Source organism: Myxocyprinus asiaticus, chromosome 6 (genome assembly GCF_019703515.2).
Source record: "Myxocyprinus asiaticus isolate MX2 ecotype Aquarium Trade chromosome 6, UBuf_Myxa_2, whole genome shotgun sequence".
In the NCBI taxonomy this organism is placed as follows: Eukaryota; Metazoa; Chordata; class Actinopteri; order Cypriniformes; family Catostomidae; genus Myxocyprinus; species Myxocyprinus asiaticus.
The window spans coordinates 18,714,132-18,851,310 of record NC_059349.1 but is presented as its reverse complement, the minus strand read 5'-3'; the positions used below and the strand labels follow the sequence as shown (position 1 = coordinate 18,851,310).

The 137,179-nt window shown below is 40.4% G+C and overlaps 5 protein-coding genes across 7 annotated transcripts; 2 read left to right on the top strand and 3 right to left on the bottom strand.

The window, feature by feature from the left end:
- Window positions 1-37,290: 37,290 nt before the first annotated feature.
- bpnt2 (3'(2'), 5'-bisphosphate nucleotidase 2) lies at window positions 37,291-42,781 on the bottom strand. The gene is made up of 5 exons (XM_051701010.1): window positions 42,127-42,781; window positions 40,391-40,550; window positions 39,644-39,739; window positions 39,129-39,290; window positions 37,291-38,564 (listed from the first exon to the last, which is right to left on the bottom strand). The coding sequence occupies exons 1-5, from the start codon at window positions 42,463-42,465 to the stop codon at window positions 38,296-38,298; spliced, it is 1,026 nt and encodes a 341-aa protein (XP_051556970.1). The 5' UTR covers window positions 42,466-42,781; the 3' UTR covers window positions 37,291-38,295.
- A 196-nt stretch (window positions 42,782-42,977) lies between these two features.
- LOC127442811 (mitochondrial fission factor homolog A-like) lies at window positions 42,978-51,842 on the bottom strand. 2 transcript variants are annotated; one of them, XM_051701017.1, is made up of 7 exons: window positions 51,558-51,842; window positions 50,612-50,826; window positions 50,321-50,496; window positions 49,950-50,038; window positions 45,075-45,242; window positions 43,648-43,735; window positions 42,978-43,560 (listed from the first exon to the last, which is right to left on the bottom strand). In XM_051701017.1, exons 2-7 carry the CDS (start codon window positions 50,820-50,822, stop codon window positions 43,429-43,431), a joined length of 864 nt encoding a protein of 287 aa, XP_051556977.1. In that variant the 5' UTR covers window positions 50,823-50,826; window positions 51,558-51,842; the 3' UTR covers window positions 42,978-43,428. The 2 variants fall into 2 exon arrangements, with proteins under 2 accessions (XP_051556977.1, XP_051556978.1); XM_051701018.1 differs by having other exon boundaries at window positions 45,075-45,188.
- A 13,303-nt stretch (window positions 51,843-65,145) lies between these two features.
- LOC127442794 (neuronal tyrosine-phosphorylated phosphoinositide-3-kinase adapter 2-like) lies at window positions 65,146-86,080 on the top strand. The gene is made up of 7 exons (XM_051700985.1): window positions 65,146-65,648; window positions 67,333-67,535; window positions 73,459-73,754; window positions 75,911-77,005; window positions 81,429-82,289; window positions 84,312-84,409; window positions 85,507-86,080. The coding sequence occupies exons 2-7, from the start codon at window positions 67,360-67,362 to the stop codon at window positions 85,735-85,737; spliced, it is 2,757 nt and encodes a 918-aa protein (XP_051556945.1). The 5' UTR covers window positions 65,146-65,648; window positions 67,333-67,359; the 3' UTR covers window positions 85,738-86,080.
- A 30,433-nt stretch (window positions 86,081-116,513) lies between these two features.
- On the top strand, window positions 116,514-125,275 carry LOC127442815 (uncharacterized). The gene is made up of 3 exons (XM_051701025.1): window positions 116,514-116,616; window positions 117,485-117,603; window positions 123,791-125,275. Exons 2-3 carry the CDS (start codon window positions 117,485-117,487, stop codon window positions 124,380-124,382), a joined length of 711 nt encoding a protein of 236 aa, XP_051556985.1. The 5' UTR covers window positions 116,514-116,616; the 3' UTR covers window positions 124,383-125,275.
- A 1,763-nt stretch (window positions 125,276-127,038) lies between these two features.
- LOC127442802 (pre-mRNA-splicing factor CWC25 homolog) lies at window positions 127,039-134,594 on the bottom strand. Of its 2 annotated transcripts, XM_051701001.1 has the most exons (9): window positions 134,445-134,594; window positions 134,032-134,204; window positions 132,385-132,621; window positions 132,181-132,250; window positions 131,960-132,093; window positions 131,746-131,812; window positions 131,458-131,657; window positions 128,644-128,808; window positions 127,039-127,506 (listed from the first exon to the last, which is right to left on the bottom strand). In XM_051701001.1, the coding sequence occupies exons 1-9, from the start codon at window positions 134,460-134,462 to the stop codon at window positions 127,392-127,394; spliced, it is 1,179 nt and encodes a 392-aa protein (XP_051556961.1). In that variant the 5' UTR covers window positions 134,463-134,594; the 3' UTR covers window positions 127,039-127,391. The 2 variants fall into 2 exon arrangements, with proteins under 2 accessions (XP_051556961.1, XP_051556962.1); XM_051701002.1 differs by lacking the exon at window positions 134,445-134,594 and having other exon boundaries at window positions 133,973-134,174.
- Window positions 134,595-137,179: the final 2,585 nt, after the last annotated feature.

Genomic DNA, 137,179 nt, shown 5'->3' with positions numbered 1-137,179 from the left:
TTCACGAAGGATTCCTTACGGATCTGCACACTGCATAGTCGGCACGCACTCATCGACAATCACACCCATCACCTTCTACTGCAGTCGGTGCTGGGATCTCCACACTTCACCTGGATCTGCTGAAGTTATTACTTATTGTTAATAAATCCTTTGAACTGTTCCTCTGCTCTTGGGTCTCTTTGTCTCGCCTTTGTGACAGAATAATCCAGCCAGGATGGACCCAGTGGAGGAATCTACTCTTCGCTCCGCCCTGTCTCAGCACGGAGCCTTACTGGGACATCAGCAGGATCAGATCTCCACTTCTAACCGGATTCTGGAGATGATGGCATCACAGCTCGCTGAGCACACTTCTATCGTTCAACAAATCCACCAGCCTCCCGATTCTGGTTCCACCAAGGAAGCTCCCTCACCGGCTCCAGCGGTTCCCCACATTTCTGAATGCTCAGAGGCTCGCATCAACCACCCCAGCCCCCTTTTCAGGTGAGGCGGGGTCATGCAGCACTTTCCTTTCACAATGTTCCTTGTTCTTCATGGTGCAGCCCTCTGCTTTCCCGTCAGAGACAATGAAGGTGGCATGCATTATCACACTCCTCACCGGAAGGGCCATTGAATGGGGAACTGCCATGTGGGACAACAGACATCCCTGTTGCTCTTCATTTCAAGCATGAGCCATGGAGCTCCACCAGGGGTTCGATCGATTGGCTCAAGGTCATGAGGCGGCGAGGGTTTTATCCGGACTGTCTGGCCCTATGCTGCCGCCGCTGTTCTCCACCTACCCGAGTGTCTGACCACCATACCCAGTCCACAGTTTCGGCCAGGTCACCGGAATCACGGTTCGAGGCAGAGCCCATGCAGATTGGTAGGGCTTAAATTTCTCATAAGGAAAAGCAGCAACATCTCTTTCAAGGACTCTGTTTTATTGTGCCCGTCCTGGTCATTTCTCTGTTTCCTGTCCAGTAAAAGACACCGCTCATCAGTAGGCAGGGGGTTACTGGCGAGCACAACATCCCTGGACAAAACCCACAGATAACGCACGTTTCTCCCAGCCTGGCAGCAGTATGGATCAACCAGTCACACTCTCTCTGCATTGGTGGATTCCGGAGCCAAATGGAACTTTATGGATTTCAACGTGGCTTCCAAGTGGCGAGTTCCGATGGTCCAGTTGGACGAACCTGTCACAGCCCACACCCTCAGCGGCATACCCTTGAACGTCATCATCCATTCCACCAAGCCAGTCACCTTCATCTCTGGAAATCATATGGAGCAGTTGTCTTTTTACCTGATCCTATCTCCATTGGCGCCGATAGTATTGGGGCATCTTTGGTTGGTAACGCACAACCCACACATAGACTGGTCAACCAATACTGGTCTTAACTCTCCTGTCTCCCCTATCCAGTCTTGTGTATTGATGCAGGATGAACTGGTGGATTTATCCGGAGTATCATTGGCATAGCATGACTTGAGGGTGGTGTTCAGCCGGTCCCACGCCATGACCCTTCCTCCTCATCGCCCGTACGACTGTACCATTGAATTGATCCCTGGCACTTCTCCTCCTTGTGGATAGCTGTATTTGCTCTTGGCTCCTGAGATGGAGGCCATGAACAGGTATATTAATGATTCTCTGGCAGCCGGTCTCATCCGCCCTTCCTCTTCGCTGGAAGGGGCAGGATTCTTCTTCGTGGAGAAGAAGGACGTCTCACTTAGACCTTGCATAGATTATCAGGGGGCTGAATGACATCCTGGTGAAGAATCGTTACCCTTTGCCATTGATGTCCTCAGCCTTCAAACTCTTGCAGGGAGCGTCCATCTTTACGAAGTTGGACTTATGCAATGCTTATCACCTTGTCCAGATTAGGGAGGGGGATGAGTGGAAGACAGCTTTTAACACCCATAGGGGCACTTCGAATGTTTGGTTATGCCTTTTGGATTGGTCAACGCCCCAGCTGTCTTCCAGGGGCTCGTTAATGACGTGCTTAGAGACATGGTTGACTGTTTTGTTTATTTAGATGATATTCTGATCTTCTCCCAGTGTATCCAGGACCATGTTCAGCACATCAGACGGATGCTTCAGCGACTGCTAGAGAATCAACTGTTTATCAAGGCAGTGAAGTGTGCTTTTCATGCACAGTCGGTTCCGTTCCTGGGGTTCACCGTTTTGTCCGAGGGAGTGTGCATGGACCCTGCCAAGGTCAGAGCCATCTCCGATTGGCCAACCCCAGATTCTCGCAAGGCTTTGTAGAGGTTTCTGGGGTTCGCTAATTTCTATCGTAGGTTTATTTGTAATTACAGCCTGCTTGCCGTGCCTCTGATGGATCTCACCTCCACACGCATTGACTTTTGTTTGTCCCTGTGGGCCGAGGACGTATTTTCTAAATTAAAGAAGCGGTTTTCTACCGAGACAATTTTAATAACTCCCAACCCTGCATGTCAGTTTGTGGTGGAGGTGGACACATCGGATGTTGGTGTCAGAGCAGTCCTGTCGCAGCGCTCTTCCTCAGATGGAAAGATGCATCCATGTGCTTTTTATCGCACCGCTTAACACCAGCTGAACGGAACTACGATGTCGGTAACAGAGAATTGCTGGCTGTCCGGCTGGCTTTGGGCGAGTGTCATCATTGGTTAGAGGGTTCGGGGTACATTTGTGGTCTGGATTGATATTAGAACCTAGGGTACATTCGTATTGTTAAATGTCTTAACTCTATACAGGCTTGCTGGGCACTATTTTTCACCTGTTTCAACTTCGTCCTGTCGTATCGCCTGGGCTCTAAGAACATCAAGCCTGATTCATTGTCTTGATATTTCAAAATCGAGAACTCTACCATCCCACCAGATACCATTCTACCCACCACTCGGGAGGTGGGCATGGTATCCTGGGATGTGGAGGCTAAAGTCTGTGCTGCGCTACGAAACACTGTGTCTCCCGCTACATGTCCAGCAAATTGGTTGTTTGTTCCGCAATCATTTCAGACACGTCCTACAGTGGCGCCACTCATACAACGTCACTTGTCATCCAGGGGTGGCTCACACCCAGACGCTCATTAGACAGCGATTCTGGTGGCCATCACTAGCGCAGGACGTACGCCAGTTCGTTATCACCCTTCCAATGTAGCCTCAGTTACCAGCACCCTCTGTTCCCTGCTCAAGAGCCCAGCGTTCAGGTCCCATCCATTCATGCCTTTATGCAGAGGCACCGGTCTAAGCCCCCAGCTTATGTGTGTGGTCAGAAGGTCTGGTTGTCCTCTAAGGACATTCTACTCCAACTCCCCTCAGGTAAGCTGGGTCCCAAGTTTATTGGGCCATTTCCCATCACCAAGGTCATTAGTCATAGGTTTATTAGTAATTACAGCCTACTTGCCGTGCCTCTGATGGATCTCACCTCCACACGCACTGACTTTTGTTGGTCACAGTGGGGCCACTCATACAATGTCACTTGTCATCCAAATTACCTCTTTACCTCAAATGCATCCATGCCGTTTTTCATGTTTCCAAGATCAAACCGGTTTTACGTTCCAATTTGCATCCCAGCACACCCATCCCACCTCCTCCACATCTAGTTGAGGGCTCTCCGGCATATACGGTCAAGAAGTTGATCGACGTCAGGTGGAGGGGCAGAGGGTTCCAGTACCTGGTTGACTGGGAGGGTTATGGACCTGAGGAGAGTTGTTGGGTCCATGCTCGGGACATCCTGGACTGTGCCCTCATAGATCAGTTCCACCTCCGGCAAGGTAATTCTGCTGGGGATGCCAGGAGGTGTCCCTGGGGGGAGGTACTGTCATGGTTCTGGTGAGTTCGTCGGTCTGTTCTGTTTGTTTTGTTATTTCTCTCCCTCATGTGTTTCATGTGCTGTCAGCATGCATGATCTGTGTTTCCATGGGAATACAAATTGTTCCCATGGGAACGCTGATCACACCACTAATTAGCGTACCTAGCAGCACCTGTCACTCCACTAATTCACTGCCCATTCAAGCCCTTCGTTGTGTCATGTTCTTTGCTAGATTGTTGTTTGGTGTTGAAGTACTCACCTCACTCTCTCTGCCTAGTTGGTCCTGTCTTGTGTATCTGTTTTGGTTGCCTGTCTCTGCCCATGTGTCAGGAGTGTGGTTGCCTTCCAGTTTGCTGTACGCCCATTCTCTTCATCCACATCTCTTCAACAGAGTATTCCTCATGAATCTGCTCCTGACTACCACACACATACACTCGCTTACAACCACACTCTTCACGAAGGATTCCTTACAGGTCTGCTCACTACGCGGTCAGCACGCACTCATCGACAAACACACCCATCACCTTCTACTGCAGTCGGTGCCGGGATCTCTACACTTCACCTGGATCTGCTGAAATTATAATTTATTGTTAATAAATCCTATGAACTGTTCCTCTGCTCTTGGGTCTCTTTGTCTCGCCTTTGTGACACTGTCGCTGGTTTGTGGTTTGTCCCTCCTCGGACCACTGTCAGAAGGTAATCATCACTGCTGACCGGGAGCACCCCAAAAGCCTTGCCGTTTCAGAGATTCTCTGACTCAGTCGTCTAACCATAACAATTTGGCCCATGTCAAAGTCGCACAGGTCTTTACTCCTGCCCACTCCTGCATTCAACACGTTGACTACGAGAACTGATTGTTCGCTTACCATCTAATCTACCCAGACCTTGACATGTGGCCTTGTTAGATCAACGTTATTTACTCCACCTGTGAGTGGTCATAATGTTTTGGCTCATCGGTGTAAGTTTTATATTTAGCATTATACCTATACTTGACAGCAGCATCATAATGAGTAAATGACTTCACATCAAATGTCACAGTACTCTGTGCATAATTAAACATTTATTAGAGACTAGCAACACAATTAATGTCCATATGTAATCTATAAGTATACAATAATGGTAGAAATATATGTATGTATGGTAGCAATAATATTTCAGAGGCAACATCAGGGCTTCTAAAAAAATCTTTTCCTGAATCCAATTAGGAAACCCTGTTCTTGGAAATGGCAATGAATTTTAATCAGTTTTAGAGAGAAGTAATTCTGTTCTTATTAATTCAGCAGACTCTATGAGGACAGATTTGACAGAGCTTTGCACATAATCAAGCTCTTAGTCACTGTCTTAATTTTAAGACTTTTAAATCATTCAGCCAGCTTTTAAAAATGGTGTATGCATTTTATGAATTCTGAATCAAATGGCTTTTGATAATGGATCGTTGTAACAATCCTCTCAACCCGAACAGTGTTGGTTTTTTTATAAAACTACATTAATTAATTCAATTTTGCTCCATGCGGAAATTGTATAAAATCTATAAATAAATAAAAAACAGAATACAAAATGAGAAACCATGGATATAGCAAGTAACATTAAAGTGAGGACCTGTTTTAAGTGGCAATTTGCATAGATGCCAATGTAGCTTAATGTGCTATTGGAGAATTTGACAGCATAATATTGATCAATAAAACTCAGGGGAATTACAAGGTGATGATGGTTTTTCCTGCTGGGGAGTTATAGCTAGAAAATCTGTTTGTTTAGCACAGCATTTCACTCCTACTGGCATGTTATCTTCATAAACTGTGCAACAAAGTGGTAGTTTCATATTAATGAGCTACGCACTTTATGTAAATCGATATTTTATGTTGACAGGTTTTTGCATATTTAATCATGGTATTAAAAGCCTAAATTAGTGCTGCCCGAATGTTTAAGAATCTGGACTGCTCACTAAAAGGCTGCTGAATTAATCCCAAGACGATGTGAACCTCAAACGGGAAAGCCAAAGAGATCACGCCATTATATGACTATTGTACCCTTGAGCAAGTTTGTTATCTCAAGGTTGGTCCAGGGGAACTATGCTTGCAATTAAAGAAATCTTTAAATCACTTTTTACGAAAAGCATCTGCTAAAGGAGAAACAAACATCATACATCAGTGTACTTCAATCCCGAGGGAACAATAAAGCATTTGTGGTGTGACTGAGTACTCTGCCCATCAAACTCTTAAAACTAAATCTAAAACTAACACATATCTTAGGACAAATCTATGGACACAAAGGTCCACAAAAGAAACTCAATTTAAATTCTCTTTTTGTACTGGATATATGAATCATCACTTGTCCACTTTTGATCAAACCGAATTGGTCAAGTTGAAATAACGCAAGTCAGTTTCCACAAATTAAAGTGATATAATTGTGACACACTTAAATATGATTGGGCTCTGTGGTCTAAGTAAGCAGACTTTTAATCAACTCTCATATTAAATTTCCTGCTGGGTGAAGAAGGGATATCAGCACCATAATTACAGTGTCACTCAGACTATGGCCGAACAGCAACATTGACAGGATAGTTAATTAAACTCTGCCATGCGCTGGTCCCCTGAGTTGTGTATGACTGGTTTGTGATCAGTAAGAAACACAGCAAGAGGCCATATTTTATATTTACACCTTCTAAATAGATAAGATTATATTCTTCTTGGCTAAAGTCTAATTATTTACACAAAAAGTGGAAGAGGCTTACACCTGTGAGGTTAATAAATTTCATCTTCCTGCAATTATTACATTATTGCCCACTGTATTTATTAATTCAAGGCTGTGAATGTAAAAGAGCAAACACATGCCTCATTAATTTCTGTATGTAACTTCCTTATTAATTTACATATTGTTTGTGAAATGTACTAAACAGCTTAAAGTCAACTTTAGTTGTCCAAAATCCTGACATTCTGATTATTAGGATCTCACATTGTGGGTTAATTACTGTTTGAAAAGTAGTATTAGCTGTGATTTATGCCTGAAACTCTGCGTGAAAAGTTCAAGGATGGTTAAAAGGATTTGTTCCTTCTGTACAGCTTTTATTTTCCCTTTTCAAGCAATGCAGAACATCTTTGAGTAATGCAATAGTCCACAACTCTTGGAGACTCGTTATTGTAAAATGGAAAACCTAATGACAGTCCTCTGGCCAGACCTTTGAAATGACGGCATTGTTCAATATTGTTTTCTGATGTAAGGGAAAGGTTTTTGCCTGGGTATGTCTATTAAACAGTGATGATCAGTTTTTATTTGTTTTCTTTATCTTTTGTCAGATTACCGACATGATCTGATAAGTTAAAGAATGTGCATGCAATTAATAATTTATGGTATGTTGGGAATTATTGTAGATTATTTCTGCAGATGCATTGTTATTACAATCTAACTGCATTTAGTAAGGCACTTTTGAAAAACGTACTAATTTAAAAGGCTGAACACTGATTGTCCTCCACTCTTATTTCAGGCATATTTTATATTCTTCAGCTGAGAATGACCTCAATTAGAATGCTTATTTGAAATTAAAATTAAATTTGCAGTCTTTCTCCATTAATTCACAAAGACCAATATTTACATAAAACTGTGCATTAGTAGCACCCGGTCAACATTTAAGAATTCAGAAATAACAACTTGATTAGACAGATATTATAAAAGTATCAAGTACAGGCTTTTAACACATTTGCTTTGCATTAAGTAAATGTTAACTATTTCTCATCCTCAAAAGTTAGACTCAGCCACACATACACTCAAAAAATAGCTCTTTGGCTGAACTTGATTCAGTCATGGACAGTGGTTCCACATGTTTAAAATGAGTTTTTTTTTTAACTTAAAATTACTATGTAATCTCAACACAAACACTTTGTGTAGAAAGAACCTAGCTGAATTGGGTAAACCCAACAAAATTAGATGTGTCATTATTACTCAAATAAATCTTTTATTTCTTTATGTACAGACATGCTGGTTTGAAGCACGACCGAGTGTAGTTTAGTAACTATGCTATGGTTAGAAGCACAGCGTTTGCTCAATGAAGCGAGCAATCAGTTTCAAGAGCAATATCTACCTGTCCTCAACGTTAGATCAAGCTCCTCTCTTCGCAATAATGGTAACCCCTAAAACTCCAACATTACAAAACATTTATATTCATTTTTATATTCATTTAGCAAAAAACCATTAAATAACACTTACCTTTAACATTTACTTTTCCAAATGACTCCCGTGCTGAGAAACAACACAAAAAGTATTAATGTGTCCCAACTCAAATGGATTAAGTAAACTTCCATTTTTCAAATTGAAATGGATAGAACGCAATAAAATGAAGCTGTGACAAAATGTTCTATAATTGTGTACCTTTAATTTTAATTAAGGAAATTGAACAAGCAGCAAAAAAAATTTTTTAGAGTGACTGGTGATGGCTCAAAAACAAGTAATGGTTTAATGCGTGTGCTGACACTTTCTCAAAAAAAAAATAAAATAAAAAAAAATCTTTATTCTTTATAATAGAGATGTCGTCATTGTCATTTTACTCTATAGTATATAAAAAAGAAAGGTTAAAATAGAAGTGATAACCTTTTATTTTGTTCATACATGCTATAATCTCTGCTCATTGTGTTTCTCCTTAAACTGAATGACAGTTGTTATGCATTCTCTATGCCTGACTCTGTTCAACATGACCTCACCCTGTGTTATAAAATAAAGAAACATCTTTCTCAGAATGAAGGTGTGGCGATCAGGGCAGGGTTGAGCAGCATCTGGGCAGAGCGAGGCTAGGAAGATAAGTGGTGAATGAGCTCCACCTTTGTGCCACACTGGTCTCGCGTTCCAGTGAGGGGCAGTGGGAGTATTTGAGGAGAGGAGACAGCGGCCTGGTGCTGAAACTCGGGAAGGAGGAAGGACGTGCCGTCAAGGAGTCCTTACCACTGACTGAGGATCGCGACGCCGAGGAAGTGCTCATCCAGTGGCGCTGGAGCACTGCATCAACCAGCAACTGAAAGGGATGGCTGAGGGGTTCAGTGCCATCACCCGGTGTCACAGAAGGAAGCAGGACAGCGACCTGAGGGCCAGTCGACGCCGTGTCCGGGGCCAGCGAGCCCGTCTCTCTCTCCTCCCTCTCTCCTCTCTGCTTCCTCCTCACTCTCTCTATTCTCCCCCTCCCCCTCTCCTCTCCCTCGTCCTGTTCCCACTCCCAGGCACATGCGGGTCGGATCCGGAGGCCATCACAACGCATCAACGCTCCCTAGTATATCACAGTATGTCACAGGCCGGAGAATTCCCATAACTGAGTTTGGCGATGGGGGTATGTGGCGAGCAGGGCGGGGCTGAGCGGTGTCTGGGCAGAGCGTCCCAGTGAGGGGCAGCAGGAGTATTTTAGGAGGGCAGACAGCGGCAGATGAGAGAGAGAGATGCATGAAGCTGTCTGTGTGTATCTGCGTGTCAGCGTGGTGTTTCTGAAAAGCAAACCTTTTGTGTACTGCTGAAAAGTGGCCTTATTGTGAACAATAAAAGAGCAACAATAAATTTCTACGTGTTTTCTCAAGCCGGCCCCAGTTTCCTCTTTTTCATAATTGTTACAGAAGGCTAAAAGCCAAAGTCTAAGAGTCTTTTTAGGGGCTGGGAAGTTCTGTATCATATGAGGGGTAGAGCCACAGACTCATGGGAAATATGCGTTTTTCACATGCAGGAATAAAAGAGACAGATCCACAGAGCACTATGTGCAAGAAAGCCCCTCTGACCACGTTCTCTGTTTTTTAGATGTCAAGAGAAAGCCATATTGGTTTGCTTTTAAAGGCTTATTTTCAATACCCACATTGTAAATAACATATTCATGCATGTTTCCATTTTCTCATTTTCTCAGTGACAACAATTTTTTCACTAAATTGTCTTTAGGCTTCGGCTTCATCTCGATGACCTTTCTCTTTCGTGCAAACATTTACTGACAGCATGGCTCTGATGAAGCGCTTGCTGATAATTTGAAAGCGCTTCTCCAATTTTCATGTGGTCTCCTGAGCGCTGGATGGTAGTGTTGGGTTCAAGTCCACCTTAGTTGAGTCCGATTCAAGTCTGAGTCGAGTCCGAGTCCAAAAGGTGCCAAGTCGGACTCAAGACAGAGCCCATAACAGGCCGAGTCTGAGTCGAGTCCGAAAGAATCTGTTCAAGAATCTGAAATAAAATTGTAACCGTAAACACAACATCAATATTTTAAGCTTATTTTAACCTTCACAACTAAGAAAAACAATTTGTCAACATAAATACTAAAAACAAATGATTAGTATCCTGCTGAACAAATTTCAAAGTGGTTTCAGAATGAAAACATATACTTTAGGTGTATGAAGACAAAACTGGCCTTCAACACGTATTGCGTTCTGTTGACATTGTTGAAATTATTTGTTGCTTTTCTCCTTCACTCAAATGTACACCAAAGAAAGTGAAATCTGCGTTAGTCATTATAACCAAGGTTATTATTGTTTCGAATTTTAATTTTGTTTTTTATTTCTACTTCATTTTCAGTTTGTCCATTCAGTTTTTATCTAAAATTAGGGGTGAAATACATTTAATGTAATTAATTAAATACATATAATGTGTTTAATACATTTAATAAATGTTAATATTAAAAAATTTAATAATGGCCATAAAATTAAATACAACAACATAAAATAAAAACAGAAAAGATCAGATACCATAAAAAAAAATAAAAAAATGTATATGCTACAGTACTACACTTCACACTTTTCAGTCCTCCTGCTGTGTCCAGGTGTAGCATACTTCCGTAAAATCAAGATCAAACTCACCTTGGGCTGACGTTTCATTCTTTTCACATTACATTTAGTATGGATAATAGGTGAATAGAGACATCTCCCCTCACTTATGTTCTTCATTGTATTTTCAGACTTTTTTTTGCCATTGAAACGCAAGTGCCAGTTTTACAGGTAACACACAGAGGTTGCGCTACAAATATGTGACGGACTGAGTTCTACAATTTCCATCATGGTCTATTTCATCTGTCATATTAGTTTAAATGTCCCTGATATGTAGTAAATTTGATTTGTCTCAATATAGTCAACATTTTCAGTTAGAAATTACTTTGCGTACTAAGCGTGAGTCCGAACTCGAGTACACCAACTCTACTGGATGGTGTGGCCTACACTGTGGCTGGATGGTGTGACTATTCCAGCAGGGACCTTAGGTGTCAAAAAATACATTATCAGCCTTGTTTACCCTGGGAGAGAACACATTTGCTATAATTATTATCATTTTCATCAAAGCAGGTGAAAGCTGATGAAAGCAGGTGTTGGTGTAATGCTATAAAATTACTGAGGACAGAGTGAGAGGGGCCTATTCATTAAAATTGGTTGAGTAATGAGTGAGTGATGGCCTAATTCTCTCTGTATAATTTCTTTCACTTTATCTCTCTATCTCTGCCCAGTATCATGGATGCTGAAAGACACCATGGCTACTTAAACTTACCACATTGAACTGAGTAGCTGATGAAGTCATATATTAACAAATGTGACTGTTGTTTCTTTACCAAAAGCATTTGGTAAACTGATACAAACAATAATAATAATAACTGATTTGTTTACACTTGAAAAAAAAAAAAAACACTTAATTTTTTATATAAGGATACTTGACATGTCATATTTGATGACATGCTGTACTCCATCTAAAACTATTCTGTTGAATTATTTTGTCATTATTATACATGCTGTTTTTATGTGTTCATATTATTTGAGACTACAAGCAATATTTGTACTTTTAAAAATCCATGTCACACCACATGACCATTCAAAATGAACTAGTGAATGCAATGTGATTAAAAATAGTGAAAAAATAAGATTGTTACAAGACCTCCTGTAATGTAAGGAGGGTACGTTTACCTTTACCTTTTCATTTACATTTATTTGTGAAAAGGTTCGTTGGGTGGAAAAGGAGGAAACAGGAAACTTGGGATTTCAACTCAAAGGTAGAACTTTAATTAAACAAACTAAAAATGGATTTTCAGCACAACACTAAGCAGATCACAGTCAGAATTCAATTCAGTCTTTTTCTGTCTGGTAGCTCTCTCTCCTTTCGTCTCTGGCATGGTCTCTTTTTATCACTCTCCCCAGTGCTAAATGCAGTCAGAAACAGGTGTTAGACATTATAGCACTCAGGTGATTGCACCCTTACTGCTTTCTCTCCGGGCGAACGCTTGACCACACCCCCGCCGCCACATATCCCCACCGCCTGACTCAGGCCGGGCAGTCATCCGGTCTGCCCACCACTCCCCCACATTTCTGGAAAGGAAGTCCGCGACTGCCATCTGCTCCCCAGCTCTGTGGACCACCTCGAACCTAAACAGCTGAAGAGCCAGATACCAACGGGTGATCCGCGCATTGGTATCTTTCATGCGGTGGAGCCATTGGAGTGGGGTGTGATCTGAACAGGCCCACCCCAACAGATAGTACCGGAGAGTGAGGATGGCCCACTTGATGACAAGACACTCTTTCTCAATGGTGCTGTACTTAGTCTCCCTCAGTGAGAGCTTGCGACTAATGTACAGCACCGGGCGTTCCTCCCCCTCCACCACCTGCGAGAGCACTGCCCCCAACCCCCTGTCTGAAGCGTCCATCTGTAAAATGAAAGGGAGAGAGAAATCAGGTGAATGTAAAAGCAGTCCACCACAAAGTACAGCTTTCACCTGCATAAATGCCTGTTGAGACTGCTCCATCCACTGGACCGGGTCTGGAGCTCCCTTTCTAGTGAGATCAGTCAGCAGGCTGGTGATGTCTGAATAATTAGGCACAAACCTTCTATAATTGCCAGCCCCAGGAACTGTCTCACCTCCTTTTTGGTCTTGGGTCTCAGGCAAGTCGCAATCGCCACAGTTTTATCAATTTGGGGACGCACCTGCCCGTGGCCCAAGTGGAAGCCCAGATACCATACATCCACCCATCCAACTGCGCACTTCTTGGGGTTTGCCGTGAGTCCCGCCCATCGCAGCAACCTCAGAACAGCCCTCAGATGCTGCATGTGACACTGCCAATCATTACTGTATATAATGATGTCATCCAGATAGGTAGCGGCATAAGCAGAGTGTGGTCTGAGGACTCGGTCCATAAGGTGCTGAAACGTAGCTGGGGCCCCAAACAAACCAAACGGAAGTGTCACAAATTGGTGTAAGCCAAATGGTGTGGAGAAGGCCATTTTTTCTCAGGACATTGGTGTTAAGGGGATCTGCCAATGACCCTTTGTCAAATCCAGTGTCAAGTAAAAGCAAGCTGTGCCCAGCCTTCGAGCAACTTATCAACACGAGGCATTGGGTATGCATCAAATTTAGACATGCATTGACTTTCCTATAAACCACACGGAACCGTACAGACACGTCGCTTTTAGGAACTAGAACAACCGGGCTGGACCAATCACTGTGGGATTCCTCTATTACTCCCATATCGAGCATTGCATCTAATTCTTCCCAAACTATTTTCTTTTTGTGCTCAGGCAGTCGGTAGGGACAGCTACGTACCACTACCCCAGGCGCAGTCTTGATGTGGTGCTGGATGAGGTTTGTAAAACCCGGCAGAGTAGAAAAACGTCTGCATATTCTTTCTGCAACTTGGCAGCCTCTGTGACATGATGTGAGAGGTGGTCTCCACAAGTGACCGGGACAACATGATTGGCATTTACGTTCACATCCGGTCCGAGCTCTGCCCTCTCCGGAACTACCATTGCCAACGTCACAGGGACCGCCTCCCTCTATAATTTCAGGAGGTTGAGATGGTATATTTGACGTGCGTCACCTCTATCTGTTCGTTTTACCTCATAATAGAGATATCCCACTCGTCGTGTGAACTCAAAGGGCCCTTGTCACTTGGCGAGTAATTTAGAGCTTGATGTGGGGAGTAATACGAGCACTTTATCTCCCGGTGCAAATTCCCATGGCAGAGTACCCATGTTATACAGTCGGCTTTGATGTTCCTGAGCTTAGAGCAAATTCTCCTGTGTTAGTTGACCCAAAGTGTGGAGTTTTGCTCTAAGATCAAGAACGTATTGAATTTCATTTTTACTGTTTGAAGGTCCCTCCTCCCAAGCTCCCTGTATGACGTCAAGCATGTCGCACGGCCACCGTCCATACAGCAGCTTGAATGGGGAAAACCCTGCGGAGGCTTGTGGGACCTCTCGAACTCCAAATAACAGGGGTTTGAGCCATTTATCCCAATTTCTAGCATCCTCGTGCATGTACTTACGAATCATATTTTCAGGGATTTATTAAATCGTTCCACCAACCCGTCTGTTTGTGGATGGTAAACACTGGTGCGAATCAATTTAATTCCCAATAATTCATACAGTTAGTGTTTGTGACATAAATGTAGTGCCTTGATCAGTGAGGATTTCTTTTGGAATCCCCATTCGGGAGATTATTCTGAAGAGTGCCTCCGCAACACTACATGCTGAGTTGTTGCGCAGAGGCACTGCTTCCAGATATTGCTTTGCATAGTCCACCAGAACTAATACAAAGCAATGTCCGTGTGCTGTCCACTCTAATGCCCCGACGAGGTCCATGCCAATTCTTTTGAAGGGGACCTCGATTAACGGAAGGGGGCACAATGGTGGAAATATCTGAAAATTCTCTAAGGACGGGAGTGGCCAAAGCCTCCCCCTCCCTTACATCATCCTGACGAGGAGCTGACAAAGACCACCCGGCTCTGCCTCCCCTGCCAAGACATTTCACATCTAACAACTTTCTCGCAGGACCCATCCACACATATTTCCTTTAATATATTTTTAAATTCCAGCCAATTAGTTCCCAAATTAGTGGATGGGTGAGGTGAGAACTAACCACAGCCTCCACTCTATGCTTTTGTCCCTGAAATATAATAATGAGTGTCACTACAGGATAATTGTGAAAATCCCCATGCACACACCTCACCCTCACCCTTTTGCTTGTGCCCAAAGCCTCATCTTGAACCAAACCTTGGTGTATAGTGGTCTGGTTGCAGCCCATATCCACCAAGGCTTGACGTGTACTCCCCTTGACACTCACCAGTATTCTGTACGCTCCGTCTCGATCGGGGGCAGACCATGGAGTCCCCGCAACTCCAGCAGGCTGCACCTGTGTTGGTGGGTACATCCACCTGAGGGGGAGAGTGACGAGACACTGGGGCTACCGGCAGCGGGACAAACCCCCACAAACGGGGAACTGGCTTCAGCGGCACATTTCCACACCTTTGGGGAACTGGGATAGGCTGCAGTAGAGGGACAGAGTAGGGGGGGACACAGTGGGAGGAGAGAGAGAGTGGGAGGGCTCTTCCGCCCTCTGATACACCAACATATGGTCCTCCGCCAGTTGGATGGCCTCTTCCAGCGATGCCAGGTGGTGGCACTGGACCCACTCCACCATTCTTTGGTAGACAACGGATAAGCTGTTCCTGTACCACAAGATTGATGACTCCCTCGGCGTCACAGTCCTCAGCCAGCAGCCACTTCCGGCAGGCGTCCATCTTCACTGAAGAGTTGGAAGAGTTGTCTGTATTGTTCAGGGCTGCAACCAACCCGCTGCAGGATGGCCTTCCTCAGAGTGTCATACACCAGGAGACTTGCTGCCAGTAGTTGTTGCACCATGAACTGAGCTTCCCTGAACAACAGTGGGATAAGTCTGGCCACCCACTGAGCACACGGCCAGACCCAGATCTTGGCCGTCATCTCGAACAAATCCAAGAAGGCTTCGGGATCATCTTCTGCCCCATCTTCATGAGGGTGACAGGAGGCATGGGGGCTGTTGGGTCCGGGGTCGTGGCCTGGGCTTTCTCCTGGTGCAGTAGGCTCCGGATCACGTGCAAGTCCTCTGCTTGGGCTTGGAGCACCTCCTGGAATCGGCGTTCCTGGTCCTGGCATAGCTCAAGCAGGGCCTGATTTTGCGCATGGTGCAGATGACTACCGCCAACTGTGAGGACTCCATGCTGGTGAATTTCTTCCAATATCTCTGGTTTCCACACCAGTGTGAAAAGGTTTGTTGGGTGGGAAAGGAGGAAATGGGAAACTTGGGATTTCAACTCAAAGGTTGAACTTTAATTAAACAAACTAAAAATGGCTTTTCAGCACAACACTCAGCAGATCACAGTTAGAATTCAGTTCAGTCTTTTTCTGTCTGGTAGCTCTCTCTCCTTTCATTTCTGGAGTGGTCCATTTTTATCGCTCTCCCCAGTGCTTACTGCAATCAGAAACAGGTGTTAGACATTATAGCGCACAGGTGTGTGCACCCTTACCACTTTCTCTCTCTCTCTCTCCGGACAAACGCTCGACCACGCCCCCGCAGTGACATTATTTTTAATTTAAAGAAGAAGAAAAAAAAACTTTACCTATGTACAGGTCTTATCTTCCAAATTCTATAACACGAAAACAAACCATGCATAACCTTTCCAATGTAAATATAATTAAATTAGAAATGCATGCAAGACTCCTCCATCAACATTGACATTTTAGAAGGTTAACTGTCAGGCCATTTGCTCATTAATTATACCTTTTCAAACTCAAAGGTAAAATGAAATTAAAAGTATATTAATTGCTGCCCAAATGAACCTGATATTAACTCTGATTCCAAGATTTGTTTTAAGACGTTGGGTCATGAGGTTAAACTTTTTGTATTTTGTTTCTTCATTTGACCAAAAATCTAATGGTTTGCCTTGTCTTTGCTCCAAGTGAAAAAGTTTGAATGAACCTCGTTTTTGAGAAATTCTTGATAAAAGGAAAATGTCAAATAGAATAATTTGCATATTTTCCTATTAGGAATGATTGCGCTGAATATCGACTTTGAAAATCACTCTATTCTAGTAAAAATGTGTAATTACATGGCTTGCTTGATGAATAAACCCTTTCTTTCCTATGTTTTTTTTTTCTTCCTAAATTAATATGTATGAGAAGGGCTGTAAAATCTGTTCATGGCTTTCTCAATAAATAGGTACCATTACAGAACTTCAAATGATAAAGAATATGTCAGCCTTTAAACTGCATATTGCTTTTACCCAGGAGACAAAGTTTGTACTCACATTCATTGCCTCAACTTCTTTTATTACAAAAAGCAATTATATTCCACATGATGTTTGCACTCAGAATACTGGGTCATTTTTCTATTATGCCATTGGGTTGATAAAAACTTATCAAGATGCTTGAAACTAGCACACATGTGGTGGTGATTTTAGTGGCCATTTAAGGTGTAGACAACATTAATTGATCATATGACGTTATTAATGAATGGCTCTACTTACTTATATACATGTTCTTCATGTTCTGATTTGTTCTTGCTGCCGGGTGAGGATATAAAGAAACAAAAGAACTACAAAATCCAAACTAGGAAGTGCAAACATTTCAGCCGTTCATATATTAGCACATTTATTTATTTATTCAAAGACATTTATTTAGAAGAAGATATCTGAAGATTAGAAAAAATGACATACTTTCATGTTTGAAGATTTAGCCAGTCTTAACTGTTTTCACTAAAAGATAGTCATGTAAATGCAAATATTACATGCATACAGCTCTGCAAAGAGATTTCTGAGGAAAATGTTAATAAGTCATGTGTTCTGGGATGTCACAGCCTGTATTACCCAAAGCCCCTGAAGGTGAAATAAGAGCATGCAAGAGGTACAACAGGGCAACCAGGAAATATTTGAGGGTCTCTTGTAAGGAATAAGGATAATGAAATGATGCCTCTGAATTAATCATGAGAAATCACACAAACCCCTCAGAAGTTTTGTAAGTAATTATGGAATTAAAGTGTTTACTGACAGGTCATCGGAGGTACTCTATGCTTATCCCTGACAATGAGGAACATTTTGATACCCCTCTACTTGCCTCATTTGGGCTGATTATATACACTTAATATTATTATAAATTTTTTAGATTGTCCTTTATGAGTAACGACTTGAGATGTGAGCAGGCTCTACTGAATGACTGTTGAATGGAGGTTATAATATATTGTCTGGCGTGGCAGCTTTGAAGTTGCATTCTTAAGAATAATGAGAAATGACTCACCTTCTCTGGTCCTCTCATCTTCAGCTGTATCAATGCAGCAGACATGAAAGTTACAGCTATTCTGGCTAAAGAAGTATTCAGCAGATGTGTTAATAACATTGATGCAAACTAATGAGAGGTGAAAAGGGTGAATCATATCAGGTGTTACAGGTGTATATTTACAGTTGATTTGTTGTATTTAAATATATATATATATATATATATATATATATATATATTAGATTTAAAGAAGTTTAAACTTAAAGTACCCATTTAAAGTAATTTTATAAGTAAAATATAGAAAATTGTACCAAACTATTGAGAAAATTAGCTTAAAGGTGACTTTAGCCAAAGGAGGAGGAGTTTGCATCCCTGTAATAAAGGAACACATATGCAAGCCCACACATTTACACATACAAAAGTTTGAATGTAAAGAAACAAAGAAACATGAGAAATGAGCATCTGGTCTTATGACACTGCGCATATAAGTCAGATACTTTCTTTTGTGGTGCACAAAGGCACACTCAGTATTTTTTTCCCCTCATTATGTGCACTCACATAAGATGAAGACTCCAGTCATATCAGTGGCTGTTTTGTTTTAAATGGACGTTAACATTTTCTCATGATGGCAAAACATCAACCATTAAAGTGTAACACTGTAATGATGAGGAGGCGGAAGCCGAGGAAGAATCCATATGCGGATGTTTATTCAAACAGTCCATCAAAATCCAAACAGTGTCAGAAAAACAGGCAGTGAGGTCAAAAACACAGTAAAGCAGTCCAACCAGGCAAACAGGCAAAAGGGGAGATCCAAAAGAGAAGTCAAAACAAACAGGTCAAAACACTAGGCAATAAGGCAATGATATAAACGCTTGGCAAGGCAGATGATCTGGCAATACTTCGCAATATGGGAATGAGCATGCATGGCTTATATACTAGGCAAACAGGAAATGACATTACAGGAACTGATGTGGCAGGAAACAGGAAGTGACAGTTCAGAATTCAGGTGAGGGCTCCCTCTGGTGGGCAGGAGACCGCTCAGATGTTACAGAACCCCCCCCTCTAGGAGTGACTCCTGGCGCTCGGCGTGGACGTCCCCGTGGTCGTGGCGCTGGGCGGTCTGGCCTGGCTTGATGAAATTCCTCTATGAGTGAGGGGTCCAGAATATCAGAAGCAGGTATCCATGATCTCTCCTCAGGCCCGTATCCCTCCCAGTCCACCAGGTATTGGAGCCGACCCCCTCTACGCCTCGAGTCCAGCAGCATGTTCACCCTATAAGCTGGCGATCCGTCAATGTCCAGCGGAGGCGGTGGTTCTTGAGACTCAGCGTTGGGATCAGCATTCAGGTAGACCAGTTTGAGGAGCGAGACATGAAATGATGGAGAGATGCGGTAGTTAGCAGGAAGCTCAAGCTGATATGTAACCTCATTTATCTGTTTTACGATTTTGAATGGGCCAACATAGTACCTTGGGCTGAGCTTCCTGCTCGGCAGACGTAACTTGATGTCCCTCGTAGAGAGCCAGACCCTCTGTCCCGGTTGGTAGCGAGGATGTGGGTGCCGTCTTCGGTTAGCCTGGAGTTCTTGCCTTCGTACGGCTCTTTGAAGATGGACATGAGCACTATCCCATACCCTCTCGCTACGACGTATCCAGTCGTTGACCGCGGGAACAGACGAAGGTTCGCCAGACCACGGAAACAAAGGAGGTTGATATCCTAGCACGCATTGGAATGGGGTTAGTCCTGTAGAGGCATGGGTTAATGAATTCTGTGCATATTCTGCCCATGGCAAGAACTCTGCCCACCGATTCTGTTCCCGGCTACAGTATGTTCTCAGATATCTACCGATTTCTTGATTCAGTCTCTCGACTTGACCGTTTGACTGGGGGTGATATCCTGACGTCAGACTCACATTGATGTCTAATTGTCGGCGGAAGGCTTTCCACACCTGAGATGTGAATTGAGTCCCCCGATCAGAGACAATGTCTTCAGGTAAACCATAGATGCGGAAAACCTGGTGAAACAGGGCTTGAGCCATTTCCATGGTGGTTGGCAGACCCTTGAGGGGAATAAGATGGCAAGACTTGGAGAATCTATCAATGATGACAAGAATTGTTGTGAAATTTTCGGATGGAGGGAGATCAGTAACAAAGTCTATTGACAGGTGAGACCATGGACGTTGCGGGATGGGTAGTGGTTGCAGAAGGCCAGATGGCAGTTCCTTGGGGGTCTTCAATTGTGCACAAACTTGGCAGGCTTTCACGTAATCAGTTACATCTCTGTTCATCGTTGACCACCAGAAAGCGTTGTGGATTAATTTGATTGTGTGTGAGATACCTGGATGACCTGAGGTGATGGAGGTATGAACCCATTGCATGACCCGTTGTCGTAGTTCCTGGGGAACATATTGTTTGTTCGGGGGGCACATAGCAGGCGGAGGATTTTGCTGCGTGGCTCTTTGGATCTCCTCCATGATGTCCCAGTTCACAGGAGCGATAATTACAGAAGGGAGAATGGGTTCAGGAGAATGAATTTGGAAAGGAGGGTCATGGCGTCTGGAGAGGGTGTCTGCCTTGCTATTCTTACTTCCTGGGCGATATGTCACAGTAAATTGGAATCTTGAAAAGTACAGTGACCATCTGGCCTGACGTGAGTTTAGTCTCTTGGCACTCTTTACATACTCAAGATTTTTGTGATCGGTGATAACCTGGAACGGGTGAATGGCTCCCTCCAACTAGTGTCTCCACTCCTCTATTGCAGCTTTCATGGACAGTAACTCCTTATTTCCAACATCATAGTTTCTTTCGGCAGAAGTGAGTTTTCTTGAAAAAAAATGCACACGGGTACAACTTAGCTGGTTGACCCTGACGCTGTGACATTACTGCTCCAATTCCGCAGTCAGATGCATCCACCTCCACTACAAATGGGAGGTTAGGGTCAGGGTGTTTCAGGATAGGTGCCGAAGTAAAACTTGACTTGAGTTTTGTGAAGGCGATGGTGGCTTTGTTTGTCCACTTTACCTTGGATGGTTTCCCTCTCATAAGAGACGTCAAAGGAGAGGCGATCATGCTGTAATTCCTGATGAAACGCCGGTAGAAGTTGGCAAAACCTAGAAATCTTTGAAGTTCCTTGATTGTGGATGGTTGGGGCCATTCTGTGACTGCCTGGATCTTGGTAGTGTCCATCTCCACTCCCTGATGACTTATGTGATATCCCAAGAATGTTGTTTTCTGAACATGGAACTCACATTTCTCAACTTTTACATAGAGTTGATGCTTAAGAAGACGAGAGAGGATGTTTTGGACATGTTCAATGTGTTCAGCTTCCGACTTTGAGTAAATCAGGATATCGTCAATGTAGGCAATAACATACTGGTTCAAGATGTCACTGAAGATATCGTTAATGAATGACTGAAACACAGCTGGCGCATTGGCTAGCCCAAACGGCATCACCAAGTACTCATAGTGACCTCTGGTGGTGAGAAATGCAGTCTTCCACTCATCACCTTCCTTAATCCGGATGAGATTATAAGCACTTCTTAAGTCTAACTTGGTGTATATCTTTGCTTCACGAAGTTGTTCCAGGGCAGCAGGAACAAGAGGGAGCGGATAGCGGAATTTTACCATCACATTGTTAAGTCCACGATAATCAATGCATGGTCGTAGACCTCCGTCCTTCTTCTCAACGAAGAAGAAACCTGCTGCTGCTGGTGAGGTTGAAGGTCGAATGAATCCAGAGTTAATAGCCTCTTCGATTTGTAATCTTCCATGGCTTGAGATTCTTGAGTGGGTAGACTTTACTCTTAGGTGGCATGGCATTGGGCAGAAGGTCGATGGTGCAGTCCCAGGGGCGGTGTGGTGGTAGCTGTGTAGCTTTGGATTTGCTGAATACCTCCAAGTAGTCGTGATAGCAGGCAGGAATTTTGGGACTGGGGGCAGTGAACGGACTCTCAACACTCGTGGCGAGACATGGTCTTGGCATATTGATGTTCATGCAATGGGTGAGGCAGAATTTGGACCAGTGAGGCAGTTCTCTATGATACCATGATAGTACAGGATCGTGAACAGATAACCATGGATATCCAAGGATGATTTCATACCTGGGTGAGTCAATGATGTAGAGTGATATGTTTTCACTATGGAACAGACCAATCTGTAGCTGTGCAGGTGCAGTTTGTTGGGTGATACCTCCCTCAATGGGTTTATTGTTGACATTAGTGATGCAAATTGTGGGAACACAAGGTAACGTAGGTAGACTGTATTTCTTGACAATATCTTTGTTGATCAAATTCAGAGCAGCACCAGAGTCAATCAACGCAGTCAAGGTAATGGGACCGTTCTTTGTAGTCAGCTGAACAGGAATCAACAACGATTTTGAAATCTGAAGAGAGCATTGATTAACACTCCCCTGTCTGGTAGTAGTGGTGGCTCTCCCGACTTTGTGTGGGCACTCGACGTTACGGTAGCCTGCTTCACCGCAGTAAAAACACAGATCATGTTAGCAGCGTTGAGTTCTCTCTTCATCAGATAGATGTGCATAGCCTATTTGCATGGGCTCTTGGTTGACGGTTGGTATAGTGAGGAAGTGTGTGTGAGGCAGATGAGCAGATTTCCTCTTAGGATTGTTTCTCAACAGGTTATCTATCTTGATGGCCATAGTAACAAACTCAGAGAACGTTAAATCCTCACCCTTGCAGGCCAGTTCCGTCTGAAGCTCAAGGTTTAAACTCTGTTTGAAAACAGCCCTTAGAGACACATCATTCCATCCACTTTGAGCGGCAAGGGTTCTAAATTCAATAGCGAAATCTGCCGTGGTACGGTTGCCTTGAGACATGTGTAACAATTGTGTGGAAATATCCTTTCCACCCTCAGGATATTCAAACACATCTCTGAGTAGTTGTAAGAAGTATGCAAAGGAGGGACGAAACTGTGAATCCGTCTCCCAAACCGCTGCAGCCCAATCAATCGCCTTACCAGATAACAATGACATCAGAAAAGTGCATTTACTTGCTTCACTTTGAAACTGATCGCTCTGGCTTTCAACATAAATGCGTGCTTGTCTGATAAAACCACGACATTGTCCTGCAGAGCCATCAAACTTGTCTGGCAACGCCAGTCTTACCGTTGGTGGTGTAGCCGAAGGAAGCGATCGAATATAGTGGGTCAAATGATCGTTTGCCAACTGCAGTTTGTTGAGCTGCTCTTGGTAGTTCTTCAGAATTTCGCTCTGATAAGCGAACGCCGCTTGAAGCTGAGAAACTTCCACTGGATTCATAGTAGGCGAAGTATTCTGTAATGATGAGGAGGTGGAAGCAGAGGAAGAATCCATATGCGGATGTTTATTCAAGCAGTCCATCAAAATCCAAACACAGTGTCAGAAAAACAGGCAGTGAGGTCAAAAACACAGTAAAGCAGTCCAACCAGGCAAACAGGCAAAGGGGAGATCCAAAAGAGAAGTCAAAACAAACAGGTCAAAACACTAGGCAATAGGGCAATAGGGCAATAGGGCAATAAGGCAATAAGGCAATAAGGCAATAAGGCAATAAGGCAATAAGGCAATAAGGCAATAAGGCAATAAGGCAATAATATAAACACTTGGTAAGGCAGATGATCTGGCAATACTTCGCAATATGGGAATGAGCATGCATGGCTTATATACTAGGCAAACAGGAAATGACATTACAGGAACTGATGTGGCAGGAAACAGGAAGTGACAGTTCAGAATTCAGGTGAGGGCTCCCTCTGGTGGGCAGGAGACCGCTCAGATGTTACAAACACTTGCAAATTTTATTTTGCTTGAAAAACGTTTAATTTACTCATAATGCAAGGCTATTTTTGAATGGCCATCAGTAGGAAAATGGTGTAGTTCCACCATCTACAAGTAGGGTCTAACATGCCAGCCAACCAGTGGCCCCCTGTTTGCCGCCATATTGAGATCACGTGACCAGCTGAATGCTACTCATTTCATATCTGTAATCACTTGTTATTACACACTTTCACTTTAACTGAATAAATGAATCATGGGTGATTGCTATTAGAGCATTTTTTACAATTGTACTGGCAACTGAAATAATTTGCTTTTGTGTGATGCTGCATCCATGCCACTATTTGTCAGTATAAGTCAAAAATAACTGCCTCTAAAATTACTGTCCTATTGGCCAGCACAACATAAACAATAAACTGAGTAATCTATTGCTACCTTAGCCGAAATAAACTGTTGATTTTACATTATTGTTGACATCAAATTAAAAATCCATCCCACTTGCATATTCTGTCATTCAATCTGCTTAAAATACTAGCAAGGCCATTTGTACATTAGCAATTTTAAATTGTTCTAGGATGCCCAGTTGGAGCCTTATGGTGTTGAGGGGGTCTTTGATCATCACTTAGTTTACATTGCTAGGCAGTCAGGCTCTATCAGAAGTCACTCAACCTGTTTTATGTGCTCCACTGGCTTCTTGTTGCAGACATAGCCTCAGGAAAGTAGACTGGCACCTGTGTTTCTCTGGAAAAACATGCGTGCACTCCTCTCTTTATAAAGGTCTTTATTGAGTGTAAACACTTCAATCACAAAAGAGAACCATGCACATTATAGCCCAAAGCATTATCAGAAAGATCATTTTCATTTACTTTTTGGTGTTTAGATTTTGTAAATTAGTAGACTAATTTGCAGACTTTGTAGATGTAAATTCCACACAATATTACAATGTTGTTTGGAGTCTTTCAGTATTTCAGTCTTAATATCACTTTAATTTAATCTCATGCCTGGCATACACTATTGTGAATAATTATTGTGGTTTTATAAATTGTAATACTTTCATGAAATATCTGCGAGAAGAGGAATTATTCAGAAGTTTAAATAATGAATCATATTAATGTGGTGTAATCATTTTTCAAGGTAAAAATGGTGTGACTATACATCAGAGTAGAATGCGAACTACTACATGAAATCAGTATTTTGATTGATTGCAATGGATTCTGATGATGACATAGATAATCTGTATCAGTTTATGACACACTGGCTATTACTCCAAATACTTGAACAGCACATGCCCATTGTAGTCAAACACTGCCTAAAGTCCTCCCACTTGTTCTCTTTAAGGTTTTACAGTCCATTGCTGCCTTTTACTTTACGTAAACCACTCTTAAAACTAACTGCTTAACACAACACATAATAAAAACGAATGAGTCATACATTCAAGTTGATGTGTTAGGTTCCATTTATGGGCCATGAATAATCTCTCGGAGGTGTAGAGAGAAGGCGATCACGACATGCAATGAGAAGTGGACTGCTTTACTAAAAACGTTCAGATAGAATACATTTTTCTAAGAAAATCAGGTTTGTTCTACTAACAGAACAATGTCAGGAAATTGTATTGTAAAACTATGTGCATGTTAGTAGCTCAGATTAAGGGATTGTCTGTTAATAAAGAGAGAGAGAGAAAAAAAGTTGCTTTTTTTATTACATGACCATTATATTTGTGATGGTGTATTTTGTATGTATTTTAAATGGGGTTAAGAATTAAATTGGTAAATGCTAGAAATGCCTCTTTATGTTGTCCCCAATATCTTGATCCATCTACATTGTATGTACATCTACATAAATAATTAAATAGATTAGTATTTTATTGATTTATTAATTTATTAATTTAAACAGCAAAAATTTTCAATAGCTCTGCAATGTGAAAAATTAGCCAGAAAACATCTTTCCTCCTTATGGATTTTTAACTTTTTACCTGTTTTGCATTTGTTATCCAGCATTGTGCATCATTCTGGTTGCTGATAACTTTGTGTTGATGTCTCCAGTGCTGTAAGAAGTGTCATGTCCCCACTGCTCATAGACGTTCTCTAAGGCAGAACACAGGGATGTCAAGGACCCCCCATCTGTGGCAGATATGCAGGCAGATGGTTGGGATAATTACTTAATGCCTGAGGAAGATATTCATGCAGCCCGCCACATGAAGAAACATTATTATAGATTGAAAATGTCTTAAGGTGGACCACAGGGGTGGCACACATACAGGAAATGCACAGAAAAGAGTATGACTATCATAGCAGAAAGGACAAAGTGTTTCTTTGGCATTGGTGAACAGTTTGATGCAAACGAGAAAAATAATATAATTTTAATACATTTTTAAAGGAATAGTTTACATAAATGTCATCATTTAGTCACCCTCATATAGTTCCAAACACGTTTGACTTTCTTTCTTCTGCAGAATACAGAATCAAGCAGATTAAGCAAAACGTTAGTCTCAGTCACCATTCACTTTCGTTATACATTGTTTCATACATTGTAAGTGAATGGTGACTGAGGCTGCATAACATCTCATTCTGTGTTCCAAGGAAGAAGTCATATAGGTTTGGAAACAACATGAGAGGAAGTAAAGGCCGAAACATACTCTATGCAAGTATGTAAACACAAATGTGAGCACTTGGCCACCACGTTGCTAACGCACGGTCAATGTTCATTATGGAGTTGCCATGGAGGAAAAAACCTCAGTAATCAAGGGGGGCCATAGAGTTACTGTCAGATGTCTGTGCCATTAAACTAGATGTGTTATTATTCTGGTAAGTTGTTATAAATATATTGACTTTAACTTACTTGCTCAGCAGTATTGTCTTCAAACTGTTGCTCCACCATGACAGTAGTTGAGTTAAAAAAGAAAACTCACCATAGAAGTGAACTAATCTTGCTATAGCGCCCCTTGTGGCAACGTTGAGAATGCAACGCGTACTTGTGTTATGAATTGCAGTCTACCACATTTGGGAACACAATTGCCGAAATCAAAATGATGTAGATAGAAGCATCTCCGTTCATGTACTTGCGTAGAGTATGTTTTGGCCTTAAATTATAAGAGAATTTTCATTTTTTAGTGAACAAACAGTTAAAATTCTCCTTTTTCATCAGTCAAATTGAAGTACTTTTCTAATGTTATCAAGCAGCAAATTACATCAAGGGGATGGCATGGAATTAATGCAATTTCTTCAAAGTTTTCAGAAAGAATCAAGAGGCGACATTAAGAGCCTCCTCTCTAGAGCTGTGTTTATGGTATGGGTGCAGTAGAGAATTCTCTTCTTACTGAGGGGAATAGATGTGAGAGGCCGTAAGTACATTAACTGAGCTCCTGGACATGCCTCACTTTACTTTGAGAACTTGATGCATCCTCAGTGGGACATCTATAATGAATCATTGAACACTGAACTACTTCAAAGCACTCCATTTACCTATTGAGTTTTACAACACTTCTTTAGAATTTAAACATTTTAAGAAAAAACTAACTGATACCACTGTGGGACAGAATAAAAACAGACCTTGCTATCACACACTGGGGGGGATTCACTAAGAATGAATTGCTCCTACTGAGAGCACCAATTATTTGTACTTTACGCGTTGTTTCAGCGCACAATTCACCAAAGGAATTATGCAGATCCAACAACTGCAGAAACATGCCCAAACAATTAGTGCTGAACGTAATTTGCACATCGCAATTCCCCAGATGGTTCTGAGTTTTAGGTTGTGGAGGATTCAGCAGGCAACCACAATCTAGCAGTGCTGGAAACAAATATGTATTTTTCATTTAAATCCATTTATTGCCTGCTTTCCGCTGGTGGTAATAGCGTAACATTAACTGCGCCATGCAAATAGCTTAGAGTTTTGTGAATAAGGAGCATTCTATAATAAGATTAATTTGTGCAGAAAGGTGTGCTTGGCTGAAAGTAACAACAATGGTTTTATTTAAATACATGAAATGCTTCATTTAATTTTGTCGCAGCACTATGTCAGCACATTTAGCGCATAGTTAAGATGGATTGCAGGTAATTAGTGAATAAGATGCAGGTTTTTGCACTAAAACACCACAGGCAAAAAGGTGCAACTGTTTACACCACCAGGTGATGTATGTAGCTCAGGTCAGAACAAACAATTTGCTGTTAGACCTGACACATTTATTTCAGCATAGAATAAAACTAAGTTGCAGGAAGGTGTCTACTCTAATCTCAGTAAAATAACTTAGAAAATAAATTACAGGGGTTTAAGAGTGCTTATATTAGAGATCATATGAGTGATTTAATGAGCCAGAGCACAGACCTCCAATTACAGCAACACCTGATTGCCACATTGGATCCTGCAACATTTATTAAATACTCCTGAGTGACTGCTCAGTATCTGATAAATAAGTCAAATTTAATTAAATTCTCCAGACTTGTGGTGATTTGTGTACACATGTCCATTCATTTAATTAACGGCACTATAATTTCTGCATAATAGACTGGGTGGAAACTTCAACAAAGGTGACAAAACAGACATTTTAATTTGCCGTGTTACTCATTTGAAGATAATTACTTAAACAGGTGTTAAGTCAAAGAGTCTTTCTTTTGTTGCCCCAATCTGCATGCAGTAATTGCTTCAAAACTAACAGATTGTTTACACTTCATTTCAGAGGACCATAAAAAAGAGGAAAAACATATTGCCCTACGGAAGCAAATCTGGCCCATTGCTTATCCACGAAGGATAGTGTACAGCTTTTCAGATCAATGAAGATGTTCAATCAAGATAAAGCCTGGTTCACATCCCATTCGCTCATGCATTTCACCTGCATTGTTCTCAAAGCGAAGTCAGTTTTCTTTACAAAGTGTGAGTGTATTATCATTTAAATTCACCATTTCAAACTCTGGTGTTGTTTTGGTAGTATCTGATCAGTGGTGCTTGCTAATGCAAGCAGCACTATTACTATTGCTCATACAAGGATTAGGGAACCTGCTAACATTCACAAGAGCTGAAGCGTTGTTTGTTAACATTTGTTCAAAGTTAGGCCTACTGTACAGTTTTTTTTTTTTTTTTACTATAGGCTATATCATATAAAAGGTCTAAGCCTCAGGCATTGATGTTAGACCACTGTTTTACAATAGAAATGTTACGGCCAGAGTAATTTCTATGCTATTATTATACATGTCCATTTTCCACTGAATTAAGAAATATGATCCACTGACACGCTCTAATACTCTCATATGGGTATTTCCAGACCTCCAGGAAGCTAGAAGTTGCCCTAGACTACTTCATTTCTTATTAAAAATATGGTCAAGAGAAGAAGGAAGTTACAACATCATGCCTACCTCAGCAGTGATGTGCACAGACCTTAGCAGGGGCAGAGGCGAAAGGACATGGACAGAGTGTGAAGAGAATCTGCCATTATTAGTTGTGTTTGGATGTGCTGTAGTAAAGACACCTCCGCTTAAATCTCTACGCTCTTAAAGGTACATTTGTGAAGGGCACCTTTAGATTTATGAACGAAAGGGGCATAAAGTAGCCCCCGTTCTGTGCACGTCAGTGTACCTAAGTGCCCACATGATAGGGACAACCAGACCATAGTAGGATAAATTAAGTATTAAGCATAAAACTAATGAGTTAACTGTTGAAAACTTGTTGTAAATAAATAGACAAATACAAAAAGATATGGGTTGTAAATGTTTATTGACTGTTCTGGAGCTGTCAGTGCAGAAGAGCTGCAAATCTGCCATCAGGTGCACACTGGAAATTCTATAAATAAAACTTCTTTCTGCCTCATTTTATGAATAGAATACACATGAAATCAGTAAAATACACTGCTATAATAACTCGATTATGATTGGAAGTAAAATATATGTACTATATTAAGTGTATTTTTTCTGCATTTATGATGCTAATGCTAACGGCTAATGCTATATGCGGCCAGAATATCATCACATGGACTTCTTTGATACAGAACATTATCAGACTTGTGGCTTTAGCTCCTTTGTGTCTATACATCAAGAAGATCAGTGTCATATATTATTTCATATAAAAACAGTGGCAAGAACCCTTTGGAATTACCTGTGTTTATGTATAAATTTGTCTTAAAATCAGGTTACAATAATGAACAAACACATTCTGTTTTAACTAATAACAAAAAATATTGTATTGTTCTTGTCCATATTGAATACATCATTCAAACATTCACAGTGTAGGTTGGAAAATGTACGTGAACCCCTAGGCTAATGACATCAACAAAAATTAATTAGAGTCAGGAGTTGGCAAACCTGGCATCCAATTAATGAAACAAGATTAGAGGTGTGAGTTAGAGCTACTTTGACTTTTTGAACATTTTGAGTTTGCTATTCACAAGAAGCATCTGCTGACGTGGACCATGCATCACAAAAAGAGATCTCAGAAGACCTACAATCAAAAATTGTTGCTTTGCATAAAGCTGGAAAGGGTCACAAAGTTATCTCAAAGAGCATAGATATTCATCTGTCTGCAGTTAGACAAATTGTCTATAAATGGAGACGATTTAGTACTGTGGCTACTCTCCCTAGAAGTGGCCGTCCAGTCAAGATTCCTCAAAGGGCACACCGCAGAATACTCAGTGATGTAAAAAATGAACCCTAGAGTGACAGCTGAAGCCTTTTAGGAATCATTGGAACTGGTTAACATCTTTGTTTCTGTGTCTGCTATATGGAAAACATTAAACAGGCATGGTGTCCATGGCAGGACACCATGAAGGAAGCCTCTGCTTTCCAACCAAAACATTTCTGCAAGCCTGAAGTTTGCCAAAGACCACTCTGGCACTCCACAATGCTACTGCTGCCAAAGGAGGATCAACCATTTATTAAATCGAAGGATTCACTTACTTTTTCCACAGCACTGTGAATGTTTAATGGGATGTGTTCAATAAAGACATGAAAGACTATAATTGTTTCTGTGTTGTTAGCTTAAGCACATTGTGTTTGTCTATACTTGTGACTTTGATGAAGGTGAAATCGCTTTTTTATGACCACTTAATTCAGAAAACCAGCTAATTCCAAAGAGTTCACATACTTTTTATTTCTCACTGCATGTTATGGAAAAAAACTTTACAATAAATTGTAGCTTTTCTAACTATTTTTCATCAGGACTTTTATTAATTCTGACCTTTGGAAAACAAACTTGCATGTGTCTACCTTAAAAGAGACCAAAATTATTTTTGTAATACAAATGTGTGATGAACTACGGCCCTTGAAGTTTGAGTTTGTATCTAAAGGCTGTATACCTCACAAAGTTTCCTGCTTGTAAGAAATGTGCCTTATAATATAAATTTGCCATACTGCTAATCAGGCCCGGTTCCAGATCAAAATCACTGAGGGTGCTTCTGAAAATAGTTGGGGTGCTCTGTATAAAGTGGAGATGTGTTGTAATTAAATTTTATTTATTTTTTTATATATTAAATCATGTTTAAATGCTACTAAAACAATGTAAATAACAGTTTGTTTTTTTTATGTACAAAACATTTATTGCTTCGTTTTTTTTTTCACATGAAAATGACAGCAAAGTGCTGCACATGCAGATTAGGACATACTGATTTGCACAATCATACACGTTTATAATTTTTGATGCAGCAATTGTGTGTTCACAAACTGCAGGGATTTTTTTGTGTTTGATGGGATTCAAGGAAATCTGCTTGCCAATTTACAGTATTAGACTTACATTTTCAATTGAGCAGAGGTGTGCAATTGTTTTGGTACAGGGGCCACAACAGCCGTAAAGTAGAACATGGAAGAGAGGAGATAAAAAGTTCTGCATAGTAGAAGTGCACTCATGCACTAAATGAATGATGCACAATTTTCTGAAGTGTATACTGATGGGACCATTCTGCGATTGCTTGAAGTTTTGCTGCTACATTTCTATCAAGAGTTAGTAAAACTGAATTAAGACTGAGTATATTATTAATTGTTTATTTTACCATACTTCAATGCAGTGGAAATTTAGTATTCAATTTAACACTCTACATCAGGAGTCTGGTTTAATAGTAAAATAAAATATTCGAAATTCTAGATTCTAAAGACTTATTTTAATGTTGGCCACAAAGTGGATGACATTTTTTTATTCTCAGAACATTATCAACCTGTTTACACGCTCAGTGGTCATGATGTGGGTCTCATCAATGTTTGGCACTCCATTCAGCACACAACTGAATAAAACAGGCTGCATGACACTGATAAATGATTACTGCCAGAGTAACATTCACATACAGGTGTGAGGGATTCAGCATTTTACAAAGAACACAAAGAACAAACATATTCCTCTCTCACTTGGTTTTGCTCGCGTGTCCCCTCCGCGTGCGAATGATGCGAAGATCTACTGGGATTTTACTAAAGTTCATCACTGAAAAGGTTTGCTTGCAAACTTGGCACTAAACAGCACATGCAGCATCACGAATGGACACGGAGTGGCTGCATCACACATTTCTTTGAGCATAATATTGCACTATTGAGCACTTTAAGTTTTTTCCGAAGAGGAGAAAGTGCGCACTCGCATGCATGGTTGCCAGATTGCATAATTTAAGTATGACATAAGGTGAAATATTTCCTATAAGTATAAATCTCTGTTTAAATGTTGCATCTATTATCTGGCAACCCTGATCATATTAAAGGCTTGAGGATGTGCGATAGGTCCCAAAGCCAAATAAATGAAAGATCTAATAAAAAACGTTCATGATAAATCGACCCGCGGGCAGCAGTTTGCCCTGGTCTGCAATTGAGGGTGCTTAGCACCCTCAAGCACCCCCGTAGAACCGGGCCTGCTGCTAATGCCAAATGCCCGTGCTCTGTTAATTTATTATACTCTATGGGTAAATAACCAAGCAAATGGCCTGAAAATAGGTGTATGTTCCATAACACACTCCAAATCACAAAACTTCATGTTTTCCTTGAGCCTAACTGCAGGTGAAGATACAGCATTTGAGAAAAGTAGGCATATTGTCATCACACTGCATATAGCCTGCAACACCTCATATGGCTTCTGTTAAAGTTTAAGCTGGAATCTAACCCAGCTGCTGCAGCATCTTGTACTAAAATATTTATATAAGGTTGGTTGATTACCACAGGCAATAATTTTGACTTCTCCTTAAGTCTGTTAAAACAGACAAAAATTGATTTAAAGTAATGGACCTCCATTGGAAGCCTATGAAGCAAGGCATTCCGAAGAGTTTAAAAACACAAATATGTAGTTTGTATTCTTGTTAAAGTGCTTATATTAATTTCTCTGTAGAAAGAATTTTATTTTAGCTGTAAAGTTGTCTAAATAGTCATTTTATCGGTGGCACCACTGTCTATTGTTTTAGGTGAGTTTAAGTTCTGGTTATGCATTAAAGATGTAATTGTTGCAGGTCGATATTTATCGTATTTAAACAGTTAATTTCTAGTATTCTTGCACGTATCATGTGAAAGTTAAAGGGTTTATTGTTTTCTGTTTTAAAGGATGGATGGATAGCAATTTTTCCACACAAGTATAATGTTAACACATATCATTTTTATTAAGGTTTGTGGGTGGGTAAATTATAAAGTTTTCATTTAAGGGTGAATCTCCTTTAAAGGAGAATAATAATAAAAAAAACTCTTAGTATTTTTCAGTTCTACATCACAATCTCCGCCAAACAAACCCAGGCAATATACATATGCTTGAATTATGTTATGTAGTCTTACTTCATAGCAGTAAGACCAGTGTAGATTTTTTTTTTGTTTTTACCACACTAACAGCCTAACAAGTGTTCTGATGGTGTCAGTTTAATATACCCATGGGAATTTTCATTCACACGTCATCTCTGTTGTGTGCTCTGAGCCAATTCATCCTTATTTTATTATGACAAGAGACGGGTTCCCCTGTGAACTGCTTTCACAGCCACTAAAAAACTATTTTCTGCTTTTCTCTGTCACACACCTCATCAAATGTGTTCTGTGTCTGGCTGTATCCAGATCGCACAGGTACCCATGAGTACTTTTCTTTGCATGTGTCTTGTCTGATTTGCCACAAGAAATAAATAGGGTCAAAGCACTGTGGCAGGCATGCTATGGACTAGAAACACTTTGCTTGAAGGCACAACATCAGTGGTCAAAGAAACTGTGACAAGTGGGATTTGAACTGGCATTTTCGTGTACATAGTGCAATGCACATAGGGGAGAAATAGGGCTAGTTGTCACATGCTAAAGTTTTTGAGTGAAAAGTTCAATTGCACAATTGTGTGTTTTCTCTAGCAGCGGTTTTGTGTGTCGATTTCAAAGGTTTAGTTCCAAACCCTTTTAAATTAAATACTGTTTTGTGAATTTTATCCTCCAAAGTTTCAATATCGTGTTGGGTTAAACAAGTAAACACAATAAAACCACACTGGCATACATTCAGATAAGTGTCAACTAAACAATGAGGGTAGATTTTAACTGAAGGTTTGAACTATTGAGGTTATCACATTTTTATTGGGGCAAGTTGTCACATGTTAATTCCTTACTTGAAATCTACAGGAACTCTTTGAAAATATGAAGAGATGGAAGGTTAAGTCTGAAAATAAAATAGTTAAATATGGTAAAAAAGAACATGGATGGGGCCAGTATGAATTAAATTTGGGAGCATTTATGAATTCTTTCTGATGCTAGGTGTAGGGTTGGTTTGGGTTATGGCATATGGCTAAAATATGTTTTCCTGTTGACTGTATTATATCATTTACAACTAAAAACAACTCGCTTTTGGCGTAACTCTGTGGAAGTTCAACAACACTTCCAGCTTCAGCCACTGGGGGCAGTAGTTCGAATTTCAGTAAGCACAGATCGATTTCAGCTCAAGAACTTTTGACCTGCTGTCACCGTGTTTTAGCATTTTTACCTTTATGAGTTTTACATTTGCATTGCAGCCTAAAGTCTTCAGAATTAGAGTATCACCGCGCTAAATGACCATATGTAATGGAGCTTTTTGACACCAATTTGTGACTACTTGTCGCTAATGGAAAGGCAAAGAACCTGGTGCAATAAATACAAATAAATTGGTCAGGCTTTGACCAACTCTATATATGTAGACTGACAGGCAGATCAACATTTTACCATCCATATTCTGGAGCTGGGTCAGACAGGGTGAATAAAGGAAATACAGACACCATTAAGAGCTATTTCCTTTAGCACATCAGCGAAATGGAAGCTAGCCTTTTAACACATCAATATGACCAGTAAGCCGAGTAACTATGAATAATGCAATAATCCATAAATCTGCTCTTCATGACAGGAATCAGTTGCTATCATGTTTTTTTATATATATTTTCAAGATTACTGATCATGAGGAAATATACACATCTGCCACATAAAAAAAAAAAAAAAACCATTAAAAAAAAAAACAGTGCTCTATACACTAATGTATAACAATTATTTTACAAATACAAATCTGTCCCAGATTGATCTAATGCACATATGGATTTGGTCTTTCTTCCATAAAGCCATCTAACTAGATTGTCATGACTTTTCTCTAATTCCCCACCCTTGCAGGGGGTTCATTGACACACTAGAGTGTGGAGGAGCTTCAATCTGTCACAAAGGGGTTAGAATGGCATGCTGTGCTAATTGAAGACATCTGTAGAAATGTAAAACGTGAGCGTTGGAGAAAGGCGATGTGGCATAGCTAGCTGTGAAGTATTGGCCAACTCATTTAAAGCCATATGAGTGTGGTGTGGAAAAACAAAAATTGTGCAGCCCAGATTCACTACCTGCTGTGTCCCACTGCATGCTCTTGTTTAGCTCATTTGTAATGTACACTGGGGTCCAAACATCTGCAACCACATTGAAAACCTGGAAATAAACATTTAAAAAAAAAAAAAAAATAGGATTTTGAATATTTAAAATATAGAAACATTATGATGTAAAATGAATAAGAAATAATTCTGCACTGTTTAGGTCACTAATTAAATAAGCTTGATATTGACCATGATAACTCATTTGTACAAAAGGTCAGATTTCCTTACTTCCATTAAAGCACATAAGATGCTTTTTTGAACATTCTCAAATCATGCTGGATAACATGAATCATCAGGTTTTGCAAAAACGTGTAAATACCGTGCCAGATCGAGTGAATACTTCCATTGATGCAAAAGGAGGAATTACAAATAGGCTACTACCCTGAAAAAATATTTTGTGGTGAAGTAAATATAGCAGAAAGGATTAAGTATCTTTTACACTGAATAAGTTAAAGCGTGAACTTGAAAATATTAAGTAAATTCTACATTTGTATTTAATTCAAACATGTAAAAATGAATGCTCTAGCTTACAAGTAAATATTATTTATCATTGTTTGTGATACATAATATCATATCATATTTATTCACTAATTTGAGTAAATTTCACAGGTGAATAAAATAAGTAATTTTACTTAACTTTTTGAAGCTGGTGTTCCCAGCATGAATAATTAATGAGCTTGCATGGTTTCACTGTTTACAAGTTTATTTACACCATTTTTATTGTTGACTTTGTTGTTACATTTGGTAACTTCTTGTTTAGAGAAGTCTAAAGTTCATTTTGTACTCCAAATTACCCGTTCATGATCAAATAACTATCTGTTGATTGTTACTGTCATTGTTTTTTGTTGAGGTCTGCGTGCGTAGCGGTACATCTTATTGTTTTAACCAGCAATGCAAGGTGTTTTTGTCTAATAGACCACACTGCATGCATAGAGCTTCCCTGTGGTAGGCTTTCATATGTCATATAGTACATGATTAAACATTTGTTTATAAGGAAAGATGAAAAGTTCAATAAAATGTTCATTTAAATTTTAAAGTTTATGTACCATAAACATCTTTTATTAGTAAAAGTAACTATTCTCTGAAATGTTTGTTAAATTTACTCTAATCAATATTATATTATAAAGTTAAGCAGATTTTACTTATATTTTATACCATTAAAATTTACTTAGAAAAACTGTGTGCAAAAACTTGCGAAATAAAAATCAAGTAAATTTTATTAGTCCTTTTTTTCAGTGAAAGAAATTATCATATTCAAGTTAATTTCTTTTCACTCAAACTGTTAAGTTGTTTTATGTAAATATATATTTATAATGGAAAAACAAACATTTTATTAAATTAGAAATGCAAATAAGAAACATTTTCACTAGTGGTCTCATACTTTCAGAATCCAGTGTATTAGCATATGGCCGTCCACATAATTCCTGTTTAATGGCTATTACTGGTCAAAAAAATATTATTGATGCATTCAAGCTTATAAAAACGTACTTTTGTTTAGAATATAATAAAAATCAGATAAATGAAAACGATTCCTTTTTTGTTGTTCTATGCTTGGGACGTGATTGGAAGTGAAACTGAAACTAAACTGCCACCTTGTGGCGCAAACAGATTCTCTCTCTGATTTACATTAAAGAATATCATTATGATGTGTAGACAAATGATGATAAGAGCAATGTTATAATCTTCTAACAGAAGTTTAGATGCAATTTAATACAACTCATACATATTAAATAGAATTTAAATCAAATATATACATGAAAAGTTCCTTGAATTTTAATTTGTGTTTCCCTTCACCAAAGCAAATATTTTAGACATAATTCACAACTATGTAAGCAAACCATTATTTATATAAGTGTGTACACTTACATAAAAAATGAAGGTTCACTCTTCATAAAATGCAAATACTTTAATAATTAAAGGCAAAATGAAGATGTCAATCAATGTGATGCCAAATAACATGCCTAAAATCTTAGACAAGAACTGTAAAAGAGCACATGCAGAAAAAATATTTTTTCCCTTTAATATTCTCTTTTTGTCATGCACAACACCAGTTTTGCCAGGAGGGAAACACACTATCATGGCTATTTGTAGGATCTCAACAAACAATCATGGCAAGGGTATCGATACTCATACAAAAATATCTATTTTGAAAATTTGAGTTTTACAATGAGTCATCTATCACAGTGAAAGAGCCCTAGAACAAGTACACCAACATCTGTATGAATCACCCAATGTGAAGTTTGAAGACTGAGTATTCCATTAAATATTTTTTTTTACTTCCCTTTAATTCTCCCTACAAACAAAACAGAACAAAATGGTATTTCCATCTTAACATACTGTATTATATTTATATATATTATATTTACACCTTACACCTCTGTAGTCTTATTACACTGCAATTCAGGTTTCAGTGAATAAACCTGATGAACTGAGATCTGACATAGAGGACTGAACACAGGCCACTGAGGGGAAAAATGTACTCCGTTATAATGAGAAGTAGTGCTATGCAAAAGGATATAATATTCAAGTTATTTCTGGATTCACAGTTAAATTCTCACCCAAAACCAATTTAGGTAGCATTCAAACCTCTGGTGTTACAAGCCATTTTGGAGTGTCGCACAACATCCCAACTAGAACTCAGAAAACAAGTATGAAATGAAATATAAAACTACTGGTTAAACATGGAGTAACAAATTACAAAGTAAAGTGACCTCATGATTTAAACCCACGCTTTCACTTTATGCGACACAATGAAACATTCTTTAAATATGTCACATGATACGTGACTGATGATTCTTACAAGCCAAAGGCACACTTTCTTTTTTTTTATCTTACAACACCTGTAGCACTTCTCAAACCTGCGTGGGTTTTTATTACACAGAGTTACTGATGCTGAATCAGTTGTCTCATGTAAACTTATCTCACTTCCTCATTTTTCTACCAAAAATGTGGTACCAAAGAAATTGGGAGCGCAAGGGCTTAGACCTGGTTGTTGTTTATTTATTGTTTGTTTTCTTCCCAGGGTGGAAGTCTGTCAACCAATGCCTTGTGGTCAGTTTGAATGCTGGCCAGCAGGCCACCCGTGTTCCCCTCTGAGCCTGAATAATCGATCTGCTCTCCTTTAAGAGTTGTCATCTGACCTCCCAGAGACCTCAGGATTGCATCACCAGCACAGATATCCCACTTTTTAATGTACGTTACATGGATATAAATATCGGCCTTCTCGTATTCCTCATCATTGGCATCTAGAAGAGCCAGTACTTTATATCCTGTGGAAAAAAAGAGCCCAAATGTTGCTGAAGCAATCTATAGTTATAGTATTTAACACTGCCAATGTTAACTGATAACTTAAAATCAGCATGAAACGGCATTCGCAATCCATTTTATTTCTGTAATGCTGATGTGAATGATGTGAACCCATAAAAGAAAAATAGGGGACGGGACTTAATTGTATCCATAAGAATTGACTGGATCATGAAAAGTGGTCACTATATGTCAGGTGGTTGGAGGTGGGGTTGAAAAAAAAAGACAGATTTGTGATGTCAGCCAAAAAGAAAAGTTACTTTAAAGGAAAAGGTTTATATTTATATAAAAATACAAATAAATCTTTGGAACAACACACAAATGTTTCGTTCACAATAAGACCAAGAATGAAAGTATGGTCAAATTTGATTTCACGTTGACTTAAGATTATTTAGATTGCCGATTTTTACAGTGAAAATTCATAAAAATAAACACTGTTGAGTGCATTCAAAGACATTTTGAAGGAAAAAAGTTATTACATTTATTGAGTTCATACTTATTTTAAAAGACAGTGGAAGATATTGTAGTACCTGCACCCCCTGCTGGTATAATTTCAGTATTATTTCCAAAGGCTGTCTGAACAAAGCCCTTCACCTTGCCTGAGTGTGAGCGAGACACAATCACCTTAGGAGAGTTTGTGTTGTAGGAAGCACGAGGTGCCAGGCTGGCTCCCTCTCCAACAAAACCCCAAGCTGATGATGAGAAAGAATATTTGAGCAACAGTATAAATCTCAGCTGCTTATTTAAAAACACAATAATGTCAAGACAGGTCAGTGAAGGTGTAATGACAATAAAAAATATATACTACAACCTCTTAGTCTAACGTTAAACCAAATGCCTTTTTTCTATTTGTTTGATTTGTAAAATATTTTTGTCAGTCAGTTATTTTGTGCGTAATAGCGGCTGCAATCTATAGTTCAAAAAGGTCCGAGAAAAACACTTTATTTACGTTTCACTGCATCATCCAAATGGTCTCTAGTTCTTGTTTCCAAACCCACAAGTTAATCAGGTCTCAATTATGTCTGTAAACCTCAAATAAACACACCTGTGTACCCAGTGAACGGTTTGTGGATCACACCTATAACAGGATTCCCATCCACAGCCACACAAACCATGGTGGTGACATACTTCCGAAGATTTTCTGTTGAAAGCAAACAATGAGAACGGATATACATCCTGGACAAGCATACGGGCAATGCAGTAACACAATACTGTTCCTCATACTGCAATAGCAGCACTTCACCGACAATGTGGCAATAAAACTTCAAATTAGACATGGATAACCTACATAGATAATAAGGCAAGTCAGGATATTGTATTCATGCCTGCCTCTTTCCTTGCAATTCAAAGGCAACCCTACTTGTATCGGTCTTCCAAAGTAAGGCCGTTGATTAAGGGATTGATGATTAATTGGACACACCTCCACCAGTTGATTTTCTTACATCAAATATTTATTTAATTCAAATTACTTTTCATTGAAGAAAAATTGAAGTACTTAAAACAACAAATTGCATTTAACCACCTTCCCAAATCCAAACACTTGCCAAACCAAAGTTGAATTTGCCAGCCTCTTTTTGTCATGACGTGCATATCTTTGTCCATCAATGTAATCACAGGTGCAAATGACAGATATATATTAGTTATTTTATAATATAAATACAAACAATCGAATTAAATGTAAATAAAAACAATTATTTCAAGAATGTTTAAACAAACCTCATAAATCTTACATTTATAAAACAGCTACAACACTACTAATTTATGTCAGGGCACAAACACCGAGAGTTTATACCTGTGTACTCCTGAGTGGCATCTAATGGGTCAATCCACACCGTGACTTTCTCTGCAGGCACCTCCTTCCCCCCAGAAACCTTCTCCAGAATGTCTCCAGGAATGCTGCGTGTCCATACAGTGGCCTCACCCTCAGCATTTGCATGTTCCTCTGAGTTCACCTGAAACCATATTAAAGAAAACCACACTTTGATCAACTTGTTCACCATATACACAGCGGTTTGTGTATTGTCCAACTAATTTAGCATTTTGTTTGTGTCCAGAGATGGTAAACCACACATCTTCCACTTTTAACCAAGCATCACAAAATAAAGATTGCTGGATGTTCAAACTTGCCTACGATGCCCCAAAATACTGTCTAGATAGGCAGCTCACTAGTTTTGAGACAGTTTCTGATTCACCAACACAATCATCACAGATCACTCTTATAGAGCTGTTCAGCCGTGACGGCAATTTGTAGGCGAACCCGGAAGAGAATTCACCATGGGTTCCCTTGGGATTTTCCTATGGGTTTTTATAATGGGGTTTTTGAACTTAAGTGTAAAATAAGGCCTGTGGTAAACATTACTTGACGATACGTGGATGCTTTGTTCTACGACATAAATTACACAGTCAAACCTCAAACGTGTTTTGAAGCCGCAGTGTTTTTTTAAGTACACTGTATGTAATTCAATATGGCTTATTCTATATTTACGTTTGAGGTATGAAAGTGTGTAATTTATGTTGTAGAACAAAACATCCATGTATAGTCAATAATGTTTACCACAGACCTTATTTTACTCATAAGTTGGAAACAACTCCCATAAAAACCCACAGCAAAATCCCAAGGGAACCCATAGTGAATTATCTTCTGTGGTTTTGGACTACAATCTGAATACAAAGTCTATTATATGCACAATGAGCTGTGTGATCAATCATGTTATGTTTTACCTTTACAAAATGTTACATTGTAGCCATAGTCTCCTCCAAAACTCCACAGTTAGTTTCTACAACAAAACTATGGTAATATCCAATATTGCCATGAAAAAACTAAAATGACAACAATTCTGAAAGTTTCTTATACTGTTTGTTACATGTTTATTATTATTATTTATTACTGTATTATTGCTATTTATTTATTTATTATGCTTTTACATAACTAAAAGTAACTGTAGTAGCTATGGTGTAACTATTTGGGGGGAAACAATGGCTACCATGGTAATTTTTGAAAGTATAGCCCATCTTTAAAGGGATAAATAACCCAAAAATTAAAATTCTCTCAACATTTACTCACCCTCATGCCATCCCAGATGTATATGACTTTCTTTCTTCTGCTGAACACAAACAAAGATTTTTAGAAGAATATTTCTGAAGCAATCCAATCGGTTTTGGGTGAGAACAGACCAAAATGTAACTCCTTTTTCACTATAAATCTTGACATCAGCAATCTCCTTGGTGACCATGATTTCAAGCTTGATTACACTTCCTAGTGCCATCTATCACTCTGTGCATGCGTCAAAACTGGTTGGATCGTCTCAGAAGACATGGATTAAACCACTGGTGTCGTATGGATTACTTTTATGCTGTATTATGTGCTTTTTGGGCAAAGTTTTAGTCACCATTCATTTGCATTGTATGGACCTACAGAGCTGATATATTCTTCTAAAAATCTTAATTTGTGTTCTGCAGAAGAGGGTGAGTAAATGATGAGAGAAGTTTCATTTTTGGGTGACCTCTTTAAGCACAGATCATCTATACCTGTACATAAGGGTAGGTGTTCTTAATCAGGTAGAACATCTTGCGGTGTGAGTTCAGATCACCCAGTGTGAGCTTTTCACTTGCTCCCTCCTTGGTCTTTCCCTTTGTCTTCTCCTCTAGTGTGTTGTCCTCCCTTATCCTCTTCACTTCCCGACCACCCTGAACCGCAGCCTCTATGGACAGGGCGAGCAGATCCCTCAGATCCACCCTACTCTTCTGTCTGAACGAGGCGATTCTGCTGGACAGGACTCCGGCATAGAGGTGATAAATCACCCCGACCCCCAGTAAACAGAACACAGCTATGCCGAGTGGGGACAGCCGGATGCCCATCGGAGCCATGGGTGAAGCGGTCGAGTGAGCCAGTGAATATGAGAACAGGACAGCTGTTTATTAGAAATGTTCCCCTTTCGCGAGCATTTGCATGATGTTTTAAATAAAACTGTACCACAAACAACTGGAAATACAGCGAGTCTAAATGAGGTTGAGCGAAACCTTCATTCACGGTGCTGTCATTGGTTTGTCGTATATCCCGTTGTATTAGTCCAAATATAAGATTTCTCACTGTGAAGGATCGATCACTGTGGTAGCGAATAACTCCGCGACAGTGTTCCACGTCCACTGTGAGTGCCAACAAGAGCCAAACCTGCACCCCGCGTTTTTCTTCCAGGTCAGGAGGAAACACTGCGAGTGTAAATCACGAGAGATCGCCCTCTACTGTTTCAGCATTTCTTTAAAACCTTGCATGTCTGTCTGCAGAAAATGTAATAAAATAAAAATAGACTGTTGGTTTTTAGGAGGTTACCCTCCAACAGTGACTGGAATTCAGTGGCAAACAACACAGTTTATGCATTTTACTCTTTATTTCTTTGGGGATCCCACAACTTTAAATATGTTCATCCATAAATAATGACACAAAGTATTTTAACTGAAAAATAAGTGCACACTTTCATGTTTTCACAACTATGGAATGTCACATGGACTATTAAGAGCATTTACATCTTTATATCACACTGCACAGGACCATCAAACTATTGTATCTCTATATGTAAGAATATTTACAAGAACAGCATAATAATTGGAAATGCAAAAACAATAACTGAGCAATGACTACATATAATGCATTTCTCCAAGCACAATTAGATCTTTTGTTATTGAGAGTGCAACTCAAAATTTGTAACTTCACATATTTTGTATTGATTTGACCCTCACTAACTGAAAAGCCTGTAAGTGCAAAATACCTAATACACTGTACATTGTAACTGAATTGTATTTTCTTTTGTTCTTTTGAAACATTCCTTGTTTCTAGCGGCGTAGCCAGATCCAAGAGTTGACCACCCAGAGAGCAACAGTGATGGAGTACATGATCATTTCACGCTTCGCTCGCTCTTTATTTTCGTGCTCCAATAGCTGCAGTCTTCGGTTCAGCTTGATGATCTGTTTAGTAAAGCGAAACACAAGATAAATGGTCATTTTATATCCAGTGAATCAAGAAAAGATAATATCTGAGGAGTGAGATACAACCTGCCGTCGCAATGATGCAGCATCTGTTAAGACGGCATCATCAGGTGTGTTCTCCAAACTAGCATCAAGAGTCAAAAGAGCTGTCTGACTACAAGAAAAAACAAATAACAGTTGAGCATCATTTCATTTGTCTTTTTACAAAAATTACCCCTCTGTGACAGTTTCAATGTGCAATAGCAAATGTGCAGGACCTTTATAGTGCTGATAGCTAAATCCATACTGGTGTCATCCCTGGAATTAGCATAGTCTCAAATGCATTCATTATTTTCTGTGGCAAAAATTTTTGGAGAGACGACAAACTTATTGGAGTTAAGAGATACAGTGTCAAGAAAAAGTATGTGAACTAGATATTCTACAGGATAATGTCAGGGTGGATGTGCGCCAGCTGAAGCTCAGTAGAAGTTAGGTGATGCAGCAGGACAATGACCCTAAACATCGAAGTAAATATACCATAGCATGACTATATCATAGAAAGAAAATCCACCTTTTGGAGTTGCCCAGTCAGAGCCCAGACGTTAACCAAATCGAGATGCTGTGGAATGACCTCAAGAGAGCCGTTTACACTAGACATCCTCAGAATATGGCTGAGCTGAAACATTTCTGTAAGGAAGAATGGTCCAAAATCCTTCTGAACATTGTGTAGGTCTAATCCACAGCTACCGGAAACCCTTGGTTGAGGTTATTGCTGCAAAAGGAGGATCGACCAGTTATTAATCCAATGGTTCACTTACTTTTTCCACAGCACTGTGAATGTTTAATAGGATGTGTTCAATAAAGACATGAAAGATTATGATTGTTTGTGTGTTGTTAGCTTAAGCACATTGTGTTTGTCTATACTTGTGACTTTGATGATTTCAAAGGGTTCAAATACTTTTTCTTGCCACTGTATACTGGTATTTATGCTTGCTTCGAAAGCACATATTCTTAAGAGATACATTGGTATTGAACTACAGTTTTTCAACAGCCTTAAAAGAGCAACTCATGATGTTTAGAATAACTAAAATATCTCTAAAATAGTTCGGTCGACTTTACATCCTCGACAAACGCCGCATAATTCACTGGACAACCATTTTGATCCTTACGACCAAAAATTCAAAATTAACTTTTAAGGTATGACTATGTGTAATTTATGTTGTAGAATAAAATAGGAAAGTCTCTTCAAGCAATGTTAACCACAGACCTGTTTAACCAAAGACCGCTTTTTAAACCCATTTGAAATTCCAGAGGGAATCCATGGATTTAAAATGTGAATTCTCTTGCAGGATTTCAGACTACAAACTGACCAACTCTATATAAAAAAGTTATATTTAAATAACTTAATCAGGCTGCATTTCAGGTTGTTTTACCTTTCTCATGTAACTGTACTTCAAGATTTTGCCTCTTCATGTGTTTACTTAAAACAGATGCATCATGAAGAAAGAGCTCACCTACGGTGACTTTCATCCAGCACCTCCAAGACCTGTTGGTAGGCTCTCCGAGTCGTGTCCTTAATGTAGGTGAGTACACCACTGGCACTGTTAAGGTTCTCAGAGTCCTCTGGGCTGATGAGAGGAGGACAGGCACGGAGAGAAACACGGGATGGAGATGAGCTTGTGCTGACAGAGAAAGACGTGTGTGAAGTTTTAATCATATTGACTTGTAATGCATTTATACCTACCTGCACACAGCCATCACAGGCATGGCACCATTGGACAAAACGTACATATACCAACAAATAGTTACAACACAATAAAGGTTCCCAAATTAGAAATTACTGACCACTTAGCTGTGTGTGCAGCTTGAGTAAAAAACATATCAATCATAATTAAAGGTGCTGTAAGTGATTTTTTAATAGAAAGGTATGCAAAAAATCTTCCTACTACCTGAAAGATATTAATGAAATAAGTGCCCTGAGATATCTCACCGGTCTCAGTGACAACTCTAGACTGTAAACAACAAACAAAAATGTGTCCGCGGACAATGCCGCTTTCGACCTGTCAATCATTTAGTGCGTTCTCATAGTATTGTAGTTGCAGCAAATTATTGAGGCATAATGAATTTTTATGCTATGTTGTTCATAACAGTTGTCAGTTGAGGGCACTATTTTACAACTGTTGTTTAACAACCGTTTCTGCTCTCAGTAAAACTCATTTTGGTATCTTTGGATTACAGGGTTTTAGAAAGAGGGGGCGTGGCTAATCCAATGGCTCAGTCTGGTGGAAGTAGAACAGCTGAAATCGCTTACAGCACCTTTAAGATCATAAAACCATATAGTGAAGCGCAACTTAAATTTTCATCCAATCAGGTAATAGTTGCTTAAAGCATCTTATGTAAATGTAAAAAACAAACATTAGAAAGCCACATCCAAATATATGCAAGTAAAGAGAAATCCTTTAATGCAACCACATATGTTACTACATTTAAAGTTAAATAATACCCAATTAGAGGTCCAAACTGATTTTAAGACTACAAAATAATGGTCAAGTGCACTCCAACACATACTGTATATCCACTACTACAGAGAACGGACATCTGAGTTGGCTGCGTCTTATGTGCCCTCACGTTCAGAGCACATGAATGACAAAGCAAAGTCGTATTTACCAGTGGGAAACTCGGAATTCGAGATAATAGGGGTGTAACTATCCATCGATCTGGATCGTTAACAGGGCTGCGAGCTCCGGTGACAGGATAGCGTGCGGCTAACTAGCATGATTATATTGGGCTTCCCACTGTTTCATTGCGCATGCAACACATTTGAATTCTACATGAATATTTTCTATTTTAAAGTGCTTATAATAGAGCAATTCAACCAATTCAAATGGCTAAACAGCCATGATATTCTGAACAGTGCTGACGAGGGAAAGTGAAAACACCTGCCCTGCACCAACATCGAAATCGTATCAAGGCAGACTTTGAGGTATCGGAAAAAATCAGATTGCTGGCTAAGAGAATCGATATAAGATCGTATCTTGATGAAACTTTCTATTTCTTTTCGTTCCAGACCGCCAGAGGCAATACTGAAAGCACTAGTGGAAAACTCTTGCACTTTGACCGAGAATCGAATTAGAAATGTGTCACCCCTTGATGAATGACGTGTCTTTAGCTATAAAAACACCTGAAAACATCAGCTCGATATCTTCTTCATTCTTTCTTGATGGAATCGATTATGACAATATTTTGTGCAATTCGTTTTTGAAGAGTGCTTTAGCTGATATCTGCAAACTGTTTTGTCACTGTGTTTACGGATTGGATAACAAGCGGTTTTCTCCATGAAGTGCCACTAGCGACTGGGAAGTGTGGTTTATGAGCGGTTTTCTCTGAGATTCGCTGCTCATGATCAGGAAGCGCTGTTTACGAGCATTTTCTCCGGGAAGCACCCGCGAGAAGGTCTCGCGCTTCTAAAATGTTTCAAACTTCTGGTTGCCTGTAAGTTTGCATATCTTTGTAAACGCATACACTCTGAAGCCCTGGTTTCCTAGGTTTAATGAGTGCAGGATCATCGTTTGTTTCTCACTTTAAAACAGCCACCAAATCAGCACCAACCCGCATGTTTTGGTGGCACAAGGGGGACCTACACAATATTAGACAGGTGGTTTTAATGTTGTGGTTGACCGGTGTATAAACGTTCTGTAGTTGACTGCAGTGTTTCTCACTCTACTCCATTTTCAGACGGTGCTCAGGGACAAACATGTCTTGGTGCACACGGACAACGTGGCAACATTTTTTTACATCAATCATCAGGGAGGCACAAGGTCACGGAGCGCACTTCAAGTAGCTCAAAATCTGCTGATATGGGCTCAAGCAAACCTTCTTTCCATCTGAGTGGTTTACCTGCCTGGTCGACTCAACCATGCCGCGGACACTCTCTCACGCAGCAGGGTGTTACAGGGATGATATAGCTGGCTTATGGGACTTCAGTAATCGATGTGTTAGCAGACAGTCAGACAACTCACTGCCCTCGTTGGTTCTCTCTGACGGACAAGCCAGGATCACTGGGCCTGGATGCACTGGCTCACGATTGGCCGGACATAATGTTGTATGCTTTCCCTTCATTACCACTGATTTGGAGAACCCTGTGCCGCATGCGACTGTGGCCACCGTATGCTGTTAGTTGCTCCTCAATGGCCTGCAAGGCAATGGTTTCAGACCCTCCTGTCATTGTTAGCAGGGCCACCTTGTCCTCTACCCAGCAGATTGGAGTTGGATTTGGAGAGGAGAGTTTGGCATCCTCACCCAGACCGGTTGAAATTGTAGGTGTGGCCACTGGGTCAACCGGGCCTCTCTTGGAGTGTTCACAGGGGGCCAGGGACACTGTTTTGAATGCTCATGCAGCATCTACACGAAAATTGTATGCTAGTAATTGGAAGGTGTTCTGTGACTGGTGCACCGACCATGCTGCTGATCCACTACACTGTTCTGTAGGACGGATTTTTGATTTTTTGCAAGATCTTTTGGAGCTTGGACAATCTGCGTCTACACTCAAGGTGATGGACTCTGATGTTAAATAGATGTCTTTGAAGACTGCAGTCCTCTTGGACATTACAACAGCGAAGCATGTGAGTGAGCTCCACGCATTATCAGTGAGCGCTCCATGTTTGCGCTGGGGGCCTGATTTTAATAATGCTTCATTGTGGCCCAATCCAGCATTTTTACCCAAGAAATTGTCTCCACAATTTATGAATCAGCCCATTGTGTTGGCTGATGCATCACAAGGGGATTCCTTGTGACTGCGTAGGTATTCGTCTCCCACTAATGCTTTCAGTACTGCCGGTCTGAAACGAAAGGAAATAGAACGCTGGTTACATATGTAGCTGAGGTTCTATGACTGAGTGGAAGACCGCCAGAGTCTCTGGTCACTCAGAATTTGTGAGAATGATCTAGAGATCGAGCTGACGTGTTCAGAGGTTTTTATAGCTAAAGACACGTCATGCGTCATAGGGTGCCAACTTTCTAATTCAATTCTCGGTCAAAGCACAAAAGTTTTCCACTAGTGCTTTCAGTATTGCCTCTGGTGGTCTTCCACACAGTCACAGAACCACAGTTACATACGTAACCAGCGATTTACACCCCTACTAGATAATATCTGAGCTGCCGAATTGTGATGTTGGAAGGGGCGTGTCGTCATGAAAGATAATGGAAAGCAGTGGTATTGTAAAGTTTTATCAATTTCAGTGCTTTTTTACAATAGTATTTGTTTGTTTTATATGACAATCAAGTAATGACTCATCCTTCACGGTTTGTTTTAATTTATTAAAATAAAATAAATTAAGAATTTGTTGGCTATCATGCATTAATAAATAATATAGGTCCTGTAACATTGATGCAGGTGTATTCAGTTATGCCTATTCACTGGTCAAACAGAAAAATACGTTTTAACCGTTGTTTATTATGTATTTGTTTAAGTTTGGTTTACTCCATATTTTGTTTCTCAATTGAATATGTGAAATGTCATAATAGAGCGCAACAGTCTGATTCTGGAAGTAAAAATGCTATTAATTTTTTCCATAGACGAATTGATTTTCAATGATACCGTGAGCTCTGAGGTTGGTTATAAAAGGTATATGCCTTTGTTGAAGCCATTAGTCCACGTTATTTCAACTACATTTTTAAAACAGTGGAATTCCTGGTGAAGAACTACACTACCCATGGTCCAGCAGAGACAGATCCACCAATCAGAAAACTGCAGCCAAAAAAGCCCACCAAACATGTCCAGCAGCAACCGCCCACTTTCATGACGCACTGTGAATGCTGCAATCGAGTCGGTCTCTCTACACCCTCAAACTACAAATATATTTGTATATATCCGAATATTTTGCAGTAAACTTAAAATATATTGTTTCTATACTTACAATCAACAACCTAAAATAAAATGTTTTATATATTTCCATAGTTTTTTATTCGATTATGTCATGCACAGTGCTTCATGGGATTGTAGTTTATGCCCTCTTGAAAGACGGTAAGTACACAGTCTTGTACTTTTGTATTTTTGTCAGATATTCAAATACTTTTTTGCTTTAAATCAAAGTCTATAATGCTGTGATGCACCTCGGAGCTGGTTGGTTTGGTTCATGGCTTAGAACTCTTTAATGAAGAATTTTATGAAAACCCTATGGAAAATGAATGGGAAAAATACTTCAGAAACCCAGACGGCTGGAAAAGTGGGTGAACACTGTTGCGCTCTATAACACATGCCAGGCTTGGAGGTAGGAGCTTCCAATGTCCACCTGAAGGCAGCACTACACACAAACAGATGTCAAAGATAGCAAGCAGGGGGAGAACACAGGTAGAGGACTGACAATAAGAGAGAGTGTGTGTATACTCACATATCATGTTTGTTTATTTGCCCATTGCGGCGCATCGTAGAGTTCTCGCTCCTACAGCGCTCCCGCCGTGACCTCATGTGTGATCGCATCTGTGAAAAGAGGGAAAACAGCTCTTATTCCTATTGATTTAACAGGCACATTATTTTGTCTCACAGTTTTAGGTTTAATACAAGTACAGCTGCCATTAACATCACTTAGAAGTAACAAGAAAAGAGACTGGACACATTTTATGCTAGTAACTGAAGCTTATTCGAAGTCTTTCTAAAAAATTGTTAGTCTGGTGCAACTTTACTAACAGTCAAGTGCATTTAATCAGCAAAGTACTAGTAAAGAATGTAAATAATCTTTTCTTCACTTGTCTGATTCATTACCTCTTCTCTTGGCTGGGTAGTGGAGTTGGCTGCTGGCTCTGGCTCTAGTAAGCCTAGAAGTTGATCGTTTAGGGTAAGAACTCGTGGTGGAGTCTTTAGTTCAACAGTCTCTATTGGCGTGGACTGAATCAGGTCCAGATCTCTAGGTCTGCCAAAGCAAGCATCATTGCTATCTCCTTGATTCATTACAACAGAGGCATATGTTAGCTGCTGGTCAATGTAAAAACCTTTAAATGAGAGAGAGCTTGTTAGCATTCATATACTTCAAAAAGCCATAACTTCACATAATACCTGCAACCACAATTCTCTCTGGCACATGCATCATGGTACTATGGGATGCTGCCAGAAAGGAATCATGAGGTTCATGTGATGAACTGGGGCCAATTTTGAGCCTCTCCGGGATCCTCATCTGTTGACTAATGCCCTCTGTATATTCTAGCTCATAATGGATGCAGTTTATCTCTGCCATATCGGCAGAGGGGAAGAAGTCACCCTCACTCATTTACCTGTAGACAAGCACAGAAAATCTCATTACAGTCAAAAGAGCTGCATGTCTCTTCCTTCTCACAATGTTTAGCTCTAGATAACACACACACAAAGAGACTGTAAAGATGCAATGGCAAGCAAAGGAGGGAAGAATTGGTATTGAAATTGTAGTGGAAAAGTGTATTGGGCACACAACCATAATAAACACATAGTGATTAGGGTGAATTCAATGCGACCCAGTTATAAAATTACAGTGCATGAATACCATTCAGTCTTTTAATTATTCTTGCATGTTGCAATTAAGTTACACAAAATAAGCTTTCTGTTATCTACATTAACTGTATAGAAATTCCTGTATATAAAACCTTAAACGATTAAATCAAATTAAACGTATTATGCCAAATAGGTTTCTAATATAAATGAAGCAGACATCACCTCACACAGCTACTGTATGTGCATGTCAAAAATCAAATAAAATCAGCTGAGAGAAAACCATGTAAACAGCGGTTATGAAAACCTCTTTGATATTTTATAAAATACAAACTGGTTAAAAATTATGTAAGCTTCAGGCTTCAGGGGGTGTCCTAATAAGCAGCAGTAGTATTGCGGACTTTGGTGAAAACATGCTTGCCTTTTGACACCTCCATTACTATCACAACATCATATGTTGTTTACATTTCAGACAGATTAATGCGTGCCATTTATCGTACAAGTAATACTGAAAAGCAATGCAGCCATCTTGGATATTTACCCGTTTGCTTTCGCTGTCTGCCTCAGAGTATAAATGTTTTCATTTAACCACGGTTAGTCCCTTTGGTGACATAAAAATGATGCGCTCTGCTTGCTGACAACTGCCTGGCTAATTTACTTGGTCACTAATTTAAACAATTTTATGTTTGTAGGTGATCATAGACATATGTATTTATTTGTATGATATTGTGCACACATACTTATTGATACATATTTAATAAGACTATCTGATTTCTTTAGTTTAATAACGTTTATCTACTAGCAATCACTAGACTAATCCACTTCCGGTTTGCATTTTTACGAACTATGAGCACGTTTCGAATCCTACTATAGTGAAAGAAAACACTTCAGCAAGATTACGACATGCCTTCGCCATAGTATGATATCGTGACGGACAAAATACACAGCCCTTTTAAGTCTATTGCTTATAATTACGATAATTTCCACAATTTAAATTTAGGAATAAAAAATTCGTTGTTTAAAAACTTTATTTAGAAAACGTAATCTTTAAATCAAAATGGGAGAAAAACACCTTGTAATATTTATTTTTTTTGTGGTTCCTGGGTAGTAAGTGTTATTTCCTAATTGCTAATGCCTCAAAAGTATAGAAAATGGCTATTATTACCCACAAACTTTGCTTTTGTGACCAGGACAGTGATATTTTGAAATGAACCTATTTTCCAGAACATTCCAGATAGATTCAGTGCTGAGTAAACTTGGAGTAACTTCTAGAACATTCTAGAACTTTCCAGTAATATAAATAGTAGTATAAATACAGGGGCTTTAAGCCCACCAGTTCAGTTTAGTTCCAGCTGCCTAAGTGGATACATATCTGCATTTTCTGAGATGGCATCAAGAGGCTGCAAGCATCAGGCAGACGCATTTTGCCATGTCTGCGGCCAATTTATCAAGACAAGAGCGATAAAGTACTCAGTGAAAGCATTTACTAAGATGTGTGAGGCCTACAAGGCATATTTCGGCATGCCTGTCAGGGATCAAGACAAACCCTGGGCACCTCATTTCACCTGCGAGCACTGCAAAAAAAAAAAAAAAAAAAAACTCTGGAAGGTAAGATGGAAAATTGTTGCTCAGAATTTTATGTTATAAAATGTGTTCATTTTTAAAATTGTAAAATATTTTAATGTTAATGTTTTACAGTTTTCAATGTTATTAAAAAAATATATCATATATGAAAAATGTTGCGAGAATCTCTTACACATTAGTCATGGATGAAATAAATTTATTTTTGTAGGATGGTACAGAGGGGAAAAGAGAGCCATGAAGTTCGATATCCCAAGAATTTTGCAGGAACCCACTGACCACTCAAGCAACTGCTACTTCTGCATGGTGGACCCTTCCAAACTTCGGACTGGCAAGCATGCACCTGCTATCATGTATCCGGACCTTCCTTCATCCATCGTCCCAGTGCCACGCTGCCATGAGCTCCCCGTACCCACTCCTCTGGAGAGAGAGCAGCCATCTTTAGAAGAGAGCAGCAAGTCAGAGTGTGAGGAAGACGTTGTAGATCCAGATGACAGATTCAGAGGTGGAGCTGAGGAGAGAAACCCATACTACCCCAACCAAAAAGACCTCAACGACTTGATTAGAGTCTCACCAAGTCCAGTGCCGAGCTTTTGACATCTAGGCTCAAGCAGTGGAACTTGTTGGATGAAAGTGTGCAAGTCGCAGATCAGAGGAAGCGTCACCAACCTTTTATCAGCTTCTTCACCCGTCAACATCCTGCTTCTGCCACAATGTGACCAGTCTGTTCGAGGCAATCGGAATCGCCTGTAACCAGAATGAGTGGCGCCTCTACATTGACAGCTTATCCAGGAGCCTCAAAGCCATGCTGCTCCATAATGGTAACAAGTACCCGTCTCTTCCCCTGACTCACTCGGTGCACCTCAAAGAGGATTACAACAGCATCAAGACCTTGCTGGACGCCTTGAAGTATGATGAGTACATTTGGGGGCTGATTCGTGAAAGTGATTTACAGTAGAATTGTAAATCTCGAAAAAGTACTCACTTCTTAATCTTTTGTAGTCATTTTTGTATTACTTTAGTATAAATACAAGTTCATTTGGATTCATATGTTTTTTCTGACTTTATGTGAATGAAAAGACACAAATTCGCCCGTTTTCTCATTGGAAATAGGTACATTTCAAAATCACTGTCCTGGTCACAAAAGCAAAGTTTGTGGGTAATAATAGCCATTTTCTATACTTTTCTACACTTTTCAGGCATAAGCGTTTAGGAAATAACACTTACTACCCAGGAACAAAAATTGTGTTACATAGTGAAATCAACGGAACAGTCCCTCGTGTGGCGAAAATATATACGTCACCCGTTGTTAGAATTAAGTTTACTAAGGTTATCGTTTAGGGGTAAAAAATAATGAATGAAAAAAGAATATTTTTAAACAGAAAAAGGCAATATTTTGTCATGACGTCAACCTTTACTCCCAAGTCTTGTACAATGTTCGCCTAACACAGGGTCCTCGGTTCGAAACCGGGCGGGAACACATTGTCTATTTAATTTCTCTGACATAGGCTATACATAAATATTGATGAATAACATGGAAAAACATAACAAAAGTCAACCTCCTTGTCCCTTAACTTTCCCCATTCATTGTCTGTGGTACTTCTGAACACTACAGATGTAATATATTTTGCACCACACACAGACCTTTTGGCGCTGTTGTGAGTTTCCTGCATTGCCCCTCCAGGTTTAAAGTAATGAGAGAGCTCGGAAATATAGTATCCGTAATCCAAGTTCACATTAAGAATGTTTGTACATAGCTGTGAACTTATATCGCTCGCGTCCTACGAAAAAAAAAAAAAAAAAAAAAAAAAAAACTCGAAAGGGAGGATCACACAAACAACTGATTGTTTTGTAATATATTTGTTGTTGTGATGTATCACAATAGCATTTCAGCATTGCACATAATCAAGTTCTTCAATAAATTAGTTTAATTTGCTCTAATAAATTTGCGTTTATGATCTCTTCATACTTGGTTTCCGAGTGTGGTCTACTAATATGAGCAGATTTCTATGCGTTTCCACCGTCAGATATGAAATAGCGACGAACAGCCTGTAAATTGGCGTTGCTGTAAGCTTCATGGAGATACACTTTGTGTAATATTTTAAAATGTTAAAATAGACATAGGAAAACTGCGCTGTTTTTTTATTTAGGTAAATGTGGCTAAACTGGGCCGTGTTTGTGGCCAAATCTGACTAAATTTAATATTTTTTGCTTAATTATATGATATTATATTACATTATATTACATTCGACGCACCATGAATCCAACACAAGTGGATTCAGCAGCTTCTGAATTCTCCATGGCAACCTTGGCAAATTTTTTGTTGATGGGTAGGAGCTCGGTACATAGCAAAGTCTTGATTGCAAAATCGGTCAAAAGACGATCTTTTTTGAAAATGGGAGTAAAAGGAGATTTATCAGTGTGTGTAAATACAGAAACACAATACTCACTTTGAAGAGTGTTAATAAAAATGTGCCCTTGTTTGACAGCTTTATTTATCCTCACTTTCTCATGAGCTCTAGGCCTTACACTACACTTCTAGCAGTTCTGGTTTTTTTTTTTTTTTTTTTTACTTTTGACTGCTCTTACTTCTACAGGTGGAGACACAAAGAGCTGTTTTCGGAGTGCCCCTGATCAACCTGAGGCAGAGGGGACAGATATGTCAGGGGCTTCCTCTAGCTCATCCACATAGTGAAGTTTTTGGAGCTGCATGGTAAGTGTGTTTGACAGTGTATGTGAATAATCACTTGAAATGTATGCAGACATTGTGTATATTTGTAACATTTGTGTTTTTGTGGGTTTGTGTTTAGGGTTGTCTCAGAGTGGGCTGTTCATGGTTAGTAGCTTAGTGAAGCACTGTCAAGCGCTGAGGAAAGACTGGAGAGTTCCTCCACACTTGTGAGGATGTTCCTACTGTGGCATCCTTACTCAGACCTTTCCTCAGGGAATTGCCCAATGTCCTGATTGCAGACACTCACAGGACACAGCTTTTAAAAGTATTTATGGGTATGTGCAGGGTTGGGGAGTAACGGAATACATGTAACGGGATTACGTATTTAAAATACAAAATATTAGTAACTGTATTCCACTACAGTTACAATTTAAATCATTAATAATCAGAATACAGTTACATTCAAAAAGTACTTTGATTACTGAAGAGATTACTTTGCATTTTATTGTCATTTGTTTCATTTCATATTTAGTCCTTTCAGATGGAAAACATTTATACATATAAATGATGCGATCCAAAGTGCATTTGAACAGCGGTGAAACACTTTCTTATGATGTGTTACATTCATACGAGCAGACAGAGAAGTACGTTTGAAGTAAGTTTGGAGCAGAAGAAATAGAAATAATCCTTGTGTAAATTGTCAGATTTACGCTAAGCTAAAATGCTATTTCTAGCCATTTTACATGCACGTTACCAGGCACGATCATATTTTTTTATCAAGAAAATTTATGTTGGATCATAATTTCTTTTTTTTGTAGTAAGACCTTTGTTATTAGGGCAAAAATCATATTCTAGATGATAATTTTTGTATTGTTTTCCTGTAAAAATATCTAAAAATCCTTAAAACAAGATCATTTAGATTAATCTTGTTTTAGAAACAACACTGCATAAGTTATTTAGGTTTTTCAGAGAATGTATTTTTAACATGTGTATTTTGTCTTACTGTTCTGGCAGAGTTTTTATAGTCAAAACAAGTGAAAAAATCTACCAGTGCTGAAGAAGTAATCCAAAGTATTTAGAATACATTACTGACCTTGAGTAATCTAATGGAATACATTACAAATTACATTTTACAGCATGTATTCTGTAATCTGTAGTGCAATACATTTCAAAAGTAACCCTCCCAACCCTGGGTATGTGTACATACACACTCACAAACTCAAATCTATTCACTTTATTGTCACACTACTGTGCAATGCACAGTGGTGATTGTAAATTTATACAGTTTTATACAGATTTATCAAATCTGACCAAATATATTTGAATTCTTTGTTTTATCCAGCAGATTCCAATGAGGGACAATTGAACCAGGCTGTGAAGAGAACCCTGGGCAGTCTTCCTGAAGAGAAGTTTAACATTCTGTTCTACCTAATGTATTTCCTGAGTTGGGTGCCAGCCAGCTGTCATTTAAATCTAATGACCTCGAAAAACGTTTGGGCCCAGCATCTTTCAGTGAGTGTTTCGTGTGTGTATTCTGCTGATACAACTTGTACTTCAGAGCCATTTAACTTAGGTTCAAATAAGATCATAATCCCTCATGTTCTGTTGAGATTTACTTTGCTTTATTTCTTTTTTAATAACTCGCAGACCAGTCTGCTGTAATTGAAAGAAATGGAAGATGGGTGCATGGTGTATTGACTAAGGTGATGTATGTTTATTACCTGTGTGTGCAGTGTTCCTGTCGGCCCCACCATGATGGAGGAACAGGTGTTGTGTAACAATTTCACACCAGCCCCCAGGTCTGCCAGTGTCTCTTACCAGCCCCAGGACCTGCCTGTGTCTCTAACCATCTGCAGTGCCAGCCAGTGTCTCTCACCAGACTCAAAGGGCCTGTCAGTAACTTTAACTAGCCCCAGTGTCTGTCAGTGTCTCTCACCAGCCCAAAGCACTTGCCAGTGTCTCTCACCAGGCCCAAGGCCTGCCAGTGCCTCTTATCTGCCCCAGGATCTGCCAAGGTCTCTCTCTCCAAGCCCAAGGGCCTGTAAGTGTCTCACATGAACCAATGGCCTGTCATTGTCTCTCACCAGACTCAATAAGCATTTGGCTTCAGCCAAAATGCCTGTCAGTGTCTTTCACTAGCCCCAGGGCCTGCCAGTGTCTTTAACCAGCCCGAGAGCCTGCCTGTGTCTCTCACCAGCCTCAGCACTTACCAGTGCCTCTTACCCGCCCCAGGGCCTGCCAATGTCTCTCTCCAGCTCCAGTCCTTCCCAGTGTATCTCTCCAGCCCCAGGGCCTGCACATGTCTCTTACAGCCCCAAAGGGCCTACCAGTGTCTCTCACCAGCCCTAATGCCTGTGAGTGTCTTTCACAAGCCCCAGGGTCTGTCAGTGTCACTTACCAGCCTAAATCAGTGTTTGCCTTTAATCATAATGCCTGATAGTGTCTCTCATCAGCCCTAAAAGGACCGGAAGTGTCTCTCACCAGCCCCAGGGCCTGCCAGTGTCTCTCCCCAGTCCTAGGGCCTGCCAGTGTCTCTCCCCAGTCCTAGGGCCTGCCAGTGTCACAAACCCCATAGGGCAAACAGTGTCTCTCACCAGCCTCAATTAGCATTTATCTTTAACCAAAATGCCTGCCAGTGTCTTTCACAAGCCCAAGGGTCTTTCAGTGTCTCTCACCAGCCTAATTCAGTGTTTGTCTTCAACAACAATGCATGGGAGTGTTTCTCAACAGCCCCAAAAGGCCTGGGAGTGTCTCTCACCAAACACAGGGCCTCCCAGCACCTCTCAACTGCCCCAAGAACTTTTGTTGCCTGTCACCAGCCCAAGGGCCTGCCAGTGTGTCTCTCTAGCCTCACTGCCTGCCAGCTGTCTCTCACCAGCCTGCCAAAGTGTCTTTCACCGGCCCCAAAGCCTGCAACTGTCTTTCATGAGCCACATGGCATACCAGTGTTTCTCACCAGCCTAAATCATAGTTTATCTTCAACCACAATGCCTTCTAGGGTCTCTCACCAGCCCCATGGCTTGCGAATGTCTCTTACCAGTTCCAGGGCCTGCCAGTGTCTTTCACAAACTCCATGGCCTGTCACTGTCTCTCACCAGATTCGATGAGCATTTGTCTTTAGCCAAAAAACCTGCCAGTGTCTCTTACCAGCCCACAAGGGCCTGTTAGTGTCTCTCTCTAGCCCCAGAGCCTGCTAGTGTCTCTGACCAGCTCCAGAGCCTGCTAGTGTCTCTGACCAGCCCCAGAGACTGCCAGTGTCTCTGACCAGCCCCACGGCTTGCCAGTTGTCTCTCACCAGCCTCTGGGCCTGCCAATGTCTCTTATAAGCCCCAATGCCTGCCAGTGTATCTTGCAGCCCAAGGGCCTGCCAGTGCCTCTCATCATCCCCAAAGGACCTGCTAATGTTTTTCATCTGCCTCAATCTCTGCCAGTGTTTCTCACCAGCCCCAGAGCCTGCCAGTTGTCTCAAACTTGCCTCAGGGCCTGCTAGTGTTTCTCACCAGTCCTAAAGCCTACAAGTGTCATACAATTTTGGACAGCCAACAATTTGTGTAACCAGTCCCTGGGCCTACCAGTGTCTCACACAAGCCCCAGTCAGCATTTGTCTATACCTACTATGCATACCACTGTCTCTCATCAACCTTAAAAGGCCTGGAAATGTCTCTCACCAGCCCCAGGGCCTGCCAGTGCCTCTCACCTGCTCCATGACCTGCCAGTTGTCTCTCACCAGCCCCAGGGCCTGCCAGTGCCTCTCACCTGCTCCATGACCTGCCAGTTGTCTCTCACAAGCCCCAGGGCCTGCCAGTGTCACAAACCCCATAGCCTACCAATGTCTATCACCAGCTTAAATTAGCATTTGTCTTTAGCCAAAATGACTGCCAGTGCCTCTTGTTATCCCCAGGGCCTGCCAGTGTCTCTCACCAGCTACACGGCTTGCCAGCTGTCTCTCACAAGCCCCAGGGCCTGCCAGTGTCTCTCACAAGCCCCAAGGCCTGCCAGAATCTCTGACCAGTCCCAGGGCCCACCTGTGTCTTTCATGAACCCCATGGCCAGCTAGTGTTTTTCACCAGCCTCAATTAGCATTTTTATTTTGCTAAAATGCCTGCCACTGTCCCTCATCAGCCCCAAAATGCCTCTCAGTGTCTCTCACCAGCCCCAGGGCCTGCCAGTGTCTTTCACCAGCCCCAGGTCCTGCCACTGTCCCTCATCAGCCCCAAAATGCCTCTCAGTGTCTCTCACCAGCCCCAGGTCCTGCCAGTGTCTCTCACCAGCCCCAGGTCCTGCCAGTGTCTCTCACCAGCCCCAGGTCCTGCCAGTGTCTCTCACCAGCCCCAGGTCCTGCCAGTGTCTCTCACCAGCCCCAGGTCCTGCCAGTGTCTCTCACCACTCCCAGGGCCTACTAGTGTTTCTCACCAGCCCCAGAGCCAGCCAGTGTCTTTCACCAACACCACTTGTTGCCAGTTATCTCTCACCAGCCCCAAGGGCTGCCAGTGTCTCTCACCCGCCCCACTGCCTGCCAGTTGTCTCACACTAGCCTCAGGGCCTGCCAGTGTTTCTCACCAGCTCTAAAGCCTACAAGTGTCTCTGACCAGCCCCTGGACCTACCGGTGTCTCTCACTAGCCCCAGGTTCTGACAGTGTCTCACAAAAGCCTCAGTCAGCATTTGTCTTCAGCCACAATGCCTGTCAGTGTCTCTCACTAGCTCCAGGTCGTATCAATGTCTATCCCCAGCCCCAAAAGCCTGCCAGAACTTCTCAACAGCCTCATAGACTGGCAGTGAATTTCACCAGGGCCTGCCAGTTTTTCTCACCAGCTCCAATGTCTGCCAGTGTATTAAAATACCCTGCAATCACATACTGAATTGTTATAATGTGTAGTATTTTAATCACATGATTTTGTTATTAGGACATGTCCATTTAAAGGAATACTCCACTGATATACAAAAAGGAAATTAATTTTTACATAAAAATTACAAAAATATAATTTAAGATAAAAATAATAACAATATGAGTGCAGTTTTATAGTTCCTGAATGAAAAATTATTCACCAAACAAGTTGATATTAACAGTGGTACAGAGAGTCTATCCTACCTCTCAGGATATGCTTGAAAAAACTTATAACAAAATCATATTCTGGTGAAAGTGCATCCTGATATACAGTATATTTCTGCTGACAGGATGTGCTACCTATGTAGCAGAGTTAAATATATTTTCCTGAGAAAGAAGCACATTTTGTCAAATTAAAGTTCCAGTAGGTATTCCTTTGCCAGTAGGTCACATACTGTATTCAGAGTGCTGAGAATAAAGACTGTTTAGAACAGGCGTCTTCCTCTGCTGAAACTCTTGGAAGTCTAAAAACTCACTATTTTGACATCATGTACATTGACTCTACAAAAACAAAGGTCTTTTAAAATTCCTTGTTGGATGCGCATAAAATTTCGGACAGACAACAATTTGTGTAACCTGCCTATTTAATGCACACACAACAGGCATGGTAGTAATTATGGAATTCCATGCCTAGCACTAACCTTCCCTGATATACTAAGTCAGGAGATGTACAGAATTCATGAGAGCTGCCATTCATCTTGTATAAGATGGGTGGATGAAGCTGATTATGCTGCTTTATAACTGAATGCTTGCAGTGTTCTGCACCCTCTTGCTAAACATGAGATTAATAAGTTTGAGGTTTATAATACATAATGTTAAAAAGAACACTGGTGCTTCTCTCAATGCCAACTTCGAAAGTCTCGTAACAGCATCTTAAAAAGATGTGTGATAACACTGCCACCTGTGCTGCTTAACACACCAGCAGGGCGTCTAGCCTGTGAAGTCAGCTAAAAGCAGATGGTGAAAGCAGCAGCAACAAAACATCTTGCTACTGTAGATGTGTTCAGTCAAAGTCATGTTACCTTGTGTGACTGGCACTTTGATGATTTTTAAAGACAACCAGACTATGCCACATTGGAGATGTTAAACTAAGGCAAGAGAGTAACCATTTTAAAATGATACAAAATGGACTCAGAACACATGTACTCCAATCTGCTGTACCTACTGTGCCTATTCATGCTTTGATTGGAACTGAAATCAGTGACATAGTACCTAAGAAAATTCAGCATTCACCATTAAAAAGAATGGCTGAGCTGCCTGTTTTACTCCATTCTACTCCCCGTTTGGGATTTGTAGAAACCTTCTGAATTTTCTTGGAAGGCACTGTATATGCAAGTATCATGCTTTGTAAATATCTTTTTCTAACAGTGTTTGACATAACTAGGCATAATATTTTGTTGCATATTTCTCTGTACCGCAGGATACATTTTGTTATTACTGCTACTATACTACAGAGTATTATGAGTTATGACCATACTTCAACTATGTACAGCAGGTGGCGCTAAAGCACCTCTTAGTCTATTCATGATGTAGCGTGGTTAAGTGGTAAACTACAAACACTGCTTTCTTTTGCTGTTCTTTTTCTGCTCGTTTTCTGTGCAGTCTAGTATAATCAATATAAGTAGGGAACACAGAAGAAAGTTGTCACACTTTAAACTTCAGTGAATATTTGTCAGGGCATTTTTTATTTTTGAAAGTCAAAAGTCTGTAAAGACAAACCTTCATGTTTTGCAAAAAAGCTATTGAACCTATCTACAGTTATTTCCCAGGAAATAAGATACAGTTCATTTAGCATATATAGGGTAAGCTGGCACAATGGGAAACTGCCATTTAAAGCTTTAAAGTGTGTGACTTTTTCGGTGTTGAAGTACTTTCTCCTTTGCCAGCTTAATATGCAGAGACAACTATAAGTAAGCCATCCCTAGGTTAATTTCCATGAAAACTGTAAATGCTGTGGCTTTATTATATATATATATATATATATATATATATATATATATATATATATATATATATATATATATATATATATATATATATATAAAATCACTGTTTGTTTTGACCACCCAGTGTGGTCTTATTCAGAAACCTGTTTGAAACTGTTTATATTTGCAATTCTGTTCGGTGGTGCTAGTGCAACACAAATTACACACTTCAGCTTTAATAATTCATTTTATGGCTGTCAGCAATATTAAAACAGTAAAATAAATATGAAACACAAATCAATTAATGACAAAAATGTAGAGGGTAACATACAAAAATATAAAACCATTGTTTTTGGCAACAGATATTATTGAATTGTATAAAATAACAGCATAAAAAACAAACGTGACAACCTAACCCAAACTGACATTTATGAAAAATGCAATTCACTCTTGAAAGTCTTTCTAAAAGTCTAAAATCTACCTTCATTATATAGTTGACCCTTGCTTAATTGTTGTACTCGCTTATTTAACCAAGAGCAATTACAAAATTACTATAATAATGGAATTTTTGTTTGGAGGATTTTATTTTCAAAAAATTATCCTAATTTAGAGGCTTTTGAACTAGGTGTTTGAAACCATCATACAAAAACACTGCTGGAGAAAACAACCATTTGAGGAATTTGACTAAGATTCAAAACCTTATGGTTGCTGATATATAGCCCTTATGACAACTTCCCCATGTGACATCTAGCCCCGGTCTCCCCTATAGTAATATATGAAGAATCAAGAGACAACTGTTGAAGGAAAGGAATGGTTTAGAAATATCAACTGGCAATTGAAGGGTTTAGATATATCACATTTCTATGTTATGGTCACAGTGTGTGTCTGTGTCTGTGTGTGTGTGTGTGGTGGAGGGAGGGTGTCCGACAAATTACTCTTAGTCATTAAGTATTTATAGACACATGACACAAGGCAGGCATCTTCACGTGAGGTCATAGGAGTCAGAACAATAGAGCGCTCCTTCATGCTCACATTTTGTCTCTTACTGTTTTCTGCATGATCACTCTGCATCACATGCATCATAGGTCACTAGTCATTTTAACAGAGCCCCTGGTGGTTTCTCAGGTGTATAAAACAAACAAACAAAAAAGGTTAAAACTGCAGACCTGCTTTAGACCAGGCAGACTTGAATTTAACCAATTGGTCTGCAGGACGAGACCCCAGTAAGTGTTCTTGCTGATATATGGACTTACAGCAGGCTAAATCCTCAATTCAATCAGACACTTGTTTAAAGGAATGTGGCCCCCCAGACCCCAATTTTCACCTCTGTATCACTCCTAACACTCTTCTCGGGATGTGTGAGCTTGTCGCGGGGGGGATGGGTGTAAATGCCATCTACATGTGCAAAGTGTTACTGGGGTGGTTTGTTGTGTCTGAACGATATTTTAAATTTTATAGGCACCTTAATGGTTTAAACAGGTGCTTGATTATAACTTTTAGGCATTTGAAGTAGGGTGAAAGTTCATTAATAGAACTGAAAATGTTGCCATGCCTATTCGTGTGAGTCCTAATAAAAAGTGTGTGTGCGAGTTTTCAGATCTGATCAAAGTGAAAATGTAGCAGACTGGTGTCCCACTTTTGTTGGTGAGGCATGGATGTGGAAATAAGGTGGAGTGAAACTTTAATGAGGGCCTGTCATCTTTAAAATGGCCTTTACTCGTTCACTGGCCAGCTGTATCCTGACTCTTACAACCCGGAATCAGAAAAACCAGTCCATCACTCCACGTCCTCATTCATCTCCTGACAGCAACTCAAGGACTCAACACTTTAACCACCCTCAAATCTAGTTAAGGGCTTTATCAGACTTCTAGAAAAATGAGCGCTGTGGTCTGAGCTGTCTTCACCCTCATCCAAATGAATTACATGAACAGCTACTGCTTGTTATTGATTCTGCATCAATGACTCTAAACTGTTCTTTTGACCTTAATACAAAGCCAGTGTTGAGAGGTCATGCTGGCTTTTGTGAGCAGCTTTGAATAGATGAACTACTGTCTTTTGTGTTTGCCAAGCAAAGCATGTGAAACTACTGAGAGGTTTAGCTAATTTACAGACCCTGGTCCATGGATGGATTCTAGAAGGCCTGCAAGCTGTTCAGTGTCTCTCTGCAAGGTATGACTGTAAGTATACTGATGATTTTCCATGCTTGTGCATAGTTTCCCTGTCTCTTTTGGATGTGAGTTCAGTCACATACACAGTGACTGAGGGAGGCAGGGAGGGGGAGAGTGAGGGGAGGGGGAGAGGGGGGCTTGAGCAAAACAACAGATCGCTGCCCCTCATCCCTTTGTGTCGACAGTGATAATCCATTTGAACTAGCCCCTGTGCTCGCTGGTGCTGACCGCATTAATCATATAAACAAATCTCAAACATGCCAACTCTTTAACTCTTTAATATATTGTCACTGTGCTTTTTTCTTGTTTTTCCAGTTTTTACACTGACAGAAAAAGCCATACGTATAATATTGTAATTAAAAAGTAAATGTATTTTAAAGAAATTATGAAGTAGAGGTAAATGGTGCTTTTAAATTTTCACATAAAAAATCCCCACAAATAAATATATAAACAAACCATGTAGTTTACACTAAAGTGTGAATGTTGATTATGGGTTTGGCAGTTGGCTCTCTTGCAGTGTTGTTTACTGATTAAGCAAACAGGGAGTGGTGCTCACAGTTGCAGAGCCAAGGGGCTGAGTCTGACAAGGTCACACCCTGGCAGTCACGATCGGGCTAGGCCGTCCACCCATCCGCCCACTGTGCCATGACTGACACATGTTTTCCTGCCCCTTTTACTACAGCCCACCAACAAAAGCAAAGCTGCAGAGGAGCTGTCCTTGGTACTGAAAGTGGGAAACAGTGTGAGCGAGTGCATGCAAGTGGGGGCGAGAGAAAAGAGGAGGAGGGTGGAGGCGTGTTCTTTGTGTTTTGAATCCTGAGTTAATCTGCTGTGGCATCCACTCACGGTGGAGCCCTAAATCCAAGAACCAGCGCTGCCGAGAGGTGCCCAGCATAGTTTGCGCTCAAGTACATCCTTCAAGAAAAACAAGGATTCACTTCGGAAGGTCTTTTGTGAGTGTATGTGGTTCATCTTGGAAGACTCAATGACTCTATGCTTTGTGCTGTAGCAAGAATTATAAAAGTGCATGTGTGGAGGGGGATCAAGAAGGATACTTTTCTCAGGTTGTAACTATAATGTTGTTGCGCTCTAGTGGGTCTAGTATGAACAGATGAAGAGTAGAGCATCTTTCAGACAGGAGTTAAATGTTGTACAGACTCAGGGGGCTCAAGGTTCTTTGGCTACAAGGAGCTGCAGGCAACCACTGTCACGGCTGCATTTTCCCAGCCTTCCTGCACCTGGAACCCAGGAATTAGAGTTTCAGACTAGAGTGCTAGACTTTAAAATGGCTTGAAACATTCCTGCAGGAGTAGAATTGCAATCTCAGGATATCAGTCAAGCTTCTAATGGATGTACCTGAACTGGTTCACACCATATTCTGCAGGGACTACTAGTTCCTCTGTAAGTATATAACTCTCATTTCAGCTCTCTCATCAATTTCACCTTGCAACATAATCAACCTCAAATCTATCAACATAAAACAACCTCTTTCAGATTACTGGATAAATTATCTCTTCTGATGAGGTACCACCACCATTCCACACTCATATATATGTACAGTTGGCTTACATTTCAGTGACTTGATCTTGCACCTTGGCCTTAACTTTTTGTGTTGTTTATTGAAGTTGGTGTCTAGATGTCTCTCTAGCTGTAACCTAGATACATGTATTGTGCATCACTTGCTTCAGTTTTAGAAAATGGGGTCATCTCTCCCAAGAGGGCCAACTGTAGCAGGAAATGTCAAGTGAAGGACATGAGATGAGATATTGGAAGACCATGATAAAAGAAAACAAACAAAGAAAAAGAAACAAGGAAGCTGCAGGACATTGCAAAAACATGTAATAACACAGTCCAGCCAAATTAAAGGATAAATAAGAGAGGGTTTTTAATGCTTAGGGACATACCAGCCCACGTTTCTAATGCTTAGGGTCATACCAGCCCACCCAATCATTAACAGCATGCTGTGCAATAGTATCATGCACACATGCATAATTAAAGCACTAAACTCTAACTCGGACTGTTAAGTAGTACGAAATGCCTTCTGAATAACTCAAAAAGCCTAATAGTAGTTTATTGGACCAAGATTAAATACAATATAAGAATGTTTACTGGATATTAACTCTCACACAGACAAAACCTGCTCTCATCTCAAGTTGCTTAGAGGTCAGCTGGAGATGCTCAGATGCAGAGGATGCAGAGCAATGGTGGTGGGTCTCTGAGATGGCACTGCGATACCCATCTGGCTGCTCTAAGACCCCCCCGCGCACACACACACACACACACACACACACACACACATACTGCCCCTCACACGTAAACAAGCATGCCCAGATTCTTGGATCGCTCTGAAAATACTGACCTACATAAGACAGAGTGTGGTCTTCTCCTTCTCCTAGACTTCTGCAGATGTACACTGCAAAAGACTACACACCCACACACTGCACTGCTGCATCAACATGATTTTGTGTGCACTTCCACATACGCACTCACTCACACACATACATAAATATATTCTGTAGACAAATGTGGTTACTAAAGCTAAAAGAATACAGTCTGTGTAAACATATCGTGACTCACTAATTCTAGCACAAATGGACCACTAACCAGTGTCCTGCTACTGTACACTTTATAATCCAGGCTGGGAAATGCACTGGCCTGTTTTCTGTGAGAATCAGGCTGTAAACAATACTACAGCTCACGCAATCTAATAAACAATCGCTTTGTATATCCGCATCTGAGGCTTAGAGCTGAGCTATCTCTCTGCATTTGCTGATGGTGGGAGAATCTCATTGACCCAGAATACTTGTTTATTTACACAATAAGCCATTAAAATAGCATTGCCGTAAAAATGAAACAATTCTAAGCATATCATTATCACAGAATTATCTTGACTCTTGCAAAGGTTACAAATGGGATAGAAAACATCATTTTGATAATGCACTATTAAGACCTTGAGTGCATGATCTATCTATCTAAATTTCAATGATTCAAAACAACATAATTAACAACAGCTATCAATAAATGACAAAAAATAAATAAATAAATAAACAGTACTTAGCTAAAATTTAAATATTTTTACTTGCAGAATGACCTGTTGGAATGCCTGTAAGCAATGATTAGCTGCAAAGAGGGGGATTCTCTGAACTTTTTGCAGTATGTTGAAGACTGTGGACTAAGAGCCTATAAAGGATTGGTCACGCAGAACCTCAACCTGTGGAATGAGAAAAATAGGTTTAACTTTCAGGAGAAAAACGACAAGAAGCGAAAGCAGGAAGAAGCCATTAAAAGGTAAGAGTTTCAAGAGAGATAAATTAACAATACATACTGTAGATACAAATGGTTACCCATGCATGCATACAAAGCTAAAGCATATTTAAAGTAAGTGGTTGCACATACTGATTTGCTTACTGTAAGGCAATATGACACATATGAGCATTCAATCACTCACACCCTTGTTGGCACACACTCCTTCCACATGTATGCAAATGACAACCACATAAGGAAACAAACCCTAATGTGGTTCCTTGTGGTGCTCCCTCACACTGAGTCCCTCTGGCACTGGCATAGTGCCATGTTATAGATAGCAAGAAAGACCATTTCCCCTTTTACATGTGGAAGTTGATTAATTTTTTTCAATTTTTGGACTTGTTAAAGACTTCTTTCGTCCTTGGGAGGGATATTAAAACTAAACAAATAAGATTTTGTGGTAAAAAAAAAAAAAAGTAGGTTGGGGGGGCGGTTGGATAATGTTCCTCTATATAATGTTTTACAGTGCTTACATTTATATCAGTTTCACACAATGTTTTTAAGAGACATTAGATATATAGTCTAGCTTTTCAGTGTAATGTAATTTCAGCCATTTAAAAGTGATTGTAGTCATCAGCAAAGGCATCAAATGGATTTTGACACTTCAAATCAGTGGCCTCTCTAACATCAACGCAGCTGTAATTGTGTCAGTGGACAATTTACTGTTGAGTGCTACCCCAGACCCGTTGGCATAGATTATATTGATCACATTTGGCATTGCCTTCTAAGTGCAATACTTGCCAAATGCTCTCAGAGTCATCTTTCACACTTTGGCTTAGGCTGCAAGTCCCTAAACCATTTATTTTAGCTATGCCATGATGTAAGTTTGTGCTTACGAGGAATGCCAACTGATAGTAATACTCCACGACCGCAAGGCATAACATGCACAGCAGACAGTTTTCTCCATTTGTTCAGCAGTTCACATTTTAATGATTTATGCTTTTACTCTGAAACACTGGGCTCTTATAATGTCTACACGAGTGAACTATGATTTTTGCAGATTGGACTTGTTTAGTGTGGTGCATCCAGTAGGTTGAATTAGGGTAATTTGTGACTTTTTTTTCAACTTCAACCTCTGCACTTTACTGTGGTTGTCACCCCAATACTTCAGACCGGCAAATGAGACTTTACCAAGCTAGAATATGGTAATGTTAATATAGAGTTGCTGGTGATGAAGCAAGAAATGTACACATCATGGTTTAGGAGTCCTAGATTACCATAATTCATCCTACTTTAGGTCACCTTGACATCTCAGATTTTAAGCTTTCCAGCTTCTATTGTACCTAAAAAACTCCCTTGAGTCTACCTTTTAGTGGATCTTTGGATTTGGTTATTTATGGCCTAGTCATAATTCACTGTATGAGGTACACATGTTTGACACAGTGTTTGATTAAACCAAGTCTTGAATGAGGCCCTGATTAACATAGGACACTTGAACCAAGATAACTATAAAGTTAGACTCCTGCTTTTGTGGCTACTTGAAGTTTCTTAGAACTTGTCAGCAGATGTGACCACATATCACACTTTTGGGCTGATGTTGAAGGGTCTTTTGGTTGTGATTTTGGTCTACTCCTGGTTTGGATATCAGCTGTTGCTCATATAAAATATTCATACTCAGTGGCTGGAGGATGAGGGCTAGAAAAAAAGAGTAGTTGGATTTTTCATGAGGAATATAAGTGGGTCAATGAGATGACCCATTTTTACAGGAACTGATGGGAAGAGAGGAAGGAAGAGAGGGAGAGAGAGAGAAAAATCTGTTAAAAAGAGATTAAGTGTGAAGAGCGTGCTTGCAGGAGATGTGTTCTGCCTGGTGACAGCTGGAGAAGCCAGCAACCAATCAGATTGCTTTATAGGTATGAGTGAGGCGGGTCTTCCATCATTCTCTGGCATTCTGTTGGAGCTTTAACTGTGTCTCTGGGAAAATCTGCCCATGCACAGTCTCACGTGCTAATTTGCATACAACAACTATGCCGTAAACACTGAAAAACCTGGACAGAAATGAATGGAAATAACATGGCTTAAATAATAGCATGCAGGACTGCAAAATAATGTTCTATTTTATGTCATACATTATTCTGTACTTGCCATATTAATATGAAGAATTACATTTTTTAATCAATATTTTGAAAAGGTGGAATTTGACCTAAAGCTCCTGCATTACAAATATTGTCCATGGCTTCAATGTACCATTTTTAATGACCCTTACTCTATTACTGGGCAAGGGAAATCTTATAAATAATACACTGCTCCAATCCATGTCACACCAAATTCTGGAGTAGGACGCTGCCAGCCAGTTCACATCCTTTTATCTTTTCCAGTGATATTGTGTTTTCCCAGACTATTTTTCAATTAAAATATATTTAACTGCCCATAATTAACGTTGAAGTGTGTCATTTCTGCACTTAACTGAACCACAAAAGTAATGATAAAAAAAAGTATTGAACAATAATGCTTTCAGAAATATTTCCTCCATCTTCTGTTAGTCAGTCCAGCCCCAAAACAGATAGCCCTGCCCCAAACTCACACCACTGGTTGTGCCAATGTTGCCATGGCAGACTGGTCAGGAGGCTAAAAAAAACAGAGCAATGTTTTGAAAGTATCACAGAGTCACAGTGTTTACACTTTTTAGGAAATCAAAAAGTAAAAACTTAAAAACCAAAGCTGAAATCAAGTTGCTTAATTATAGTTGTCTATACACATTAAGCTGGTATAGGAGAAAATATTTTAATATTGAAAATATTGCACACTCCACCTTTAAAATTACCATGTGATTGGTCCTTAGATTTCATGTGATTTTTTTTTTTTAAAGTTACAAAACAAAGAAAAACAAAAAAACTCTAAAGAGCATTTGCAGTACAATTGCAAACCTCGCTTTTATGTCTTCTTACAGTTTTTCTCAATCGCTTTGGCTAATTTTTTGAAACAGTCTGAACATTCTCTAAACTGTAAGTGCAATTCTCACAACTGTTTCATGGGACATCACAACTCTATTGCATGTCTGCAAAATGTAGTAACTCACCCAAAGCATTTAATTCATGCTTCAAAACCTAGTTATTGTGTCAGTAAATTGGCCAATGCCACCTTAATGAAACTTTTTTTTTGTCATCATGTGAGCCGTACACGTTTGTTATATACAAATTTCATTTTTGTTCTACGTTTATGTTGACACTGACTGCTCACTGTACTATACAAGAATGTCAGTTTTGTCTAGCTGAATGCTATTGTGAATCACACTGAGCTTTTTAGATACCGATTTCAACAGTAGGTAAAAGTCAATACTGTACAATACTGTAGTACAAAGAAAAAAGGATATGCACATTTGTATGTATACAGTAAATTTATTTTTGTAGCAATGTGTTACATGTAAACAGAAAATTCACATTTGCATGTCCATTTTTACACATTTCTTACAAGTAAAGTCATATAGCGTGAACAGAAAATTGCCACAAAATGACATCCATGCAAAAAAAAAAAAAACAAAACAAAACACAATAATGAAAAACCTGCGGCAGTTCTGTAAAAAACCAATAAATTGTGGTCTCCTCACAATACGTAACACTACAAGTTCCCATCTTCTTGGTGGACATCCTGTCACTCTTACTGGTCTGACTAGAGATTTAGCAGACATCACAAACATCCTATGTCATAGATATTTATGGAATATACATATATGTCTGACAGATTTTGATAACTGAACGAATCATTTTCCATGTGATGGCTCACACGATGAAAGAATGTTTAGAAGTTGTGAAGAGTATGACAATTTCACACAGAATCAACTCATGAGTTTTAATCAGCAAGTCATGTGCATTTAGTTATTGTGCAAACTGTAGACAATTGGACTTACTCTTTTGCACACATGTGCCAAAACACATGCAATTTGCTTAAATGAATAAGAAATTCAAATCTGGTGTGAACAAAAAACTAATTGTTCAGAGATTTGAACTTATTGTTTTGAAAAAAATAATTCTCATTTGAGAATTGAGCCAAAGTGATTGAGAAAAACTGTAATGTGAAATCACAAAAGCACCGTGTTGTGTGACACTGAAGTCTATGCTAAGGGGAAGTATGGCGTCAGTAACTTTAACAGTGGGAAACTTGTCTGTGGCGGGCAGGAGCAGGCACACGCAGCGCAGACAGCTGCTCCAACATCACCACTCCTCTTCCTAACGAAAGCTTAATGCCTGATCCGTCATGCGTGTATGTTTGGACCCTGTTGTGAGTGTGTGAGAGGACTGGTTGTATGAAGCAGAAGTAGCAGATTTTATGTCTGGTTTCCGTGGGTACCCTGTTGCTAGGCAAAGTTATGCCCCTGACCAATGAACCCTTCTCTCCAGACTCCTGCTGTTTAGCAGCTGTGTGTGCAGGAGTTACAAGTAACACAAAAACATGCACATGCTCAGGTAATAAAAGTAAGCACTTTGAAGTTTGCCAACACTAACAGCACTTGCATCTTTGACTCAAACAAACTGATGGTGAAATCATTCTCGTTTGTGTGACAGAACTCTTTAGGGGGACAGAGAGAGAGAGAGAGAGAGAGAGAGAGAGAGAGAGAGAGCAGAGAAGACCTTTGATCTTGTACATCAAAAGAACCAAAGGAGATAATCAGGGATACAGACACAGTGCAGTAGAGAGATAGGGAGTAAATAGCAAGCAGTTTTAAAATTTTGATGTGAGACTAAAGATCAGGAATATTTTCCAGTTCAGTCTATATAGAGTAGAGCATGATGTCATATTATTATTGTTATTGCATCACAATCAAATCCTGAAAAAATGAGCCATGTTGGATTTAAGTCTATATTCCTTCATCTAAAAGAATGCCTCAACACCTTTGATTTCTTATTCATTCAAGCTTAATCATGTTAAAATGTTTTAAACTCAAAAAAAAAAAGAAAAAAAAAAAAGAATTGAGAATGACAAGGGGGTCCATGTAAAGCTTTGAGCACAATCAAAAAGATCCGTTTAAAAAATCTGTTTGTGCTACGTTGGGGGTCTTTTACTGTGTCGTTGCAAGCCTGATGGGGTGTAAAACAGAAATCAATAGCTCTTAATAAGCAGTTCATTCAGATGAATACCTTCATTATGGAACTCATTATTAGAGCGATCACAAACAGCACTGAATATTGGTTTATGGATCTACAGATACTGTAATATTCATGAGCCCTCTTCATCATTTATGCTGTTTATATGATCAAAATTTTTTGGATGTTGCTTTAGGATGTATTTTCAAGACATTCATTAAAAGTGTACCTCTGTGTGAACTTATGCTGTTTAATCACCAATAACATCCCACATACTTTGTGCTTGCAGAGATGTATATGATTTTGTCATTCATTGTTTTATTTAATGGCTGTTTCATTGTAAAACAGCATACAGTTTCATCCTGTTATTAATCTTTGTTTCTCCAAAATTACCTTTCATCAGTCTGAGCAAAGACTTTAAATTTTTTTTAAGTATATATATATATGAATTTAAAGCATGAATTTAAACCAACAGTTTAAACATATTTATTTATTTATCCAATTCTGAAATCTGATTGTATGACATTTACTGTATTAGCCAAAATACATGCATCTATGACCACACACATCAATTGAAATCTGTAATAATGTGCCAAGTCTTTATATCTACATTATCACCTACAGTTATAGTAATTATTATATTACTTGTCGGAAGAATTATTTATTGTGATTAATGTGAATAATAAATGACTGTTTAGTGAACATTGATGTCATATTCCTGTTGCCGATGTTTCATAAAAGCATTACTCCACTGGTGGGGCATGCATCTCAGTTATTTTACCATGGCCTCTCATGGGTTATTTAATAGGCTACATCACCCAGTGCAGACTCAATTCAAAACGGTATTTTTTTATTTTTTTTCTCTGTGTGTGGTCTCTTCTCAGGGGGGAGGAGGTGGTCACCGAGGGTAAGCACCTACGAATGGGCTCCATGAGCATGCCGGCCCCTGCGGAGCACGTGTCCCCTCACCAGCACCAGCCCCCCTACAACATGGGTTTCGCAGTTCGTTCACAGTCCCTGCACTCTGTGGGGGGAGGGGAAGAGGAGGGAAGCCCTACATCCCGCAAACTGCCCCCACCCAAACCACGGCGGGACCCCAACACCAAACTCAGTATCTCTGCTGAAGCTGTGGACCTCAGTCTGACCAGCTGTAAAGGCGAGCACTCAGACAGATGTGATGGTAAGATGCTAAAGCGTTAAGGCCAAGCTTCACGTTACATTTCCTTTTGTATAAAATTATCTTCTGTTCAGTGAAATTACATATTTACTTAAAACTACATATTAAATATTTAGTATGGAGCCCTGACTATTATTTCATATAAAACCAAACACACCTGAGTCAACATTAGTGTCATAAATTTGCATAGTCAAATTATGTGCAGGTTTAGTTGGACTGAGCACAAACAAGACTGTACATGATGTTTAAACTTTAAAAGACTTCCAAGTTAGATGTTGATATGGCTCAGAGAGAGGGTTACGTTGTTTGAGCAGTACAAAATTGAGGCATTGCTGATCCCTTCCTAGCTTTTTGTTTTCTTTTCATAACTAATTAGCTGATAATAAATAAGCTGTGCTCAGTCAGAATCATGGCCTAGCAGTTAATGCACATGCTTTGACAAATTAAAGGAAAAGTTCACCCAAAAATGAAAGTTTTATAATTATTTACACATCCTCATATCATTCCAAACCAGTATGACTTTCTTTCTTCTGTGGAACACAAAAGGAGAGGCAGAATGCTAGCCTCAGTCACCATTCACTATCAGTGCATCTTTTTCCACAACATTTCCAGATCCATTTACCCTATTTTCACTGTTCTACAAATAAATTCTGCACTCTGCGCTTTTTATTTTATTATTATTATTATTATTATTTTTAGAAAGAGTAATAAATAAATACATTCCCAAAACTGCAGTGTTGGCTTTGGGTCTGTTTTTTTCTGTTTGTTTTGAAGCTGATGTTAAAATGAGTATGAGATTCATATTATTACATAAATGCATTTTCATGCACATTAAAATAAGAGTATAATGTTTATGATGTTTACTCATATAGAGACACAAACAAAGCAGGCTCTGCACTGTATTGGAGTCACAGAAAGTTAAGTATAGAATCAAAGCTAAAATGTAGGCTGTGATAGTATTAGTCAATATGTGATTCTGCAGTACTAAAGCGTGCTGTGAGAGTTGCTTTTCATCAGAATTTGAAGGGATCACAGTGTGCACACAGATCTTCCTCAATACCACGGCAACCAGCCCACAGAAACAGAGACCCCCTGCTGCTCCACCAATCCCAACATCAGACATCAGCCTCAGCCAATCGTCAGCGAGGTGACAGGAAGTTAGACCGCAACAGCAACCAATGAGGGACGGGCTAGCTGCCAGCTCAACAGGACTTCATCCAATAAGCACCAAAGAGTGGGGGATGTCCCTCATTGAAAGGAGAGTTGCGTGTTGAAGCGGGAGGTTGAGGGGGTGTGGGGGGAGGGACCAGGCAGCAATTCATTCAGGAGGTGTGATTGACCTAGATTTAGTTCCCCTGGAGGAGAGGGGGCGAGGGTAAACACATCCACTTGTAGGGAGGGGAGCAAAAGGAAGGGCACGTTCAGAGGCTCTGAAACAGATCTCAAGATCCACCACTCTCAACTTTAACCGAATTAATGCATATATAATCTTTTTCCTTTTTTTTAATTTTGTCTCAGGCATGCACATAGGGATTCTCTGACTCACTCAGAGAACATGAAAAATGACTTTAATCTTAGTGCAATGCAGTTTTACTCATTTCTCTCTTCACACACCCCTAAAGCTTATGCGTTTATGAGCGTAAAAAAAGGTTTTGTTGATATGATAAAATATTATCTTTTGTCAGCATTGAAATCAAGGTAGTTTATCATCTATATTCTCAGAGTACAGCTGGAACAGTAAAGCAGTTTATTTGCACAGGTGATTTCTATCCATACTTGAGAGAGTACACTTTTAAGGGAGTAGCCAGATTGTGTTTGCCCATGTGTGTATTTGAATGTACTTCAGTGTTTTTATTGTATGTCATATAAAATATTGTTAAATATATTGGTGTTTGCATGGATGGGGTTGGTGGTAGAGAGCGTGAAACAGGACCATCTGGTATCTGAATAATTGAAAGATGTTAAGTTCTCCTGTGTACCAAAGACATGGTTACATTACTCAATGTTGTCAAACACAAATTTGTGCGACTTCAAATGTTTCGCATTTTGGGAAAGATAATGTCAGCTTGTGTTCAGCTTTGTGTGAATGACCAAACATCTCAAGTACTACTATTGTAATATATTAATGCATATATCTTCATGGTTTTTTGCTGACTCAGGAACAAAAGGCTGCAGTGAGGACTGCAGGAAAGTTCCCCCTCCAAAGCCCATGAGGAATCCCAACACACAACTGAGCACTTCCTTCGAAGAGTCTTACATCCGCAATCATGGCTCTACAGGTTTACCCACCATGCCCTACTCAAGAGATAGCCAGGCTCCATCTCCTCCCCAGCCTCAGGGCCCACAGCAGGACTCAGACCTAGATGAACCTGTCTATATTGAGATGTCTGGGAACGCTGGCCGCGAACCAACCCCTCGTGTTGAGGACGATGAACCGGGTGAGGCCGTCTACGAAGAGATGAAGTACCCTGCCCTTGATGAGTATGACTCACGTTGGGATCTTGCGAGCTGTCGATCACAATGTGTCACACCCTGCCCACCTGAGGTTGATATCCACACCCCTCTAAGCCGTTGCACGACTCCTCTGAGCATGGCTCTTTGTGACATTCCTGCTCCTTTCCCCAACCTGTTGTCCCACAGGCCACCTTTACTAGTTTTCCCTCCAGCCCCCGCTCAGTGCTCACCCAACTCGGACGAGTCCCCACTCACCCCTCTAGACATGACAAAGCTGCCCATGTTGGAAAATTCCCCTTTCGGCAAGTCGCCAACCTCATCCTCTTTGGAAACTTCTGGCTCTTCTTCTACCTCGCACATTAGGCGAGCTGAGAGGGAGCTAACGGCTACTCCTACAATAACAGTGTCGGGGCGATCCTCAGCGCCCCCACTGCCCTGTGCCCTTTATAAAAGCTCTCCCTCTTCACATGGCTATCAACGCAGCTACTCAGCCTGCCCCTCACCTGTCAGCATGGGCCGCTGCCTGACGCCCCTCAGCCTCATGCGGTCTCCACCTTTTGATGGTCCATTCCCTGGAGCTGGCCTTCCTCGCAGCGCGTCTGCCACACCTCATGGAAAGTGTTCACCACCTCAGGATTCTGTTCCAGGGGGACGCCATCATGGCTCCATGCAGAACGTCTCAATGACACGCTCACGGACGCCCACTAGCCCACTGGATGAGCTCACTAACCTTTTCACCACTGGCAGGAACATGCTGAAAAAGAATACTAGCAGCAGGAAGAGCAAGGAGCCAGGAGAAGGTGAGTGCCTGACTGTCTATTTCAGAGTTTGCCAGTCCTAACAAATAATAATATGATTTGTTATTAATAAAAACAAAAATATCTACACAGAACTCCTCAGAAAATTCTGCAGATTTCTGCAGTTATTACATCTTTCATTCATAAAGCTCTACACATCATTTTTAATTAAATATTTAGGCTAATTTCATGATGCTTTCAGCTATCAATAAGAGTGTACTCTCAGATTCATTTAATGGATTATACAGTGTTTAAATCCCTGAGATTTTCCAGAGATGTTCCATCATATCTAAGCATAAAATGCAAAAAAAGTCAGCAGATTCTGTATGGGCCTACCCATAACACCATTTACCAACTATTTCAATACAATATATGCCAATCAGTCAGTCTCAGAATAATCATATTCAGTCACTAATTTAGCACTGGGATAGTGCACCATTATAGCAACCTGCACACACTTTTCATGGTAAAAAATGTTTTTAGCATTATGTTAAACATCTTTGTTTCAATCAATTTTAAATATTACAAGAATTTCTATCATTTGCAATCGATCTTTAGAGTTTTCAGTGTTTCAATTTTCTTCATCAGTAATTAAATTAAAAGTAGTCAAAAAGGTACAATGAACACTTATATGTTGTAAATTTGGCACCACTTTAGTTTTACTTAAAAATGTAAGGCAGCAATTGCACTTAAGTTTTTTAATTTTAGTAGGGTGAAATGTTTTACAATGTTACACAAAGGCGTCAGTAATACAAAAAGACACCATATTTAGTGCAAAAAATGTCTATAGTGCATAAACAAAAAACAAAGTTGCCTCCATTGTCAAATTAGAAAAATCCAATTCATGTGTGACTCAAACCAGCAAAAAGATGTTTATAATTAATCAAAGGATGTTGTTCGTTCTCTCTCGTGTTTGGCAAAGATCTTCTGGCATGCTTCCCTCTGCACAATGGTTTAATCTGAACTCTACAAACAGACTGACATAGAACATAAATTTAATCCATAGAGATTAAAAGGCTACAGCGGTTGGTATGAGTCCCTGGATCTGCTGCTGACGCATTAAACCACTGCAGTGTGTTTATTTTAATATGTAAACATTTCCTAACCACTGGATGCTCCGAAAACTGCCTCAATCTCATTCAAAGATTTAGATTATAGATCATAGATACAAAAACATGGAGCATTTTTTTAAATAGCGAGGGGGCTCAATAAGTGGTGTATGTGGTGGCAGTTATAGTAGTGCCTGTTATTCACTGACAATATTTTCCATTACAGTTGAAGTGAATTAACTGACTATGTGGGACACTCTAAGTTTATTATCTGCACCTGCTGAAGAATAATGGGATCTTCTGTACCCAACTGTTTTTGTGTCATTTACTGTTTTTATATATAGTGCAGAAAGCAAAATATATAAATAATTTTTTCTGGTTTTGCATCACTAAAAAGATTAAATGAGGAATGCTAAAGAGAAGTGTTCTCTTTTATTTTAAAGAGAAAATAATTATTCTGTCATTATATGCTCATTTCGTTCCAAACCCACATGAACACAAATGGAGATGTTAAGTAGAATGTTGCTTTAGTCACCATTCATTTTCATTGCATTTTTTTCAAACATTCTACCTAACGGAAGAAAGTCATATGGGTTTTGTAACGACATAAGGGTGAGTAATGATGATAGAATATTTATTTTGGGGTGAACTATCCCTTTAATGCACTGAACCTAACTGCTTGGCAAAACTGTGATTGCAAACCCTTTGGCTGCATGTCGACCATCATTACTTATGACTGATGAGATGTGAACTGTCATTTGTTTATCATTGTATCTTTATAGCAGATCCCTCTCACAAAAGATCAGATTGGCTTTGACATCAGATCATTTTCTTCTATTGAAGATGAGGTCCACATCACTGCACTAAAAATGCACAGGCATATTACTGCTCATCTTAAAGAGGACCACAGAGAAAGTAGCACGCATGCACAGTTGATCACTCATCCTGGTAACAGGGGGTGGGGTGGGTGGATTTCCCTGCAGAGTCTCCCTCAGAGGAGCTAAAGACCAATCACGATGCAGGTCATGACAGCCCTATTGCAGTGAACGTGTGATGCACTACCTGTACAGACACATACTGTACTGGACCCCCCCTCCCCCACACCCCAAAAAAACAACGAAAAAAAAAAAAAAAAACGAATTAAGCCTTTGACTGGAAGCTCCCTCAGCTTATAATTTAACTTGGTGTTAATTAGTGTCTTAGTTTGATGCTTCCGCTCCTAGAAATGCAGTTCTTTATTCGGTTGCTCACAGTGTTGATGAAGCTCCATTAAAACCATAGCTTTCCAAACCACTCATAATTTAAAGTAGATAAACTACTGTCAAGTTCCTTTTAAAAAAGTAGTTACTACACTGAAGATATTTAAGGGTCACTTAATATATATATATATATATATATATATATATATATATATATATATATATATATATATATATATACAGGTGCATCTCAATAAATTAGAATGTCATGGAAAAGTATATACCATATTCTAATTTTTTGAGATAGTGAATTGGTGGGTTTTTGTTAAATGTGAGCCAAAATCATCACAATTAAAAGAACCAAAGACTTAAACTACTTCAGTCTGTGTGCATTGAATTTATTTAATACACAAGTTTCACAATTTGAGTTGAATTACTGAAATAAATGAACTTTTCCACGACATTCTAATTTATTGAGATGCACCTGTATATTACAGGAAAAGCAACTGAAATACTGTCAGATTACTAAAAAATGTAGTTAACAACTGCATTACTACTTTTGGTTAGCTGCTGCCCAAAGCTGGTTACTCATTTGTAAAGCCTGATTTTGTGTAATTGGAATTTGTTGATGCTGCCTGGTTGTCATGTGGCTTTTAGGTTTTACCTGGTAGTCATGAAACGGGTATCTGTTGTTATGGTGATGGTTCAATGTGCACATTTTCATATGGTTTATTAGAGTCCTTTGCACCTGTACTGCACTTGTATGTTGTCTCATGCAGTGAATGAGGTGGCACAGTTTCTGGCTGTGGTGAGGCAGGGGTATCATCTGTCCTCGCTGTTGATGGAAAACAGTGTGTGACCTATATATGAACCCAATGGTCGATGGTCTTGTGAGCAAAGGACAGGACTATCACACATTTAAACAATACTGGCACTGGGAACACAGTATACAGAAGCACTCAGTGGAAACCTCAGTCATTGAAGAGAATCAGGGAGGCATTAGAATTGGCAGGCATTAAACAATAGCAATTAATGAATTGTACTACAGGTCAAAAATTTGACAGCTATTTTTAGAGGCTATATTTATTGTTGAGTTTAATCCTACAGACACAGGGCTGGTTAAATGTCATGTGACGTTAATGTGTAATGGTGCAAAAAACAAAACAAAGCTTGCCTTTGTTTTTGGCATATTTTACAAAACAGCAGCAACAATAGAATGTTATAGCAAATATACAGTATATTTAACAAAACAATCATTAGTCATTAAATGCGGTATGTTCTAGTATGACTGCTCTCAGTAATGGTTAGCACAAAAAATATACAAATTCAGCAGTGTTGTTGCGTGAGTTACTCAAAAAGTACTAATCCACTAAAAATGACTAATTACTTCTCTAAAATTGTAATTAGATTATTTTACTGATTTACTTCATTTAAAAGTAATCACATTATTTATTACTTTAATTTTAAATGACTTTCAAAAACACATCAGAATTTCTGCTCAACAAATTCAAAATAATGTCTGTATTTCCTACATATTTATTGTTGAACACCCTTCGCTGTCAGAAATGGAAACAGATGTATATATGAATTCATATTTTCAATGTATTACACATAAAATATATTATTTTAGAAATATGTGAAACCCAAGTAATGTATTGAAAAGTAATTACCCTAACTGAAAGTCAGTAACTGTAATCTGATTCCAAGGATTTAAAATGTAATGTCACACTAATTTTTGACTTTAAAAGTAATTAGATTACAGTATTTAATTACTTTGCAATCAGATTACACCCAACACTGGTTCTAATACACAAATTTCAGTTTATATAAAGATTTTAAATTGGGTTGCAATGTAGGAACATCAACACACTTAACATCTGCCTTGATTAGGGTGGAACATATTGTGCAGCCCACCTGTACAATTCTCTGGGTGTGTGCCACACCTGTCACAATTGCCTAAAGCACTGATACCACAGACAGTGCACTGAGGAACACAATACATCAACAAACCACTCCAGGAATCCCAAAGTAGCAAAGTGACACCTAGTGGCCAAGATCAATTACTTCCATAAAAACATCTACAGAGCAATAGCATGAGTGTGACTTGTCATTTAAAGTTGTTCAATATTTGAAAGTGATTAAAGTCACAAAAATATCTGTAATGTCTTTCTCATTTAGGTGAAACTAAGGGAAGGGGCCACAGCTCTGACTCCAAACAGGAGCACAAGGAGAGGAGCCATCACAGCAAAGAATCTAAGCGAGACCGTAGAAGCAACGGAAAGTCTTCTCATCGGCGAGAGAGCAAAGACAAAGAGCCGAATGGCACTGAAGCCTTATCTCGTCATGACAGCAAGGAATGCGGCTGCGGTAATGTTGAACCATTATCCAAAAGGGACAGCAAAGACAGGGGGTGTAATGGACCAGAGCATCCTCCTCGACAAGACAGCAAAGATAGAGGCAGCAGCACTGAGGCAATGACTCGACGGGATAGCAAAGACAGGGGCTACAACACTGCAGAACCTTTGCCCAGACGGGACAGTAAGGACAGAGGCTGTAATGCTCTGGATCTCTTGCCCAGACAAGACAGTAAAGAACTGCTAAGAAATGGTCTAGAGACCAGACGTGACAACAGGGAGAAAATTTGCTATGGGATGGAACTGCCTCCGAGACATGAAAGCAAGGACCTGGGTATAACTGGGCTGGAATGTCGACAGGATAGTAAAGATGGAGGAAAGCATGACAAGGAATCTGGTCAGGACAAGGTGAAGATTAACCACAGTGCAGAGAGCCGACAGTGGAGCAAGGAAAGGATCAGCAGTGGCAGTGATGTAGTGACCAAAAGGGAGTGCAAAGATAGGGGAGTTCACACGAATGACACTTTACCATGGTATGAGGGGAAAGATGTAAGCAACTATAGCACAGAATCACCCAAAGAACATGAAAGAGACACAAGGTCTGGATCTTCAGCCATGGCACCATCCAACCGGTCTGGACGATCCTCCATGAGTCCACATAAAATGTTGGGGAACTCAAACTCTGGTAAGAACAGAAATTGTATGACAACCCTGTTGAAAAGACCAGCTTGTTGGTCCGGGCTGGTTAATGAGATAATTCACCCTACAATGAAACTCTGTCATCATTTACTTACTCATGTTGTTCTAAACAGTTTGGCTTTCTTTCCTTCATGGAACACAAAAGGAGATGTTAGATAGTATGTTAGCCTCAGCCGCCATTCACTTTTATTGTATGGAAAAAAGATGCAATGAAAGTAAATGGTAACTTAGACATTCTGCCTCATTTACACACTGTCATGGAAAATCTGAAAATTAGCTGATGAAGCTAGTTCAGAAGCCACTGCAGACACTAGTATACTACCGTTTAGGGCTGCACAATTAATCGAAATAAAATCGAAACTGCGATATGACCTCGTGCGATTATTAAATTGCAAAGGGCTGCGAATTAATTAAATAAATAGTCTGCTCACTTCAAAGTTTATTTGCGCTGCTCTGTCCAGTCTATATTAAGTTAGAGCATTATTAAAGTGTTTTCAGAGCGGTTCTCGGCTCCACAACTCCATCTTATGCTTAGAGTAACAGAAGTGCTCAGTGTTCGGTTCTGTTTGCTTACTTGCGCGAAGCACTTTATTTACACTAAACAGGCGTGTCCTGCATGTAGCAGTTTTTATTATCATCTGCGGTAGCAGCATCTCAGTCTCCGCCAGGCACAGGTATCATAACAATAACACAGAATAAAAGATGGGGTATAATTCAAACATCTTCATTAAATGATTGCTGAGAAGACAGCATTAACATAGCTCATGTAGAGTGAAACATGCACTCTTCCTCCATTCTCCTGTCCTTTGTTTACCTCATGAGAGAGCGTGTTGCACTTATTACACTCCCAACAAGTGAAAGCGGAACTAATATTACCAACATCCAACAGAATGAAAAGGAAGGAACTACATGTAATAAATCTATATAAAATATTTAGATACTGTAAAATAATGCCTTGTTAAATGAAATATAATAAATGTATGAATACAAATTATTGAATGAAATAGTGACAACCCAAAACTTTCAATTTAAAGTTTAATTGCACCAATGGGTTCAGTTCAACTTCAGTTTGACATTAAGCCTCATTCTTTAGGACTATCTTATATACAGTAGAGAATAGTTTGTATGAGCCTACTTGTTTTTAAGGCCAAGAGTAAGGAGTAAAATGGAAAAATGTTTGTTTATTTAATTATTCAACAAACCAACAGTATTTTTGACAGCAAAAACTAGGCAACAACTATGGTATTACCAACAGGGAAATTCAGTTAACAGTGACAATGAGCAGAAAGCTTACATATAACCAATTCTGACTGAGCTGCTGATAAAAAGTTAAATGATCAGTATCGGACCATTAGATGGAAAAAAAAAGAAAGAAAAATGGGAGTTCAGTCTCGGATGTTAAAATCCTGATTGGAGGATCCCTAATATTTAAGTTGACTGGCTTTCAAAAACTAATGATGATGATTTGTGGGATGAGACCCTATCACAAAATGGACAAAAACAGATACACAGTGTATGGGTACAATTTGAATATGAACAAGACAGTGTTTTTTATTTGTTTCACTGTTTATTTATTTATTTGTTTGTGGGTGAATTGAAAAAAAGTTCTCAGTTTGGTTCTTTTTAAAAGGACTCAAGTGTGAAAACCCCAGTAGCCTTTTGGCAGTTGAACACGTGAAAAACATTACCATTACTATTTAAATTTTTTTATTTTTTATTTTTTTGTCTATCATCATCGCAGTTCAAATCGCAATATTTTTCAAAATAAGCGCAATATTACTTTTTGTCCAAATTGTGCAGCCCTACTACCATCCCACGTTTGGAACCAGCAGCCAAACCACAACATACTCTATGCTGGAGACCAATAATGCTTGTCTTTTCAGCAGGAAGGGCAGTTCAGGCCAATGAGAAATAAATTAATGACAATGTCATTTTTGTATGAGCATGTGTTAGTTGATGTTTCATGTTCATCTGAAGAAGCTGACATGTGCTGAATCTTTCCTTGCAGACCTGAAGACAGCTCCAAAGGCAGGTCGGACTTCCTCCACACTAGTTGCACCCTCTCCAATAGGCACACCTCAAAGACAGCCTCCTGATGTCCAACAGGTACTGTGCTTATTAATGAACACAAACAAAAATATTTTTTTATTAATTTAGCTTTAAAATTACACAGAGCTGGCAGCTGCCAGTACTGTACTTCTTAAGTAACATTTACATTTCTTTGAATTTCATTTCATTACATTGTAAATACTTTCGACAACTGGTCCCAAGGTCATTTTTAGGGGATGTGTGAAGTCATTTCCCTTCAAGTTCACACAGGTGTCTTAGCAGAGTAATAAAATATGTAGTCCATCACATATAGGCATGTTCTACTAAGTTTGGCTGAATATTTTCGTCTTAATATTGAACAATATGTTTTAGTTTTTTAAAATGTAACATACTGTACTTCTTTTGTGAAATGTTTTGCATGAAAACTGTTCGCGCTATACAGTATGTCCTAACTATGGTCCACTATGGTCCTAACACGACGTGGTCTTCTGCTGTTGTGGCCCATCCTCCTCAAGGTTTGATGTGTTGTGCATTCTGAGATGCTATTCTGCTCACTACAGTTGTACAGAGCGGTTATCTGAGTTACCGTAGCCTTTCTGTCAGCTCGAACCAGTCTGGCCATTCTCCATTGACCTCTCTCATCAACAAGGCGTTTCTGTCCGCAGAACTGCCGCTCACTGGATGTTTTTTGTTTTTGGCACCATTCTGAGTAAACTCTTGAGACTGTTGTGTGTGAAAATCCCAGGAGATCAGCAGTTACAGAAATACTCAAACCAGCCCATCTGGCACCGACCAACAATCATGCCATGGTCGAAATAACTGAGATCACATTTTTTCCCAATTCTGATGGTTGATGTGAACATTAACTCAAGCTCCTGACCCATATCTGCTTGATTTTATGCATTGCACTTCTGCCACACGATTGGCTGATTAGATAATCGCATGAATAAGTAGGTTTACAGGTGTTCCAAATAAAGTGCTCAGTGTATAATGCAAAGACATTCAAAGATTTTTAAGTGTCATACTCTCAGAAACCATCTACTTAAATGCCTACAGAAGCCTACTGTTTTAAATTTGTAAGTGTCCAAATAGTTTTAGGGGGCACTGTACCTTCATTTGAAATATTTAAACCTGTTTCTACTTTTGTCTTACAGATGCCCCCTATGCCATGGTTATTTGGTGATAGCACCATGCTGGAGATGATTGAGAGAAAACAGCGTCTCTGTCGGGAGATAAGGTCTCATCAGCAGCTTCCTGACCATAGCCCATGCAAAAAAGAAAGCCTGCCTAACATGCCCAGCTGGAGAAAAACCAATGGGGGAAAAAAGTACGGGCCACCCCCTTACCCCACTCAGACCACTGTCTTCTGGGACACAGCCATTTGACATTTAGCTCTTATGAGCATTTTAGGATCCTGCTTCGCCCTTTTTTAATCATGCAGGGCTGAAGCAGCCAATCAGAGTGTGATCCGACCAGAGGATGGATGGGTGGGTGTGGTTACAATAGCAATATTTAAGAGGGTGCCGTTTAAGTGGTTTTCATATCATTGGTGATATCTAATATTTTTATACTCAATGTGATTCCTAAATGACCAAGCACCAGTAGATATTTTCTAAATTAAATGGAATATCTTTGCAAAGTTTATGTAGAGTTAGCCCAATGCAATTGTTGTTTTTCTACCTTTATTTAAATTTTTTTAATAAATTTTTTTTTTTTTTTTTTTTTTTTACATCACAATACACAATCAGTACCTTTGCATCAATAGCTTTTACTTGCCTTTCTATTTCAAGACCTCTGGAAATGACATTTCTGTGGTATTTTGCCACACTGAATGAAGCCTATTGTAACACTGAATGTTATGGTGATTGGGCTAGGGCTAGCTTACTTCTTGCTGCCTTTCCACACTTTAGTAGAAGATTTATTCGAATGTGTATTTATTAAGTAATAAAACAGAATAATATTTCTTATAATCCTTCAAGAAGGACTTAATTTATAATATATTTATAATCAAAAAAATGTTAGTTTGGTCTTTGGCTTCTGTGGGCGTTTAAGTAGATGGTTTCTGAAAGTATGACAGGTTTAAGGACAGGTCATTGCACAGAGTGCAAGAGGTAACAGTTTTTCTGTGTGATACACAAAAGGACTCCTTTAAGAAGGGACGTTTTTAACTGGACCTTATTTGATCTGTGTGTATACTGTATGGCATGTAGAGCTGTAAAAACGAGGGGCTACTCCCTCCTCTTTGGGTCTGTGGCAATAGCTGGCAGGTGCCAGTGAGAATCCTCCAAAGTGCACAACGAGGATGGTCACCCAGAGATTAATGACAATCTGGAATATCAAAGTTGTATTTTTTGCCTCTTAGCATTATTTAAGAAGCATGGACTGATAATTGTGACATGAAACGATAGGTTTTTTGTGCAATGGTCTTGTATAGAATGACTGTGCCATTTTTGATCATAAGTTAATGGAGTAGATTGATTGGATAATTCAGACAGACACAAATACCTGTATTAGCGACACAAACCAATGACCAATAGCTCTCAGCTATTGTAAATATGTAGTACCCATGGCTGCATAGCCTGGTAACAGGGATTATGGCTGCATAAACACAGAGGCTGTACACAAGAGAGCTGCAATTCCACAATCCTCAAACAATACAGTACTTGACTGGATAACACCTGTCTCCCTCTACCTCTTGGATCAGTTCAAGTGGTCATTTGCACAACCAATGCAACATATGCATTGCCAAAGTACTTGGAACTTGTAGTAAATTCTCCACCCTCCCTCATTCTTCCCTTAGACATCCATATTTGAAACTGATGCCTGTACAAAATGTGTTGCCTTTGAGACCGGTACTCACTGTAACTGGGTCGCAAAAACTGTAAACTGTCAGGTGTAAAGTATAGGTATAGTGCATCAGCAGCTAGTTATTAAGCATTTTGGATTTGGGGAGAAATGTAAATTGTTTGAGAGTCTAAAGGTGAACTGATCTGATCCTAGATCAGAGGTTAAGGAGAGAACACCTAACCAGGGAAGCACTTGGTATACAGTCACAAAAACATGGAGGTTCTGAGATATTGTAGCCTGTTCATTTGTATGTGTGCCAAGCAACACTGTATGCAGATCAACAATAAAGATGATTGTTTGAAATTCACTCTCTTGTGCCCAGAGGGTGCAGTTTGGAAATGTAACAATGTACAATCTCTTTGTATGAAATAATGTGCACTGTGACAGGTAGAAAGCCTATGTTCATTGTCTTATTGCACTGAGTGTTCTCTTATCTGTACAGTAATGTTTGAAAAAATTATGCTGATTGTCACAAGAGACTTTTCAATCTAAATAAATATGAACCTCAATCTTCTGTGGAGATGTGCAGAGTTTTTGTTAGATGTATGATGCCATTTTTCAAAAATATTACATTACAGTACAATGGTAGTCAAAGATTATTAAACTATGAGCATAGTAATACTGGTCTTCAAATATTCAAACATTCCTTATTTGAATTTAGGACCCTTTAAAAAGGCCTCAGAACTTAAAAAATTATAATGGAGCATCAATGGGGTATTAAGCACCATCAATAATGAATCAACAAATCAATTCATCAACAAGACTTTGCATACATTGTGCTGATAGTAAAACATTTAGCTTACCATTACATAGGGTTTTCTGCTGGTTTGTAGCCATCTGAGTGCCAGAAGCTGTAAATGTTTGCCAAAAAATAACATGTGCCATGAAGGCCCTTTCAGACAACTTCCAGACAAGGTCAGATACCGACCTTGGCCCTCATCACCAGATACAGATTTACAGACATACTGTTCATACACTCAAACCAACAGACAGAAACACAAATCCATGCTAACATGCCAAAAGAATCACATCACAGCAAGGACATGCCTCTTAATGAGGAAGAAGTAGTCAGCCTATACACTGTGCCATCCAGCAGGACAGATGGACACACTGGTGTTCTGGCTCTGCAATATCACAGCTGGAACTGGTGCCTCACATACCGTATAATGGCAGAAATTCTGGCAGATTACTTGCCAGACATGGGCATCATAGGCATGGATGTATTGGTGGAGAGCTGGTAGGACTTGTCATTCTCACTGGCATAGCTTGCCTGACTTGAACTAATATATGGGTCTCTTGGGCAAGTTGTCCACTTTTTACTCCACTTAATAGTTCTCAGTGTAGGTTTATTTTTGGAAGTAAATTTATGTATAGACACAAACTGTTAAGTACTGACTTAAAGGAATAGTTCACCCAAAAATGAAAATTCTCTCATTATTTACTCACCCTCTTTTTACTCACTTTCTTTCTTCTGCAGAACATAAACGAAGATTTTTTTAGAAGGATATCTAAGCTCTGTAGGTCCATACAATGCAAGTGAATGGTGACCAAAACTTTAAAGCTCCAAAAAGCACATAAAATCAGCATAAAATTAATCCATATGACTCCAGTGGTTTAATCCATTTCTTCTGAAGTGATCCAGTTGGTTTTGGGTGAGAACAGACCAGAATGTAACTCCTTTTTCACCTTGACAGCAGTCTCCTTGGTGATCATGATTTCAGTTTTGATTTCACCTCCTAGTGCCATCTAGCATACTGCACATGCAAGCGCTAGGAATTATAATTGAGCTTGAAATCATGATCGTGCCTAAAGATTGCAATGGCAATATGTACAGTGATAAAGGAGTTACATTTTGGTCTGTTCTCACCCAAAACCATTTGGAAATTTGTTGTCATTTTTTCAGTGAAAATCCTGACGTCTGTTGTATGTGAGCATTATTAGAGAAGCTTGTTCACAGCAGCTCACATTTTCACACAAGGACTTGCATTGTTTAGTGCTAAAAACAATGCATCTCTCGTGTGGCTCTGTGAACAAGTATGGAAGTATGCTATGCCTTGACTATGCCATCTTGTGGTGAATATACAGGTGAAACCAGCAAGAAAAGCTTCTGCAATTGTCTCATTTGCTGATTTGTCAAAAATAGGCAAACTTCAGACAGATTTTAGGAGTGGATGTTCATTTGTATCTCAGGTATCAATCTCTGGAATTAATAAATTTAAACAAGCACATTCTTGCATTAAAAACAGTTAAACACAGCCCAAGATAATTGAACAGAAGGCGCATATATGGTCGCATAAACTCCCATAAACTGTTGCTAATATAAACACTCACTGTTCACTTTTTACTTTTCAGCACAGCAAGCTATCATCACGCAAAAACGTTCTCCAAGAAGTTGCGTCTCTCAGTTAATTTGAGAATTACATCTCCAATTAAAACCACCACCATTAAAATATAAATGTTAGTAGTCGACCCCAATAGCAGAGATGTGCTAGGTTGGTTGACTAGCCGACTAGTAGTCCAACAACTGACTAGTCGATTAGCCGACCACCGTAGCACATCCCTACATTGTGAGAAAAACGCCCAAAGAAACATCCAGGACAACTCCGACATGACATCGCCTGACATTGTTGAAGTGATTTGGGAGGAGAGCTCAGAAATGTAGTTGTATTGACATTGCAAGACAGCTCTGAAACAACACTGCCTGTCCCTCACTGCAACCAGCAAGCGAAAGCGTGGGACTTCTGTGGAAGAAGCTTCACAGCAGGTTGATAACTCAAGTCAGCGGTCATCATCGTGGGGACACAGGCTTAGAAACGCAGTGGTATCAGTTGTGAACAGCCCCATAACCTGGACTATCCTCTGTCTCTGGGCCCTCACACGACTGAAGCTGTGATGGTCTTTATCCCAGACACAGCTGTGCAAAGAAAATTGCCTTTATCCTCAGTAGCAGAGCAACAAAAACAATACATTGTGCTCTAGCAAAAAAATGTATTGTGTGTACAAAAATATTTAGCTGTATCCCAGATGTAGCTGTGCAAAAATAAATAAATAATAAAAAAAAAATAATAATAATAATAATAATTATAATAATATTGGAAATTAAAAAAAATAGTGCAAAAGAAAATCGTCCTGGTTACTTTCGTAACCTCCGTTCCCTGATGGCGGGAACGAGACGTTATGTCAACGTAGTGACACTAGGAGTCACTCTTGGGAGCCCCAAACACCTCTGCTTTTTTGAAAAAAGGCCAATAAGAATTGGCGATTGGAATTTGCGTGCCACTCCCCCGGACATACGGTATAAAAGGAGCTGGTATGCAACCACTCATTCAGGTTTTGTGCTGAGGAGCCAAGACCAGGTCCCGGCCATTTCAGCGGGTAGTTCAGCGTTGTGGCAAGAGGGACACAAAGTCTCGTTCCCTCCATCAGGGAACGGAGGTTATGAAAGTAACCAGGACATTCCCTATCTGTCACTCACTCGATGTTGTGTCGATGTAGTGACACTAGGGGTCCCTATACAAAATGCCACAACTATCTGAACTGTGTTACGTGAACTGGTGGTGTGTGACGGGCAGACCGCTGTGTGCCTCGTAGCCAGCACACCATGCCATCACGTAACCTCCCCCAACGCTCTTTTGAGCGTCGAACGGTCCATCAGGAACAAGTCGACTGCCCAACTATAGGGACAGGCTAGCCCAGCCGAGGCCTCTTTCCTTCTCTATTCTCCCCAAAGAGTGGAATTTGTTAACTGACTGGGAGCCATACGTGTCGGGGTGGGGGGGGGGGGGGGTGTCCCTCCCAAGGGGAAGACACCATGGAGACCACACCCTGCCCAAAAAGGGGGGGGTATTTTGAGTGGAATACGTCACATGGTCTTACCGAGTCTTGTCGGAAGTATGTCATGTGGAGAGGTCCCATGGTAGGTCCTACCCAAAGGGGGAGGAGTTTCTACAGAGCATGGTGACCGGGGGCAGAGGGGCCTCTGCCCAAGGAAGATGCAGTTTGCCGACAGGGAAACGACCGGATCAACCCAGAGATTGTAGAACCTCGCAAAGGTGTTGGGTATTGCCCAGCCCGCTGCTCTGCAGATGTCTGCCAAAGAGGCGCCACTGGCCAAGGCCCAGGAGGCCACCACACTCCTGGTAGAGTGGGCTCATAACCCCACAGTGGGTGGCACGTCCTGAGCCTGATATGCCATCGCGATGGCGTCAATGACCCAGTGGGCGATCCTCTGTTTGGAGACAGCGCTTCCTTTCCGCTGTCCACCAAAGCAGACAAAGAGCTGCTCGGAGCTTCCAAGGCTCTGCGTTCGATCCAAATAGATGCGTAAAGCTCGCACCGGACACAGCAATGCCAAGGCTGGGTCTGCCTCCTCCTGGGGCAGCGCTTGCAGGTTCACCACCTGATCCCTAAAAGGAGTCGTGGGAACCTTGGGCACATAGCCTGGTTGGGGTCTCAGGATCACATGAGAGTAACCTGGACTGAACTCCAGGCACGATTCACTGACAGAGAATGCCTGCAGGTCCCCTACCCTTTTGATGGAAGTGAGCGCAGTCAGGTGGATAGTCTTCAAAGAGAGTGCCTTAAGCTCAGCTGACTCCAAGGGCTCAAAGGGAGCTCCCTGTAGACCCCAAAGGACTACAGAGAGGTCCCACGAAGGGACGAGGCACGGCCTGGAGGTTTCAACCTCCTAGCGCCACTCAGGAACCTGATGATCAAATCGTACTTCCCCAAGTACTTACCATCTACTGCATCGTGATGAGCCAAAATAGCAGCTACATACACCTTCAAGGTGGAGGGGGACAGCCGCCCCTCCAGCCTCTCCTGCAGGAAGGAAAGCACTGATCCGACTGCGCATTTCTGGGGGTCTTCGCATCGGGAAGAACACCAATTAGCGAACAGACACCACTTCAAGGCATACAAGCACCTCGTAGAGGGAGCCCTAGCCTGAGTGATCATGTCTACCACTGCGGGTGGTAGGCCACTTAGGTCTTCCATGTCCCATCCAGGGGCCAGACATGGAGATTCCAGAGGTCTGGTCGTGGGTGCCAGATGGTTCCCCGTCCCTGAGAAAGTAGGTCCTTCCTCAGGGAAATTTGTCGGGGGGGGGCTTTCACAAGGAGTGTGAGATCCGAAGACCACGTCTGGGTGGGCCAGTAGGTTGCTACAAGGACGACCTGCTCCTCGTCCTCCCTGACCTTGCACAGGGTCTGTGCAAGTAGGCTCACTGGGGAAAAGGCCTTGCGGCGGGACAGAGCTCGAGGTGCCACGTCGAGGGGACTTGAGCCCTGTGGCTGTGCTGAGTCCAGGGACATCGAAGCACTTACCTGGCTCCTGTCACCCACCATAAGATTGGCCGAGGAGGGGAGAGGAGGAATCTTGTCCCCGCAGTCCACTGGAACCAATCCCATGTGGGCGTGTTTGTGCCACAGCTGGGCATACAGGGGCAGGGGGTCTGCCGCTGGAGCGCCATACCTGACAAAATGGGACGGTGGACGGTGGTCATGATGACGGCCGTGCGTACCAGATATGTGACTCAGGAGATGAGGGAAACATTCTTTTGTCAGGCTTTTGGGTGCAGCAGCCTCCTGGGCATGCCTCGACGGTGTCGCCAAACAGGCCAACCTGGGAAATGGGGTCATCAAGGAACCATAACTTGTCCGTCTCTCCCATCTCGACCAAGTTGAGCCAAAGGTGGCGCTCCTGGACCACCAGGGTGGACATCGCCTGCCCAAGAGACCGCGCCGTGACCTTCATCGCCCGGAGAGCAAGGTCGGTCGCCGAGCGCAGTTCCTGCATCAAACCTGGGTCAGAACTACCCTTGTGCAGTTCTTTTAGTTCCTTGGCTTGCTGTACTTGCAGGAGAGCCATGGCGTGCAGGGTGTAGGTGGCTTGTCCAGTGGCACCGCAGGCCACAGTCGTCAGGGATGATGTAAACCTACAGGCCCTGGACGGGAGCTTCAAGCACCTTATCCACCTGGGGGATCACCGAATACCCCCTGGTCACTCCACCATCGAGGGTAGTGAGAGCGGGGGAGCTGAAAGACCGGGACGGGCAGTAAAAGGTGCCTCCCACGATCTTGTCAGCTCCTCATGCACTTCTGGGAAGAAAGGAACGGGGGCGGGGCGTGGCCGTGGGTGGCGCCCCAAGCCCAGGAACCAATCGTCAAGCCGCGAGGGTTCAGGGGAGAGTGGAGGGTTCCACACTAGCCCGACGCTCGCGGCCGCCCGGGAAAGCATGTCTGTCATTTCTGCGTTGGAGTGAGAGTGGGCGACCTTTCCCGAAGGATGAAGTCCAGCCGAAGCCTCTGCGTCAGACTGGACGAGCCCGCTCTCTGATGCTGCGCTCGATAACTCATCGTCTTCCCAAGCTCCGAACGAGAAGTCGAACTTGCGCTGAGACGAGCCGGTGGTCTCGTGCGAGAGCCCAATCGGGGCTCTCGCACGCGAGCGTGCTGAGGAATGGGAGGTCCGGAATGGGAATGTCAGATACCTGGCGGAGGTGGTCCCATTGATGTCCCCAAATTGCCCCCAGTGCTAACCGACGTGGCCTCAAACCCATAGGTAGAAGGACCGGTGTGGGGAGCCGCTGGGGTAAGAAAGCAAGCCGTGACCGCAACGTTGCCATGGTCATGTTCTCGTAATGAGGACATGACTCATCCACGAACGATGTCTCCACGTGGGCAGTGCCCAGACACGTAAGACAGCAATCGTGGCCGTCAGAAACGGAGAGATAACGACCGCAACCAGGAATAACACACAAACGGAAAGGCATCTTTAAAAAGACGTTCCATGTGTGTGCCGCTCTTTTTGTGAATGAAAATATACTCTTTTAGAATATACTCTCTTATTTTCGCTCTGACGAAGCGCCTAGGGGCGTTCTCTGCACTCCACGGGTGCAGAGGGGAAGAAGCCACTGAAATGCGCCGTAAATCCAGCAGTTTTGAGGTGCATTTTTGGAGGGAATTGAATTCAGTGCACTGAATACAACCGCTCGGCTCTGAAGAGAAAATCTGAGTGAGTTGTTGCATACCAGCTCCTTTTATACCCATATGTACGGGGGAGTGGCATGCGAATTCAACTCGCCAATTCTTATTGGCCTTTTTTTTAAAAAAAAAAGAGGTGTTTGGGGCTCCCAAGAGTGACCCCTAGTGTCACTACATCGACATAACGTAGAGTGAGTGACAGATAGGGAACTTTTGCTATATAATTGGACTCTGGGCCTGACAGCAACTGAAGTTGTGATGGTTCTTTAGTCCCCAGATGCAGCTGTACAAACAAAATAAAAATACAATAAATAAAATTTAAAAAAAAAAGTGTTTTTTTGTAATAAATAAATCATTGCTGAAACAAAGATCCAGCTTGTAGACTTGTACAGAGGGAGAGCATCTCATTGTACATGAGCTGGAGAACATCTCAATGTCACAGATAATAAAGTAAATTAAATTTTTTCCATTTTATGGTTACACTGACCATCTACAGATATGAGTTTATAAGCATTCTCACAACAAACTGACAAACTGATGCTCTCAGCCTGTAAACACTGCGAATGATTGACAGGTAGAAAATCTTCTCATTGGCTAATCTGGCCGCGGTGCGACAGCATAAAAAAATGTGCCGTTTACAGCCCAGATAGCACTTGTAGGCCTACATCTCTGAGATGTCTGTTTTAGATCTTTTCATCTGTAAAGCATCACAATCTAATTAACATATGCTATACATCTTAAAAAGTTCATATTTACAAACATTCTAAACCATAGATGTCTTAAAAAACATTTATTGACATCCAAGACATACAGTACTTATTGACATACGTCTTATAGACGTATTGCAGATGAGCAAACAACATGAAAAATACGTCTTCCAGATGTAAACATACACATCAAATAGACGTCTGGGTGATATATGTGCAGCTGCAGCCTGTGCGTTTTAAGTCTAGGCCTTCAGTGTGATTCATGCCAGTAAGAAAACAGAGTTTCACAATGAATAAGACGCCGTTTGCCCATCATACATTACGTGGCAGTCAACTAATAACAATAACAATCCCTCCTGCACATTTCCCTGTGGCCGATACCGCCACTGTCCCTTCAGTGCTTCAACCAGTATTCACTCTCCAATCTCCTCCTATCCTACACCTCCCAATTTCCTATCCCTCCGACGCGGACCCTAGCGCGAGTCTGCCTCAGCTAGTGGCCCCGCTTGAGTCAATCTTCTTTGGCACATCTGCCCACCTCACACAAGATAAGCAAGCGAACCCCCCCCAACTCATTTTTTTTTTCATTCTTTTGGGGGGCACAAGAGACTTTGCAATATATTTCATCTCGTTTAAAACACAAGGATCCATAGACAACAGCTTTCTGTCCCATTGTGCTGGCATCTTTTGGGGGGTATTAGAGCTCAGGTCAAGCCTCGAGCCCTTCACCCTGGACAGCAAGCCACACACATTTACACTATCCTCTAAGCAGGATTACATTAACTTGCAAACTACTAAAATGGAGTTTTATAAACTAGGTTCGGGTGGAGCAAGGTCATTTAATCCGACCAATCACATCACCAGAGTAAGCGTATATAAACAGCCGCTTACCTCTACATGGCGTGGAGTCTTCCGGAATCCCTCCACCTCCCCTTTCTCCTCCTATCTATTTACTTATAACTAATCTAAGTTTGGGGGGGGGGGGGGGGGGATTTGGGGTTATTCGAGCTCAGATCAAGCCTTGATCCCTTCGCACAGGACAGCAAGCCATACATGTTTACAGGATTACATTAACTTGTGAACTACTGAAGCTGACGCTATGGGGAGTGTCCTTCTATATGACCTAGTTGAAACCTTTCTACAATAACGGCAAACCTAAAATTGGCTATGGTGTTTAAGCCCCGCCCTTTTAGGCACGAAGAGTTTGGACTCAAGATGGCACCGAGTATGTCTGCTGCGTTGCAAGCTCCGACACAACATAGCAATGTTTTGTTTGTTTTGTTTACAATTCTTATGTTTTTTGTCTTGGATGTTGTCTGCCTTATTGTCTATGACAGACAAACACTTTTGGACATTGGTTCAGCGATCTCACACCGAAAACCGGACTTCACATTCCTCAATGCCGACCCGCTGTTTACAAACACGCAAGCGGAGCCCTTTGTCTGGGCAGCACGGCCGCGGAAACGCAGGAGGAAAAGGGGAAACAGAGCCGGCGTTCTTATCAGAGTAAGACGCCGCGCAAATCGACCCCCACTACCCACTATTCTACTGGCAAATGTTCAGTCTCTGGATAACAAGCTCTGCGAGCTGAAAGTGCGGATCTCTTTCCAACAAGAGACGAGGGACTGCTGCATTATCTACCTTACGGAAACTTGGATGTCTGCGGAGATTCCAGACTCAGCCATTGAACCCGCGGGGTTCTCCATGTACCGAGCGGACAGAGCGAAAGACCTCTCAGGTAAAACTAGAGGAGGTGGTGTATGTTTTATGATCAACAAATCCTGGTGTGATCAGAGGAACGTACATTCCATCAAGTCTTTCTGTTCTCCTGATCTGGAATTTCTTATGCTTCTGTGTCGACCATTCTGGCTACTGAGGGAATTCACAGCGGTCATTATCACTGCTATGTACATTCCCCCACAAGCCGACACAGACCGGACACTCAAGGAACTGTATGGGATTATAAGTGAGCAGGAAACCGCGCACCCTGAGGCCGCGTTCATTGTGACCGGGGACTTTAATAAAGCCAGTTTAAAATCAGTCGCACCAAAATATCACCAGCACATTAGTTTCAACACACGAGGGTACCGGGTTTTGGATCATTGCTACTCTCCGTTCCGGGATGGCTACAAATCCCTCCCCCGCCCACCATTTGGCAAATCGGACCACTCTTCCATTCTGCTTCTGCCCGCTTACAGGCAGAAATTGAAACAGGAAGCACCCACCCTCAGAACGATCCAGTGCTGGTCAGACCAATCAGACTCTATGCTACAAGACTGTTTTGATCACACGGACTGGGAGATGTTCCGGTCCGCTTCTGATGACGACATCGAGCTTTACGCTGATAGCGTAATGTGTTTCATCAGAACGTGCGTAGAGGAAGTGATTCCGACCAGAACTGTACGAATCTATCCGAATCAGAAGCCGTGGATCAATAGCGATGTTCACGCGGCACTTAATGTGCGGACCTCCGCTTTTAATTCCGGGAACGCGGAGGAGCATAAACAAGCCAGTTATGCCCTCCGAAAAACTATCAAAACAGCAAAACGCCAGTACAGGAGCAAGACTGAAGGACAGCATGTGGCAGGGAATTAACATCATCATGGACTTTAAAGGGAATAAAAACTCCGCCATGAACACCGCTGCCTCTCTACCGGATGAGCTAAATACTTTTTATGCTCGTTTCGAGGGAAATAACACCGCCCTCGCGGAGAGAGCTCTCACGGCTGAAGCCACAGAGGTTAGTTCACTCTCCGTCTCTGTAGCGGATGTAACCCGATCCTTCCGACGGGTGAATATCCGCAAAGCCGCGGGTCCAGACAGCATTCTGGGCCGTGTCATCAGAGCGTGTGCGAACCAGCTGGCTGGTGTTTTTACGGACATTTTCAACCTTTCCCTCTCTTTGTCTGTAGTCCCCACATGCTTTAAAACATCCACCATTGTGCCTGTTCCAAAACAATCAAAAATAACTTGTTTAAATGACTGGCGTCCTGTTGCTCTGACCCCCATCATCAGCAAATGCTTTGAGAGACTAATCAGAGATTACATCTGCTCTGTCTTGCCACTCAATCTTGACCCGCTGCAGTTTGCTTACCGCAACAACCGCTCCACTGATGTTGCCATTGCATCTACAATACACACTGCTCTCTCCCACCTGGAAAAAAAGAACACTTATGTGAGAATGTTGTTTGTAGACTACAGCTCAGCATTCAACACCATAGTGCCCTCCAAGCTAGATGAGAAACTCCGGGCTCTGGGCTTAAACAGCTCGCTGTGCAGCTGGATCCTGGACTTCCTGTCAAGCAGACGCCAGGTGGTTAGAATAGGCAGCAACATCTCCTCATCACTAACCCTCAACACTGGAGCCCCACAGGGCTGTGTTCTCAGCCCACTACTGTATTCCTTGTACACACATGACTGTGTGGCAACACATTGCTCCAATGCCATCATTAAGTTTGCTGATGACACGACGGTGGTAGGTCTGATCACTGACAATGATGAAACAGCCTACAGAGAGGAGGTGCACACTCTGACACACTGGTGTCAGGAGCACAACCTCTCCCTCAACGTCAGTAAGACAAAGGAGCTTGTGGTGGACTTCAGAAGAAAAGACAGAGAACACAGTCCCATCACCATCAATGGAGCACCAGTGGAGAGAGTCAGCAGCTTCAAGTTCCTGGGTGTCCACATCACCGAGGAACTCACATGGTCCGTCCACACTGAAGTCGTTGTGAAGAAGGCTCATCAGCGCCTCTTCTTCCTGAGACGGCTGAGGAAGTTTGGAATGAACCGCCACATCCTCACACGGTTCTACACCTGCACTGTGGAGAGCATCCTGACTGGCTGTATCTCCGCCTGGTACAGCAATAGCACCGCCCACAACCGCAAAGCACTGCAAAGGGTGGTGCGAACTGCCAAACACATCATCGGAGGTGAGCTTCCCTCCCTCCAGGAAATATATACAAGGCGGTGTGTGAAAAAAGCTCGGAGGGTCATCAGAGACTCCAGCCACCCGAGCCATGGGCTGTTCTCACTGCTACCATCAGGTAGGCGGTATCGCAGCATCAGGACCCGCACCAGCCGACTCCATGATAGCTTCTTCCCCCAAGCAATCAGACTTTTGAACTTTTGATCTCCCACGATCAAAATACATCAGCCCTGCACTTTATTACTCTTTTATCTCACACCGGACTGTCATAAATTATATTACTATTATTATATTATGTCTCTCTTAACAACTGACTATCAACCGACAGCCTGAATGTCAATACAGTACAATACTGTACATTCTATATATATATATATATATATATATACTTTTTTTTATATATATATATATTTTAATTTTTAATTTTTATTGAATAATGTGTATCTATATAGTAAAAAACAAAAAAACAAAAAAAACAAACAAAAACAAAAACAGCATATTGTATACTGTACAGTGTATGTTATTATTTGTATATTGTTGAGTGTAATTATGTGTATAACAGATGCTTAAATTGTGCTGTGTTAATTTGATGTTTTAAGTTGAGTGTAATTATGTGTATAACAGATGTTTAAATTGTGTTGTGTTAATTTGATGTTTTAAGTTGAGTGTAATTATGTGTATAACAGATGCTTAAATTGTGCTGTGTTAATTTGATGTTTTAAGTTGAGTGTAATTATGTGTATAACAGATGTTTAAATTGTGTTGTGTTAATTTGATGTTTTAAGTTGAGTGTAATTATGTGTATAACAGATGTTTAAATTGTGTTGTGTTAATTTGATGTTATTGTAAATTGGTATATGTCTCATCACTGTCACGACTGCTATGTTGATCGGAACTGCACCCAAGAATTTCACACACCATTGCACTTGTGTATATGGCTGTGTGACAATAAAGTGATTTGATTTGATTTGATTTGAAGCTGTCTGGTATAAAAATGGGCGCGCAAACATCCTCAGAATTTTCTTCCTTCAAGACAGTGATTAATCTGTCATCTAGAAGCCTTCTACTACTTTGCTGTCGACATACACGAGTCAGCGGGTGGGATCTTCACGGCAACGTAAAGGCTCTCCACTCCCCTGCAGTGTTCCGGTGAACATTTACTCCGCCTCACCGCTTGATGTTTCACTGGTGAATGGGCCGCTTCAGCATCCTGATTCCCCACAGCGCTTCGGCAGGTGTTTTGTATCCTTATAAGCAATTGTGATATTGTATATATATATATATATATATATATATATATACACCGATCAGCCACAACATTAAAACCACCTGCCTAATATTGTGTAGGTCCCCCTCATGTCACCAAAACAGCGCCAACCCACATCTCAGAATAGCATTCTGAGATGCTATTCTTCTCACCACAGTTGTACAGAGTGGTTATCTGAGTTACCGTAGACTTTGTCAGTTCGAACTAGTCTGGCCATTCTCTGTTGACCTCTCTCATCAACAAGGTGTTTCCATCCACAGAACTGCCACTCACTGGGTGTTTTTTTTTGGCACCATTCTGAGTAAATTCTAGAGACTGCTGTGTGTGAAAACCCCAGGAGATCAGCAGTTACAGAAATACTCAAACCAGCCCATCTGGCACCAACAATCATCCATGCGATTATCTAATCAGCCAACTGTGTGGCAGCAGTGCAGTGCATACAATCATTCAGATACAGGTCAGGAGCTTCAGTTAATGTTCACATCAACCATCAGAATGGGGAAAAATTTGATCTCAGTGATTTGGACCATGGCATGATTGTTGGTGCCAGATGGGCTGGTTTGAGTATTTCTGTAACTGCTGATCTCCTGGGATTTTCACACACAACAGTCTCTAGAATTTACTCAGAATGGTGCCAAAAACAAAAAACATCCAGTGAGCTGCAGTTCTGCAGATGGAAATGCTTTGTTGATGAGAGAGGTCAACAGAGAATGTCCAGACTGGTTTGAACTGACAAAGTCTACGGGAACTCAGATAACCACTCAATTGTGGTGAGAAGAATAGCATCTCAGAATGCTATTCTGAGATGCGGGTTGGCGCTGTTTGGCGTCACAAGGAGGACCTATACAATATTAGGCAGGTGGTTTTAATATTGTAGCTGATCAGTGTATATATAACTAAAAGAGCTGCTTACGTGTTTGTGTCTTTTATAAAGATGTCGTTCCATAAGTGTTCATTATGCGAGGAACACATCCCACTGTCAGATCAGCATGAGAGCTGCATTCACTGTCTGGACTGCGCCCATGCAGAGACAGCTCTCATAGAGACAGACTGCCCTCACTGTGAGGGCATGAGTCTCAAGACTCTTCGCTCGAGAATCGCCCTTGTTCTGAGAGATGATTCAGTCTCCCGTGCCCTCCCACCTGCCTTTTCTGTGACTCCGGAGGGATCACACGAGGAGGCACGGCGGGGCCGCAAGGTCATGCAGGATGATTTTGAGGTAGACCTTGTGCTGGCACATGCCCCGCGAGCCCCTCAATCTACATATACTGCATCTATGCTGATACACTACGTGCATGACGAGCTTTGGCTCTCTGCAGTAGCGCACAACCTGGTCACGTTCGGCAGTTCTGATGCTGGGGTTGATGTTGTCTCTCGCTGCATCTGGCGAGTATTCATTGGAGGATGTTGCTGCCCCTTCCCCCAGTGAGGGAGAGAAGTGTGCACGCGCCACTGACAAGGAGATGCTTCACATCCTTTCAAGGGCGGTCGAAGAGCTCAGTCTCAAGTGGTCCAGAGGAACCTGAAAAATATTGCCTTGATGAATGGTTCTTGCAGTCTGGAAGTTCATAACGGACTGACAAAGTCCTGGTGCATGCCCTATTCAGCTCACTCGCACAGCAAAAAGTGTCTCTCCTCACAAATATGGACCATGGGGAAGACAAAAGTTATACCCAACTACCCCCTGTGGAAGAGGTGGTAGCAGCACATCTCTGCCCGGTGAGTAGCAGGGCATGGAAATCACACCCCGTTCATCTTTCCAAGCCGTGTCGACTGACGTCCGCACTGGCTGGAAAAGCATACTCAGTGGAGGGCCAAGCAGGTTCAGCACTCCATGCGATGGCAGTGCTCCAAGTTTTCCAAGCTAAGCTCCTCAAGCAAATGGAAAGACTACGATCCAGAGATGTTTAAAGAGCTCCGCACCGCTACGGACTTAGCACTGCGAGCCACAAATGTCACTGCACAGGCTACTGGCAAGTCAGTGAGCAACCTGGTGGTTTTGGATGGTCACATTTGGCTTCACCAGTGATTTGTAATCTGTGGTCCGACCACAGGATGTGCCGGTGTTGCGCGCAGAGATTCACGGTCCTCTCGCAAAAAAATGCGATAGAGACTGCCCCAGACACTCGCGACATGCCCATTCAAAATGTTAACTCAGAAACATACTGTATCTTATCATACATCCGTCCTCAGGACTGGTTTGCATCAATAGATCTGAAGGATGTGTACGTACTTCATGTACCAATTGCACCGTGTTACAGGCTGCTTTTTAGATTCACGTTCGAGGGAACTGCATATCAATTTAAAGTTCTTTAAGTCTCTGGCTCCGCACACGTTCACGAAATGTATTGATGCGGTGCTTACCCCATTGAAAATTAATGGTGTGCGTGTTTTTAATTACCTCAGCGATTGGTTTTTACTAGCCAATCAAAGGCACTACTGAGCAAACACAGTGATGTGCTGCTTTGCCATATGGAAAATCTGGTCTAATGTAAACTGGGCAAAAAGCAAACTTTTCCACAGCCAGTAAATCTTCTTTTTTAGGAGTTTGTCTTGACTCTGTGAACATAAGTACACACCTCATGAACGAGCGTGTACAGACCATTCTTCGGTGTCTGTCTCAGTTTAAACTGGAAAAACATTACCACCGAAGTCATTTCAGAGAATGCTGGGTTTTATGATGGCAGCATCCGCTGTCATATTGTTAGGTCTGTTACACATGAGACCTCTCCAGTACTGACTCAAGTGATATTCCACATTGCACCTGAAGCCTTGGGTGCATGCGCATCGCGGTGACTCGCCGCTGTCTGGCTGCTCAAGCACCATGGACAATGCCGGCCTTCTACCAACAGAGTGTTATGCTGTGTCAAAGCTGAGAGTTGCCTATGGATCGAGTGTGAGAGTTGCCTATGGCATTTACGGATCGAGTGTGAGAGCTGCCTGTGCCGTTTGTGGATGTAGGTGAGAGCTGTCTGTGGTGTTGATGGATCTAGATGAAAGCTGCCTGTGGCATTGATGGATCTAGGTGTGAGCTGCCTGTGGCGTTTACGGATCTAAGTGAGAGCTGCCTACGGATCTAAGTGAGAGCTGCCTGTGGCGTTTACGGATCTAGGTGAGAGATGCCTGTGGCATTTATGGATCGAGTGTGAAAGCTGCCTGTGCCGTTTGTGGATGTAGGTGAGAGCTGTCTGTGGTGTTGATGGATCTAGATGAAAGCTGCCTGTGGCATTGACGGATCTAGGTGTGAGCTGCCTGTGGCATTTACGGATCTAAGTGAGAGCTGCCTATGGATCTAGGTGAGAGCTGCCTGTGGCATTTACGGATCTAGGTGAGAGATGCCTGTGGCATTTACAGATCGAGTCTGTGAGCTGCCTGTGCCGTTTGTGGATGTAGATGAGAGCTGTCTGTGGTGTTGACAGATCTAGATGAGAGCTGCCTGTGGCGTTGACGGATCTAGGTGAGAGCTGCCTGTGGCATTTACGGATCTAGGTGAGAGCTTCCTACGGATCTAGGTGAGAGCTGCCTGTGGCGTTTACGGATCAAGGTGAGAGCTGCCTGTGGCATTTACGGATCGAGTGTGAGAGCTGCCTGTGGTGTTTACGGATTGAGTGTGAGAGCTGCCTGTGGCATTTACGGATCTAGGTGAGAGCTGCCTGTGGATCGAGTGTGAGAGCTGCCGGTGGCATTTACGGATCGAGTGTGAGAAGAGCCATCAACGCTATCTGGCATCAATGCTACTGGGAATGGAGATGCATTTACTGGTATCATTTAAGAAGTCTAACATAAGCACATTTCTCAGGGCAGTCTTGTGTTACCTCTGTCTATTTGTATTATCGTGTTTAATTAGGATTGTAAATGTTGCAAATTTTAAAACATAGGGTAAATATGGGTATAGTGACAAAGGACATTTAAACTTTAACCCCAATGTATCCATATGAATTTCCTTATTTCATTATAAATCATTACTAAACTAATCTTTGTGAAGTTAACCAAAAAAGTGTACCCCCAAAAATAAAAAATAAAATCATTATTTTCTCACCCTAATGCCATCCCAGATGTGTCTGACTTTCTTTGTTCTGCCGAACACAAACAGAGATATTAGAAGAATCTGTCAGCTCTGTAAGTCCATAGAATGCAAGTTATCATAGTACAAAACCTTTAAGCTCCAAAAAGCACATAAAGGCAGCATCCTTTTTGTACTGTAAATCTTGACATTCGCAGTCTCTTTGGTGATCTTTCCTGTACACTGCAATTGCAAGATTTTTAGTGAAAAAGGAGTTACATTTTTGTCTGTTCTCACCCAAAAAGATGGTCTAATTTCTTTTAAAGATATTAATTAAACCACTTATGGATTACTGTATGCTGCTTTTGTGTGCTTTTTGGAGCTTCAAATTTTGGACCCTTTTGACTTGTGTTGTATGAATCATCTGGTATGGCATGAGGGTGAGTAAAGAGAATTTTCATTTTTGTGGAAAAGTCTTTAAATTTTAAACTGGGATGTGTGGCAGGGCTCATTTCATGAACACAGGTGGGAAAAGCAATATTAAAGAAAAAGGACTGAACTTTGAGGTGTAATTTTTGTAAATGTTACATAATGATATATGATGTAAGAGTGTATAAGACATTTTATTTCAAATACTTTGTAGATATTTTCTAGAGAATCATTGTTCCTCTGAGATTTTGCGAAAAGAGGCTCTTTGAAAGTTCTACTTCTCAGTATTAAGAATTTCTTCATTTTTTTATTTTGTTTAAGGTAGAAGGCATCCTAAGCTTTCTATAAAGGTGTAATGTTAGGTTATGTGTGTTTAGATAAAAAATGAAATGAAATCATAATTACTTGAAAAACCCAAAATTTGCCCAAAACCTGTAGGTTTGTCAGATACTGTCGGACTCAGATCATATTCACCCAAGTGTATTAAAACAAACATTTATTTGAGATAATTTTTATTTTTGTTAGTTTTGGGGGATATGAAAAAGTAATTTTGTTTAGTTTTATGTTTTCCAATCATTTTACTTTTTTACTTTTATTTCAGTTCATGAAAATTGCTTTAGTTGGTTTTCGTTTTCGTTTTTAACTATAATAACACTGGTGCAAATAAATCTAAAGTTTTAGATAAAAGATGAAGGAATGCAATACCACAACATATTTAATGACCATTGTTAATTAATGATTAAAGTTATGTAGTACACTTGAGGTTGGTTGGCCCTGGTTAGGGGGTTGGCTGGCAGAGTGTTAAAACACTAAAGTTTATAAAGAGAAGCAACAAGAAAAGCAAAGAACATCTTATGGCAGGACAGCAAAACTCAATACTTTATTTAGTATTGACAAACATAATTGTAAAGATTATGTAATTAATATGATTATGGGTTCTATTTTCTTGACGGCGCAAGGCGCAAGTGGGCATGGGTGGGAGTGTTTGCGCTATCGTGGGTGTATACGTGCAAACAGTGGGTGAAGTGTATGTAAATGAAGGGGCACAAAGCGTAATTTGCTATTTGCTATTTTCACGAGAAATAGGTCATTGCGCTAAGACGTTTGAAAACCACATCTTAACTCAGCGCAAAGTTTAAAGATCATGCCCAAACTCTAAAAAAAAGTGGAATCACTGTTCTATAGGCTCTATATGAAACAAATATTTATGAGATTTGTGTTAAACTTTCTTTAGGTCATGGTTTATTTTTTCTATTATTATTATTATTATTATTATTATTATTATTATTATTATATGTACAATTGTTTTTATGATCTAATTTGTATTAGTAATTTCCACCTGTTACTGCAGAGTGATTTTAATTTACTGCAAAATTGATGTCTGTATCTAAAAGGCGACTGGCTCTTTTAACTGTATGGCGGGTCTTCCTTTCTTCATCTGTTTACCGTTGGGAACTCAGAGCTCCTTGGTTGAGCGTTCCAATTCCTCCCATTCATTTTAATAGAAGTGGCCCATCTCTGCTAAATAATCTCTGACAGAACAAACATTTTAAGGGACAATCACCCAAAATAGGGGAAAGAAACTTAATATAGGCAACTTAAATATTTAAATACACCTTATTTTGTTCATTAATGTTTTTAAGATTATGAATTCATTTTGATGTACATTTTAATATTAAAATGTAATGTGTGTAATATACCTTTTTGAGTGCAGAATCTGAGTCCTATTTAGTATTGTGGGTAGCACTGTTGTTTGCAGTGATTGCCTTGATTGACACTTGACTGTAAAGTTACAATAATGCAACACATGAACAGTAGCATACAATACATTCCAATAGTTATATCTGTCCCGCTGTAAAGTTAGGGTTATTTTGCTAAAAGCAGTGTTAACAACATTGAATAAATTAATATGTACAAAATATTTAGGGTTTGTATAACACATTTTTATGGAGTGTCAAGCTTTTTGTTTACACACACTATGATAATGTCAAATAAGACCCTATCTTATTAGATGTCTTATTTGATTGAACTAGCATAAATGATGCTACATGTCAATGCTGCTTATTTGTGTGTGTGTGTGTGTGTGTGTGTGTGTGTGTGAACAGTCTCTCTCTCTCTCTCTCTCTCTCTCTCTCTCTCTCTCTCTCTCAGTTGAATTCAATTTAGATAAAAGTACTTTATTGGCATCATTGTGTTTACATACAATATTGCCAAGTATTGTTACACAAAACAATTACTGACAAGAAAATTAAATATGATAATAATAAAATAGGACAGAATAACAGTAAACAAAGATTAAAATAAGGTGCCAATCAATGAATAAATTGAAAAACTTTTCTCCCACAATCACAAACAGACAAAAATTGTAATTCTGATGTAGTCTATCTTTTGTAATTAAAAATGAATAGATATGCACACTGACACAGACACCGTTGACACAAAGCGTTCTCGCTGGATGGTAGGGTTTTATTGTAAATAAGTTTGGCTTTACTGTCTCCCCGTTACTTTATTACCACACTCTGCAGCAGCCTTAGTTTAAATCTGTAAGTATTATTATCGTTTCTCTCCTGTGTGGCAGGGATGAAACAAAACAGTGTCTTCTGAACCGCAAGCAGGCCTAACATATGACATACATGACCAGTAGAAACACGTATTAGTACAAATAACAACAGAACACTCCATAGAAATACAATTAATACAGACAATACATAAAGACAATTTACAATTTGCAGTGAGCTAGAACTATGTGAAAAAGTAAACTACATCTCTTTTTACTGTTGTGCAAGTTGCACATCTGCATATATTGAAGCGATGTAGGCTGTACATTGTAAGGTTGGATCAAGTTTTCTTGTGCAAAAGAAAAAGACAGGATTGTAGAGGCAATAGTATATGCATATTAATGTTTTAAATATCCTAGTGCATGGAAACAGTACATGCACATGTGTATACGGTGGCGGATCGCAAGAAAGGCGCAAGTAACGGTGACGGAGTGAGTTGGAGCTGCCTGTGATGCTGACGGATCGAGAGGGAGGCACAGGTAACGGTGATGGATCATGAGGAAGACACTTAAAACAGTGATGGAGCCAGTGAGAGCTGTCTGCAGCAGTGGCAGGAGGAGTGATAGCCGAGTAAGAGCTGCCGTTGGCAGTGGCAGGTCGAGAGAGAGCCGTGGCAGGTCGAGTGAGAGCTGCCGATGGCAGTGGCAGGTCGAGTGAGAGCCGAATGAGAGCTGTCTGCAGCGATGGCAGTGTCTCCCTGCCATGGAAAGATTTGAACCCCTCTCCCTACACATGTGGCCTTTGAACGGAGCACAGCGGACAAGGCAGAATTGGCTCAATTGGTTATGAACACCAATTTACAGGCTAGAGCACCGTCCACGAGACGCCTTTATGCACTGAAATGGAATGTGTTCACTAATTGGTGCTTTTCACATGGAAAAGATCCAGTGAACTGCCCCATACCTGAAATCCGTACATTTCTTAAAGAACGATTGGACGCAGGGCTCACTCCGTCAATGCTCAAAGTTTATGTTGCGACTATATCTGCATATCACGTACCTGAAGCCGGCACCTCTATAAGGAAACATGATTTAATCATAATTCCTTAAGGGGCGGGGCGGATAAATCCCCATCGCCCGGCTACAGTTCCGATTTGGGACCTAACTTTGGTCCTAAAAGTGCTCGCAGGGCACTGCTGGCTTTGGCCTCAGTAAAATGGGTCGGAAATTTGCAAGCACTATCAGTTGACAATTTATGTTTGGAGTTTGGTCTGGGTCTTTCAAAAACCACTGTCAAACCCAGAAAAGGCTATGTGCCTAAGGTTCTAACCACACCCGTCAGAGAGCACGTGGTTCACCTTAAAGCCTTTTTCCCTCCTCCATTTAATTCGGATGAGGAACAGTCCTTGCATTTGTTATGCCCTTTGCGAGTGCAACACACATACGTTGAACGCACCTGCCAATTCAGACTGTCTGACCAGCTCTTTGTGTGCTATGGAGGACACACGAAAGGAATGTCTGTCTCCAAGCAAAGACTTTCTCACTGGATCATTGATGCGATCACCCTGTCTTACGAGTCGCAGGGTGCGAATTGCCCAATTGGTGTTAAAGCACACTCAACTAGAGGCGTGGCCTCTTCATGAGCATGGACTAACGGTGTGTCCTTACAAGACATATGCAGCAGGATGGTCTTCTCAAAACACATTTGCAAGGTTTTACAACATAGACGTAATGTCTCCCTCAGAGCAAGTCATCTCTGTCTAGAGTGCTTACTATTTCATTGGCCAAACATTTACTTATGTCCAAGGACGGATTAACCACCGGGCCAATTGGGCCGTTTCCCAGGGGCCTCTAAACCCAAAGGGCCCCGAGCTCTAAATAATTTATTTATTTATTTATTTTGAGATATCAATTATAAATCCACGTAAATGTCAGCCTTCTGTGAAATACCATTTGTTTTGCCGAATGCGTGCTGGACTACAGCAGCGCGAGCACAGACACTCGAGTGCACACTCAGGGAATCTGTGTCTCACAGATGCAGCATGTTTATTTGAAGGACTACAGAGAACAGCATCTGATTTACAAAATACTTCCAAACACAAAATAAGGTGCGGTTTACCTTGGCTGTATACAAAGCTGATGGTTCAAATTCATATAAGCGACAGAATTTGTGCAACAGTATAGATAACTTTAAAATGTTTAAGTCGTGCATGCATTTAATGTTAAACGATAAAGCGAAAGATGCCTTAATACCCTAAGAATGTGCACAGTAAACTTTTGTAATATTTGGTTAACCGCGAGAGTTCACAAATGGTTATTGTTTTATTTGTCGGGAGTCGGGACTCGGAAATAAATCAGAATCAGAATCAGCTTTATTGCCAGGTATGCTTACACATACAAGGAATTTGTCTAGGTGACAGGAGCTTCCAGTACACAACAATACAATACAGCAACAAGACATGGATAATAATAAAACAAATAAATAGAAATAGAAATAGAATAAAAATAAGAACTGGATAGAAAATAAAGTATATATAGAATACACAATAAGACCATGGCATGGATGCATCAAACACAATCTCAGATTAGCAGGGAATAAAGTGCACAGTGAGCTATGAGCTGAAATAGCAAAATACATAGATCTTCTAATGATAAAATCACATTAAAGTTAAACTAAAATAATCTCTGTCACTGCCTGCAACACAGCAGTCCTATTCTTAATCAACGGAAAATGCGTAATTCTGCCTGGGCAGGTTCACTTTCCATGAGGCAGTGAACGCTATGGATTATAGGTTTTTAAATGATTCAGCATTTAACTTGTGTAATTATTGTCTGCACACCAGAACAAAATGTGGAAAAAAACATTGGCTAACAGTTTAACAATCTGGAATAATGTGTAACAGTCACATTCCTCTTTGCAACTTGAACTTCATCAGAATGTTGATTTGTGACACCAGTGTTGAAAAAGCTTGATGCAGCGCAACAAATGGTGAAGCAGAACATAGGGGTCTCGAGATGCGTTTATAAATATTAACGTTTTTTGAAACTTAATGCAGTGTGTGTTTACATAGAAAAACCAGTTAAAAACAGTGCAGACGCACGTGTGAAAACTGACCCGAACCTGGCCCAAAACCTGTAGGTTTGTTGGATACCATCGGACTCAGATCAGGTTGAAGAACTCACGTGCAGAATAACTGACTAGGGATTTTGCTATTTGAATACCGTGCACATTCCTAATAATAGCGCATGATTTTGAATCAGTTCATAATTAAAATGTACATATAATTGGCCGTGTCAGACATTGCTACAAACTTTTCTTCCATCTATTTGAAAAATCCAACCAAATCTGACAAGTGTCCTGTAGCGCATAAAGGTGAACTTAATCACATCATGGGGGGCCTCCACGGTGTATCGGCCCATGGGCTTCTCGGGTTTAATCCGTCCTTGCTTATGCCCCTCTTTTTAAGTACGGGCTCCCTGACTTTTTTACACAAACGCCTGCATTCAGACCATTGTATTTCCCAAAAGTCACAGGCATTTTCATTACAAATAAACTTCCTTCCCATCTTGGTTCGTGAAGGGGTTAATTCATACTATATGACTATAGTTTATATATCCATTCTGAGTGTTCCCCTCCTGGCCCACCATGAGGGTCATTCATTTGCGGCATATTCATGTCGGTCGCCGTCCCGTGAGACTGCAGCATCATATTTCCTCTCTGGGAAGGTTATGTCGTGTAGTGCGGCTTGATGGGATTCTGTTCCCCATAGCATCAGCTTAGTGACACAATGTCAAGTGTACTGAGTCATAAGAGAATGTCTCGGTTACATACACTATATTGCCAAAAGTATTCGCTCACCCATCCAAATAAATGAATTCAGGTGTTCCAATCACTTCCATAGCCACAGGTGTATAAAATCAAGCACCTAGGCATGCAGACTGCTTCTACAAACATTTGTGAAAGAATGGGCCACTCTCAGGAGCTCAGTGAATTCCAGCGTGGTACTGTGATAGGATGCCACCTGTGCAACAAGTCCAGTCGTGAAATTTCCTCACTACTAAATATTCCACAGTCAACTGTCAGTGGTATTATAACAAAGTGGAAGCAATTGGGAATGACAGCAACTCAGCCACGAAGTGGTAGGCCACGTAAAACGACAGAGCAGGGTCAGCGGATGCTGAGGCGCATAGTGCGCAGAGGTCACCAACTTTCTGCAGAGTCAATCGCTACAGACCTCCAAAGTTCATGTGGCCTTCAGATTAGCTCAAGAACAGTGCGTAGAGAGCTTCATGGAATGGGTTTCCATGGCCGAGCAGCTGCATCCAAGCCATACATCACCAAGTGCAATGCAAAGCGTCGGATGCAGTGGTGTAAAGCACGCCGCCACTGGACTCTAGAGCAGTGGAGACGCGTTCTCTGGAGTGACGAATCACGCTTCTCCATCTGGCAATCTGATGGACGAGTCTGGGTTTGGCGGTTGCCAGGAGAACGGTACTTGTCTGACTGCATTGTGCCAACTGTGAAGTTTGGTGGAGGAGGGATTATGGTGTGGGGTTGTTTTTCAGGAGCTGGGCTTGGCCCCTTAGTTCCAGTGAAAGGAACTCTGAATGCTTCAGCATACCAAGAGATTTTGGACAATTCCATGCTCCCAACTTTGTGGGAACAGTTTGGGGATGGCCCCTTCCTGTTCCAACATGACTGCACACCAGTGCACAAAGCAAGGTCCATAAAGACATGGGTGAGCGAGTTTGGTGTGGAAGAACTTGACTGGCCTGCACAGAGTCCTGACCTCAACCCGATAGAGCACCTTTGGGATGAATTTGAGCGAAGACTGCGAGCCAGGCCTTCTCGTCCAACATCAGTGTCTGACCTCACAAATGCGCTTCTGGAAGAATGGTCAAAAATTCCCATAAACACACTTCTAAACCTTGTGGAAAGCCTTCCCAGAATAGTTGAAGCTGTTATAGCTGCAAAGGGTGGGCCGACGTCATATTAAACCCTATGGATTAAGAATGGGATGTCACTTAAGTTCATATGCGTCTAAAGGCAGGTGAGCGAATACTTTTGGCAATATAGTGTATGTAACCTCGGTTCCCGGAGATGAAGGGAACGAGACATTGCGTAAACTGGCCACACTACAGACTCAGAGTTCTATGAGGTGCGAGCGATGCGCTCTTGTCCCTCAGTCAGAAAATTCTGAGGAATGGTGTTTGCACACCCGTTTTTATACCAGACAGCTTCGCGCATAAAAGGGCTGGGCTTAAACACCATAGCCAATTTTAGAATTGGCGTTATTGTAGAAGGTTTTCAACTTGGTCGTACAGAAGGACACTCTCCATAGCGTCAGCTTAGTGACGCAATGTCTCGTTCCCTCAGGGAACTGAGGTTACATACTGTATGTAACTGAGACGTTTTAGTGACATTACTGACTTTCTGACCAAAAATGTATACACATTTAATAACTGAAATATATTTGGGACCAAGAGTGTGCCAGCTTTGTTGTGTTTCACATTGATAATTCAGTTGTGAATCTATAGGTTATGTCATGCAAACATAACAGTAAATTCTAATTAAAATTGACATAACATGCAAATATAACTGTAATGTCAGCTGTAGAACAGTTAATTGTTCTAGTTATTTTATTTCTGTTTTGGATGTGAGGCAAGTAATGAGCATTTTCTTGTTGGAAAATCTGCAGAATTCTGCGGAATGGATTTAAAAATGGTAAAATGTGTTAATGGTGCGAGTACTACAGTCTTGATGGCTACTCAAAGTATTATCAAATGTAATTTTATAAACAAACATGCATAAACAAATAAACTTGTTGGACAACAACAAAACAACAGAAGGTACAGGATGTTAAGATGAACAAGAACAAAAAATGTGTGTCCATCTAGTGGTGAAATTAGGAAAAAGCAGTGGGACTAAAATAACCCTAACCACAAAAGATGTCATTTAAGAATATACCGAATTGAGAAATGTGGTAATAGCTGGAAAATATCGAAGTGTCAGAAAAAAATGGCCTGTTAATGTAGTTTGCAGTGTGAAATGTTGTCATACTTTTTGGGGGCAACTCCTAATTTTCCTTCTTCATCCTGGCTGGAGCACTGCTGACCTTCTAATGAGTGTCACCATCTTGGCATCTGCAATAACTACCCTGCTATAGGTACTGGATGGCCTTCCCTGATGCAAAATGAAAGTTAAGTCAAGCTGCAAATATGTTCATAAACAAATTATATACAATGTAAAGTAGATGGGCTTATGTGTGCATATATGTGTGTCTACTCTTAAAGTAAGCCTGCGCCTATGACAGATGCTGCATCTGCATTAAGGAAGAGCACTGAGAAAGCACCTCAGTCTTTTTAGAAAAACTGTTCTAGAAGCCTATAATGCTCAGATAGAATTGCTCTTACTTTATCAAAAGGTGGTCACATTGTATGAGCTAATATTATGTATTGGTCTACAAAATTGTCCAGCATCAATAAAAATTTGAGTTTATCAAAGTCATTATGCATTTTAAAACATTAACGGTTTCACAAACCACCATGTACCTGTCATTACTTTTTTAAGAAGTACAGGCAGTGTTAGATTTGCTAACACATTGATTTCTTGTGTGAAAGTTGTTTAACAAGCTCTGTCTTTTTTTTTTTTTTTTTTATCTTTTAGGATCCTTTAAGTGAGCATCCCTATGTAGGCAGCAACAGCAATGAGAAATTTAAGTGAAGCACTAGAAGTTGATGGATTCAGATGCAGACTTCAGTCAGATTGATGTTGGCCTGCTCACAGTTGTCCCACAAGACATCCCCAAACTCCACATTTCCTCAATGTTTATTCAAGAGCTGTCCAGCTTTTAATAGAAAAACAAACTGTTGAAAATGTAAAACTTCTGTTGAGTGCCTTTTTTTTTAATCTGACAAAAAATCTTCACTTAACTTAAAGAAAACTAAGAAACCGATTGCACATAATTTTTCAAGTCACCATAGCTTAAAATGGATGATTAAACCCATGTTGAGATTAACATAATTTTAAATATTTGCAGCACTAGATATAACAGTGTTATTTATATTTTAATTAATGCAGTAATCTTACTACTTCAACTTAAGCGATATTATTAAACATTCAAGAGTTGGTCCGACACCACCTCCAACTCCTACAGCGAGCCCAGTAGTTCATCATAAGTTTTCCATTCAACTAGACTTATCAGCAATTACACCATCCAGGACAGCCAGAAATCTAGGCGTTGTGTTTGATGATCAGTTGAACTTCACAGATCACATCACAAGAACAACTTGATCATACAGATTTGCACTGTATAACATAAGGAAGATCAGACCCTTCCTATCTGAGCATGCTACACAACTTCTTGTCCAGGCTCTTGTTATATCTAGACTGGAATACTGCAATGCATTCTGGCAGGACTTTCTGCATGTACAGTCAAACCTCTGCAACTGATCAAAACAATGTGGCACGATTTGTCTTGCACATCATGCCTCTCTTCATCGAACTGCACTTGTTGCCAATGATTGCTCACATTAAGTTCAAGGCACTGATGCTCGCTTACAGAACAACCACTTACTCTGCACCCTCTTATCTACACTCGTCACTTCAAGTCTATGTGCCCTTCAGAAATTTACGATCAGCGGGTGAGCGGTGCCTCGTGGTGCCATCTCACCGAGGCACAAAATCACTCTCCTGGACATTAATATAAACTGTTTCTCACTGGTGGAATGGCCTGCCAAAAACCTGAGCAGCTGATTCCCACCTTCAAAAAACATCTAAAGGTGCATCTCTTTCACAAACACTTGACACAATCATACAATAACTGTCTTCTTTCTTTCACCACTGTCTCTCAACTTCCTCTCTACTTGTGCTTCTCTGAGCAATTTGCAACTTTGTATTACAGCAATTATGTTATTACTGCCTCCTTAGGATGAATCACTTCTGTTGTATTCCTCATTTGTAAGTCGCTTTGGATAAAAGCATCTGCTAAATGAATAAATGTAAATGTATATTAACTGAAAATTACACATTAAACTTGATATTCATTAGGCGTACTTACAGGTAATTTACGCAGGAAGAGTATGTTCACTTTAGCTTTATCTGATTATTAATTGACTTCAGTGTAACCTTTAAAGGAGCAATATGTAACATTGACATCAAACATTTAAAATGGGTACTGCAGTCCAAATATTCAAACTATTGGAGAGAGTTGTCTCCCCCGCCCCCTCCTCCCTAGACTTATGCCGGTTGCCAGGTTGAAGACACGCAACAGGAACCAGCAAACTGACAATGGCAAGAAATGAGCTTTACACTGTAAATTATAAACCAGCTCATGTGGATTTTTTATAACTCTGTCAATGTTAGCTAGATATATTGCTAGCTGCCATGGCTGCAACACACTGTGTTTGCCCGCTAACTTGTTTCAAATCTGGCAACCCGGGGTGTCAAAATACTATTGGGATATGGGCAGTGGGCGGGATCACACAGGCCAGAACACAAACAGAAATTCCGGCCCGGAACGGACATTTCAAAGTAGAATATACTGACTGTAGCATTGTTTTCGGAGAACCTGTATTTCAACTTAGCATGTTTCCTATATCTCTGATAAGGTATTATGATCATTTTATGCTTTAGTACAGTAAAATATTAAATATTGCACCTTTAAGTTTACTTTGCAAAAATGAGGCAATCAGTTTCCAATTTTTTTTTTTTTTTAAGTAAACAGAACTTGTTAGAATTTAGAGTGTACTGTATTTCCAACAGGAAGCAGATCTTTTGTTCATCAACAGGAGGTAAAACTTATGATATGTAAAGATAAGTCTACCTGTGTTGTTTTACATGTATTTTATTACATTTTAGCTCTAAAAAAAAGTCAACCATATCTAGGAGAAACATTAATTATCAAACTATACCATACACATTAATTGACAAACTAGGCAACCCTGGTCCTGGAGTGCCACACAGACATTTCTGGTTTTTGTTTTACCCAAGCCCCTTAATAAATTAATTGATTTAATTATTGGCTTAATTGGTTAGAATTACCATGTGTTCCAGGTATTTAGCAACTGACAACTAAGAGATACCTATAAAACCTGCAGGATTGTGGTACTCCAGGACCAGGGTTGCCTACCCCTGAACCATACCATAACATATACTCACACAAACACAGACAGTCATGTTGCTCTTCTGTTTGTTTATTAATGCTTTTGCCAAAGGTTAATGCCAAAGAAAGGAAATAAGCAATAACAAAATTCAGCCGTTTTAAACCTCTGCAGTGACTACCAAAACTAAGAGAATGAAAGAAAAAGTCTTCAGTGTCAAGATTTGTATCCTAATCCACACTCTCTTTATCAAACAAGTGGGTCTCACTTGTCCATAATTATACCTGTATAACTGTACTATACTAAACTAATGTACTATGTATTTATACTGTTTACTATTTATATCTATACAACTGTGTGGATCCTTTTGTGTTGCGCAATATCTATCACGTGACCTACAGACAGTTAGGTTAAATTGTCAGGGAAACTGAAAGTGAAAGAGAGACGCAGAGAGAAAACACAAGGACACAACCTTGAACTTTACAACACAAGGGCATAAAGGTACTAACTCCTTGTATTCAAGAAACATTTATTAAGAAGACAGGATTAGCAGTGCCAAGGATTCCATTTTGAGTGGGCCAGATAAAAATGTGGTTGGGCCATAATTTTACAATGGACATATTTATATTCCTGTTTGAAACATCCGTTTCAATTGGCAAAATATGTTATAATGTTTGAAAGTGATCTCAGTTAGTAGATGTAAAGTTAATAATTTATCATCATTTAATACAATTAGAAAATTGGTTAAGGGTCTGATTATTGGTACTGTGGATATGTTAATGATGCAAAGTTTTAAGCTTATACAAATAAATTACAATGGCAACTTTTCTTATGCTCATGGTAAACAAGCATACAAAGTCTTGTTCAACTTCAAATTAAAATGTGAAGCTCTTTTGCTGTAACAAAAAAAAAACTGATAAAGTTTACTGATCAGCCTACCTTTCCTCATTTGCCTATCTGATAAAATAAGCAAACAAACTCCCTATAAAAGACCTCAAAACTAACTTGCAAATGCAATATACCTTAATTTTTATATTTAATTTGGAATTGCATGCTCTCTACATATAATAAGTATAGTTCTGAATTTGGGAAGACATTAAATAATAAGATTATCAAGAAGCCTGTTAATTATGATTTTCACTTTTTGAATTCTCTTGATTTTTTATGTAAATCTTTTAAATCTATATTTTGGATACACAATAATGACAACCTACTGTAAAAAGGGATAACCTTCCATTGTTTTGTCAGTGTAATCTAATGCATCCTACTGTTATTTGGGGACAGTCTCCTAAACAAAAGGATAGATTTTGAGCATTTCCATCTCACTAAATGTTCTAATTTTATTTATTTTTCTCTTTCTTTCTCGCAGATGTGTATGATCATGAATGGAGCCTTTCTACTTTGTCTTCTCTGTTTCTGGACTCAGAGAAGGGTTGATGCCATAGATCCTGGAGTGCTGGCAAGCATTATACACGATATCAAAAATGTGTATGTTCAACTGCTTTAAAACTAACAATATTAGTAATTATATTATAATACAATATATATACAGGTGCATCTCAATAAATTAGAATGTCGTGGAAAAGTTCATTTATTTCAGTAATTCAACTCAAATTGTGAAACTTGTGTATTAAATAAATTCAGTGCACACAGACTGAAGTAGTTTAAGTCTTTGGTTCTTTTAATTGTGATGATTTTGGCTCACATTTAACAAAAACCCACCAATTCACTATCTCAAAAAATTAGAATATGGTGACATGCCAATCAGCTAATCAACTCAAAACACCTGCAAAGGTTTCCTGAGCCTTCAAAATGGTCTCTCAGTTTGGTTCACTAGGCTACACAATCATGGGGAAGACTGCTGATCTGACAGTTGTCCAGAAGACAATCACTGACACCCTTCACAAGGAGGGTAAGCCACAAACATTCATTGCCAAAGAAGCTGGCTGTTCACAGAGTGCTGTATCCAAGCATGTTAACAGAAAGTTGAGTGGAAGGAAAAAGTGTGGAAGAAAAAGATGCACAACCAACCGAGAGAACTGCAGCCTTATGAGGATTGTCAAGAAAAATCGATTCAAGAATTTGGGTGAACTTCACAAGGAATGGACCGAGGCTGGTGTCAAGGCATCAAGAGCCACCACACACAGACGTGTCAAGGAATTTGGCTACAGTTGTCATATTCCTCTTGTTAAGCCACTCCTGAACCACAGACAACGTCAGAGGCGTCTTACCTGGGCTAAGGAGTAGAAGAACTGGACTGTTGCCCAGTGGTCCAAAGTCCTCTTTTCAGATGAGAGCAAGTTTTGTATTTCATTTGGAAACCAAGGTCCTAGAGTCTGGAGGAAGGGTGGAGAAGCTCATAGCCCAAGTTGCTTGAAGTCCAGTGTTAAGTTTCCACAGTCTGTGACGATTTGGGGTGCAATGTCATCTGCTGGTGTTGGTCCATTGTGTTTTTTGAAAACCAAAGTCACTGCACTCATTTACCAAGAAATTTTGGAGTACTTCATGCTTCCTTCTGCTGACCAGCTTTTTAAAGATGCTGATTTCATTTTCCAGCAGGATTTGGCACCTGCCCACACTGCCAAAAGCACCAAAAGTTGGTTAAATGACCATGGTGTTGGTGTGCTTGACTGGCCAGCAAACTCACCAGACCTGAACCCCATAGAGAATCTATGGGGTATTGTCAAGAGGAAAATGAGAAACAAGAGACCAAAAAATGCAGATGAGCTGAAGGCCACTGTCAAAGAAACCTGGGCTTCCATACCACCTCAGCAGTGCCACAAACTGATCACCTCCATGCCACGCCGAATTGAGGCAGTAATTAAAGCAAAAGGAGCCCCTACCAAGTATTGAGTACATATACAGTAAATGAACATACTTTCCAGAAGGCCAACAATTCACTAAAAATGTTTTTTTTATTGGTCTTATGATGTATTCTAATTTGTTGAGATAGTGAATTGGTGGGTTTTTGTTAAATGTGAGCCAAAATCATCACAATTAAAAGAACCAAAGACTTAAACTACTTCAGTCTGTGTGCATTGAATTTATTTAATACATGAGTTTCACAATTTGAGTTGAATTACTGAAATAAATGAACTTTTCCACGACATTTTAATTTACTGAGATGCACCTGTATATACAATATATATATATATATATATATATATACATTGATTCACTGAAATTCATTAGTCACTATCTGTGGTCACTAACACTAAATAAACCACACTGAAAAGAACTTATTCACAAATCTTCTGAAATCTTGTTAAAGATTTGCCTGGATGGGATTTCTAAGGAGGTATTCTAAGGTGTATTTATAGGTTATTTCAACACCATTATAAACAGTTTGTACTTTGGTGGTGTAAGAAGTAAGTGAGGTTACTATTAATTCACTAATGTGTGAAAGACCTTTGTGGTTTAAATGAAATGGGAGTAATAGAAGCGTGCTGCCCATGCATACAGATCAAGGTTTGAGTAAACATATTAAAGTCAGCTTATGGCTTATTAAGAGATATTGCAATAAAATATTTAATAAATATTTAATATATAACAATAATGATTAATAGTGATATATTGCAGTCTTTATTACATATAAACTTGACAATGGAGTCCCTGAAAAGAGCTCAAGTTTTGTAAGCGCTCTGCTATATTTTAAAGTTTTTTATAAGCAATTTTGCTTATATATTTAGCTGTCATGATTCACGAGTTGGGACCCAATAACTGGATAAACTCCATGGGAGAAACATCAGCGAGTCGGATACGGCTCAGGTGAGCACAGGTGTGAGCAGAGGCCACTGGAACCACGGGTTCTGGAGGAGGCAATCAAAAACACACACACTGGGCTGAGAGAGAGAGAGAGAGAGAGAGAGAGAGAGAGAGAGAGAGAGAGAGAGAGAAAGTTAATCTTCATAAACGCAGTGTTGGCTGGGAATACACACAGGATGGAAGACATGGTATACTGGCAGACAGAGGTATGGATAATTTCAAGAAGCAGGCAGAGTACTAGAACCACTAGCACAATAAACTGGCCAACAGAATCCAACACGCAGAGAACAGAGTTTAGTCCAACTAAACGGTGGCAGGCTGAGACATGTAACAAACATGACAATCCGACAAAGACTGAATGAAAAGACAGGAGCTAAATAAGGGAAACATTACGAGACACAGGTGCGAACAATTACAGCCACTCGGCCACGGTAATAATCAATCATCAGCAACATGTGTGAGCTGTCACCGAGCGCTCCAAAACAAACACACATGTAATTGACAGCGCCGCGAAAGCACGCAGCGCTGACAGCAACACATACCCACACAGGCAAACACAGACAGACTTACCCCAGCCGCTTAGCCCGGGATCCCAACAGTAATCCCCCCAACCTCCCCCCACAAGTGGCATCAGCAGACACTCCGGTGAGGACTGACCCTTGAAGCTGATGGATGCATAAATGAGGGAGCGATCCAGAATATCACGAGCCAGGACCCTACATCTATCCTTCGGACTGTTTACCTCCCAGTCCACCAGGTACTGATACCAATAAGGAGGATCAGCCAATTTATACCTGGGCACCAATTTTCGGGAAGTAACCCTCAGGGGAATATCTTGGGAAGCCAGCCAAACCTTCAGGCCAACAACATAGAGGGGAGGAGCAGTCCTGGGTTCCGCCAACTTGGGTTCCTGGTCGCGAAACTATGGAGGTTGATACCCGAGGTAGCACTGGAACGGGGAGAGACCTGTAAGTGATTCCGGTTGGGAGTTGAAAGTGTATTTGACCCACGAGAGCCATTCGCTCCAGGAAAATGGATTCTGAGCGACCACACAACGGAGCATCCTAACAGAAACAATACTAACAGAAGCCCCCAGCTGCCTGCAAAACTCCCTCAAGAACCTAGACACAAACTAGGGACCCCTGTCAGAGGCCACATCCACAGGAATGCCATGAATCCAGAAGAAGTGGTACACGACCGTGGTCGCGGTCTCGCGTGCTGAAGGGAGATTCAGGAGTGAGATAAAGTGGGCAGCCCTTGAGAACTGATCGACCACTGTCATAGTCACCTATTGCCACAGGCAGAGGTCGTAACAGCCCAGCCAGGGGACGGCTAGAAGTCTTAAATCTAGCACAGACTGAACAGGCCAAAACAAACTGTTAAACGTCCCGCCCCATCAATGGCCACAAGAAGCGATGCCGAAAAGCGGCTAGGGTCCGCCTCATCCCTGGATGACAAGCAACCCTGGAATTGTGCCCCCACTGCAGGGCTTTGGAATAAAGAGTAAACCCACTGGAATGCCCTCTGGGGCCATCACTCCCCAAAGCACCCTCCGCACCCTCAATAATTCAAGTAGCAATAATTCACTGGGGGGAATCAATGGTGTCGGGGGAGCTGGGGGAGCTGGGGGAGTCAAAACCCTCATAGATGCGGGAGAGTGCCTCAGGTTTGACGTTTTTGGATGAAATGGACGTTTATGATGATGAAATTGAACATACCGAAGAAGAGCCCCCAGTGAGCCTGATTGGAATTCAGGCATTTAGCGGTCCTGATGTATTCCAGATTTTTATGGTCGGCCAAGTGGCGCCACTCAATGGCCAGCTTGACTGCAAGCAGCTCTCCGTTACTGACAGCGCTCTGTTCCGCAGGTGTTAGACGGTGCGAATAAAATGCACAAGGATGCACCTGCCATCCTAGAGCGAGAGCTGGGAGAGGACCGCCCCCACGGCCACATCTGATGCATCGACCTCCACCACAAATTGATGTGCCGGGTCTAGGGTTATCAAAAGTGTCGCTGATGAAAACTGAGATTTGAGCACCTCAAAAGCCTCTTGAGCTTGGCTGTTCTAGGCAAATTTTTGGTGGAGGTCAGAATCGTAAGAGGAGCGGCTACCTGACTGTAGTTTCAAATGAAACGCCGGTAGAAGTTGGCAAACCCCAGAAACCTCTGCAGGGCCTTGCGGGTATCTGGGGTGGGCCAACTGGTAATGGTCCTCACCTTAGCTGGATCCGCTGCACGCCCTCGGAAGACACGATGTACCACAGGAACGAAACTGACTACGCATGGAATTTGCACTTCTCCACCTTAACAAAAAGTCTGTTTTCTAAAAGGTGCTGCAACACTTGCCTGATGAGCCCAATGTGTTTATGGAAACAAAAGACACGAAACAAACATGAAACAGTTGACCATTTCGTGGAGCATGTCATTGATGAGTGTTTGGAAGATGGCAGGGACATTAGTAAGTCCGAATGCATGACCAAATATTCAAAGTGCCCGGTGGGTGTATTGAAGGCAGTCTTCCACTCATCCCCCTCCCTCATCCTCACTAAATGGTAGGCATTGTGGAAGTCCAACTTTGTGAAGACGGTTGCCCCCTGCAACAACTTGAAGGCCAAGGACATCAACCGTAAATTCAATCAGCCCCCGATAGTCGATGCAGGGACTCAAGGACCCGTCCTTCTTCCCAAGGACGAATGAGGCTGGCTGCAAGCGACTCCTGAATGTACTTGTCCATCGCCTCCCACTCCAGATCAGTCAGAGAGTAGAGCAGCCTGCGTGGCGGAGAAGTGCATTGGAGGAAATCAATGGCGCAGTCATACGGGTGGTGCAGAGGAAGAGACATGGCTCGACACTGACTGAACTCCAGGTCATGATATACTGCCGGCACCCCTGACAGAGTAACTGTCTCAGCCTGCAACAGAGAAGCAGAGGAACAAACGGGAGACAAGACAAGATAATGAAAAGAGCAATAATCGCTCCAAGAAATAACAAAATTAGTAGCCCAGCTAATGTGTGGATTATGCTTCATCGACCACGGCCGGCCCAGGACCAAAGGGTTTCAGGGAGACCGGAGAAGAAAAAACACAATCTTCTCTTCATGATTGCCTGATACTCCCGGACTTACCAGGACCGTAGCTTGAATAATGGTGAAAAGGGTTTCCCCTGCTAGAGACAAGGTTGGAATGGAAGGTTCCATGGATCTTTGCTGGATACCCCATGCAGTGGCTCCTTCCAGATCCATGATATTCCCTTCAGCTCCTGAATTAACGTGGGCGAAAACGTGGTGTACCGACTCACCCCAGGTGATGGTGACTGGGAGACCTGCATCCTTGGTAGAGGACCTAGTATGGTTAGTTGCGATCATCTGCAGTCTTCGCTTTGCCAATGAGTGCCGTCCTTTTTCCAGATGTGTGGCTAGTAAGTGACCTGCTCGGCCACATTACAGGCACAGTCCCAAGAGCATTCTCCTCTCTCTCTCCTTCCTGGACAAGTGGGTGTGGTTAATTTGCATGGGCTCCTCCTCTGGAGTCGTTCTGGCAAGAGTAGGAGGAGCGTGGGATCCCGACAGATATAGTGTAGAGTTTGACAACTTTGCATTAATAGTATTGTAACACTCTCTAGATAACATATCTTAATCTTGGCTAATGTTAATTCATAAATATACAATTGTTCAATGTTAGTTAATGTTAGTTCATAATGCATTAACTAATATTACTGTTTACTAATGTTAACATATTCAACCCTTTGTTAATGTAGTATCAATATTTTAAAGAAGCCTTGTCTTAACAGAACAAAATATGTCCGGTGTGGATTCACATTCACATTCTAGTGGCTAAATCTTTTCACAATGTTACAATGTGCCATAAATCTATTCACTCATTCACCCTTTTTTGTGTTTATTTTTTTCAGGGCCAACATGAATAATCAATATGCTTTTGCTGTTGATTTACAACAAGAACAATGCCGTCAGCAGGGTCTACATGACTTTGGCGACAATACCAATGATATTCGTAATGGGCTTAACGGAAATACACGAATGTATCTGGGGCAACGGGTAATTACTGCCAGACCTCTATTTAAAGAAACATACACTGACCATGCTGAGTATCGATTGCTGGTGACCCAACAAGGACACAGTCCCATGGCTGATCTGCTTGAAAGATGGAGGAAAGAGAAATCCTGCACTGTTTTCTTCACTCTTTACTCACCATGTGGATCAAAATGCACCCGCCCAGATCACAAATACAACATTTTGCCATATCTAAATGTTTTTAACAATCTAGATCACAACTGGGTTGCTTTTGTGTTTCAGGACATTTTTGATTATGAATTAAAACACAGCACCAGGAAGCAAATGTTGGCTCTACTGCAAACTATCCATGAGAATGGGGGGTTTATTCCTGTGTATCGTTGTCCCACTGGAACGAAAAGATGTGTTGATTGCATGGCTGATCAAGACCCAATGACCAATCAATGTCTTGATGGAATGCCACTGCCTTAGGGGTTTCCAAAATTTTTTCATTGGGGCCAGATGCAGAAAAAATAAGGTGTCGTGGTCTGTATGACTCTAATAATAAAAAAGGCAAAATGATTGGCTAGGCTTTGATGCTAAGAGCTTAATGAATATGTTAACATATGGCATAATGTGAAGTATTGTTGGGGAAATACTCTGGTATTCTGTACCTTCTAAATTGATAATCTTATTATTTTACCATTTCAAACTCAGAATCATAATAGATTTTAATTGGCCAGGTAAAATTGTTCTTATAGTGGGCCTGGGTAGCTCAGCGAATATTGATGCTGACTACCACCCCTGGAGTCGAGAGTTCGAATCCAGGGCATGCTGAGTGACTCCAGCCAGGTCTCCTAAGCAACCAAATTAGCCCGGTTGCTAGGGAGGATAGAGTCACATGAGGTAACCTCCTTGTGGTCGCAAAAACGTGGTTCTCTGTGGGGCGCGTGGTGAGTTGTGAGTGGATGCCACAGAGAATAGCGTGAAGCCTCCACACACGCTATGTCTCCGTGGTAACGCGCTCAAGAAGCCACGTGATAAAATGCTTGGATTGACGGTCTCACATGTGGAGGCAACTGAAATTCGTCCTCCGCCACCCAGATTAAGGCGAGTCACTACGCCACCACGAGGACATAGGGCGAATTGGGAATCGCCCATTCCAAATTGGGGAGAAAAAAAATAAAAATAATAGTAATTTTTTTTTCTTATAAGTAGAAATAGTGTATGTAGTAGTCCCTTTATATATACTAATATGTATGCTAATACACATGATGATAATAGATGCATTAAAATTGTGAGTGTGATTGTTCCATTATACCTATAAAGCTTGCCAAAGGCAGAGAAATATCAACAATAAAAGACAGCATGAAGCATGTTAATAATGTTGCTCTAAACACTATTTTTTCATTTGATTGCAAAATGTAGACAATGTGAATACATGTGTTTTACAAGTCAGAGGGTTCAAAACAAAACTGTGGGTTCAGCTTTTAATTTTTAAAACATGATGCATAAATTCAATCAACTTGTCAACTTAAAATATCTCCATATTTCACCTGGACAATCCACAGTGGAAAACAAAGGTATAATTAATAAGCTCATGTAGTAAACCGTCCGGAAATGGTCGCTGTTTCATTATGATATGCTTCCCAGATCAATAAGGCATGCAGACACGTGTAGAAAACAAGAACCTGTTCGGGGGGAAAAAAAACAAATGCTTTGACCTGTTTCCTAGAAACATCCATTTGCAAGTGAATTTATGACCCAGAAACTGGCATGGAGGTCACTCTAGCAACAGATCAATGTAATGGTGGCTAAATAGCAGTTTATTGGGGGTCCTGCTTCATGTGAATGCACTTTTTGTTTAGACAGAAGGAAATCACCAATTATTGGACATGAGAGAGTCTGAAGATGGAAAAAAAAAAAGGTACATCCCTGTTTGGAGATCATGAGCAGCAGACACTAGCTGGGACCAGTTCAGCCTGTTAATATTAACATTGTATGTAACGTCTTTGGGCGTAACTAATTTTTACTCTTTGTAAGAGAAGGTACCAGTATAAATTACAGTTCTGATAAGCAACAAGACACACTTAAGGAAGCACAGTGCATCAGAGAGGCTTGAACCAAGCTTGAACAAGACAGCAGAGATGACCTCTTCCCAACTTCACTTAACTCTCTCTCTGCTCTGCTTGGCCATGACAGCAGGCATCATATCATGTGGCAGGTCTCATATGGTTTTGAGCTCTCCACTAGAGACATCTCATGGCACACCTGGCAATGAGGAGGTAAGATTTTATGGTAAAATCAAAAATTCACTCAAAAATTCTCCTGATTCTTCAGGCAGTACTGCTGCACTTTGGTGTATATGGATAAAGGAGCAGTGATCATCAGCAGCTCTCCAATAGATCTTAAATGCCTTGATGCTGATGCTTAACATCTTGAAAGAATAGAACATCATCTTTGAAACATGTATTATGTCTTCTTTTTAGACATTTGCTACCCTTTCTCTTACTAACCTCAAGGACTGCTTTAATTGTACAGATGCCAGAGAGATACTCCCTTTCAGAACTCCAGTGGATGCTCAGTAATTCAGACCCAGCAGCCATTCAGTCTGACAGCCCATCGCTGGGGTTCTTACAGAATGGACTTGACTTAATGAGGAGAGACAATGGAGACAAAGAGCGAAAGCCTGGTTGCAAGAATTACTTCTGGAAATCTAGAACAGCATGCTGATCTACAACCAGCAGATCCAATACTGAGGTCTCCAGCACAATCACCATGCTGCTGATCACATCCTCATTCCCTTTCCTGAATCCACACTAATAATATGGCATTCTGTCTTAAAGAAAGGAGTGGACCTCAGTAAACGTAGCAATTCACTGTGACCAGTGTTCCTCAATCTCAGTATTATCTTGATTTAAAGCATTGACTGCTTGCAATAAAATGAATACAGCATAAAAAGCTGGCTCGTGTTACTCTGTTTGGTTCTAAGGTAACTAAGATTGAATATAAATTATATATTAATATAATACAATACAATATAAGTCTGGGTTCAGTGCAACAGAAGTAAAAATGAGCTGAAGAGTTTAAACTAGCGTGCATGATCAAAATGCATGAAAAGAGCAAACAAATCTTTAGTTATCTTTTTTATTTTAGAGACACTGCTTATTTCATACATATGAAAGTTATAAACAAAAAAGTATATACACTAAAAAACAAAAATTCATATTCACTAATTTAACCATCAAAAACAATGTACAAGGAAGAAAAGAAGAAACCAGTGCTTGTATTCCAGACATAAAAAAAAAAAAAAAGAAATACACAGGAGTACTGGCGAATCTAACAAGTTGGTTAGGAAAAGGACAAATCCCTTTACATAGACATTGCCAACTTCTGACATTTTATTTACAGGGTGATTTTAAACCTTTTTAAAATTTTAAAATAAAAAACAGAGTGGTAAATGTATTTTATTTTTATTTTTTCTTGTGCTCCTTTGGCTCCTCATCTCCTCATGAAGTTCTTCTCCAGAGCAGCGGGGGTCCTCTGAATGGAGTAAATATTTCTCTTCACACGGTCCTCCAGAGAGGAAGTGGCAGCACTTTCTAGCTTCATGTCACTGTTAACAGATGTACAAATTAATAAATGAAACAAACCACAAGAGTCCTTCACCATTACTATTAGTTTGTCTAGTAGAACTCAGAGATGAAGTTCTTAGGCATGGTGGAGCAGAACTGTAATCAAGTCAATTCTTCATTCTCCCACTTTATCACCCATAGATATGAACCTAAAACCTACTAGATGGTAGTTCAGATGACTAGAACAGTGATGATTTTAACAGTTTTTGGTTTTAGTCATAATTTTTAGTCTTTTGACAAAAATGTCCTTCAAGTTTTACTTTAGTCAGTTTTACTGACTAAAACTGCATTTAATTTTAGTAAATGAAAATAACATTTTAGCTGACGATAGTGTGCAAAATGACAAAAACGTGTTAAACTGTAACAGACCAAACTTCAAAATTTTCTAACTTTTTGAAAAATCTAATCTATAAACATTTAATTTCAATATGTATCAAACATGTAAAAGATACAACAAAAAAACAGCTGTCCTTGTTGTGAAAATCTGAACTCCTGAAGTAATAACATAAAATAAAAATACTTAAATATTAGCTAAATATGTTACCGTACTCTAAATTCTTCAACCTTTAAAGCAGGGTTGCCAATCAATCGCAAGACAACCACTAGAAGGTCTCATTTTCAATTTAGAAGGGAAACGGAGTAAAGAGAGAAACAAGACAAATAATGAGAATCTTAAAAATCACTTTTTATTCCCTTACTTTGGCTCGCCCATGCACGGATTTCCAAAACGTAGGATGGCAGCGGAAGACTCATTCATATTTTTGAGGAAAGCTCTACCTGATTGGATAGCATTAGGTTTATGGGTAGGGTTAGGGTTGGATTTCCATTTCTCCGGCCAATCATGTATCGCTTTCCTCATGAATATGAATGACTTTCCCATACCATCCACGTTTCGGATTAACAGACGCCTTCTTTCTATGTGCATGCTAAATTGTGTGCACTGTAAAAGAGCGCTCACGGTAAAGCAGATTCATCAGTAATTTAATTGATGATATTAACACTGCACCAGACTACCTTCTTCAATTAAGAATTAAACTACTACTGCCACATATAAAACTACTGGTGTAAATGCAGAATTTATTGAAAGCCAATTCTGTTTTCAGTAAGAAAATACTAACTGAATAAAGCCAGCAGGACGGTTCTGTTTATCGTTATCTCGAGCCTTCTCTTGTTCCTCTTGTCGCTTGTATCTCTTAACGTTACTTTCCCTCTCCATTTCTCTTTCACGGGCAAAGTCCATCATTTCTCTTCTCTTCTTCTCCAACTCTTCAGCTGAGAGGCGCCTGAGAAAAGGGGGACAAAAACTTAAGCAGGGATGTCTTCTATTTTTGCATTCGATGCAGCTGACAACACTAAAAGAGCTTCTACAGCATATTCATTACAAATTCTAAACTCAAATATATGACTCTATACACTCACCGGCCACTTTATTCGGTACACCTGTACATCTACTTATGCATGCGATTATCTAATCAGCCAATTGTGTGGCAGCAGTGCAGTGCATACAATCATTCAGATACAGGTCAGGAGCTTCAGTTAATGTTCACATCAACCATCAGAATGGGGACAAAAATGTTATTTAGACCGTGTCATGATTGTTTTTGCCAGCTGGGCTGGTTTGAGTATTTCTGTAACTGCTGATCTCCTGGGAATTTCGCGCACAACAATATCTAGAGCAGGGGTCAGCAACCTTTTTGACATGGACTGCCATTTTTTATTTTCCTGGTCAATGGCTGTGCCAACACCCCCCCCCCCCCAAAAAACATGCAAATGTATGCGATTTTCCCCTTGTGAAAATGTTTCTATTTTGCATTTTTCCAATTTAATTGTTTATTTTTCATTACAAATTATATTAAACAGTCTGAGTGAAAATTTGTGCAAAACCCGATGGTTAATCGCACCTGCAAAATCCTAAAACTTTATTTCCAGGCTTAATTTATATTTTGAATAGACTCAGATTTTTGAACCCCACCATCTGGGTTTATGTTTTCTCTTTTAATCGTTTAATGTAATTTTGAATGTCCATGGTTTAAGGAGGGTGTATCTGTATGCTGGGTTGGAAATCTCAACGATTAATAGTGGTGTTTTTTTTTTTTATTGCATTACGTGTTGTTCTGAAAGCAAAAAGAAACAAATGAAACACAGAATGTCGGCTGTCATCCGCGCAGTCTGACCGAAGCAAAGCGGGCGTGTTTACTCATGCGATTAACTGAAAGTGAAGCATTGGAAGAGGAAGAGGTCTCGTGATGCGTGAATGGCTTGCACGTGCTGCACAAGTCTGTTGGGTATACTGCAGTCTCGTCACATTTTTACTTTTTGTTTAGCCTCCCATTCAGCTCATAAGAACACGCTGCATGATCATGAAGAAGGATTACATCAAGATGTAGATTGGAATGCAGGTGCGATATTTATATAAATAAAATAGTCTATTCCTCTCTCGCCATTGCTGGCGTGCCAGTGATTACACCTCCGCGAGGTCAACGGAGAATGGCCAGACTGGTTTGAGTTGACAGAAAGGCTATAGTAACTCAGATAACCACTCTGTACAATTATATAGAGCAATATAGCATCTCAGAATGCACAACAAGTCGAACCTCGAGGCAGATGGGCTACAACAGCAGAAGAGGGCTTCCACTTCTGTCAGCCAAGAACAGAAAACTGAGGCTGCAGTGGACCTACCATTTGTGTACCTCAGCAGAAATCCAGATTTGTCAGACCAGGCGATGTTTTTCCAATCATCTACTGTCCAGTTTTGGTGAGCCTGTGCCCACGGCAGCCCCAGTTTCCTGTTATAAGCTGACAGTAGTGGTACCCGGAGGGGTCTTCTGCTGCTGTAGCCCATCCGACTCAATGTTCGACGTGTTGTACGTTCAGAAAAGCTTTTCTGCATAGCACTATGCATGTTTATTTGGGTTACTGTCATCTTCCTGTCAGCTTGGACCAGTCTGGCCATTCTCCTCTGACCTCTGTCATTAACAAGCCGTTTCGCCCACAGAACTGCCGCTCGCTGGATGTTTTTTGTTTTTGGCAGCATTCGGTGTAAATTCTAGAGACTGTTATGCGTGAAAATCCCACGAGATCAGCAGTTACAGAAAACAGATAAACAATTTAAAGGCAATTCTACCAAACACTAACAAAATGTATGTAAATTTCTGACCAGTGTTGGGTAAGTTACTCTAAAAAGTAATTAATTACTACCTACTAATTACATATTCTACAGTGTAATTAGATTACTGTACTAATTACTCTGTCTCAAAAGTAATTGCATTTCTTATTACTAATTACTTTCTAAAACCCTTATCAGCCTCGACCAGAAGAAAAATATAAGGATATACATGAAACAGTTCTTTTAATTCTTTCAAATAAATTATAAAAAAATCTAATAAATTATTCATGAACTGGCCAAAGAATTTAAGGGGGCTGCATTAAATTAGAAAACATACATTTTAACATTAGATGTTAAATTTCAATTTTAAATTCAATAATGTTTTATATAGAATTGTTCTATAGTCTATACAGTATTTAACACAATTACATCAGAAGTAACTGTAATTAAATTACTAAAATTAAGAGTAATCCCTTACTTTTCTTCAATTAAAGAGTAATTTAATTACAGTAATTAATTACTTATTAATGCATTACACCCAACACTGCTTCTGACCCACTGGGAATGTGATGAAATAAATAAAACCTGAAATAAATCATTCTCTCTACTATTATTCTGACACTTTTCATTCTTAAAATAGTGATCCTAACTGACCTAAGATAGGGAATGTTTTCTACGATTAAATGTCAGGATTATAAATGTACTTGGCTAAGGTGTATGTAAACTTCTGACTTTAATTGTATAAAGAGAAAATATTGAATACGATAAGCTTGACAATTTAAACATACTGTATAAGAAATACAAAAAAAAGCACTGAGTGCCATACTTGCTGTAATTAGTATTGTGTTTCCTTTGATAACGGTCCCTGTGTCTTGGTGGGCTGGGGGCTTTGGTTTTGGGTCTCTTCTCTGAGTCACGAGAGTGATTGTCCCTCTGTGCTTTATGAGACAGTGACGACCGGCTCCTATCTCTTGAATTGTGCTCTGAATGGTTAGATACGGAGTAATGGGATCTGTTTCCTGGTAACTGAAACACAGGAAACAGAACAATAAGCAATATTTTAAACAATATTGTAGCTCAATAAACAATCCACAAGCACAATTTCCAGACTTACTTGGAGTCCATAGCCCGAATTGTGATGTCCATTAGAGGTTGTGACATCTGATCGTTCTTCTTTTGACCTGGTTTGTAAAACAGACCAATGAGTTGTTGATTCAATTTAAAACTAGTACACAGTCTCTCCTGGATTCGGCCAAGAGAAATGTATGAAACTGAATAAAACCATTTAAAAGCAAATAAAACATGGAAAAAAACATTTCATTTTGAACCTATTCTTCCTGTACTCCTCATCAGAGCTTGAACTCCTCCTCCCATGCTTCTTATCCTTCCTTTTCTCCACTCTTTTCTCCTTTTTGTCCTTTTTCCTTTTCTTCTTCTTCTCCTTCTCAAGATTTTGACGCAACTATGGACAGAAAGAACCGAACTCTCACAGACTGTCCAAAAACATGCACCACAAAATCATCACACACTGTGTGTGCGGTCAACTCACCATCTTCTGGATTTCTCTCATCTTAACAGGATTTGTAAGAACTCCTCTCTTTTTCTCCTCCTCTCGTTTGCTGAAAATTAAAAAAGAACATTTTTTACACTTAACAAAAAAATTAAGAATCTTGTATGAAGCTGTTTAAAATGTACCAATGAAATAAACGTATGAAACAAACCTGTAGGACAGTAACTAACCTTTCAAACTTACCGGATCTCAAAGAGTGGGTCCTCTCTTATCTTGGCAGCCATATCATTAGTAGAAACAGAACTTGTCGGGTTGAATATGGAGCCAGGCAGGAGGCCCGTCTGAGCAGATGGACCGCTCTCTGGTTCCTCATACTGCTGGGTGATCTGCTTGTCAATGGGGCGACCAAGGAGGTACTCTTCCCGAGAGACCTGTCCCGCTGGACCCTGGTACATCCAGTCCAGACGGTCATCTTTCTTCCTGCAACATTGAGGTGGTAGGATTGAGGAATGTAGTACAATTATAAAAACTTTACAACTAAATATTATGCCTCGAGGGAACAATTATCAGGTATATTTGCATCAAGTACACTGTCGGCCAAAAGTTTGGAATAATGTACAGAGTTTGCTGTTTCAGAAGGAAATTGGTACTTTAATTCACCAAAGTGACATTCAGCTGATCACAATGTATAGTCAGGACATTACTGATGTAAAAAACAGCACCATCACTATTTGAAAAAAGTCATTTTTGATCAAATCTAGACAGGCCCCATTTCCAGCAGCCATCACTCCAACACCTTATCCTTGAGTAATCATCCTACATTGCTAATTTGGTACTAGAAAATCACTTGCCATTATATCAAACACAGTTGAAAGCTATTTGATTTGTTAAATGAAGCTTAACATTGTCTTTGTGTTTGTTTTTGAGTTGCCACAGTATGCAATAGACTGGCATGTCTTAAGGTCAATATTAGGTCAAAAATGGCAAAAAAGAAACAGCTTTCTCTAGCAATTCGTCAGTCAATCATTGTTTTGAGGATTGAAGTCTATATAATGCTTGAAATAGCCAAAAAACTGAAGATTTCATACAAAGGTGTACACTACAGTCTTCAAAGACAAAGAACAACTGGCTCTAACAAGGACAGAAAGAGATGTGGAAGGCCCAGATACAACTAAACAAGAGGATAAGTACATCAGAGTCTCTAGTTTGAGAAATAGATGCCTCACATGTCCTCAGCTGACAGCTTCATTGAATTCTACCTGCTCAACACCAGTTTCATGTAAAACAGTAAAGAGAAGACTCGGGGGTGCAGGCCTTATGGGAAGAATTGCAAAGAAAACGGCACTTTTGTAACAGAAAAACAAAAAGAAATGGTTTGAGTGGGCAAAGAAACAGACATTGGACAACTGATCATTGGAAAAGAGTGGTATGGATCTTAACCCCATTGAGCTTTTGTGGGATCAGCTAGACTGTAAGGTGCGTGAGAAGTGCCCGACAAGCCACATCTATGGCATGTGCTACAGGAAGCGTGGGGTGAAATGTCACCGGAGTATCTGGACAAACTGGCAGCTAGAATGCCAAGGATCTGCAAAGCTGTCATTGCTGCACGTGGAGGATTTTTTGATGAGAAATCTATTTTTTTTTTTTTTTAAATTGTAATAGTAATTTTTCACATTATTAATGTCCTGACTATACATTGTGATCAGTTTAATGTCACTTTGGTGAATAAAAGTACCAATTTCTTTCCATAAGAGTAAAATCTGTACATTCTTCCAAACTGTTGGCCGCCAGTGTATATGTTTATTATGAGTTCATTGAATAAAACAAGCACATGCTCTGACTGATCGTCATGAATGAAGTATCATCAGAGGATGTGATTGGGTGTCACACTTTAAAGCGCCTGTCTCTTGCGCATATCTGGTGATCTCCTCTCGAGATCGCTCCTCTTTCAACTCCTTCTGCAGCTCCTCGATCTTCTTCCTCTCCGCCTCATGTTTCTGCTCCGCTTTCCACACTCGCTCGATGTTTTTCAGAGTTTGGGGATGCCAACTCTTTTTCAAGTTCTAGAGGGATTCATATAAATAAATTGAATGTAAGACGCACAAAACGTACAGTTTTAAACAAACAGATGTATTAATAATAGATGCACTAATAATTAGTATATTTAATTTGCAGACAGTAAACGAAACGGTCTGCTTTTTCTAAACAATCCAAAATAAACCAGGCCACTCTGGTTATCATCCGTAGCTGGCTCGTACTAGCTTTCACGCGATATCCCCAAAAAATAAATCAAATGTACTTACAAGATCACCACCCCCCATGTTGATAAGGTTGATTTAATAATATTATACTATGTTAAAATTATTTCAAATATTCTATCCAAACGTCGATAACGTGGATTTAAACTTCTATATTTTGTTGTGGAACGAAACGCTACCGTAGTTCCGGTTCAACAATAATATTCCAAAATAAAAGTCCTTTTTACGTATTGCTAGCAACTCAAAAACATGAGCACAGCGTTTTGTCTTCTTCTCTTTTCCGCTTTATGGCGGATTAATGGTACATATCCGCCACCTAGTGGGTTGGAGGGGGATTCCTATATCCTATTAAACAATCCTGTTTCCCTTAAATAACTTAGCAGAGCACTGTATATCCTTGATTTTTCTGTGCATTATGAAATATACTTTTTAAAGACAGCTTATTTATTTATATTATATTACTTAGTACTTCTTTAAGATGGATTCTTGCAGTCTCATATGCAGAGCAATAAATCAGCACATGCTCACCTGTCTCCGGTAGGCCACATTGTGCACAGCTCTCTGATTCTCTTTTTCCAATAACTGAAAGAGAATAATTAAGGGACGTATGCCCAATTCAAGGCTGGATATTACAGTATCTTCCTTTCTGCTTCCACATTGATTCCTCTCAACCCCAACTTTATTCTGGATATTACATAAATGTCTCCCTTTTAACTCCTTATCCCATATCTCTTGCCACTTCTTATTTAGAGCCTTTTTAATAATTCTTTTTATTCAGCTTTACTCAGTGGGACATTAATATCTATCTCAGTGTGTTTCAGAGCCTTCTTTGCTAAATGGTCCACCTCCTCATTACCCTCAACCCCCACATGAGCTGGAACCCATAGAAAGGATATATTTACTCCTATTTGGCATATTCTGAACATATGCTGTAGAATTTCATATAAGATATCCTGCCTGGATAAAGATTTTCCAGTATTTAAACTTATGTAGGATGAATCTGAACATATCACTACATCCATAGGATGAATTTCTTCCACCCATTGAAGTGCCATTAGAATTCCTATTAATTCTATTGTATATACTGATACATAATCTGATAATCTTTTTACAATACTGTATTTAAAGTGAGGAATATAAACAGCTGCTGCCGTTTGTCCATAATCTGGGTTCTTTGATCCATCTGTATATATTTGAATACTATTGTAATATTTGTGTTCCAAATGCTGTTTCACAACTATATCCTTTGAAATATTTCTTCCCTTTTCATGTATCTTATCTAGCAACTGAAGATCAACGGCTGGTATTGGGAAAATCCAGGGAGGTATTATTGGCACTACCACTGTTCTGAGATTCTTTTTGTGCATTCCATCCAAAGATATTTAATTATGCACTTTCATGTTCCCAACATTTTTCTAGAACCTTTTTAGCTGGGTGCTTTTCAGCATGTCCCTTTAATGTACTCCAGTATGTCATTTTTAATTTTAGCCTCCGAATTTCCAAAGGCATCTCTGCCATTTCCACCTGTATTTCTGGAATAGGGGATGTTCTGAATGTCCTGCAACTTATTCTAAAAGCTTGTGATTGGATGACATTAATTCTCCTTAATACTGATGCTGATGCTGAACTATATACTAATATGCTTCCATAGTCTATTACTGGTCTAATCATTGCACAATATATTATTTTTAATGATTGCCGATTCTCGCCCCAATCAACCCCTGCCAGACATCTTAAATCATTCATTCCTTTTTTACATTTGTCTATTATTTTCTTAATGTGATAAAGCTTTGAGTCCATCCATACCCCCAAAAACCTAATTACTGAGACTTGTTCTAATGGTTGTTCATACAGTTTTAGTCTTATTTGTGGAGTTCTCTTCCTTTTTGAAAAACAAATGACTTGAGTTTTTTCTACTGAAAATCTGAAACCCCAGTTATTTGCCCACATTTCCACTTTATCTGCTGCTTTCTGCATGCTTTTTTCTACATATGTTACATTCCATCCTCTTTTCCACATTGCTCCATCATCTGCGTATAAGGATTTACCTATCCCTTGTCCTACTTTAGAGAAGATGTCATTAATCATAATATTAAACAATATCAGGCTACAAACACTCCCTTGTTGAGTACTGTTATCTACTGAATATATCTTTGAATAGCTTGATCCAACCCTGACCTGTATTGTTCGACCAAATATCTGTGATTTGTCACTTTGAACATGAAAACAAAAATATGAACAATTTATTAGACTACATAATTTTGTCTGGTAAATTAATATATTCACAAAAGTAGAATGTTCCAAATCCCCATCTTAAAAGACTTTCTTCAACGAACTTGTCTCTTAAATACAATCACTTAAGATAATGAAAAATGGAAAGAAAAAAAAAATATATATATATATATATATATATATATATATATATATATATATATATATATATATATTCTGTATTTGGCGTCGTGTAACGATTTTATTTAATTATTTATTTTATAATTTATTTATTTTTTCTTCCTTTTGCATCTTTGGAGTTACACAGTGTTGCCTGTTATTGTATTATTTTGATTATGCCCCAAAAAAATAAAAATAAAATAATAATAATAATAATAGTAATAAAAAGATAAATAGTAATAATAAAAACATGAGCACTGCAGTACATCGACAAAAATCATTTGGAACTCCCGCTTCCCAGAGATTGCTTGATCACTTCTTTGTCAATTCTGCATCTCTAATGAGATTCATGAGATTGAAAGATTCTTCATAATATACTGTATACTTTT

Excerpts from the sequence above, each read along its gene's own strand:
- LOC127442811 (XM_051701017.1), bottom strand. The coding sequence starts at position 50,822 with ATGAGTGAGGGTGACTTCTTCCCCTCTGCCGATATGGCAGAGATAAAC. Across the intron at positions 50,039-50,320 it reads CTACCCAGCCAAGAGAAGAG|ATGCGATCACACATGAGGTC; the intron begins GTAATGAATCAG and ends CTCTTTTCACAG. Across the intron at positions 45,243-49,949 it reads CAAATAAACAAACATGATAT|CACAAGCTCATCTCCATCCC; the intron begins GTGAGTATACAC and ends TTTCTCTGTCAG.
- LOC127442815 (XM_051701025.1), top strand. The coding sequence starts at position 117,485 with ATGTGTATGATCATGAATGGAGCCTTTCTACTTTGTCTTCTCTGTTTC. Across the intron at positions 117,604-123,790 it reads ATACACGATATCAAAAATGT|GGCCAACATGAATAATCAAT; the intron begins GTATGTTCAACT and ends TATTTTTTTCAG.
- LOC127442802 (XM_051701001.1), bottom strand. Across the intron at positions 132,094-132,180 it reads TGAGAGAAATCCAGAAGATG|TTGCGTCAAAATCTTGAGAA; the intron begins GTGAGTTGACCG and ends TTCTGTCCATAG. Across the intron at positions 128,809-131,457 it reads CACAATACTAATTACAGCAA|GCGCCTCTCAGCTGAAGAGT; the intron begins GTATGGCACTCA and ends CCCTTTTCTCAG.
- LOC127442794 (XM_051700985.1), top strand. The coding sequence starts at position 67,360 with ATGATTAGCTGCAAAGAGGGGGATTCTCTGAACTTTTTGCAGTATGTT. Across the intron at positions 67,536-73,458 it reads CAGGAAGAAGCCATTAAAAG|GGGGGAGGAGGTGGTCACCG; the intron begins GTAAGAGTTTCA and ends GTCTCTTCTCAG. Across the intron at positions 84,410-85,506 it reads AGCCTCCTGATGTCCAACAG|ATGCCCCCTATGCCATGGTT; the intron begins GTACTGTGCTTA and ends TTTGTCTTACAG.
- bpnt2 (XM_051701010.1), bottom strand. The coding sequence starts at position 42,465 with ATGGCTCCGATGGGCATCCGGCTGTCCCCACTCGGCATAGCTGTGTTC. Across the intron at positions 40,551-42,126 it reads ACACCTACCCTTATGTACAG|GTGAACTCAGAGGAACATGC; the intron begins GTATAGATGATC and ends ATATGGTTTCAG. Across the intron at positions 39,740-40,390 it reads TGCCACTCAGGAGTACACAG|AAAATCTTCGGAAGTATGTC; the intron begins GTATAAACTCTC and ends TGCTTTCAACAG.